Source organism: Microtus pennsylvanicus, chromosome 6 (assembly GCF_037038515.1).
Source record: "Microtus pennsylvanicus isolate mMicPen1 chromosome 6, mMicPen1.hap1, whole genome shotgun sequence".
Taxonomy (NCBI): Eukaryota; Metazoa; Chordata; class Mammalia; order Rodentia; family Cricetidae; genus Microtus; species Microtus pennsylvanicus.
In genome coordinates, this window is record NC_134584.1 from 51,122,788 (window position 1) to 51,266,966 (window position 144,179).

Below are 144,179 nucleotides of genomic sequence, written 5' to 3' on the forward strand. Positions count from 1 at the left end.
TTTCTCATGAGCTTCTTTACTGTGGTGGTTGAGATGCCAATGGACCCCATAGGCTCATATGACTGACTACTTGATCCCCAGGTGGTGGAACTGTTTGGGAAGGATGAGGGGGTGTGGCCTGGGAGGAGGTGTGCCAAGGGAGTGGGTTTTGAAGTTTCAAAAGCCTCCCATCATCCCCTCTAACTCCTGCTTGTGGTTTGAGCTGCGAATTCTCAGCTGTGCCTGGTGCCTTGCCTTTGTTCTGCCCTCATGGACTCTAACCCTCTGAAACTATAACCCCCAATTTAATGCTTTTTTTTCTAGAAGTTGCCTTGGTCATGGGGTTTTATCACAGCAATAGAAAAGTAACTAATACATGCACCATGATGGACTGAGAGACCCCCTGAGCCAATTAAATCTCCCCCTCACATTGGTTTCTGTTAGTTGTTTCGGTCATAGTGAAGCAAAGCTAAGAAATTCACCTCTTCTTAGAGAATTGGATTCCTTTCACATCCAGGGCCTTCACTTGCAGTGCTGAGTCAAATGACCCTCTTCTTTCTTAACCATAGTTGGCTTGGGCAGGAGACCAATTGAGTTTGTCTCTGAGAATTTTTCAAGTTTGAAATAAGAGATACAGAGTAAAGTTCAGGATTGGAGTTGTTGCCAATGATTGGGGATGACCTGTGTCTAGCCATCTTACAGGCTGGTTGTTCATATTTTCCTTCCTTACCTACCAGTTTATATTTAAGCTAACTTAAATATATGACTTTGGTTCTATGATTTGAAACTAGCAAATCCTTGTCCACGACAGCAAGAAAACTGAACATACCTTTTCAGGTTTCAATGGTATAGTCTCAACTTTGAAGACAACCAGTTTCTTCTAAGAAAGATTGACAGGTCAGTTAGTTAGAAATTAAGAGTCCAATTAATGTCTAAACTACTTGAGAATGAACTCCAAGAGAAATGGCTTGCTCATTCTCCTTAAACCATTTAAGCCCTTCCCATTTCAGGGAATAAGATTAGGGTCCAGTTCTAAGTGACACCAGCTAGGATGTTGAGAACCCCACTACCCCATGATTTCCAGAAGACTCCCAGCAGCTCCGCCAGAGCTAATGCATCAGAATAGCCCCCACCCCAGGGCCTGGGAACCTGCACTGTCAGAAAAGCTCTCCCATTAACATTAATAATATGTCATTATTTAGACAGATTATATTTATAGAGACAAATACTCAGGGTGAATCTAGTTCCTCAGAAATAATTGCTAGCCCCTAGCTTACTGTTTTGTCTCCCAGGGTTTCCTAAACAAGTGAACACACATTAGGTCTTAAGCTCTGAAATTTGCCACAGATGCCGGCATGTGCTCTTCCCAGGGGACACGGCTTCCCAAGTCCGTGTCTGAACACATTTCAAACAAAGCCATCCATTAACACATGGTGGAGTCAGACCAAAGACTGTGTCATCTTAAGTAAATAAAGAGTTCTAGGAGCGTGTGGAAAGGAAGCAAGGGAAGCAGTTTTATGTCCATACGTGACGGCGAGTTGGGGACAGCATGTCCCCATGCTCCAGTCCCTGGGCTCAGGCTTGCTTACAGCACCGCATCAGAGGCCTAGCAAATCAAAGGTGGTGGCTGCTCTGAAGTCCCTGCCACCAGACTCTTGATTTGTGTTTCATTTCCCCAGATTGCAGGATTGATGAGTCTGTATGGAGCCAGAGGTGTGCTGCTGCTATGTGGAGACTTTGAGTTCTAGAACTCACGCAAAAATCTGATCTTCCTTTCTCTCCCTCTCGCCCTCACACACACACACACACACACACACACACACACACACACACATACACACACACACACACCACACACACACACACACATACACACCACACACACACACACACCACACACACACACCACACACACACACACACCACACACACACACACACCACACACACACACACATACACACCACACACACACACACACCACACACACACACACACCACACACACACACACACACACCACACACACACACACCACACACACACACACACACTGTGCACTAAACAATGCAGCATGACAACCATCTATATAGCACTTGTATTACGCTGGAATTACTAGTCTATAGATGAAGCTGGAAGGACAGTTCAGTCAGCAAGCTCAAAGACTAAGTTTGAGTTCCAAAACCTATGTAAAAAATCTGATCTCTCTCTCCCTCCCTCCCCCTCCCTCCCTCCCTCTCTCTCCCTCCCTCCCTCTCCCTCCCTCCCTCCCTCCCTCTCTCTCTCTCTCTCTCTCTCTCTCTCTCTCTCTCTCTCTCTCTCTCACACACACACACACACACACACACACACTGATAATAAAGAAGTAATGAATTTGAGAGGAAATGTAGGAAACATAGGAGGAATTGGAGTATAAAGAGGGTTGGGTGAAAGTTATGTAAATATAGTATTCATGTATGACATGTTCAGAATAAGTGTTTTTTTATTTTTGTTTGTTTGTTTACTTTAAAAACTGGGCACTATGACACATGCTTTTATTCCCAGCAGCGAGGAGGTAGAGGTAGGAAGATCACTGGGGCCTACTCGCCAGTCAGCCTAGCCCACCAGATGAAAGTCAGGGCAATAATGGACCCTCCCTCAAAACCAAGGTGGACAGCCCCCAAGCAACAACACTTGAAGTGGAGTTCTGGCTTCCACATACATACACACATCTGTGCTCCCAAATTAACACTTGCCCGCCCCACATACACACCAATACCAACCTAGAGATAAAGTATTTGGGAGTAGGTACCAGGTTATTTGTAAATATTCCATTGTATAAAGGACGTGAGCAAGCCAGGCGGTGGTGGCGCACGCCTTTAATCCCAGCACTCGGGAGGCAGAGGCAGGCGGATCTCTGTGAGTTCAAGGCCAGCCTGGTCTACAAGAGCTAGTTCCAGGACAGGAACCAAAAAACTACGGAGAAACCCTGTCTCGAAAAATAAAAAGTAAATAAATAAATAAAGGATGTGAGCAGTGGTCGACACTAATGTTAATATGGGGTGACTCAGGACACCTGCAGGACCAAGGCTGAGCTAAGAGACCAAGCGTGAGAGATATGGGTGTAGAGATGTGGCTCTTCTCAAGAGCCAGGGCAGAGCAGGCTCTTGAGAGCCACACATGCTGGGCTCTTCTTGTTTCAAGTTCTAATTTGATGGGATCAGTCTGGTCTAGGGTTAGTTGCTGCAGAGTGAACTTTCCTTCCTTCTGTTCTTAAGCTAAACTACTCAGAAGGAAACCCCATCACAACGGACTGAGACCCCAGCCCAGACTGGAAGTGCTGGGGTATTTCCAAGCCAACTTCCACTGTCCCCACTGTTCTGTTACCACATCTCGATCACTGACAGAGACATCTAGAAGAGGGCTATGGATCCTTTCCTCACGCTGTCCTGTATGGACACTGTTATTATTAGCCTTATTCTACAACTCCAAGCTTCAAGATTTAAGAGAGTTGCAAGGAAAAAAAAATTTCAGTCTTAGGCTAGACAAGCAGGCCACTCAAATCTTTACTGAACCCTTACTATAGCTCAGGGTTTGCTCCAGGTACTGAGGGTGCAGCAGTGAACATAGCAAATTCCTTACAACGCAGACTTAACATCTCAGAGAGACAATTTGTCAATCAACAGATTGTATTTCTCCACTGCCCCACAGTAAGCAAACAGCTTTGTCAGACTGTGCTTTGGGAGAATGAACCTTTCTGCAATGTTTGCAAAGGATCAGCTTCTTGAGATCGTGTGTTTCAGGGGCTCTTGCACATCTCCTGTGAGACGGCAGTGAGCACTGTGGATAAGGTAAGTTGGGATGAGGAAGTGTGGGTGTGATGGTATGTCACAGGCAGGGAAAGACTCTAGGTTAAATGACATTTCAGCGGAAAACAAAAGAAAGCAGGAGAATGAGTCATGGGACATCTGGGGGAAGAGCATTCTAGGTTGAGGGTATGTTAAGGACAAGGATTCTGAGTCTAGAGTAAAGTATGGCCAGCTTGAGGAGCAGCAAGGAGGTCAGAGGGAGTGGGACTCACGAATGTGCGAGTCTGTGGCAGCTCTCCTCAGGGATGCATGGGCTGGTTTGAACTGAGGTAGCAGTAGTAAGAGTGACAGAGACAGGGAACGGTTCACAGGCTTTGAAGGTAGAACTTTCAAGGTTTGCTCATTTAAAAGAACACAGGAGATCAACAGGTCTGAGATACAAAATACTTTAGTGTTTCTTCAACATATTGTTTACATTTTCAACCAGGCATGTGGAGAAGGAAGTAGACCTTAGAAGCCTGGAGATATTAGTCTGGGGCTTGAAGGTGTATGTGTAAAAATAGGATTTCATTTAAGACCAGGCATGGTGGCACAGTTTTAAGGCCAGCACTAGGGAGGTAAAGGTAGGAAGATCTCTGTGAGTTTAAGACCAACCTGGTCTACATAGTGAGTTCCAGCCCAGCAAGCGAGAGCTAGGCAGTGAGACTGTCTTAAACACACACACACACACACACACACACACACACACACACACACACACACCATCAGTCTGCATGTAGGGGATCCCTAACAGCAAGAGGTCAGTATGGGGAAAGGGACCAGAGAACATGTCATCCATGAAGGAGGGAGAAGGGACACAGAGAGATCCGACACAAAGTCAGCGTGTTTCACTTTGGAGGCTGTGACCTGCCAATGCTGAGGAGAGAGTCAGTGAGGCCCAAGAATGAGGCAGTGACATGCAGAGTGGAGACTCCAGGGAGAGGAGAGGTAAGGCTGCACACACAGTAGGCAAAGGCTTGCTCTCGACCAGAACAAAGTGGAACCAAGCTAGAAATGACACGGGGCCAAGGAGTTTGTATTCATGAAGCGAAGTTATTCTTATTTTTCTTATAGATAGTGTTAGTTTTTTGTCATAAGAGGAAAACAGGTTTATTACAACCACATCAAAAAAATTCAGATAGGGAAACAAGAAGAAATTTACCGAAAGAAAAAAATCTGTAGTCCTAACATGACATTTGACCTCTGTAACCTTTTGGTGTGTAGCCTCCTAGACCTTTCTCCTTGTTGTTCAAGCTGCATTAACATCACATTCTGAACACCCTTTTATGTCAAGGCACACATTGTCACCTTTACTAAAAGCTAACACCCACTTATTTGAAGATACCTCGATCCTCTCAACTGAATATTACATTGGTATTCCTCAGCGCTACCTCTTTCTTTGTATCTGCATTCAGTTGCATGCATTCGGTGATTTCCTTAGGGCAAAGCGAAGAAACTGAATTGCTGAAAGACAGCAGCAGTGTCTTCCTGGCTTTTCCTTTCCCAGAGCATCAACACCGTGTGACATACTCTTCACGACCAGTGGACCATGAATAGCGTCAAGGTCTGAAATTCAGAAATTAAAGAGAATCCAAAGGTCCCAAGGTTTTAAATCTCAGGAGCGCACAAGCTTTCTCTTTCTCCTAAAATTCTGGAAACCAAGGATCATATGAGAAACACTCCCCTATTTTATATTCAAAATAGGAATGTTTCTCCATACTGAGGCAATCCCCAGTCCTTTGAAAATAAGGCCTCTTGGGGTCTGCAGCTCTCCTTGGGTGTGCATGTACGTACATGTGTTCATGAGTGTCTGTGATTTCACTGGAGCATATAAACCTGCTGCTAATATAAGAATAAAATACCTCATAGCCTTCCCTTTATCTGTGTGCAGAGAGTAGAGTCCCCTTTGTTTCCTTGGAAAAATCTAGAGCAAGGGAAAGAAAACAAACAAAAGACCACACTGTTATAAGCACGGATCTGCTACATGAGTTCCAGATTCAAAACCAGGCCTCACCTGCATTTCCCAGCTGAAGAGGCTGGTGTCCAAGAGGAAATGGTGGGTGGCATGGAGAGGGAAGCATCTGTGTAGATGGAGATATGGAGACGACTTTCACAGTTCAGTGGCAAGCCTGCTGCCAGCCCGAGTGCTGAGAGCTGGACAACACCGGACAGGTGGACAGACTCAGCAGGGTTCTAACCCCTTTCCCCATCAGAGACCTGTTTCTAACCTGCCCTGCCTGTGATCACCTCACCTAGACATCATCTCCTTTTTCGGAAGGCAGCTCATCCAGTTTGCTGGAGGATTCAAAGCAGAGAGAGAGAGAGGAAGAGCACTATGAAGCCAGAGGAAAACTTGCAGCCATCAGTTCCCTCCCTCTGTCTTGTGGAAGGATTGAATCCAGCTAGTCAGGCATGCCTGCAAGTATCTTCACCCATGGAGCCATCTCTCTAGTCAAGCCTTGCCTTTTAAAACACAGGTTCTGAGTCTGGAACACAGGCCTTCATGCTTGCAAGGCAAGCACTTTGCTGAGTGTGTGACTGCATCTATCTGTCCCTTTAGAAAGCACTAACTGGGCTAAAGACTTCCAAATACTCCTCCCAGGCCCTTCTCACCTCTCGCTCATGCTTAAGGGAGTACACTTTGCCTGAGCCAGGATTTTATGACTGTCCACACTGTTAGTCTGGTTTATTTTTTTTATAATATTTCAACCAATGGAGGTGTTTTTCCTTTGAATATATTTTTTTAAAATAATATCTTCTTGTTGTGAGAGGAATACTCTTTCATTACAAGTTTATAAAGTAGAGATGAGCAGGAAGAACATTAGAATTTCTATAAATGCACTCACTGAGTGTTGATCATTGCGAACACTCTGATGCTCATCTTTCCAGAACCTCAATAAACAGCTTTGCAGTAGCCCAGAAATAGGTGCATTTCTGTGCACGGGTGACACATAGAGGCCATTTCGTGACGTTTGTGTAGCCAGTGTACAGGCTGTTCCTCCTGGTCGAGTCAGCCCCAGAGCGACTCAGCGCTCTGTGAGAGTTGTTGATAAAACATTGTGTGGGGCGGGTAAGCACAGCCTCCTGCAGCACAGCCTCCTGCAGCACAGCCTCCTGCAGCACAGCCTCCCGCAGCACAGCCTCCTGCAGCACAGCCTCCCGCAGCACAGCCTCCCGCAGCACAGCCTCCCGCAGCACAGCCTCCCGCAGCACAGCCTCCCGCAGCACAGCCTCCCCCAGCACAGCCTCCCGCAGCACAGCCCACCTCTCACCATCCAGACACTACTGAGTCATCACACTCACAGGGTGGGAGTCACCAGTCAGGTAGAACCGCACAGAGCTGTGCTCAGGCATTTTCTATGCTGGTCTGAAGGGCATCACAAGGGGTCCTATCTGCTTAAATCAGGATAATCACTGCAAAGCCTACAGATGTGGTACCCTCTGTGCCATAACTCTCACCTAACCAGGGTCGATGTTACATTGGTTATTTATAGATCCCAGCCCCTACTATTCACCACCCTAATTCTTTCAGAAATAATCATTTTCCAACCGCAGTTTTTAGGCGCTTGTCCCCATTCTTTCTTTTTTGCCAGAAAGAAACTGCAATGATTCTGCACGTCTTCGGTTAATTCCCTCGGCACCCTAGGGTGGAATTTACCCAGATCTGAAGAACTGAGCTCTTTACAGGGGCATCCTGTTCTCTTCCTATCTGCTCTCTCAGACTTCATTACGATTGTTTTATCCATCCACAGAGCAGACAGAAACTGGGAGGTATAAGAAAGCCACCCATCCCACCCCACCCCAGACCCCTCACGCCTCTCTGCCATCCCTCAGCTTCGGAAATTGAACCTCACTGTACGGTTCTAGCCATATCCAACAAAATATTATTTTGATGCTTCTAGATGCTTCTGTATACTTCAATTCTTTCTTCTTCCTCAGAACTCCCCTCTTTCCTCTTGGCTATCTCAGCATGGAACACTGCAGGGCTTCCATATGCAGGAAGATGACGAGGTTCACAGCAGCAGAAACAAGGTGTGGCTAGGTCAAAGGGCATTTGCTCTTCGCCTACAATGATACACCTCACGGCGATGGCAAACCTCAGAACCAAGCACCAGCAGAACCAGGATGGCTCCAGGACTCCGCTCAGCAGGCCCTAATCTGTCTTCATGCCAATCTACCCAAGAGTAGAAATCCTAAGTGAGACAGAGGCTGAATGGTCGGGCTTAGTTCTGATATTTGTCTCTTCATCAGGGAAAAGCAGGGAACCCTAGCTTGCATGGAGAACAAAGCTACTTGTGATGGAGCAATGTTTATGTTCCTGGGAGGAACTGGGATAAAATACTCCTGGTGGGGCAGGTGTATGATAAACTATGGCAGACTCAGAGACATTCACTACAATTTCCAGGGTTCCCTTCACTACATTTCTGGCTTACTATCAAATTCTACCTTTCTGCTTAGAATTAAGTGTTGATTGTATTGCTTTTATTGACGTGTTTGCTTCTGGGAAAGGTGTTACAAGTGAGAGACCTGAAGTTTATGAGCATTTCCTTTATCAGAATGAGGCTTCCTGCAGGCATCTTGCTAGGAGAAATCCCAGGCACCAGCAACTTCGGCTCCTATTCTAACAAGAGGTCTGTAAATCTATTGCCGTGAGCATCAATAAACAAATGCATTTCCCTCATACGGACATATGGGCTCAGTGGCTCAGAGCATGTGATAGACCTGGATTTGGTTCCTTGCCCTCATGCCCCATCATGCAGCTCACAATTGCCTGTAGCTCCAGTTCCAGGAGATCTGACTCTTGGAACCATGTGGCCACCTGCACATACACAATGCACAGCTGGAGGAGGCTGCTTGTTCATTGCCTGACCGCCCAGACTCCTGAAATAATCACACAGAAATCTGTATTAATTGCAATACTGTTTGGCCAATAGCTTGGGTGTGTTGCTAGCTAGCTCTTACGTATAGAATCAACCCATTTCCATTATTTTATATTTTACCATGAGGCTTGTGGCCTGCTGGCAAGGTTCCACCTAGCAGCTCATATCTTTCCCCTCTGGTGGCTACAAGGTGTCTCTTTCTGACTCTGTCTACTCTCTCTATATTGATCTCTTCCAGCCTGGCTATATTTTGTTAAGCCAATCGCCAAAAATAGCTTCTTTATTCATTAACCAATAAAAGCCACACATATACAGAAGAACTTCCCACACCATTTCCCCTTTTCTGTTTAAATAAAAAGGAAGGCTTTAACACAGAAAAATTACATATAACAAAACAGGTATCAAGCAAGAATTTCTGATTTCCAGGTACTAGTTTGAAGATGAGGCAGAGCACACAAATAGTCCCAAATTCAGGAGTCTTCAGCCCCACAAAGGCTAAACCACAGTGTCAGGGTGAGCTGAGTCTCTTGACCCCGGGATTTGTCACTAGAGTGACCATCTTATATGGTTATCTGAGACTTGCTCATCATTTAATTTTTATTCTCAGCCATCTATAACGAAGTTACAAGATCCAATCCTGACCAAGCAGGAGACCAACAATGGGGTCCCGGTCTTTGACAATCACTAGGCAAAATAGTTTCTAACTGCTGGGTGCAGTTGGACTTTTCTTTTGGACCTCCAGCTCACAAATAACAACACAGAGACTTACTATTAACTATGAAAGCGTGGCCTTAGCTTAGGCTTCTCTCCAATTAGCTCTTAAATAAACCCGTTTTTATTAATCTACATTTTGCCATGTGGCTTGATTACCTCTCGTCTGTACCATTTGTCTGACTTCTTTAGTGTGTGTCTAGCATCTCTCACACACCTTCATCCCTAGTTCCTTTCTCTGCCTGGAAGTCCCTCCTAGACTCCCCTGCCTACCTGTTGGCCATTCATCTCTTTATTAAACCAATCACAGTGACACATCTTCACACAGTATAAACAAATATCTTGCAACATCTAGGCTACAGGTGCACAGAAACTGAGGGTAAAATACAGTTTAAGAGAGTGCCAAGTGTCATTGTGGGGGAATCTATGATCTAGGGATTCAAGAACAACATAAGAGTAGAAAAGACAGGTCAGGTGCTGAGGAGTTCCATCTGGATGGGTGAGTGCCTGCTATCCAGGGGCAGATTGTCCCGGAAGAGAGCACAAACCCCCTTCCCCCAGCTTGAAGGCGTAAGTCACAAACAATGCCAATTTGGGATTATGATTAATAGGGTGATATTTATTTAAAGGGGAAAAACTTACAGATCACTTTCAGCCCTCTGCGTAACCAGGAAGGAAGTCAAGTCACCGGCGGAGCAGGAAGTGAAGAGAGAGAGGAGAGGGAAGTGGCCGCATTTTTAAAGGGAGAGAGACCACGCCCCAAGGGGCTGGTATCTCAGCGGCGATAGGCTGGAGGAGTGGGAGGACCTCCCGTAACACCTCCCCCTTTTGTTTAAATAAGAGAGTTCTAAACCTACTATGAAATTATATACAATAAGTACAAATATCCTATTCTAACTAGCTTAGGTCTTGTATAATAAATAACTTGGCCAAGTCATGAGAGAAAAGTAACTACATCTATATAGTCTTCAACCCCATCAAAGATCTGAGAAGGGAAATAATGTTACCTGGTTAATTAGGAAGTTCAATAAAACAACTTCCAAAACATGCAACAAATCACAGAGACAACTAGCTACCTAGGCAATCACCCAAAGTCACATTAGCAGCATTGAAGCAACCAACTTTGGCTAAGGCCTAACATAACTGACACACCATTTTCAAAGGCAAGCAACTTTTCAAAACTATCTTACCCTGTCTTGGCAGGATAAGACAGCCCTGTTTTATCCATTGATGCATGCTCTGTATCTTTGTCAGTGGTTGAGGTATGGGCATTTCTTTGCCCCAAGGCCAGTTCTGCCAAAAGGAAAGGCTCCAGGTGGAGTGTCTTTGGTGCTCAACATTCTCTCGGGAATAGAGTGGTGTTGCCAGGAGCAATTGTGTCTCACTACCACAAAACTCTGAGTTAGATTAAAGGCCATTTTCTACAGCTCTTTGAAGAAGTTGAAGACTATCTATCTATACTGAGTATAATCTCTATATATCTAAAGAACCTGATTAGTCTAATTATAAATGACAAACTTAGATGACTATTAGTCTATATAATTCTCAATACTATCTAACTTAAAGATTAAGACAATAAACAACTGTGAAACAAATGAGGACAATGACCTCCAAATATAAACAATGTACAAATATACATTGCAGTAGGTAAATATATATCAATACACAAACATTATATAAGTATCTTAATCAGAGGTAGAAATGTACACAGCAATATGGTAAATGTATACAATACAATATATGTCAATACATAAAAATGTTTTAAACAAGGTAGAAACATGCATGCATACAATAGTCAATATAATTTAACTTTGTATCAATATACAAGAATCTATACCAATATATTTGTCTAAAAACAGTAACTCACAATTACAAATCTATTATCCCATCATCCCTCTTTTTTTTTTTTTTCAAAATGATCCCTGAGCTTATAAAATTCCTCCCCCAACCCTCAATCGTATACTAATTATAATCAACCCCTAAATGATGTCCCTAAACCCAAGGGCAAACTTTACTGGGAGAGGGGACGTCGTCCTCTAAAATTACTTCCAGCTGTCATAGGGGCGACGTTCTTTCTGGGGGATCCTGTGAAAGTAAAATGATGGTTAAATTTCAAGATCAATGTCTTTTAAAATTGCAAATAGTCTCTGAGTATTTTGTGGAGATCTGGCCAGAATGTTGTACAAGATGTGCACCATTTCAGCTAACCAAGTTGGAACTGTCTTGTGCAGCTGGTACCCAAAGCAGGTCTTGTTGTAGCGCTATCAGTATCTGACGTCATATCAACCAGGTGGAGTTGTTGTTATGGGGCCCCATCTTCTTCCTGGAAACTTCAAATGTCACTTCAGGAAAAACTCATTGTTCATTATGAAAAACTTAAGCATTAATCATATAGACATATATATATATATATATATATATATATATATATATATATATATATATATATTCAATGAAAGACATGATAGATATATTCAATGAAAAGTATGATAGATATGAAGAAAAGCAAAGATGTTTTCTAAACTCATATTTCTTTCTGTCCCACATCATGGCTCTTGACATGAGACAGAAACTCCAGAAACTCTGGGTTTTTCTCTTACTAACAGGCTTGGAATTGGAGAGGGACTGAGCCAGAGTCCAACTTCAAAACCAGCTTTATAAATTTAGAAATATGGTTTAATATTACTTACACAACCCATTCAGTTTTCTTGATATTTCCTATCGGGCAGGTATTTTTCCATCTGTCAGTATCCAAACATCCAGGGTCCCTTGAATTTCTCAAAGATGAGTGTTTTCCTGTGGAGATAAGAACAGAACCCTGCCCCCATTCTATATGTTTTTCTTACCACCTGTATGAATATCATCATTGTGGATAAGTTGTCATTTCTCCTTTCCAAGAGGTTTCTCCTCTTCAAATCGAAACTTTATTAATTTTGATGGTATCCACAATTTTTCTTCTCCTGTGGAAACAAGAGCAAAACCCCTTCCCCAACGTAGCACATCTCCTGGCTTCCACTGAGAGGTCAGCACATCTTTGAAATAAATCGGTTGATTTAGTTCAGCAGACTTTTCCATTATCCAATGTCTTTCTGCTGCTGTCGTTCCTTTCTCATTAGCGTTAAGAAAATTCAAGGTTAATAAAGCATTATGTAATCTATTTCTGGGGGTATTTTCGGTCCCTTTCTGTTTGTTCAGCATATCCTTTATAGTACGATTTGATCTTTCTATAACTGCCTGACCTGTAGGATTATTTGGTATACCTGTAATGTGTTTTATATTATAATAATCAAAAAAGCGTTTCATTTTCTTAGATACATATGCTGGACCATTATCTGTCTTTATTTGCGCAGGTATACCCATGATGGCCATAACTTCCAATAAATGTGTGATTACTGAATCAGCCTTTTCTGAGCTCAGGGCAGTAGCCCATTGAAACCCTGAATACGTGTCTATGGTGTGGTGTACATATTTTAATTTACCAAATTCTATAAAGTGGAACACATCCATCTGCCAGATTTCATTTCTCTTAGTGCCCTTTGGGTTACTCCCTGCAGGCAACGGTGTTTGATTATAGAAAGAACAAGTAGGACATCTCTTTATAATGTCCTTAGCTTGTTGCCAAGTAATGGAAAATTCTTTCTTTAGGCCTTTACTATTGACATGATGCTTCTTATGAAATTCTGAGGCCTGCAACACACTTCCAATCAATAATTGATCAATCTCAGCGTTGCCTTGGGCTAGAGGACCAGGCAGACCTGTATGGGAACGGATGTGTGTTATGTACATCGGACAAAGCCTGTTCCTGATTATGTCTTGTACCTGGATAAACAATGAAGTCAACTCTGTGTCATCTGGTATAAATTCAGCGGTTTCAATATGCAAGATAACTCTTTCTGCATATTGTGAATCTGTAACTATATTAAGAGGTTCTTTAAAATCCCTTAGCACCATAAGAATGGCATATAATTCTGCCTTCTGGACAGAATTATAAGGGCTTTGTTCCACCTTACTCAATTCATCTGACTTGTAACCTGCTTTCCCTGATTTATTTGCATCAGTATAGAATGTACGGGCTCCAGTTATTGGAGCATCACGTACAATTCTAGGAAGAATCCAAGAAGTTCTTTTTATAAGGTTAAGTCTACCACTTTTGGGATAGTTGCTATTAATTTCTCCCAAAAAATTAGCACAAGCTCTTTGCCACGGTTCATTGTCTTCCCATAACTTTTTTATTTCTTCTGTAGTAAAAGGCACTATAATTTCTGCTGGGTCTATACCTGCTAGTTGACGAAGTCTCAGCTTACCTTTTATAATTAATTCAGAGACTTTTTCCACATAAGTTTTTAATTTTTTACTTGGTTTATTAGGTATAAATATCCACTCTAAAATAATATCTTCCCTCTGCATTAGAATCCCTGTAGGAGAAATTCTGGAAGGCAATATGACTAGGATGCAGCTAAGATTTGGGTTCACCCTATCCACATGTGCCTCCTGTAATTTTTCCTCAATCATTGTCAGTTCCTTTTCTGCTTCAGCTGTCAGTTTTCTTGGACTATTCAAATCTTTATCACCATCTAAGGTTTTGTTTAAATGAACTATTAGATCAGGTGTTATCCCAACAGCTGGTCGTAGACTGGAAATGTCTCCTAACAATCTTTGGAAGTCATTAAGAGTCTTTAACCGGTCTCTCCTAATTTGTGCCTTTTGCGTTTTAATTTTCTCTAACCCTATTCTGTAACCTAGGTAATTAATAGAATTTCCTCTTTGAATCTTTTCAGGGGCAATTTGTAATCCCCACCTAGGCAAGACTTTCTTTACTTCTTCAAACATCCTTTCTAAAGTATCTTTATTTGAATCAGATAACAAGATGTCATCCATGTAATGATAAATAATGGACTTGGGGAATTGTTTACGAATTATTTCCAATGGCTTACTTACAAAATATTGGCACAGTGTAGGACTATTGAGCATACCCTGTGGGAGGACAGTCCATTGATATCTCCTATTGGGCTGAGAATTATTATAAGTAGGCACTGTGAAGGCAAATTTTTCTCTATCCTTTTCTTGTAACGGTATAGTGAAAAAACAATCTTTCAAATCAATAACTATAAGAGGCCATCCTTTTGGTAACAGAGAAGGCAAAGGAATTCCAGATTGTAGTGAGCCCATAGGTTGAATTACTTTGTTGACAGCTCTTAGATCTGTCACCATTCTCCATTTACCAGATTTCTTTTTTACAACAAACACAGGAGAATTCCAAGGGCTGGTTGATTCTTCAATGTGGTGAGCATCTAGTTGCTCCTGCACCAGCTGTTCCAATGCCTGTAGTTTATCTTCAGCTAGAGGCCACTGTTTGATCCATATTGGCTTCTCAGTTAGCCATTTTAAAGGTAGGGCTGTTGGTACCTCTAAAGGTTTGGTATTTGCTGTATGTTCTTGTACAGCCTGAATGGCTAGTGACCTTTTTCCATAATACCTCATCATATACTTCCCAGAATTATGAGTTCCTGGAACTACAGGAATGTTAATCTGGGTATTCCATTGCTGTAGCAGGTCACGGCCCCATAAATTTATGGCAATATTGGCTATATATGGCCTTAGTCTTCCTATTTGCCCTTCGGGCCCTATGCATTCAACCCATCTTGTGCTTTGTTTTACACGAGATAGGGTTCCAATTCCCAGGAACTGAACATCTACCTCTTGAAGAGGCCAATTCGGATGCCAAGATTCTGGGGTAATGATACTTACATCCGCACCTGTGTCTAATAAGCCTTCAATAAAAGTGCCATTTATACAGACTCTTAGCTTTGGTCTTTGATCATTAATAGAAGTCTGCCAAAATATACGTTTACTCTGTCCAACTGGGTTTTTTGACTCATCCTCCACATGGATTTCATCATTTAGACCAGTATTACTTTTTACAGCAGAAATTGGAGCTTTTAATTTTCTTGGTGAGGCACGTTCTCCACTGTGACTGGGAATGACTGGGCCACTGTTGGCTTGGGGGCCTGCGAGAGGCCCCTCAAGGAGTTTCCCGACGGTATCGGGTTGCCTTGTTTGTCTGTTGTTGACCTGCATTCATTGGACCAATGTCGGCCTTTACCGCATCTCCTACATATACCTGAAGGCCTAGGTCTCCTATCTTTGTCATTCCCAGAGGAGATAATATTCCTAGAAATTCTGTGCCTGCAATCCCTTTTCAGATGTCCTAATTTACCACAATTAAAACACCTGGCAGTTTGATGTCTCCTCATTGCTGTGGAAATCGCTTCTCCTACCCAAGATTCATCGTTATAGCTAAACGTCTCAACATTCATCGTATGCTGAATCCATTCATCCATAGGTGCTGATCTAGACTTTAAAGGCCCAATTATCTTTTTGCATTCTATGTTTGCATTCTCAAAAGCTAGAGATTCAAGAAGTATTCGTCTAGCTTCTGGGTCTGTTACCCCTATGTCCAGAGCCTTAATTAATCTTTGCAAAAAGTCAATAAAGGGTTCTCTCTGTCCCTGCCTAATTCTGGTATATGATTCAACCCTTTTTGCTGGATCTTGTATCCTATTCCAAGCATTTAAAGCTGCTTGGTGACATAGACACAGTACTTCATCATCATAAAGAGCTTGGACCTGTGGATCAGCATATTCTCCTGCACCAAGAATTTGATCTTGGGAAACCTCAATACCTTTTGCTCTTCCTTGCTGTTCCATATGTTTGGATTCTTCTCTGAAATAAATTCCAAACATCAAGGAAGGTCCATTATCTAAAACTGCAGACACTAACTGATGGAAATCATGGGGGGTAGCTCTAGCATTAGAAGCCCAAGTCCTTATCATTTCCTTTACGTATGCAGAGTGCAAGCCAAAATTAACAATAGCTTGCTTAATTTCTTTTAGATCATTCATTGCTATTGGCGTCCATCTAGCTTCTCTGACTCCCTTTGAGCCTTTAGAAGTTGACGCTTTGTCAGAATTAAGTATAGGGTATGCTGCTAAAACCTTTGGTAAGCCAGTTCTAATAGCTGGTGTTGGCATTGTATTCTGTCCTTGTGCCTTATTACTCTGTTCACCAGCTCCAATCATTTCTTCAATCATTTCAAGTCTTTTTATTATTGTCTCTTTTGAATCCTTAATCTCCTGACCTGCATGAGTTTCTAGTAAAGATTGTATGGTTCTTAGGAGTGCCATGATCTTCCTAAATGATAGAATATGCAAAAAAATACTGAAACCTAGTAACCAGTAAATTAAGTTATCCCCATAGTCATATAAACCTTGCATGATATAACCCATAGTATTGGTAACCAGAACAGTAAAATTCGCGTTGGAAACGAGAACTGCCATATTACCTATTATCCAGCAGGTGGCGCTGTTGCCAAGTCTCGACGAAAACACGGTCCTGTTTCAGAGTCCGCCTAGTATTTGTTAAAAACTGGAAAATGTAAGTTGCTCAACAAAGTAAATGTAATTAAATCAATTCCAGAGATGGAACCAGAAACCAGAATCCAGGGGTAGGGAAGAGCAACCTGGAAGCCGCTTATGCCTCCACGTGACAGAGTCACCCTGAGGGGTTGCAGCTTTCAGCAACCACGTGCTCTGGTTCGCGCCACTTAAGAGCTGTGCTTGCAAGGGAGATCTGAAAACGACTCAGAAAAGAGCAAATCACGCGGGCAGAGACTTCGCGGGCCTGTGGAGTTTAAATCCACAGGCAGCGGCTGAGGAAGCAACTGCTCCCGCCAAGCTGAACAAGCGCCCGCCAAGCCGAACTTGCGGCCCCCAAGCCGAACTTCCGGCCGCCAAGCCGAACTTCCGGCCGCCAAGCCGAACTCGCGGCTGCGAGCCGGGAGAGGTTCTAAAACCAAACGTTGGGCGCCAAATGAAGGCGTAAGTCACAAACAATGCCAATTTGGGATTATGATTAATAGGGTGATATTTATTTAAAGGGGAAAAACTTACAGATCACTTTCAGCCCTCTGCGTAACCAGGAAGGAAGTCAAGTCACCGGCGGAGCAGGAAGTGAAGAGAGAGAGGAGAGGGAAGTGGCCGCATTTTTAAAGGGAGAGAGACCACGCCCCAAGGGGCTGGTATCTCAGCGGCGATAGGCTGGAGGAGTGGGAGGACCTCCCGTAACACCAGCTCCTACTGCAGGGCTGTCTTTCTTACGCAGGACCCAGTCCCCCAGCACCCCTCCCGATCCTGCCCTGCTGTATGCTAGGACCAGTGCTCAAGAACAGTTTTAAGCTCCTACACTAAGGAGCTTACACCCAGAGCGGTGAGTGCCTGCCTACAGGGCAGGCTTCAAAGTCCCCTGTAAAGGAGCCCTGGCACCTTCAGCTTGTGCTCCAGGGTCTCCTGTGCTCTCCTGGACCCTGCCCTGCCTGCCACGTTCTTCCTTTTGTCCCCGGATCATTGGGCTACCAGGTGAACAATCTAAATAGACCTGTTAGTCGCAAAGAATTAGAGGCTGTTATCAAAAACCTCCCTACCAAAATAAGCCCAGGACCAGATGGTTTCAATGCAGAATTCTACCAGAACTTCCAAGAAGACCTAATACCTATACTCCTTAATGTATTTCACAATATAGAAATGGAAGAGTCATTGCCAAATTCCTTTTATGAAGCTACAGTCACTCTGATACCAAAACCACACAAAGACTCAACCAGGAAAGAGAATTACAGGCCAATTTCACTCATGAACATCAACGCAAAAATCCTCAACAAAATACTGGCAAACCGTATCCAAGAACACATTAGAAAAATTATCCATTATGATCAAGTAGGCTTCATCCCGGAGATACAGGGCTGGTTCAACATATGAAAATCTATCAATGTAATCCATCATATAAATAAACTGAAAGAAAAAAACCATATGATCATTTCATTAGATGCTGAAAAAGCTTTTGACAAAATTCAACATCCCTTTATGATAAAAGTCTTGGAGAGATTAGGGATACAAGGGTCATACCTAAATATAATAAAAGCTATTTACAGCAAACCGACAGCTAACATCAAACTAAACGGAGAGAAACTCAAAGCCATCCCACTAAAATCAGGAACACGACAAGGCTGTCCACTCTCTCCATACCTCTTCAATATAGTGCTTGAAGTTTTAGCAATAGCAATAAGACAACATAAGGGGATCAAGGGGATTGAATTGGAAAGGAAGAAGTTAAACTTTCGTTATTTGCAGATGATATGATAGTGTACATAAGCGACCCCAAAAACTCCACCAAAGAACTCCTACAGCTGATAAACACCTTTAGTAATGTGGCCGGATACAAGATCAACTCCAAAAAAATCAGTCGCCCTCCTATACACAAAGGATATGGAAGCAGAGAGGGAAATCAGAGAAGCATCACCTTTCACAATAGCCACAAACGGCATAAAATATCTTGGGGTAACTCTAACCAAGGAAGTGAAAGATCTATTTGACAAGAACTTTAAATCATTGAAGAAAGAAATTGAAGAGGATACCAGAAAATGGAAGGATCTCCCTTGCTCTTGGATTGGGAGGATCAACATAGTAAAAATGGCAATTCTACCAAAGGCAATTTATAGATTCAATGCAATCCCCATCAAGATCCCATCAAAATTCTTCACAGATCTTGAGAGGACAATAGTCAACTTTATATGGAAAAACAAAAAACCCAGGATAGCCAAAACAATCTTATACGATAAAGGAACTTCTGGAGGCATTACCATCCCTGACTTCAAACTCTATTACAGAGCTACAGTAATAAAAACAGTGTGGTATTGACATAAAAACAGAGAAGTCGACCAATGGAATCATATAGAAGACCCGGATTTTAACCCACAAACCTATGAACACCTCATTTTCTACAAAGGAGCTAAAAGTATACAATGGAAGAAAGAAAGCATCTTCAACAAATGGTGCTGGCACAACTGGATGTCAACCTGTTGAAGAATGAAAATAGACCCATATCTATCACCATGCACAAAACTCAAGTCCAAATGGATCAAAGACCTCAATATCAATCTGAACACACTGAACCTGATAGAAGAGAAAGTGATAAGTACCCTACAACATATGGGCACAGGCGATCGCTTCCTAGGAATAACCCCAGCAGCACAGACATTAAGGGCAACATTGAATAAATGGGACCTACTGAAACTGAGAAGCTTCTGTAAAGCAAAGGACACTGTCACTAAGACAAAAAGGCAACCCACTGACTGGGAGAAGATCTTCACCAAACCCGCAACTGACAAAGGTCTGATCTCCAAAATATATAAAGAACTCAAGAAACTAGACTTTAAAATGCTAATTAACCCAATTAAAAAATGGGGCACTGATCTGAACAGAGAATTCTCAACAGAAGAAGTTCAAATGGCCAAAAGACATTAAGGTCATGCTCAACCTCCTTAGCGATCAGGGAAATGCAAATCAAAACAACTTTGAGATATCATCTTACACCTGTCAGAATGGCTAAAATCAAAAACACCAATGATAGCCTTTGCTGGAGAGGTTGTGGAGGAAGGGGTACACTCATCCATTGCTGGTGGGAATGCAAACTTGTGCAACCACTTTGGAAAGCAGTGTGGCAGTTTCTCAGGAAATTCGGGATCAACCTACCCCTGGACCCAGCAATGCCACTCTTGGGAATATACCCAAGAGATGCCCGATCATATGACAAGGGCATTTGTTCAACTATGTTCATAGCAGCATTATTTGTAATAGCCAGAACCTAGAAACAACCTAGATGTCCTTCAATGGAAGAATGGATGAAGAAAGTGTGGAATATATACACATTAGAGTACTACTCAGCGGTAAAAAACAATGACTTCTCGAATTTTGCATGCAAATGGATGGAAATAGAAAACACTAACCCGAGTGAGGTAACCCAGACCCAAAAAGATGAACATGGGATGTACTCACTCATAATTGGTTTCTAGCCATAAATAAAGGTCATTGAGTCTATAATTTGATATCCTAAAGAAGCTAAATAAGGTGAACCCAAAGAAATCCATATAGCTATCCTCCTGGTTATGGGAAGTAGACAAGATTGCCGGGCAAAAAATTGGGATCTTGGGGGTGGGGTGGGAGGGGGGTAAGGGGAGATGGGGAGAGAAAAGTGAGAAGAGGAGGATGGGGGGAATTTGGGGAAATGGGATGATTGGGATAAATTAAGGCTGGATATGGGAGCAGGGAAGCACATATCTTAATTAAGGGAGCCATCTTAGGGTTGGCAAGGGACTTGGACCTAGAGGGGCTCCCAGGTGCCCAGGGCGATGTCCCCAGTTAGTTCCTGGGGCAGCTGAGGATAGCGAACCTGAAATGACCCTATCCTATAGCCATAGTGATGAATATCTTGCATATCACCATAGAACCTTCATCTGGCGATGGATGGAGATAGAGACAGAGACCCACACTGGAGCACCGGACTGAGCTCCCAATGTCCCAATGAGGGGCAGAAGGAGGGAGAACATGAGCAAAGAAGTCAGGACCACAAGGGGTGCACCCACCCACGGAGACAGTGGGGCTGATCTATTGGGAGCTCACCAAGGCCAGCTGGACTGTGACTGAAAAAGCATGGGATAAAACTGGACTCTCTGAATATGGCAGACAATGAGAGCTGCTGAGAAGCCAAAGACAATGGCACTGGGTTTTGATCCTACTTCATGTTCTGGCTCTGTGGGAGCCTAGCCAGTTTGGATGTTCACCTTCCTAGACCAGGATGGAGGAGGGAGGACTTTGGACTTTCCACAGGGCAGGGAACCCTGACTGCTCTTCAGACTGGAGAGGAAGGGGGAGAGGAGTGGGGGAGGGGGAGAGGAGTGGGAGGAGGGGGAAGGAAATGGGAGGCTGGGAGGAGGCGGAAATTTTTTTTTCAATTAAAAAAAAAAGAGTAGAAACGACAGAAATAAGGAAATGCCATTTCTGCCATGAGCAGGATTGGGGGCTTCAGTGCCTTCTCATGATCATCAGGTCATGACTAGGTCAGCCTTGGTTGGAGGTACCAGGTTATTTACATAAGAACCACTGTTTCCAAACAAAGAAACAGTCTCTACATTCTTTATCTGCAGCAGAGTAAATCTCAGTGAGCAGTGTTCTCTAGAGCAAAGTAGAAGTCAATGGCATGGTCTGCCTTAACACATGCCCAAATCAGTAGCCATCTTGAACATTTTTATAAGTTGGTACTGGGATAACAATATTTTGGGACTTCATTTAAAAGCAGATTTTGGTGAACTGTGCACTTATTTTAAGATGGTTTGACATTTGCTAGAAATTAGATCAGATGCCAGAAAGAGACCAGGACCTCTAATTCACCTTCTGTACCACTGTTTTCCACAATAGAATTCTTTACTTCAACCATGGGTAAGGCATGCTGGGAAGGATGGAGAGAAGGCCCCGAAAATGAGGTGTTTATTTGGGGGGTGGGTAGGTGGGATGGTAATGGGGGATGGAACAAATGAACACATTGTCATACTACCTGACCCCAGTTAATATAAAAATAGATAAAAATTATTCCGAGAGGATGCATTCAGTTTCCAGGCGGCATTTCTCCTTTTATCTATGAGATTAGAAACCAATAAAAAGAGTGGTGAAGAGGGCACTGATATAGGAATGAGATCACTCCACTTGGTTGAGGAAAGGGCAGAGGAACTAAGTGCTGTGTGCTTCTAAAAGGGATATGGGGAAAGAATGGCAAGCTCATTCTCCATGCTCAGGGTGGAGGAGTTAAAGCTCATTCTCCATACTCAGAGTGTAGTTAAAGCTCATTCTCCACACTCAGAGAGGAATTACTGAGGGAAGAGAGACTGCAGTCAACCCACAGGGGAGATGACAAAGCCAGGCCACAGACTCTTCTTTCCTGAGGCTGAGCAATTAGAAGAGATGTACCTTCTCTAAGATGGCTCTGTTGCAGTTCCACCCATCCTCAATAATGCCTGCACTACCCCCTGGTGTGGGAGGTCCGTCTGTTTGTGTGTTGCTTTTCTTGGTTAATGAATAAAGAAACTGCTTTGGCCTGTTGATAGGGCAGAACTTAGGTAGGCAGGGAAGATGGAACTGAATGCTGGAAGGAAGAAGGGCAGAAGGAAAGGAACACCATGAATGTCCCCTAGATCTGTTCCCAACACACCAGGTAGAGTGTGGATGTAGGTTTGGTGAAGGCAAGTGATAGTGTGCATGGTGTCATTAGGGATGGAGTATGAGGTTTCAAATGTCCAAGCCAGGCCCAGTGGCTCTCTCTTCTGTTGCCTTCAGATCCAGCTGTAGAACTCTCAGCTGCCACGTCTACCTGCCTGCTGCCATGCTTCCAACATGAAGATAATGGACTGAGCCTCTGGAACTGTAAGGAAGCTCCAGTTAAGTGCTTTCTTTTATGAGAGTTGCCATGGTCATAGCGTGTCCTGAAAGCAATAGAACACTGACTAAGACACTCTGTGAGCGTCCATTCCATGAGTAAGCAAGAGCGTCTTTATTGTTTTCTGAGTGAGCTATTCCGCATAGTCTTTCCACATCCAGTGTAGTAGGAAATGTCTCACTGAATGGAGCTAGTGTTCTAGTCAGCTTCCTTTCTCGAACCTGAGGTGGTCTAAAAGCTAAAGACACTTTGGCCCATTGTTCTGGAGCTTTCCATCCAAGGCTGATTGGCGCTGTCGGCAAGGCAGCACTTCATAGGGGCAGTGTTATGATTTCAGCCAAACCAACATGGCGGACACTTCCAGGTTCCAGGTCCACGCATGTGCAGACAAGCCCTCAGGCGTGACCCACGTGCAGCGTGGTTGTATCGCCTACATACGATGCAGCCACATGAGCCCTTGTGCGCATGCGTTAGTTCTGTCATCTGCGTATGACATAGCCACATCATCCCCCTGTGCGCATGAGCTAGGCAGTCTTTAAAAGCTGGATGTGCCATCTTCACCTCTCTTTCTCTGCACAGGCAGTACATGGCTAAACTATTTACCACACAGATGGGATGGGAAAAAAATGAGAGGTTTGGAGTCCTCTTGTCCCCTTCAATAATATGCCTTATCATGACCTAAGTTATCTCACTAAGTTCCATCACTGGAAAGCGCCGTTTCCTCATGGTTCTTGGGCGAGGACTACACCTTTTATGTGCAGGCCTTACAGGGAACATTCCAGATCTAAACTATAGCAGGTAGGCATCATGATTCATTTAGAAAATTGCCCATGGATAGACAGATTACTTTGGTATTTCAAAGTACACGGGTATACACATGCATCTGTGTGTATACACGTGTATAGGTATGCATCTGTGTGTCAGTGTGTCTAAAAGCATTCAAGAAGTCCCTAGAATTAGAATTGTAGGTTGCAGGCTTTCCATCCATGATCTAGTGCTAATGTCTAGGAGTTAGCACATCTTTTACCCACCGTCTACCTAACCCTGCTTCTCAACTAAGTCCTGAGACTTCACTGCCAGTTTTCTAGACAATTTACTGTACTCATCCAACCGAAGCTCAGAGAAAACACCTAAAGACAGTCCAAGTAAGTTATGTAACATTAGACTAGCTCCGTTTCAACATTCCATCTCCACTGTGCCACACAGACATCAGGTCAGTAAAAGTGCCCCAACACTTGCTGGGGTAGGACACAGGTCTGATCTTCACTCTTCAGAGGTCCTTCCTCCCACTTCGTGCAGCAACAGGTAACCTTGTGGTGACATCACGACACAATATGAACAGAAGACAATGAGTGACAGCTGCTTCTTATGGTCATACAATCCCTAGTGGGTTTGTTTGCTTCAATAAAAATGTCACATGTGTACTTCTCTGTGGCCAGCATCCAAGTGACATTCGAACTGCTTTGGCCCTAGCCAACAATAAGAAAAACTTTGGCAAGGTTATCCATCTCCACTTCTGCATATCCAAAACCAAACATCACCAAGAGCACTTGGCCTATGGTGTTTTCTGGCATTTTCTACTGTAGTCTATTTTGTCTTGTAAAAATATTGCTCTCAATCCACTTGATTTCATGGTCCTTTAATGAGTCATGGATTGTTTCAAAAAACATTGCTATTTATGCCACCCACGGGCCTGACATATAATCCAGGTGTTTGCCTATGTAATGAAAACCTTAAAAAGCCTCCGCCATCTGCCTGCTAAATTTGTTCTTCCTTTAAAAGTTTAGAGTTCTCCGCCCGAGTGTACCGAGTGTACTGGAGGCAATGTCTACCTGAGGCTTTCTCCCTGCGGCTGTGCTGGGAGGATCAGCAAGGGCACCTGGCGACTCCAGTCTGCTTGATTGTCTGTCACAGCTGGGGAGATGCGTCCCCCACAGATGCCCTTTGATGGATCTCAAAGGGAAGGAATGAATGCAAATTGGAGCCAGCCAAGCCAGAAATCCATCTCCCACAGCTGACGGGGCTCAGGGCAGAAGAAGGCTTGTGTTGCTCAGAACAGTGATCCCCTGCAGGGAGAGGCTCAGAGTGAGAGGAGAAGGCAAGAAAGAGCTGCGGGAAGACCCGTATGAATTCTCCCTTCTGAGGCATCCAGTCCTTAGACTGAGTGGCTTGTGGGTTTTCATCCCCTCCAGTTTTTCTTTAGAATGATACAAATTTCCTGGCAATGAATAGAGGTGTTGGTTATACACTATTGTGTGAGTATGTTTGATGCCAGTGAACTCTTCACTAAAAATGCTCAAAGAGGTAAACGATATAGTATGTGTAATTTAATGAAAATGCGTGGTAACACTTAGGATTATAGTAATTATTCTCCCAGTTTGGTATCACCACTACTTCCATCTGTCTCCTGATGGTCCATCTTCCACAGCACGGAGCCTAGAAAATACATGTGTCAGTTTTGCCTGGCCACTTAGTTGACTTAGAATTCCTGCCTTTGGGCAGTCCTGACCCAGCCACAGAAGAAGCAAGATATAACTGCCTCACCAAATAAGGTACCGAGCCACATGGCTAACACAGATATGAATAATGGGCTAATATAAGTTGTAAGAGTTAATAAAAAGCCTGAGCTAATGGGCCAATCAGTTTATAACTAAAACAAAAATACCTTTCCCAACAATTTAGGTGAGGTAGGAGCCGTTCAAGTCAACTCCTTCCTGTTGAGCTAGGCCTTCGGATGGGGTGTTAGTGCCAATGTCTGGCTTCTCAAACATGATATTGTTTTTCCTTACAGAGTTGGGAGATGGGAGCTATCTCTTGGTTCACTGAACCCATCTTCTATGATATTGAAATGATCGGTGGGAGGCAGGCAACCCCTGCTTTATCTCAGCCTCCCATTGTTCCTACTGAGTTGATAGAGATTTTATTGAAAGCCTGTCTCTTATGCTATGCTCAGCCCTTTGGTCAATCACCGGCTTTTTGAATGAAACATCTGTGCAAATTTTTCCCTATTTTATTTGATGTCTCAGGAGGAGCAGTGTTTCTAGATTCCTCATCCCAGTGTTCTGGGATGTTTACCCAAACCCCACAAAGTTTGCATTCTCCATGCTGATGGGCTAAGGATATAGTAGGGTGCTTGCTTAGCCCTGAATCTGACCCTAGCACCACGTGAGATGGGCGTAGTAATGCATGACTGTAAGTGTCAGCACTCATGGGGTAGACATGGGAGGATCAGGCGTGCAAGGCCATTCTTGGCTTTATTTGAAAGCTCGAGGCCCACCTGAGCTACAATAGACCCTGTATCAAAAAATTACCACTGTGAAAGGAGGTGCGTTTTTGAGTGGCAGCATTTTGTGTACATCCTCGTGAAGATTTCCGGGTAAGTCCACACACCAGTCTGTCAGTGTTCTCACAATGCCCCAGAGAGACTCAGAGAGAGAGGCTGTGGCCAAAGTCCAGTTGCTCTACAACCTGGCCCAGCCCTTTGCCCAGTGAGCCGACTTGTGGAGGAAAGCAAAACATTTGAGTATAAACCTGAGAGCGAAAGTCCAGAGTTCCTTCAGCTAAGCGGGGAGACGGGCAGTGGGAGACACCCAAGCCCTTGACAACCCAGGAAATTATCTGCATCTTCAGGTGGGGGCCTCCGTCAGCTGTGCTCTCTTCAGAGAACAGCATTGTCCCTTGAGGAATGTTGACTGAACATCCCCTAGGAGGTGGCATTGTCAAAAGCTGTTTCTAAAGTTCTGCATAACCTTGCCTTGAGTTTTGCTTTTCCTTCCCAGAAGGAATTTTCCACTGCCAAAGAATTCATATTTCTTTTATTTTCAATTGGTTTTGAAAATGCCAGAAATGGCAATTGACTCGAATCTGTATGTACACCGTCTTGCAAAATGACAGCTGGGTGCTTTACATATTATTCTGACTTGAATAACCTGCCAGTCCACGTGAAGTCATTTTCTTCCCTAGACTTGCTCCAGGTTGGAAGGGAAGCTCTCTGTACACCATGAGTGACACCGTTGTCTCCGCAAGTCTAGAATGACGGATGGGCTTTCCCTCATCCGTCCCCGCCTCTGCTGCAAGGTTGGAGACTGATTTCACTCTTCCCACTTTCTAGAGGAAGAAACAAAATTATTTGTCAGCTTACTACGAGGGATCACTGGCCTGGAAGCAATAGCCTTCCGTTTTTTCCATATGCCTTTTAATGTATCTCTTTTCCTTCCAAAGATCATTCGTTCATTAAGATTCACTATGCGAAAAGACTCGCTGCATATGGCAAGCATTAGTTAGAAAGGGTTCTTAGGTACGATGCCAGAACAGCCTCCACCCCCACCCCCGTGGCCTCTACAATTTATGGATAATTCGGCCAAACCTTCACCCTGTCACCTGCTTTGAAATAAGGGGCATTGTGAGTAACAAGGACTTCAGCTCAGATGACTTGTTTGGGTCAAGCTCAGAGTGTGTTCTTGCATTTCTTTCATCGTGGGATAAAGATGGAGGGTGGAGGGTGGGGAGGTCTTAGAGATGAAGGGCAAACTGAGATCTTTGATTCCAGGCCATGGCTCCTTCTCCTTCCCTGACAGAAATCTTATTTGACCCATGTTTCCCTGTGCAAGTCACTTTGGTGCGGCCTGACAATACAGCAGATACACAAGGACTTTTCCCACATGGCACTACAAACACAGCCACCCTCTCCGGGGAACAGAAGAGAAATCTTTGGGCTTCCACTTCCCCTCCATTTGTTTGAAGGATCAAGAGAACACAGCCCTCTTTCAACAAAAATTTAAAAAGGAAAATCATGAAAAGAGCCAACCTCTTTTTTTCTCTCTTCTCCCTTAATATATTGTTGCATCCAGCGAAGAGGAAGCCGTGAGCGCCACTGATACTGGGCCCCCAGGGATCCCATACGGGTCACACCCCAGCTACCACAGGGGCTTGTCTTCCTCTGCTTGCACAGGGAGTTAGTAGTAATGGGTGTGGAGGTTGCTCTTGGCGCTGCACTGATGTGAAACAAAGAAGAAAAAAGAAAGAAGAAAGAAAAATGTGTGTGTGTATGTGTAGCATATATAATGTGTGATGTATGGTGTGTGTGATGTGTGGTGTGTGTGTGATATGATGTGTGTATGTGTATGTGTGAGGTGTGGATGATACACATACAGTGGGGTATATCTTATATGTGATATATGCTGTGTGTTTGGTGTGTGATGTGTGTATAATATGTGCGTGTATGGGGTGTGTGTGATATGTGTATGGGTGTGTTTATATGTGAGGGGGTGTATGTGGGGGGGTGTGATATGTGATATATGGTGTGTGTGTGGTGTGTAATATGTGTGTGTGGTGTGTGTGATATGCTGTATGGGTGGTGTGTGTGTATATGTGTGGTGTGTGTGATGTGTTGTATATGATGTGTGTGTATGTGTGGTGTGTGTAGTATTGTGATGTGTGATCTGTGTGAGTATAGTATTGTGGTGTGTGATTTGTGTGTGTAGTGTGTGTGTGTGTGATCTATGTGAGTGTAGTGTGTGTGTGGTGTGTGTGTAATGTGACTGTGCTTCACATAAAGCAGCTGTGAACACACCTAGGCTTCCCCAGGGCAGAGTCTTGGATGTATCAGATGTGATCTGGAGAATGAGCACTGGAGAATCTTTAGCTATATCCTGCTGTTCTCCACAGTCTGGGTCAGAACTGTGTGTTCCTTAAGGGTGGGGATAAATTCCTTCCACATGTTTTTGTTTTGGTTTCTTCTTAAAGTGCCATCAGGATGTCCAGGGACAATTGTCTCTGTGACTTATACCATAACAGCTTTGTATTATTCCTCACCTTACTAAGGTGTAAGGTGTGCATTGCGTCAACATCTCTGCATAGCTGGGCTTGCAGAACTGATTGCTTTTTGTAATGAAAATAAATTGGGCAGTGAATTCTCCTGGAAGAATGGAAGTTCCTTCTCACTGGCTTGCTTTCCCCGCTGGATCAGGCATAGTTGGTAGTCGAGAGCTGTGGAGATGGAAAGGACTCTTCCCATCCCCTTAGGGTCTTAGGGTCTAGCTTCTGCACCCTGGCCTTGTGGCTTCTCCAACTCTATGCTCAGCCATTTCTGCCCAGCACTGTGCCTGTGCAATTCTTGCCTGCTTTAGTTTCCACAAACTAAAATCTAGAAGAAAACAGAGAGAATGGATGGACTTAATTCTGCACAGTGCGGTGCTTACTTAGTAAGTGTGCCTTCTGCCCACCAAGGAAAGAACGTGGGCACCAAGAGAACTACAGACTCTAATGGATCCCTTTAGTCATCACGACAGGACTTCTTATCAAGGGGCATTTTCTTTTGTATTTAGAAAAATATACATTTTATTTTGTGTGTGCTTGCATGCACGTTCATGCATGCTTGTATGATTTTAGGTGTGCATGTGTGAAGGCTGTACTTTAGGTGCAATCCAATTTGGTTTTGAGATAGGGTTTGTTATTTGTCCAGTTTGGAGCTTGCCAAATTGCCTAATCTGGCTGGTCAGCAATCACAGGGGTCCCACCCCTCACCACCTCTTCCTGCTGCAGGCTTATATAAACTACATCTAGACACTCACCCCCAGGCCTGCCCCATACATGAGCCCTGGACCATCAAACTTGGGTATTCATGTTTGCAAGACAAACACTTTACCAGTTGACACATCACCCCTGACCACTTTTGGTTTTCGCTATTAAATTTTCCTTGAGTATAGTAAGTCAAAGAATCTCCAAAACTCTTCCATCCCCCTCGGCCTGCCTCTCTCTCGGCTGCTATTGAACTCTCATCATCTTGCCTTAGCCTCCTGAGTCCTGGGATTACAGATATGTGCCATTATATCTATTTTTTAATTCTTGGTTATCACCTTACTGTAATATCGTCTCTCACAGGATATTAAAGCTGCCTCTAGAATATCTCCCAGCATCCTTCTGGCTATCTTTCAAACAGTTCTCTTATGTGATAGCTAAAATGAGTTTCAAAAATATGAATATTACATTCTTTTCTCAATGACTTTTTATATCATCCTCACCTTGTATTCCTGTCCCTTTCCTGTGGCCATGTCTTTCCTCTGCCATGTTTCTTTATACTATAGGACCTTTGCCCATGTGGTAGACACCACCTAGAAAGCCCTTCTGTTCTTTTTCCCATGGCTGCCTTTCTGTACTTCAGGTTTCAAGTTAAATGGCATTTATTCAGAAGTACAGATGTGGAACTAGAAGCCAAATAAAGGCCCCCCTCCCCCATCCTCTAGTTGCTTTGTCACTGTGGTGGTTTGAATAAGAATGGCCCCATAGGCTCAGGTATTTGAATGCTTAGTCACCAGGGAGTTGCACTATTTGAAAGGATTAGAAGGATTAGGAGGTGTGAATTTATTGGAGGGAGTGTGTCAATAAGGGAGGACTTTGAGGTTTCAAAAGTCCATGCCAATCCCAGAGGCCCTCCCCCCCACCTCTCTCTACAGATCAGGGTGTAGCTCTCAGCTACTGCTCCAAAATCTGCCTGCATACAGCAGTTCTCCCTGCCATGAGGATAATGGACTAAACCTCTGAAACTGTAAGCAAGCCCCAATTAAATGCCTTCTTTTGTAAGTGCTTCCTTGGTCATGGTATCTCTTCACAGCTAAAGAATACTAACCAAGACAGCCATGGTATTTTGACACAGAAATAAGAAATGTAACTAACACAGAAAACTTATGTCAAGAAGTGAGGCTGGCCAGGCAGCGGTGACACACACCTTTAATCCCAGCACTTGAGAGGCAGAGGCAGACGGATCTCTGTGAGTTTGAGGCCAGCCTGGTCTACAGAACTAGTTCAGAAAAGAAAAAGTGGGACTATTGCTGCAACTATGTGGTTCTCAGGCCTTTGGCACAAGTTTGGAGGAGGAATGTGAAATACTTTGGGACTTTGGGTTAGAAAAGCCATCAGATGCTCTGAGCAGAGATTCACCGTTGTTGTAGGAGTTAGAATTACAAGAATTCTTGGAGAATAACACAGTTTTTTTCAACATGTTTTTATTTGCTTAAATTAACAAAATATAGGTTACACGCCATTTCCAGGAAGCAATATTCACAACTTGGGGCGCTAGACCCTTGGAGGCTTAGTTTTTAACTGGGAAGCCAAAATTCTTTATAAAAAAGCAACATTTGGTGTGATGTCCAAAGATATGAAGGATTTCAAATGTTAGCTTGGTTACATTTTGTTTCAGCAAAGTAGACAAAGGTCATAATTCAAAACACAATGTGAATATTTTATTGACTGTCTTTGGGACTCAATAAATACAGTATGCACATTGAGCTTTCTCTTGCAGCTACATATATCCACATAGACCCGTTAACTCCTTTTGGCTTAGCAAAAGTTGACTCCAGTGTCAGGGCCAAAGGAATATCCAAGTTTTTTTTTTTTAAAAGAATGAAAGAGAAATACAAAAGCAATACAGAGGACCATCATAAACCTGAATAAAAAGGATAAGAGGCAAATATGCCACTTGTCTGGATTGTTAGTTGGTTCAAAGCGGTGATGGTCAAAAGCCTGGAAAGTATTCCGCTCTGATCCATTTCCAGAATTCTACAATGCGACAAAGAGCATGGCTTTGCAGTGCTGGTGACCCTGGATGGTGTTATTCTTTGGTTCTCCGAGGCTAGCTGATTAATCAGATCATGGATCAAGGTTGGCCACACCTCTTCCAAAGTCAGGAAACTGATCAAACATACTGGGGTGCCTCTGAGAAGTAAGGAACGGATACCTTGGGCTAATAGTTGCAAAGGGGGGGTTACTGCTTCTTCCACACACGAAACCTGGGCCTGACTTTGTTTATGCATCAGTGTTGGGTTGGTTAAAGCCTACTAAGTCTTTTATACCTGGAAATAGAATCTAGAGCCAGGATTAGCACAGGCCAATCTACATTGTGGTTACTTTCCCCGAGAACTCTCTTTTCCCTTCAGGAAATCTTACTCAGGATGCTAACACCACACAGAGGAAGCCTGCTGGAGTGACAGGACCTAGGGACCAGGTATCTCCTTCCCTTGCAGCTCCAGAGGGCCCTGTGATGAGACTTTCCACTCTCCAAAACATGCTCGTAAACCACCATTCTAATCCCCCCCCACACACACACTGATTCCTCAAACAGCCCCACAGGGTTTGTTTGGGATAGACTAGATTCTGCTCCTCCAGATTCTCCTGGCTCCTTCTGTTCCAACAGGACATCCCCAGAAAGCACCTGGAAGCATGTGGAACTGTGATAAGACACAGCACCTAGTAGGTCCTCAACTCTTGGTTCCTGAATGAAGCTTCCTTGGCACTTTTACCGAAGGCACCTAAAAGTTTCATTCATAGTACGTGGAAGGAATCTGGCCAATCTGAAGACCTGTAACAGCTCTGTGTCCAGAGTGGTGCTTGTGGCCATAGAAACCCAGGCCATTCTCCTCCTCATCCGTCCTTTTGCAGATGTTGTGACCTCGGGGTATGCACAGGTGGAGTAGGAAACGCCAAAAGCTTTTGTTTTTCACAGTGGCAGTCATGACAGAAGAATGAATTTTAGGATGTTGGCAGGAGACATGGGTGAGAGGTTCTCTGAGTACAGGAGTGAAAAGATGAGGGTCATGGAGAAGCAGCTTGGCTGATGGGGAAAGCCGCATCCGGTTGGAGCTAGACTGGATCTTCTAAAGGAATGTGCTGGGCACTTTGGGAGGAGAGGCAGCAATGCAGTCACTAGAACCTGGCTTTACCGAAAATGTTGGCACTCCCAACCAAGAGGCAGGCTTTACATGAGCACAGTCTGGTACCTACTGTGACTCAGCGATATGAATGCAATGTCTGTCAGTGCTGCTTCCCACGGTGGCAGGGTCTAAGAAGGCCCAGCTGACAGGCCAACACAGCCATCATAAAGCTCATGGGCCCTGCAACAGCAGTTCAAGCCCCTGGGCAAGAACGAGAGTCAACATGTATCTTTCCACACGCTGGGGGCTACAAACATCACAGGCCTTGTCTTCAGGTGCACACACGCAAAATCTATGTCCACAGTGTGTGCATGTGCACGCGTGTGTCCTTGGGAGGGTGACAGAATAAGAACAAAGGCAAAAGTCAGCATTGTGGTTACAGGTCTCCTGGCCTCTTCAGAGAGTCTGAAGTCAAGATCAGAAATAGGTAAGGGCAGTGGGAAGGCGTCCCAGCAGACACAGAACTGGGGGATGTGAGAACTCTGTGCTTCTTTTTTAAGAGGCACCTAGAGGTGATCTGGAAACTCCCAGTGCTGGGGGGGTGGCACTCCAGATGTGTTAAAGCCAGAACCTAACAGAGCAAGGCCCCACCATGGGTGGATTTTGCTTCTTTTTCTCTTTCCTTCCTTCCTTCCTTCCTTCCTTCCTTCCTTCCTTCCTTCCTTCCTTCCTTCCTTCCTTCCTTATTTTAAAGAGAAGTTTTTCCTTTGTAGCCCAGTCTGATTTCAAACATGAGGCAACTCTCCTGCTCTGGAATTACATCTGTGAGCTCCCATGCCGCACTACATCAGTGTTTTCTAGAGGTTCTTCTGGATGAGTCTCACATGTAGCGAGCTCTGAGATCACAGCTCAGGTCCTGCTTATAGCATTAGTGGGTGATCATTCATTTACCCTAAATAAGTCGAACTTGTTTTAGGGAGAAGTCCTGAACCCCATTTCATAGCCCAAGCCCTACTGCTCACTGTGGCAACTCGCCTTTCAGTTGCTCCTTGGAGCATGAGGCCTCGGAACGAGGTGGCAATGATCTCTGTGAGGAAGCTCTTCTTGAGGCAGGGATTTGGTCTGAAGATTCGGGACCACCAAGCATTGTCCAGACATCTACGGGGGTGCTCCAAATCTCCCACTGACCAGTGAAGCTGAGGCAGAACAGAGCAACCAACCAGGCATCTAAGAGCTCAGTCGAAGTGATTACCTTCTTCTGAAGCCCTAGCTCACATCTGCAGGAACTCCTTGAGAACAGCCTCCCCTAAAGCCCATCTCTTGCATCATTGCCTGTGTTTCTACTATTTAATAGAGGCTATTATTCTATACAACTGCTAATATTTTTGTCTATGATATTGTAACCTTCAAATATGCAACTAAAGAGTTACGGCTAAGGTAACATGAGCACCACAGTTCTGCAACTAGAAAGACATTTTACCCTATTGCATGTTAGAAGAAGACAGTTTCTAGAAGCACCTTGAGGTTCAGCTTGCAGTTAGGTATCTAGAGGAGAGCTCCGTTCATCATTTGGGTGGTGTGTAAAATCACACTGAGGGGCCCCTGCACCTGTATGAAATTGCCAAGTGCCCAAGGAACGACCTGAGGAGCTTTTATGTCACCCGCACGTTTAGTCTGAGCCATTTGTAAAGACTGGCGCCACTCGCCTGTCCCCAGCAAACGACAATTCGTGCAGAAAGCTATATTTGAACTGCCTAGATCTCATTTTACAAATGTAATTTCAAAGCCGTCCACTTAGACACCCAAAAGGACTGCTTGTTTTTCCATTTTCCTCTCCAGTAATTCTTTTAAACCCTCATCTCTGTGCTTGAAGTATAAGTAATCGGAAAAAGGGGGGCCCTGCCCACCGCTTTGCAACAGCCTGCTGCCCAGAGGCTCGTCTGTGATGGCACAGTCTATGTCTCTGCCTTCATTGTCCTCGCCACTCTCCTCCTGCTGCTCTTCCAGAGCATCCTGGTCTCTGCGTCCTTCCCCGGGGACCCGGAAGCTCTGCTCCTGTTTGGTGGACAGATCCTCAGGTGCGCAGGGTTGCTGGCTCTCCTGGGCCAGGCTGGGGCTGTAGGACTCCACCTCATAGCTGTTGCTCTCGTCCCCATCCTCTTCCTCTTCCTCCTCCTGGCAGAGGTAGCTCCGTGTGCTGTCCACGTCGGATTGGAACACTGGCCCCTTTGCGTTGCGCTTTTGGGAAAGGTCAAATGGCTCCTCCTGCTCCAGGTTCCTCAGGACAGCAGAGGACTGCGCCAGGACGAGTCGTCCCCTGCCCAGACCTGCAGGACCAAAGCAGAATTTACGTGCCTGAGCAAAGCAGTGCCCAAGGCTCTTTAAGCATCCTGGTTGTCCATTTTATAAACAGGGCAAGGCGGGGAGGGGGCGGGGCTTGATTTTCATTAAGTACATGGTACAGGAAGATCATAACCCATGCAACCCTTTAAGGCAAACCTGGCAACGTATGCCCTGACTTAGCAATACCTCTACTGAGAATTTAAAATATTAAAAAGTGAGGGGGGGCAGGAGCACCATATATGTGTGGATTTTTTTCATTATACTGAATATGTAAAAAAACTGAGTATCTAAATTTTGGTTAAGCACTTAAACCATACAATGAGTTATGTCTGTGTGTTACAGAAGGCTACTAAGGATCATACATGTATTCTCTAGATATTTTAAGTCTTTGTGGCATTCTCTTCCCTTTTTTCCTTATCAAAAATGTCTGGAAGGATGTAGGCTCAGATCTCAAAACTGGATGAACTCTGAAGTGGTTACTGCGTTTCCTCTTCACTCCTTATGCATGTCTCCTTTTATTTTCACAGACAGCATTAAGTTGACAGCAAATAAACAAAGCAACAACAAAGAGAGTTCATCCTCAAACAAAGACAAACAAACCTAAGCTCTTCCACGTGGTCCCAAAAAGGCTGCTCCAAGCCCGTGGTCCCTATGCACAGGCTAGAGGTTCTCTGAGGAGCTCACCAGGTCCCTGTTTGGGATCACAGATGTCCCTGTACTGGGCAGGGTGACGTTTGGGTCTAGAAAGATGGGCTTCCTGATCCACAGAGGGTATAATGGCTCATGTCATCTCAGATTCAAGGCCCCAGACTGTGGTGACCCAAACCAGACTGTGAGATGCAGCAGGGACCCTAAGGGTTTGAGAAATAGGAAGGGAGGTCTCTAGGATGCAGCAGGTAGCAGGCTGGGGCTGGAGTGAAGAAAGGAGGAATAGGGACTCTAAGGGACAATGACGTCAGCTGTCTATAACTTTAATCCTGTCAGGGGACAAGAGGGATCTTTTCCAGCTTCCTAATGATTTATTTTCACTCACTCACTCACACACACACACACACACACACACACACACACACACTGCACATACACACAAATTTACCATTTATAGATGAAGCTGCAAAAATTGTTGAAATCTGTTAGTTTTTTCAAAGCAATCACATAGTGATGCTTTCCTTGTCCCACAAAGTGACAGAGCCACCAGGTTCCTGTTAAGATGTGACCTTCAATGTGGGGCAAATTCATAGTGACCACATCAAATTTCTAGATAGTGGACTGGCTTCCTCCTGCTATGGCTGTCTCTTCTACTTAGAAAAATCCATACTTTGCTTTAGAGGTGACTTGACCAGCCAGAGATTCAGGAAACGATTAAAAAAGGAAGGCCATCTCAATAAATAAAAAAAATTAAAAACAAACAAACAAACAAAAATCAGCTCCTTTTAACCAGTATTTTTCAAATTTTTTTGCATAAACTCCAGCCCTTGTTTGTGATGACCATAGCTGCCTGAGTGGGGGGTCACCCAAGGGTGTTGTGAAAAACCCTGTTATGCTTATCTTGTTTCTTGTTGTGTGTTCAGGTATGCATCTTACACATGTGTGCATCTGTCTGCTTCACTTTGGAAGTACAAACAGGTCACCTGGCTCTGCATGGGATGACAAACAGATGACTCAGAAAACCTAGAGCTAGAATCCCAGCTTTGCCTTCAAACTACACTGGTGAGACCTGGTCTCCTCAGACACAAAATGGGGAGAGTCATGGACTCTTTCACGGACTTGGGAGAAGTGAGTGAGGATGCTGCTGATAGTGTTATCCTGAGCTCTGCGTGTCTGTCTTCTCCACACACACACACCCCAGACACACCTAGAAGGCCTTAGGTGGCCTCATTCCCTCTGCCCTGTCACTGCCCTGGCTGGGTGCATTTACGGTCTCTTTATTGTAAGATTGATTGATTGGGTGATGAAGTGGCCCTGATGCACTCAAGGGACCTGGAACGTAAAGTCTTCATTGACAAGGGCCCGGGACCGAGGAGTTAAAATAAGCAAGAACTCTTCATTAGTTCAGCAAAGACTCAGCAGGAGAGACACAAAGCCCTGCTCACGTGGAGCTGGGGCAATAGGAAAACCGCCCTTGAGTGGACAGAAGGGAAACATGGCCCACGGCAAACGTACTTCTGCTGGGCAGAGTATGAGGACCCGCATTGTTTTCATCGTTGTTTGTTTTTTAAAAAATGGAAGAAAAATCCTATGTCATCTAGCAGTATGAGGAGTAGATCTAACAGAGACTGAGTTGAAAAGGTTGGGGTTCAAATCCTGACTCTGGTTCTTTTTCCTTGAGCAACTTTGGAAGTCTCAGATTCCCAACGTGCAAAACGGAAATAACAGATATTCTGCAGTTAAGAGTGACTTGGAGGATTTAAAGAGATAAAGAACTCCACGGAGTCTGTGAGACAAAGGGACCAATAACCGTACCTCTGGCATCATTACTGTGTTCCCGAGTTGCCTCTGTGACCCTCACGCCCGCTCTTCTGTGGCCATTAAAACACATTCCCTGTTTAGGGCAAGACTCATCCCAGCTCCCCCACCAAAGTGTCCCCATAAAAACACATCCCTCTTCTATGTGGGCAGGGCTTCCAACCAGGGTGGAGGGAGTACCTTGGGCATGAAGGCCTCGCTCCATCACTCCATGCTTGACCTTCATGTGGCGCGTCAGGTTCCCCTTCAGAGTGAACTTGCTCGGGCAGTAGAGGCACTTGAAGGGCTTGCTGTCGGAGTGCAGGTGCATGTGGCCCATCAGGTTGTGCATGCGGTTGAATTCCTTCCCACACAGCTGTTGGGGACAGAGACCAGGACACAGTGATCTCTCCGAGAACTTGTGTTCTCATTGGGGGTGGGGGAACCTGGAGAGCAGCGGCCACACCTGCTTGGTGCTATAACTACTGCCAAAGGCAATGCCTCTTGGCCGTCAGGGAGGAGCCAGGTGCTCAGGCTCCGAAGTGGAGCAGGTAGATTTCCGAGACACAGGTGTCCAGTATCTCTAAACTCAAGGGCCAGAGCTCAAAGCTCATAAATTAAAGTTTGTTTTGTTTCGTGGAGGAGGGTCATATAGTCCAGGCTGACCTCGAACTAACTATATGGCTAATTAAAAGAAACAGAAATCCAAGGAAGGAGTTATCTTTTCTCTGGGTAGAGATTTAAGGAAGTGAGATTTTTTTTTTCCGAGCAAGCATTAAAAATCATGTATCTGTGTATATGTCTGAGTCTGTGTAAATGCACCTGTGTGCGCCTATGTGCACACATGTGACCAGGCAGCTGTGAGCCACCCAGCATGGGTCCATAAATGATGGATCTCAAGAGCGAATCTGAGTCTCAGCAGAAAGAAGGGCACAGCAGTGACTGTGGGGCACCTGCTGTCCCCTTGCTTCAGGAGAACAATGTTTGGGAGCTCCAGCCCTTCCTTGGTTGTGCTGTGCGGAAGACAAAGAAGGATTCTGTGTCTGTGCTTAAACTAGTGTGTTGACTAATGGCAGAGCCGTCCCCTCTGTCCTCAGCCTCTGACGGGCAGTGCAGTGGTGACAGCAATATGTGCTGAGAGACATCACAAGGAAGATGTGCAGTCCGGCAACCCCTGGGGCTCACATAAGCTTCTCTTCTCGTTGAGAGAGACCTTCAAGACTAATGTGGAAGATTCTAGACTGATTTTCCATTACCAAAGATACTATTTTCTTTAGGGAAGGGCAGTGAAGCTAACCTTGGAAGAATGGGCAGAGCTGGCAAGACTGACCTTGGGAAGCTAGGCAAAAGAATGCTGGCTATAAGAGGACCTGGCTTGGCCCAAATAAGCCACATACAGATTATGAGTGGCTGGCTTAGTATTGTTGAATGGTTTGCATTTGATGATTTGAAGACCATTTCTCCCCTTTGATTCATTGCCAGCAAGAATGAATTTGGTGTCCTAGGCAGACCATTAAACTTAGAGTAACTGAAAACCACACACATTAGAAAACGGGGATCCCCAAAATCTGGGATGCAACTTGGCAGTGCAGTGCTTGCATAGCATGTGAACCCCAGCATGGAGTGAGAGGGCAAGAACAAAAAAATGACACCCCAAGAAGAGGAAAGGATGAGAAAACAGATCTAATCCCAGCTTCCACTAGAGAAGCCATGTGAGGGGTCGATTCTTCTGTTATCCCCACTAGACAGAATTCATGAAGACACGGAGATTTACTAAGCTTTGAATGTCTCAGAGTTTTTTTTTTTTTTAATTTATAATTGTTAGCTTAGTTAACTCACTTCTCTATATAGCCAAGGAATAAAACTTCAGATCTAAAGACCCATATTACATTTTAAGGAAAAGAAACACCTCTTATGTTTTGTGGGATGATTCCTGAGTGTTTGGAGGTGTGTCGCTGGTGCGATTGCTGGGACCAGTGCTTAGTCAATATTGAAAGTACGCTTCCCGGGGTTTGCGGAGGTTCTGTTGCCATCGCCTTGGGTGTGCTTGACACGCGACAGGTCCTCAGAAAGTGGGGCATGTTGCAGGAGAAGAACTTAAATAAGAAAAAACCTCTAGTGGGAGAGAGAAGCAGAAAGCTGGAAGATCAGCTCCAACACTGGACAAGTCCAGACATAGACAGGTCGGATGCTCCACTCAAAAGCAGACAGACATCACTGAGAGGATAGGATGAAGACCTTCCGAACTGGCTTCTGTGGTGGAGACATTCCTCTTCTGGTTATTATCTCTCTGCTCAGGTATTAGTTAGACTCTGGACTGGCCTGAAAATGCTTCATCAGAGAGATGGATCTGGGGCAGCACTTAGCTGGTAAAGTGCTTGCTGTCCAGGCCCGAGAACCTGAGCCAAGCACTGAGTGTGGTGGCAAGCCTCTGCAACACTAGTGTGGAGGAGGGAGAGATGGGCGGGTCCCTGGGGACTCACTGGACAGCCAACCTAGGCTGACTAGTGATCCTGAGGTCCCTGGGGGGCGGCGGGGGGGGGGGGGGGAGAGAGAGAGAGAAAGAGAGAGAGAGAGAGAGAGAGAGAGAGAGACTGATGATTCCTGGAAATGACATTTGAGGTTGGCCTACACATGAACACACACACACACACACACACACACACACACACACACACACACACCCCGCCTTTCTTGAAGGATGTGTGGTGAGTTCTGCCTTGGCACAGGTATCAGGCATCTTCGTGAATATTTGTAGACACTTCAGCCTACTTTCCAGCATGGGTGAGGGACCGGCTGCTGCTGTGGTGAGAACCAACTGCTTATGGCTGTCATACCCATCATACCTGGAACATGGGGCCAGAAAAGGCCCTTCAATCTGTCTGCCAAGGTCCCACCCGTCAATCCTCAAAGGACCCACTTATCAATTTCCCTCGCCACAAGTCTACACTCAGAGGTGTGTGTTCATTATATTGGCCACCTCCGGGGGTTCTGCAGCTTCTTCTTTATGTCCACTTGGCACAAGCTAGAGTTATCTGAAAGGAGGGAGCCTCAATTGAGAAAATGCCTCCATAAGATCTGACCATAGGGCGATTTCATGATTAGTGGTTGGTGGAGGAGGGGCCAGCCCATTGTGGGTGGTGTCATCCCTGGGATGGTGGTCCTGGATTCTATAAGAAAGCAGGATGAGCAAGCCAGGGGGAGAAAGCCAGTAAGCAGCCTTCCATGGCCTCTTCATCAGCTCCTGCCTCCAGGTTCCTGCCCTGATTTCCCTCTGTGATGGGCTATAATCTAGAAGTGTAAACTGAAAAAGAAACCCTTTTCCTCCAAGTTGCTTTGGTCATGGTGTTTCGTCACAGCAATAGTAACCCTAAGACAGATAAGCTGCCCTTTTGATCCTTTCTGAAAACCTAGTAAACTATTCTGCTGCAAATTTTCTGCCTCAGTTCATTTAATATGAAATTTCTTGGGACATTTTAGTGGTACATGGGGATGTTATATTTATATTGGACCTTAAAATTATATTGTCAGAGCTCTGTGAGTTCAAGACCAGCCTTGTCTACATAATGAGCTCCAGGACAGCCAGGAGTACAGAGAGAGACCCTGTCTCAAAACATAAAACAAAACAAGACATTATATTATCTTTCAAAGTAATTCCAGTGGTCTACAGGAAAGTACACCGTAGGCCATGACCAGTCAGCTCTCTTCTGTCTCACTGGTAAAGAAAACTAGTTTTTGTCCTGTTGGCAAGCTTAATTTTTTATAAACAAGTTTCCCCTGCATGACTGATGGTAGCTACTGGCTGTCACAGTAGAGATAAGTGGAAGCAAGTCAACTCTGAGGTCCCAAATGCGGCCCAGCCAGTTTTCTATTCAAAGGTCACTTCAATTTCCTTTGTAACCAAGCTCGTTATCAGGCACAGAGCTGCAAACATAATACCCTTAATGAGTAGCTAAGCATTAGGCTGGGCGAATATATAAACAAGTCAGGAAATATCATCAGCCCATATGAAATCTTAAAATACAGCCATTACTGCTCCTCCTCATCTCCCCACGAGCCGATGCACACATCCGTTTGTAAACTGCAACCCTCAGTGTCAGACAGGTGGAGTCGGGTCACGAAGGACCCGAATGAAGCACCCGGCCTCCATTCACATCTCACTCAGCTTCTTCCTCCACCTCTGACCCCCACCAAGCCCTGTGGTCCTCATCCGGAACACTTGCTTTTCCATTGTTCCCGGAAGGGTGTCCTCACATGACTATGCCCAAGTGTAGAGAGCCACACCTCTTAGACAGTGAAGAGGGGTTAGAGAAAGAGCCTGGGGTCTGCTACTGATGGAGTCCTGGGATGTCCTCGCTGCTGGGGAGGGGCATTAGATTGGAAGGAGGAAGAGTGCCAAGGGAACGGCAAAACTCCTTTTTATCTCTGAGAAAAATCAGTAGCTGAAGTGAAGGCTTCCCTTAATCTTGAGTTGAAAATATAAGTGCCTTCCCAAGCCGGGACTGGGTGAATGACCTAACAAGGTCTGCATCAAAGTGAGAGAGCCGTTGGTGCAGGTGCTGCTGGAGGGTTGGAGACTCGACTTCCATCTCCCAGATGTGAGCCACCCAGCAAGGGTGCTGTCCTTTTCAAACATCAAAGGAACAGAAAGGGAATCTTCTGGCTAAATCCGTACCAGGTGACCTGGGACTGACTAGAAGCCCAGCCCAGGATCCATGGGTGGAAAGCAAAGATTCACGATAGACCACAGGCTTTTGGAGAGTCCACCAGATGGCTCTCTGATGTCCAGGATGCCCTTGAAACAGCTATCACATGTCCTGTTTGCTTCAGCCTCCTTGCTCTGGCCTCCTGGTGCTCTTCCCATCTGCCCACCCCGCGGTACAGGGCCTGGAGTTCCTTGTTTCCCATGAGCCCCTGAGGCAGCAGCTGCCACCCAGGTCAGCTGTGGGCAGAGATGGGACAATGACAGTAGCAGCCACTTGGCTGAGTCCAGAGGCCCCGAAGGCCAAGCAGCGCTGGACCTGGCTCCAGTTGCCTGAGGTGAGCTTCAGAGAGACAAGATGCCCCAGGAAGCTTTTTGCTATCCTGAGAGGAAAGGTCAGAGAGCTCCAGCCGGTCCAAGAGAATGGCCTAGGCTTGGCTGCCCTTCCTGTACATTCTTCTCCCACTCCCTCTTTAATAAGAAGGGTGTTCCTTTCCTCAAAGGGAGAGGGAGGGAGGGAGGGAGGGAGAGAGAGACTGTAAACTGTCCAAAAGGACCGTGAGAAAACAGGAAACTCCGAAAAGTACAAGAGAAAGCAAGATGAAATCTATTTGTAGACGGGCCTCTGGGGACATGCTAGGCATTGTTAAACAGGCAGTTCATACAGCTATATCCTTCCTTCTGCCTAGGAGGAGGGCCGTGCTGCCAAAAGGCCGCTATCTGGTCACTGCCTTAACCCCCTCCAGGCCAGCCTGGAAACCCTGACCCCAGGGGCTCTGAGTCCCTGCAAACTGCCCAGCCTGCTCTCTCTCCTTCCGGTGCATTGAACAGCCAGCAGTCCGTTCGGGAGAGGAAGAATAGAGACCCCTTCCGAGGCGACTGCACCCTTCTGCTCCACTCCCAGGCCTTCAGCGTTCAGGCCTCTGCTGCAGAAAAGGCTGTAGATGACCCAGTGATTCATAACTTAGGCAGCTCCGGGCTTCACCCATCTCAAAAGAGAATTTGTCCCGGAAATTCTGGATGGAAGCTTTTCCTGGACAGGCTTCCCAAAGACGGCAGCTGGTTCTTTGCTATTATGGAGTGCAGCCACCACAAGGACAGTATCCAAATCAAGGCCCGCGTGCTTACGCAGAATGTGGGAAGCATATTCGTGAAACATAGCTTAAGTCTACATGCTGGCTCGCTGGACTAACTCCAGCTGGCTCCCAGGAGCAAGGAGTCTAGAAGTCGAGCCAATAGCGAGAGTCCAGAAGGGCAGTCATAAATAAATATATGACATATAAGTGTGTGTGTGTGTGTGTGTGTGTGTGTGTGTGTGTGTGTGTGTGTGTGAAACACAGAATGGAAAACTTCCCTCTCCACTAATTTTCCACCCTGTTGTTAATGCTCAATTCTACAGCCAGCGAACATTTCTGCTCACGGGGGACAGCTGTTTCCAGTGAGAACGCGTCTGCGCTACAACAGGAGGAAGGATTTATGTTGAGGAGGGTGTTTTAATGGTGAAGATCCCAAGAAATTAGACTCTGTTACTAAAAGAATCTTCCTCATTGTGAATTTGGGGGGAGCGGCAGTAGAGCCAGCTCCCTGCTGATGTGAATTGAAGCAAGCCTCGTCGTTTTCTTCCCCCAGCATGTCAATCACTGGAAGAGACTAACTATCCTCTGTTATGACTATCAAACTTGGGTGTAACTGCCTAAGCTCGTTCCCCATCATCGCTATGTGGCTGGCCAGACATTTGTCTCAGCTGCTTGTGAAGTGCATAGCAACGAACAAGTGGCCCCCGTCTCACATCTAACCCTGCTGGTCCCCTACAGCCTTCACCCAGGGCCAGATTTCCATCCCGCTCAAAGCAGATAGGAAGCAAAGTCCACAGGACATCTCAAGACCACCCTGCCCTTCCAAGATGTGAACCAACCGGGGCCTTGGACTTTACAGATCTCTCTACCCTGTGGTTTTCATGCACATGGAGGAACCTGCATGACAGGCAACCCACACACGCAGGAAAGTCTGTTGAAATAACAAGGAGTGATGGTACCAAAGGCTAGCTCAAAGGAAGCCATTGTAAGGAAGTGGGAACGAGAAGAAAGAGAACCTGGCAGACTGTTTCTGGAGCTTTCAGGAAGAAAGGGCTTGGTTAAGGTGACCTATAGGGCTTGCTATTTCAGAAATGTCTAAGCATTGGATCAGGGCCAGCGGAGTTTGATGAGAATGCCTTTTATCTTCCGAATTGTTTTGCCTAATAACAGACAACACTCTCTAGGTGAGGAGCTTTGTTCCGGCCTTCTGAGAGAACCTAAACACCACGTAGAAGGGCCGCCCCGCCTCCTGTTCTCCCTGTACTGGGTAAACTGTCTCTCATGTCAAAGTGGGAGTTCACTTTGCTACGGAATCTGGTGATGTGGGCCAGACATCAAGAGCCTAAGCAACCCGAAAGAAAGGGTAAAATGGAGTTTCTGAGCCACACAGCTGACTATCCATGCTCTTGGGACCATGTATGATGTGTCACTGTTGAGGAGGAGAAGGGCGTAGTCATCTGTGAATGGAGGCCGAGAACATGCAGCCAGGATGGCTCACTGCAGCAACAGGCCTGGAGAGCACTGCTCTGGGCACTTTCTGCACCCTGGTTCCACAGAGAACTTTCTAGATGCTCGTGTACTTCAAGTCCCAGAGATCTTGCAGATCTTCGAGAGTAGCAAAGCAGAACTGGCCCAGGAAGGTCCCTAGATCCCACACTGCTTAGACTGGCTCTGCCCTGACTTCCACTCCAGGCTCTCCCCTAGACTGTTCGTCTGCACTGACTTACCCTTCCATCTCACGGGCTACCACCCTCCCAGACAGATCTTCTCCGTGACCTATCTCTTCATCTCAGGGGCTTCTCCCGAGACTGTATCTCTGCTCTGACCTACTCCTCCATCTCAGGGGTTACCCCAGACAATATCTCTGCCCTGTCCTACCCCTCTATCTCAAGGGCTTCCCCCAATTATATCTCTGTCCCAGTCTGTCCCTCCATCTCAGGGAGGGATAGCTCTCTGAGGGATCAGAGGAGATACAGTATAGATGGGGAAGAGGGGATGGCCGAACTGAGTGGGTGTGTATTTCTTTAGGTAAGAAACTTAAGAGGTAGCTCCTTTTATAAAATAACAATCGTACTCCAACCATCAGTTAGGATAATTAACACAGTTTGTGCTTGACATCCAAGCAGAAGAGAACCTGTCTGCTCCTCCACTATAGGAGACAGCAAATGTCTGCAGGGAGAGCAACTGTCAATGAGGAAGCACTAAGGAGGTCAACGGAGTGAGAAGGGAAGTGGAGGAGTGTCAGAAGCGAGAGAGAAGAGGTCCCTGTGGAGTTCCGTGACTAGAAACTGCTCATAGGCTTCTTCGTCAAGAGGGTCCTCAGTGTGAGTTAATGCTTTACTTGCTCTTGAAATTACTCGTCCTCTGTAAAGAAGCCTTTTGTTCTATTCCTCACTGGGCCCTGAAAGCGATGCCCCTGTCCGACACTCAACTTTCTCCCCCTTCAGCTCACACACTCAAGATGGACATAATGTGACTTTCAAACAACAGAAAGCTTGGAGGAAAGAAGGGGAAACAGAAGCGAGTGGCAGGAAAGGGAGTGGGGGGAGAAGGCCCCTCTCTAGACAATGTCCACAAGGCCTAGGGAAGCTCTGGTTCCTGACCCCTCACCCTGCCGAGAAGCTGCCAACACAGGAAAGAAGCCAACTTCACAGGGGGTTCCTTCAAGTGGGGGGCCACGCTACCGAGGGATGAAAGCAGCTACCCCTCCTGGAAGGAGGGAATCCAACTGCAGGGATACGGATTTGCAAAATGAGTCACCCACACTCCAGACAACACACAGTAACAGAAAAGGAAAACTTGGATTTCACACAGACACACTCAACTGTCTGAATGCAGGAGTCCTTCTTTCCTGCTGCTCTCTCTTCCTGAGTAGGATGGTACCCACCCCTCCAGTCCCCCAACTACCTAGGCCTAAGAAATCCTCTTGAAACAGCCCTGGGAAGCCACAATCTTGTAATATCGATCTCATGCATCCTCTCAGTTGATATAATAAGAATGAACCAAAGTAGCCTGATACAGCTGTTCTGCAAAGGAACTTAGACTCTGGGTCACGTGGTACTTAGGGATAAAGGAAAAATACTGTAGAGGCTGAGGTCACAGTTATTCCTCAGTCCACACAAGTATTTCTCGGGCCCTTTGAAGGACTAGCCTTGGATCCTTTACTACGCTTTCAGAATAATTGGAATTGGCACATAGTAACTATACATATATGTTTGGGTATAGTATGATATTTAGATTCATATGTTGAGCACGTGGTGAGCAGATCAAGATCACCGGTCTTGATATTGGGGTTGCTTAAAAATTTTTTTTTGGAGAAATACTCAATAAAGTCTTGATAGCTAATCACCTTGCTGTACTGTGGAACACCAGACCACATTCTTCCCGTCTAACTGTATTTTTGCACCCCTACTAACATCTGTCTCCTTTCCTTCCTTCCCTCCCTGGCCTCCAGCAACCACTGTCTCAGCTCTGTTTCTATGATGCCAACTTAGCTCTTACATATGAGCAAGGACACACAATATTTGGCTCTCTGTGCCTGGCTTATTGCACTTCACACCGTGTCCTCCATTTCCGCCTCCATTCATGCTTGACCCAGATCAGGGTTCTGGACCCCTTCTCTTCCCCTCATCCTTTGATGTGCCCATAGGTTGCTTCCCCGTTTTAGCTGTTGCACATAGTTGTACAGCTATCTTCAGAACTAGTCATATGACAACTGGATATATCCAGAGAGAAGGAAGTCAGCACCCCAGCGTCCTCTTTGGGATGTCTGCTTTCACATTATAAGGGTTTAGCCCAAGTGTGAAGACAGGAGGAGGGGAGGCAAGAAAGGGATGGGATGGGGATGGGGGGGATGTTAGATTTTCAGATTCCTTTCTGTGCCTACTCATTGGCTTATAATGGAAACAGTGCCTGCCTGATTTTTCTATTCTAGACCAGTGGTGCCCCCCAACACCTTCCTCCTCTTCCAAGTCATTCTATTATGCGCTTTCTTCACTCAGACTTTTCATGACTGTCTGTCTACTCCATCTCCAGCCCAAGCACGAATGCACAGTCACATAAACAGGGACCAGCTAACAACTGCTGTGATCACATGTGGCAGAAACAGGGGCAACATGACGGATGCAACTTGGACTTGGCCACAGACCTGCTCTGAGCCTCGTTACACCACTGAAGAAACCCAGTAGAAGGCTCGCCAGGGGCTTGCCTGTCCGACATTTGCATAGCCCCGCCCCCCGAGCCCTCCCTTCTTCCCACCTTGCATTTGAAAGGCTTCACGTCAGAGTGGACGATCATGTGCGCCTTGAGCGTCTGCTTCTGCACGAAGCTCTTGTAGCAGAGGTGACACTGGTAGGCGCGGATGTTGGTGTGGATCAGCACGTGTCTCTTCATGTTGGCCAGCAGGGTGAACTCACGCCCGCAGATCCCGCATTTGTGTTCTTTCACGCCCTGTGGGGAGGCGACATTCAGAACAGTGAGTGCTGACTGCGCGCCAGGCTTTCGTGAGTGCTATAGACGGTTCCTCTTCGACACATAAATCCACAGGAAACTTGGAGACAGGAGTGAAGTTCCAAACGACACAACTTTAGCCATGTTAAGTTGTGATTTCCTGGGAAAGTGTTGATGAGATAATCTACCTTTTTTTCCCCCCTGAACATCATAAATTAGCTCAGCACCAGAAGAAAACTACTGTTGTTTTCCCTGTTGATGGTGCCAATTCTACAGCATCAGACTGGAGGATTAATGTGATTTTGGTAAGAGCACTGTAGACTGATACGTGAAATGAGTCTATAATCTGGCTTTCGTGATGATTAAAAAAAATCTAAACTGATATTATCATTTCCCAGAAGGAAGCCAGTGTCTCTCACCAGTTCTCAGTAATGGACTCAAAAATCCCCAAAGAGCCATTCATCCTTGCTTCAATCAATTACAACGAGATAATTGCCCTCTCCAGTGGGTCCCCTGGGTTCCCATAGGCCATGCTGACCCGTGGGGGCTGTAGCTCTGGAGCCTCCTGTATGTGGTCCAGCTGCTTCTGGTGGAGCATTTTTGGCATGAGACAACCTTCTAAATTGGAAAATAGAAAGAAGGTCGTCTGGTTTCCTCACTATCTATAGAACAGTGTTTCAAGGCTTGCGTGCTGATGCCTTCCACTCAGAGCCTTCCCAGGGACTCCCAGATAGAATGTTAGCTTTCTCGGCAACCTTTACTTCCCAGGAAAGTCCAGGGCCAAAGGTGGCCATCCACAATGACTTAAAAACAATGTTAGATTTATTTTATGTGTATGAATGCTTGCATGCACGTATGTATGCATGTAGGAATGTATGTATGTATGCATGTATGTATGTATGCATGTATGTATGTATTCCGCCTGCATGCCTAGTACCCGAGAAGGTCAGAATAGGGAATCAAATGCCCCCAGGAACTGGAGTTGCAGATGGTTATGAACCACCACGTGGGTGCTGAGAAGCATGCCCAGGTCTTCTGCAAAAGCAACAAATGCTCTTAACTGAGCCATCTCTCCAGGCTCCATAGTGACTTTTTGATACAGGGCTTCACTACGTTGCTGAGGCTAGTGTTGAATTGCTGGGTTCCTGGTCCAGGCTCCTGGGTAGCTGGGACTATAGGTGTGTGCTGTTGTTTCAGGCAAGAGACTTTTAAAAAAGAATCAAAGAACCTTGGCACTAAAATGAGGATTAGAACAAGTTACCAAATTAACATCTCAAAAATCCATACTGTCTGGTGTCTATAAATGGCCTAAGGAAGGAGATATTCTAAATTAGCACGGACCCTCGTCATATTCTCACTTATTTAAGCTGGAGTGTGTGCGGTAAGAGATTAGCACTTTCTAGTTTTGGTGAGCCCGAAGCACTAAAGGGTGGGTTCATGTTTCTGTCCAACCATTTAGTTACTATGAAACCTTGAAGTAAGTTCCATGGTCTTTCATGGTAAAGATTTGTCTTCTCAGCATGAAGTGGTGGGGGCTGAGCCCATAACTCCATTGGGAAAGCACCTGCCTTGTATGCTTGAAGCCCCGGGTTGGAGCCTCAACTATGAATAAACTAGGTAGAGGGGTACACGATGTCCAGGCATTCACAGTGCTCACAGAAAAAGCCAAGCCTAGCAAGGCATGTCTGTAATCCTAGCACTAGGAGCACTAGGAGGCAGAGAACCCCTAGTCAGTTGATGAACTCCAGCTCAGTGAGAGGACCTTTTTCAAAAAGATAAAGCGGAGAGCCGCAGTAGGCAGCTGACACTGACCTCGGGCCTTTCTGTGGGCATTTGCAGACGATTGCACATAAACACAAAATAAAAAAGTGAATGAATAAATAAAGACTTGTGTGCTGGTGCTGGGGTTCCTGAGAGACCTCATCACATCCAGGTGTGTTCACTTTCAGTCGGAAGCAGACCCCAGTGTCCCTGAGAATCAGCACGAATGAGTTGGGAACCACTACGCAAGCGTGCATTGAACTTTACCGCTCACTGTTTGCATATGTCGCTACTGAAAACACATTGTGTTTACTGATTCATAGGAAACACATGTAAGACAATAGTGTTTCTTTTTTCCCATTTGAGCTTCATTTTCTGTTGCCTTGCAGAATTCATATGGTGGAAAATCAATAACCTTTGATTCCTTATCCACATACACAGGCATCCCTGAGCTAAGCCCATGGTGCCTTTGTGGCCAAATCTAAGTCCAAGTCCTCTGCCGGCGGTTCCTGCACTTGGCAGCCATCTCCCCTCTGATGGTGTCTATAGGTGTCCTTTGTCCGGCAGGACATATATATCTCTGCTGCAGAGCCGGGAAACACTGTGTGTTTTGTTCTAACCTAACAAATGGAACCCAGGAGGCCAAAGTGGCAGCATTATCACCTCAGCTGAGCGGTCCGCTCATGACCTTTTGGAAATAAAGGATGGCTTAGAGACCCTGGCTTCCTAGAAGCTTTTCTTGCCAAGAAAACCACTGAGGTCAAAGGTGAGACTAGAGGTCTGTGGGGGCAAAAGTCACCTTTTGGCTTCTCAAAATAGACCCAAGTCAGTCCAGCTGGAGTAAGATTGCAAGATACCACTGGGACCTTGCCTATTTTGGCTTGATGACCTCCAAAGCAGTGGTTCCAGAGGAGTCAGAAACTAGAGCCTTGGGTCTGTATTTCTCCGTGAAGATCTGAGCCCAGAGAAATTAAAACCAAACAGAGAAGGAAGCTTTCACCTGCTTCCTACAAGAACACTATAAACTCTGGTCCTGAGTGACTAGGACCAAACGCTGTTCCAGTTTATAGCCACCTGAAGGAAGCAGGTCTCACAGCAGAGCCAGCCAACAGACCAGAAGTAGCCCCTGCTTCAGATGGAAAGAGCTCTCAGAGAATTCTCCAGAAGGTGGCTTTCATTGGCATAACCCACGCTGGTGGTGATCCCTAACCCTGGAAACAAAATGCCAGGGCTTCTTGGGGGCTAAGCAGAGCTATCACAGCAGCCAGCTGCTTCCTTCATCCTTCCGCACTGCCCTCTCCAAATGTCTGCATTGGTAATTTCCAGTCCCACCTTAGATTCTAAGGCTATTCTGGGAAAGGCCTTAATTGATCGTCTACTGTTCACTGTTGGCTATCCGAAGCCAGGATGGCTCCCAGGACCCAAGTAAGGCGAATATCTTAGGCAGGGTCACACAGGTTCTCCGCATTTTAGGTAGAAGCAGCGAGTGTCTCCCCACCTACAGGTCCCCAGCTCTGTTCCTTTCCTGGTTGGTGGCCTAGCAGCCTAACCCCCATCCCCACCGGTGCCCCTCCCCCATACCTTGTGGGTGAGCGAGTGCTGCTTGAGGTGATGGGGCTGCACGAACTCCATGCCGCACTCGGAGCAGATGTAGGGACGGATGTCTTTGTGTTTCATCATGTGGTTCTGCAGCTGGCTCGGGTACTGGAAGGTCTTGTCGCACTCGGAGCAGTTGTACTGAATGGGACCGCGATGCGTGGTGAGATGCCTCTTTAGCTGAGCCAGGGTAGGGAAGTCGAGGCCGCACTCCACGCAAATGTTCTCACGCCCGCTGGCGTGCTTGGCTTCGTGGGCCTTGAGCTCGCTGGGGTAGGCAAAGCCCCGACTGCACACGCGACAGTTGTGCGGCTTCACCTCGCTGTGCTGCATCATGTGGCGCTTCAGGTGGCTGGTCTGGGTGAAGGCCTTGTGGCACACCTGGCATTTGTGGGGCCGCGTGCCCTGGTGTGTCAGCATGTGGGTGTGCAGATGGCTGAGCTGCTTGAAGAGCTTCCCACAGCGGGTGCAGGCGTGTGGCTTGATCCCGCTGTGGCCCAGGATGTGGGTCACCAGGTTGTACTTGGAGGTGTAGGACTTGTCACAGGTGGGGCACTGCCAGCGCTTCTGAGCCCCACCCACGTCCACATAGTAGCTGTCATCGATCTGGACGTTCACATCCACCCTTTCCACCTTCTGCTTGGTCTCCTCGCTTTCCAGGGGCTCGACTTTCCGGGGTAACGCTGGCTCGGGGGGCTGCTTGGGCAGGAAGGCGTGCCTGCTGAAAGGGAAGGGTGAGGACGAGGGCATGAAGAAGGGGAACATGAGTCCCGGGTGGACTTTGGGGTAGTAGGGGAAAGGCGGAGGCAGGAAGGCAGGAGGTGTCGGCTGAGGCCACACGGCGCTGGGCTTCACCGGCTCCTGCTTGACGGGTTTGCCCCCCAAGTGCTCCAGGGTGCGATAGAACTGCAAGCCCACATTGCACAGGTCAATCATCTGAGAGTCGCACTTAGGGCGCTGTGGCTGCGGGAAAAGCAGAGGCAGGTTCGGAGAGCCCAGGCTCTTGCTCTCCTCAGCAATGGCGGCTTCTTCCGCCGGATGGTTGTAAGGCATCTTTGTGGGCATGCTCTTCCGTTTCCGGGACCCTCCTCCCTCGAAGACCTCTGGGAATCCATCAAGGTCTCCTGGAGGAGGTTCATAGCGAAACTGGGAAAAGGGGCCCCGGAGAACTTCAGGGAAGAGGTGTCTTTGGGGAACCTTCCCTCGGGGAGCTTCCGGCTGTAGGCAGTGCGGAAAGGAGGGGACGTTCTTTGCGGCTGTGTTGAAGGGCCCATCCTCATCCTTGACCATCTTCATTGCCTTCTGCATCCTTGGCAGGGTCCCTTTAAAGAGAAAGAAACTGTTGTGTGGTTTTGCTTTACTTTGTTTTCAACCTTCTTGTCGGAATTAGGGTTTGGGTTATGGATCAATACTAATACTTATAAAGAAATACTTTATAATACTTATAAAGAAAGAGTAATACTTGTTTATTTTGACCCTCTGGGTTCGTCTAAACTCGGCTGCTAATGTGGAAAGCACTGGCCAAGGGGAGTGAGATCCGAGGGCCTATTGTAAACTACAGAACCATAGACCTTCGGTACCGTAGAGGCTGGAAGTGGATCTGTTCTGGAAGAAACCTGAACACTCATCTGTCCCTTGTGTTGCCCCCTTCTCCTCCCTTCTATTTACAGTGAAGGTCCCAAGGCCCCTGGAGATGGAACGACATGTTTAAGCCCTGCAGCTACTCGGAGGAGGAGGAGGAGACGGAGGAGGAGGAGGAGGGGGAGGGGGAGGGGAGGGGGAGGGGAGGGGGAGGAGGAGGAGTCGTCAATCTGAGTTGTGGTTGTATCTGTCCAAGATGTCGTTAATGTGCCTCATCCCTCCATTTCTTGCACCTGAAAACCGGTTTCCACCAGTTGTGCTTGGTTGAGTCTGTGCTGCACTGACTAGGCTGTCCAAAGATTGAAAGGGGCCAGACTGCCTGCCATGCTGAGCTCAGACAACCTGTGGATGAGCATCCACCCTGAGCAAGGGAAGCTGCTGAGTAGAGGAGACCGACATGAAGAGGAAACGTATGGGCATTTCCATGTTCTGAAGTCATTCTGACAGCCATACATTCTAAATCTTCAATCAGAAGCAATTTCAAGTGGGGGGATTCCAATGCTATGAATTTCTAAACCCACACATACGTTTTTCCCTTCATGCAAGTTAAGACAAGGCAGTCTATGGAACCTGCCGTGTCTCCCACTAAGCCAGATACCACACCATGGTGGCCCTCTTGGGCACTGCTGAAAGAACCAGCAGACCAAAGTCTGGACCAAGGACACATTTCTTTTCATGGATCTCCTTGCCATTTCCCTTCCTTTTCTGTAAGGACACTGGTAGAATAAACCAGTGGCTGCTTCTGTCTTTTCAGTGAGGCTTCTTGTTGCACAAACCCTCTGAGTTTTGGTGGTCCTCCCTGCCTACTAGAGGCTCTCAAAGAGATAGTAGGCCTACAACATGTAACGACTGAACTAGAGCTACTGGATAAGGGGCTAAAATCGGGACATAAAGTGGCTGGAGGCTGTGGCTTAGAATGTAGGATGAGATGGCTGGAAACATCTGCTCACTTCCTAGAACCTTTGGTAAGACATTGAGTTTTTTATAAAATATACAGACATTCTCAAATTATGTGTGGGATGTTCTTGAGACATTTGAGAAGTATAGTGCAATTAAAATAAAAATGGGTTTTTAATATTTGATAACCAAAACAATCAGTTGAGGGAGAAAATCTCCTTATTATATGAATATTTAAACACTGTTTAAAGCTCTTCAGTGAACTGGCCTGAGAACTGAAATAATAATAACACTGGTAATGGTTATGGTGCTGCCCACTACAGTTATTTTACATTTAGGAAGTAGGAGGATGGCCTCCTTTACTCTTCTTTCTTTGGGCTTGGGCCTTAGTAATTAAGAAAGAAAGCTTGTGTCCAGCAAATGCAAGTCCTACTTCCTCGCAAGATTCTTACTTACAAAGTGTAAGAGCTCTAAGCACCCCCAGACAACTGTAGGAAGTGACAGGGTTAGAGGAGGGGAGATGCCTTGCTTTGTGGCTCCAAGAACATGTAGGTGGGCATTAAAACGAATGTTGGGCCTTGCTGCTGTCAAGTAACACAAGCCCGAAGTGGGGACAGTAGGGACTCCTTGGTGTCTTCCCATGTTTGCTAAATGGTCAGTAGGTTCCGATCTCTAGATTCGCAGAGCTATAAGAGTGTGATCTAGACCAAGAGTTTTCTAGATTAGCCTTCAGGAAAGACTATAGCATCTGAAAACGCAATAGTGATTCTCTGGAGTTTCGCATTAGTCAGAGCTGCTTTCAGAATCCCTTTAGGGAGAGATTCTCTTTTGCGAAGAGGCCAGTGAGACCTAACAGGAGTCTTGAAGGAGGTAAGTGCTATCACTATCTGAAGAGCCTACCCCAAAGCAAAGTGGTTTTTTGTTTTACTCCAATGTGGTTAAAATAAGCAGCTATTCCTAGTTTATACTAGGGAGCTTGATTTGAGAATCTATAGCTAATGGGCAAATTAGAACATAATGGCTTTTTTGGTGTGCTTTGTTATGCTATTAAGAAAGTATTTGCTTTACAGAAGCTTCTCAGTCTCAGGAGGTCCCATTTATTCAACGTGAGGGGTGCACCCACACACTGAGACAATGGGGATGTTCTATTGGGAACTCACCAAGGCCAGCTGGCCTGGGTCTGAAAAAACATGGGATAAAACCGGACTTGCTGAACATAGTGAACAATGAGGACTACTGAGAACTCAAGAACAATGGCAATGGGTTTTTGATCCTACTGCACGTACTGGCTTTGGGGGAGCCTAAGCAGTTTGGATGCTCACCTTACTAGACCTGGATGGAGGTGGGTGGTCCTTGGACTTCCCACAGGTCAGGGAACCCTGATTGTTCTTCAGGCTGATGAGGGAGGGGGGAATTGATTGGGGGAGGGGGAGGGAAATGGGAGGCGGTGGTGGGGAGGAGGCAGAAATCTTTAATAAATAAATAAATTAAAAAATTAAAAAAATAAAAATATGCAAATTGAGTCCTTTCAACACTCAATAAATGTTATTTCATTACTAAAAAAAAAAGAAAGTATTTGAAAAGTTGTGGCTGGGGATACGTGGCCCCTCTGTTTCTATCACGTGCTCCCTCTTCTATGGGGAATCTACCGAGACAGAAGGCCATCACTGATTTTGAAACCGAAGATGTTTAATTTATTCCCACAGTTATTGTCTTGTTTAATATTTAGTTTGACATTACGAATTGGTCCACTCCTTTTTATATATCAATAGTGACACTCTTAACATAACCCTAACCTCAAAAGCACACACTTGCAGTTTTATGTTGCCTCCATTAAGCTGGTAAGTCAAAGAAATACTTTGAGCAAAGATGCCACTTTTATGAACCAAAATGCCACTATTACGTTGCCAAAGGCAGAGATTTTATGTATATTTATCCTGATATCATGCTTGCTTTAATGCCTTAGAATGAATTACCTACAGCTTTGCCTCTCTAATCTCTCATTCCTGAAAGAGTATTTTATGTGTCCTAGAATAAAGTCAGTGACCCCAGGAAGTTTTAAAAGGCAGGGGATCCACCCATGGATGTTTGTTCGAATCTTTAAAACAGCAGGCCCCTTCTGCCGAAGAATCTCAAGGAACCCTGCCAATCCCTACAGAGGTCAAGGAGAATTAGCCCTGCTTCCCCCTTGGCCTTCTTGGAGAGCAATCAACTTCAGCTGCTGCTAGGCTTCTAATGCCCCTGGCTTTGAGTGCCAGGTGCTGGAAGAAGCCCTGGGGAGTAGGAGAACAACAGCCCAGCTCAGGAGAGAAGCAATGCTGGGAAGGGGCGGTGCTGAAGGGCAAGCTCACCTCCAGAGATCATTCATCTTGAACTTAGTCAAGTTACAATTCTGGGTGTCCTCAGGAAAAAAAAAATATTAATAGACCCTACAACACCTCAATGCCCACTCATGTTCCACCCACATGCCCGCCTCCATTTCTAAAAATAGATCCTCAGGCATCCAGGCAGCTGCAGGATTCCTGTTCAGGAGGCAAGGGAGACTTGAGAGCAGGCGACCGACTGTGAGACCTGATTCTGGGAACAGCAAAAATCCTCTACTTGCTGGCCATCGCAAGCTGCATCCAGAATGCTGGAGAAAACCAGCAGGCCGTGAGGCAGTTTCCCACCTGTTCCGCGTGTGTTGAAACAACACGCAGAAAGAAAGAACTGAAATTTTCAAGCGAACACTTGTGGGAGCATGAAAGGAGCATCGGTTTGGAGACTGAGGGGTCTGGGCTTGAATGCTGGGTTCATCAGTGGCTGTGGAAGATTGAGCAAGTTAGCTTTGAGGTCTGCTGTTCCCATCTGTCAAATGGGAGCTTGGATATCCCCATATGGTTACAGGCTTAAAATAGAGTGTGAGAAAGTCTATCAAACAGTGTGCCCTTGAGAGGTAAGAGAGTAGATAGAATGGGAAGGGCAGGGTCCATCATCAGTGGATTGATATTGGCTGAAACTTCTGTTTTCCAAACAGACACTGTCAGTCAGCACCGACTGGCATCTTAGCCTCTACTCTACAAGTTCAAAACGAAGGCTTTACTCTTTCGGCCTGTGTTGGTCTCGTCACAGAGGTGAAGATGTACACACTCAAAGGGCCAAAGAGCTTGCTAGTTGCATGTAGTGACAGCTTTAGAGTTTAGAAATACTTCCCCATGTCTCTTTTCCTGTGCTAACATTAATACCAGACTGCGTAGGCGAGCAGAGTTGAACTGGAGGACCGGGAGCTACCTTAGCTTGTGTTAGAGACTGAAGGATTGTCCCTATCCAACACTGGAGGTCACTTGTCTGGGAAGTCCAAAGCTACAGTTGCTAGGACAGTGCTGGATCAACCCTGACAGACCAACTTGCTGGGCCTTGTAGACTAGTGGTTCTCAACCTGTGGGTCGCAACCCTTTTGGGGGTTGAACAACCCTTTCACAGGGCTTACCTAAGACCATTGGAAAATGGCAGGTATTTACATCACGTTCATAACAATAGCAAAATTATACCTATGAAGTAGCAACAGAAATAATTTCGTGGTTGGGGTCACCACAACATGAGGAACTGTATTAAAGGGTCACAGTGTCAGGAAGGTTGAAAATCACTCTTCTAGGCAGTAGGGAGTAGGGACCCAATCTGTTTTGTCTGATGCTATGTCTCTAGACTCTACTGTGTGCCTGGCTCAAAAGAGCTGCTCAGTAAGATGCTTTGAGAGAAGTTATTGGTTAGTGCTTGTATGTAAAGCCCCTACATGAAGCATAAATGTGTGCGATTATCTTACATGATTCAGGTTACGGTGTCTTGGTACTTGATGAACATGGCTGGCGGCACCCTCACGAGTTCTAGGGCCGACCTAGCCCTCCTATACTACCCGCTCTCTTAGCCCGCAGAGGGCACACTGCAGTTCCTGAAGGAGACACTGCACACAGTCCCTTAGTGAGCGGTTGGTCCCTGGCTAACCCTCAGATGCAGCATTAGCTACACTGATGCTATTCTCCAAGTGCCACAAATTTCTGCAGCCTAGCCAGGGAACAGATTCCTGAAAAGCCCAGAGGTTATCAGCCTTAGGATCCTGCATGGAGAACAGTCTGTGTGCCCTCTCTGCACTCCTTCGCCCTTAGGAAGTTAGTCTGCTCTTCGTATCGACGGGAGAGACGACTGTAGAATGCTAATCGCTCAGTTAGTTGAGCAGAGAACAGTTTTCTCTCAATGCTGTGCACTCACTTACCAGACTCAGTGGGCACTGAACCAGGGTGGGAGAGATGGGGTTGGCTTGTCCTAAAGCAGTTTGGAACTTACAGTGTCTTCTTTGAGAGGCTGTATTCATGGGAGTCAGTTAGAAGGAAATAGGGAATGGGTGAATTTAATAATAATAATAATAATAATAATAAATTTTTCCCTTATGTGGATCAATTAGAAGTGCAAAGCCTAAAATGAAACCATGTGGGATTTGGAGGGAAATGCTTCTAATAATGCCCTTTCATTAGGAATTCACCTACCCTACCAAAATATAAATATTCCCCCAAATAAAATTACTGGTATTTTGTGGTTCTCATCTGAACTGAAGGTCATTCTAGAAAGTGGTATTAGAAGAGTCACAGTGAGTCAGCATGCCAGGGACCCACTCTTCCACACTGACTTCTGTACATCCTGAAACAGACCCAAGAATATTCAAGCTCGCATGAAAGGGAGGAACTGTGCTCTTCATTCCGTGAAGCTTGCCAATGTTCTGTGGCGAGAGGCTGCATGTTAGCAAGCCCTGTGGTTTGCCTCTGTAGTTTATCTTGGAGCTTCGCTCTCAACAGGGGTGAAGCAGGGAGGAGATGGGGAGCAGGAAAAGTGTGAGTATGAGAAGCGGTGCCAAGGGGAAGAAGGAGGGCGTGCGTGTAGGAGAACAACAGAAGACAGGGTGGGATAGTAGTACATCCTGCCTGTCCTCTCCTGGCTCATACAAGGGACCTCCTTACAGATCCCTCTGGAAAGAAGCTCTAAGGGATTTCCCATTCTTTCTGAATCTAGATGGAGACTTTGAGACTTAAGATGCAGTTTCTAATGAAGCTGGAGTTTGCTGAGTTTCTTGATGCAGGTAATGGGAGGCAGTGGTTTAGTCTCATGTCCAGGGACGGGCAGGAAGTGAGGGGTCTGCACGTACATCCTACTGGTGGAGCAGTCTGTCCTCAGAGCAAAGATTCTTCTGCCTTGTCATCCTCTAGGTCTGTAGTAAGAAGGGGGGGGGGGGTCCAGATGCCTAGTAGCCAGACCCCAGCACCCTTCCGGATGCCTTTCTACCTCCCATTAGTCTTACAAAGCTCATTTCTCCTACTCTTCTAAAGGAAATGGTTTGTCTGCTGAAGGCTGCCAAAATACATTATTGGGTTGTAAAATTTGGTCACATATGAAACAGTTCATTGAATGTGCACCAGAATTCTTCAGTATGGGGCCGGCAAAATGATTCTGTGATTGAGAGGACTGGCTGCTCTCCCAGACAACCTGGGTTCAATTCCCAGCACCCACACAGAGACTCACAACTGTCTGTAACTCCAGTTCCAAGGAATCAGAGGCACCAGGCACACGTGCATCCCCTTTCTGGCCTCTGTGGGCACCAGTCCAGGCATGCTCATGGTGCACAGATGTATACGCAGGTAAAACACTGAAGCACATAAAATAAAATAAAAATTTTAGTCAGGTGCCGTGGCCCACTCCTTTAATTCCAGCACTTGGGAAGTAGAGGCAGGCAGATCTCTGAATTTGAGGCCAGCCTGGTCTATAGAATGAGGACAGTCAGGGCTTTGTAGAGAGCTCTTGTCTGGAAGAAAACCAAAATCAAACTAAAACAATTCTTTAGTACCACCAAGAGACAGTGCAAAGCCAACTGGAGTTTTGTGTTGTTTAAAATCTCCAGAACCTACATGGATCATGGATATATATATACTATTTTATAAATATCTAAGAAAGCCCTAAAAATGTTTTACATTAGTTACTGTGTGCGTGTGTTGTACAAGCACACACGTGTGTATGGGGGGGGTGTCAACTTGCACACATGTGGATTCGATTCTCTGCTTCTACCACGAGGGCTTCAGGGGTCCAATTCAGATTCTAGGCTGAGCAGCAGGTGCCTTTACCCTCAAAGCCATTATGCCAGGCCCCATTTCAAAGAACACCATCCTAAAAAATATCCTCGCGGTAAATTCAGACACTAACTTGCACAGGCCAAAATGGATGTGGGTTTTAGGTAGTGCTTTCTGGAAAGCGGGGTGACTCCTGTGACTACAGAGGCTTGGGTGCTTGGGCAGGAGAGAGTTTGGGGTTATCTGTGTGCGTGTGGCTTGTTTAGAGGAAGGAAATGCATTGAAGATACGGCTTAGCAGTTCTCTTTCGCCTTACCCTCCTCAGAGTTAATGTTTCTCATTTGGATGGAATTTGTCTCCAACTCTCTGGGAAGAAAATGTCCTTAGAACAGCTGCCAACTTTTTGTTTTCCTCTCTGTTCATAGATAAAAGGCGCTGAACAAATTCACGTGCAGCTAAGCAAACCTGCACATGCGCGTTAGGAAGCGTCATGGTGTCCATCTGCAGGTATGGCAGTGTGTTACGGAAAAGATTGGAAAATGTGACCCTTTAAGTGGCATTCAAGTGTTGTGGGCTCTGTGCAGAAGAAACTTATTTTGAAAATGTCATCCAAGCCAGTATTTCTCTGAGAAAAGCAGACAATGCAATGTTTTACATTTTGATTGTGGAGTTATACAAGTTTGTTATTTGTCAAAGTTCGTATAGCTCATATAAGAAATTATCCTCATGTATTTAGGAATATATATATAATAACAATTAAAGAATGAATTAATACAACAACTAATTAAAGAAAAAGAGAGCATAAATTTGAGAGGGAGCAAGGGGGTTGTATAAGATGGGTTGGCGGGAGGAAATATAAAGAAGGAAATGATGTACTTATAATTTCAAAAATAAAAAGAAATTATGCTAAATATAAATTTCAAATAAGTTTTAAAATGTAAAATAAATGCTATTTGTGTATTATTGTTAAATGAATAACTAGGGATATTTGTCAGATGTCCGAACAGTAATCATGATGACAAAGACCCCTCTAATAAATTCTTAGTTATGAAATGTGCCCAATAATTTGCCTATGGATTGTAGAACTGAGCATGGACTGGGTCATAAGAATTCAGTGATTCCTACTCTGTCCAAAAGGAGAACTTTAACTATGACATATACTAGCAATGTGTATACTCGTGTGTGTGTGTGTGGTATATGTGTGTGTGTACCCAATTCAACAAGAATATTGTAAGGCAGAGATAGTGTGCTTGGCTTGAAGGTCTTCTAATCTCATTGCATGTTCAGTAAGCAATCTTCTCTAATGGCTTCAATGCTGTTTTAGATGTAAAGTAGTCTGCCCTGAGCTGACAAGCTCGCTCTGGTCATCAGAAAACGTGTTTGTGCCCCTTGTAAATCAATGGACTAATAACAACAGTCAGGCCACCAATCACCTTCTTTGTTATTCTTCGAATCTGATCAACTGAGTTCTGTCGTAAGAGTGGAACTCACTTATACAGCTCTACACCCAGAGGCCACACGCTGAGTCCCACCGTCCTCACCAGGCCCTTCTCTCCCGGGCAGCTGACCTGAGCAGCCATCTGCCCTAGTGTCATAGCACATTGTATTTGGTATATCTGGGTTTCTGCAACATTCCGGGGTGTGGGGTGGGGTAAGAGAGAAACTGCCATGCTGGAAATTTCATGAGAACGTAGAGGAAAACCTTTCTTGCCACAATCCCTCTCATCTTTGAATTCTATCACTGGTGGTTCTCTCTCTCTCTCTCTCTCTCTCTCTCTCTCTCTCTCTCTCTCTCTCTCTCTCTCTCGTGTGTTTGTGTGTGTGTGTAACATAATTTACTTAGGAAGTCAGAAACTGGGTGGTCTATAAATGTGTGGAACCAGCAATTGCTTAGGAATTCACTCAATAATGCCACATTCCAGCTCCCTTTTCTCCTTGATCCCAAGCAAATTCGGGTGTTCTCTGAAGAAAGGATTAACTGTTCAATTTGTGCTCCTCCGGTCCATCCGTGCTAACCCATCCGAGCTAATCTCCTCCAAATTCCCTGCCAAGAACATCTCTAATGAGGATGAAATATTGACCAAAGTGTATCTGGGACTATGGTAGCTGCTCAGAAGCTCCCAAGAGCCTCTGCTTCATCTTGGCTTGAGTTTCTTGGTGAATATGTGCCTTATTTTTTGGCCTGTAAAAATATTCTGTCTTGTTAAAGTAATATTAATTGATGTGTATGGTCTCTGGAAATACTCAAGGTGACAGTGGTGTTGAGCCTCTAAGAGAGTGTGTCACCGCAGAGGGTCCCTGGAGGGCAGGCCACGGTACTTTGTCACCTGTTAGTAACAGCTACAGCTTCCTGTGGCATTGTGTAAGTGCCTGTCAGCTCTGGGGAATGTCCCCTATCATGGACACACAGACCTGAGACCCTGCTCATTCCTTTCATGGACTGAACCCCCGCTCTGTTGCTTTTTGGTGACGAGCCATTTGCATGCCTTTGCTTCCTCCGCTAACTTTTAACTTCAGTATCTTCTCACTTCCTAGTGACTCCTTCCTAATGATCCTGCTCAACAAGCTCATATACACACAAAACATATATGTACATCTTCTCAGGTACACATATACATGGCCTTTCCCTGGAAGTAAATACAAAAACCTGATGTCTCTGAGGAGGACTGAGTGGCTAGGAAGCAGTAGGCTTGGGAGCTAAGCAGCAGAGTTACTGACATTAGAAAGAGCTGTTCCTATCAGGGCTCATGGGAAGGTGGCTCTGCTGCTGGGCCCTTCTCCAACCAACACTTTCATATCCCAGTCATGACATAGCTGTTCAAACACATATACATAAAAATGCAAACCCATGTTGGTTGTCAAGGATCAAACATTGAGACACAGTAAGGTAGCATCCATCCCATTTAGTAGCTCGGGGGAATCGCCTTAGAGGACTTTTTCAGGCAGTTTGATTTATCTCTGATTTTTTTTTCCCCTGGTGTCTTTGGTTGGCATGATAGAGGCCATCATGGTTTATTTCTTGAGTTTACAGTATTGTGATTCAGACTCAGCCTATCAGGGAAATAAATATAAATTACAGCTAAGAACCTCTCCTTAGACATCTGTTGAGCAAGCAACTCTGCGTCTGCACAAGGGTGGGTGCCAGGAACACAAGGCCCTATTGGCTGACCATGTTCGGGGGAACTCCATGTCGGGGGAAGAACAGTGATGACCAGATGTGGAGAAAAATGTAGGAACTACCGTGGAGGAATCTTGACCTGGAAGCTTGATTTTTTTTTAACACAACAGAACCGGAAGCGGAACTCTGTCCCCTTGACTGGTTCAATGAACTGTCTTTCCAAGTGTTCCCTTCTTTAATCTTAAATATCAGGACACCCGACAGAGGATGAAGGATCTGTGCGGACATGAGGGGAAAGAGGAAAAACCTATTCTTCCCCAGCCAATGTCCCAGCCTCACTGCCTGTGTGTTCTGGGCAACAGAGGAAGACCTGAGAAGTGGGGCCCCCTCAGGAAGCCATGTTTGTATAAGGAAAAGGACGACCTGTGCTCAACCCTGAGCGTTCAGACAGATGAGCGCAGTGTGAAGATTCTGGGTCGTGGCAGAACCGCACACTAATCCAGTTCCCCATCACTCTCATCCTGGAGCTTCTCCTCGCCAGACAGAACTCTGGGAGGCTTCGGTGACACTCTCGGGTCTCTCACCATGCCAGGTCCTCTCCCGGGGCTCTAAAGCCCCCAAGATGCTTTGGAATGTCTTTCAGGCTAACATAAAATTCCCAACTGTTTGTGCTAACTGCTGAAATGTTAAAGAATGAAGTTTGCTTCAGCCCTCAGCTGGGTTAGTTCCTCCTTCTGTCAGCTTCCACAGTCTGTTCTCACTGGCCTGACTGAGCTTCTGCATTGGGTACTGTGATATGCTGCCTTCTTGTAACCCTGGGTCTCCCAAGGCCAGAAGCGCCTCTCAGCCTGTTTACCCTCTCTAGTGCTTTGGTTGATACTTTTAAAGGACATATTTTCACAGTCCAAAATTGTCTAGCCTTCGATTTGTATTCTATTCTTTTATAATTAACAAGTAAATAAAACTACAACAATAACAAAGAAGTCTGTGAGATCTCTTCCTTTTCTATCTTCCCTTTGCTCTGATTCCTGCCTGCAGACCTAGGGCTTTCTTTGTGGAGGGTTAGTCACAGAAAGGAATGTGGGCTCTTCCCAGGCCTGATTCTTAAACACAGATGTATTCTTGGGGTTTGACCTGCTGTGTGATATGCAGATATTCCTGGAAAGAGAGCTCAGCCTCCAAGAGGGAGGATTCCTTGTAGAATCCCCTTCTTGGGCCCCCTCATCCTTTTCCTGCCCCTCAGATGTTTTCTGTGTTAAAACACAGTAGCACCCCAGGGTTTTTTAGTGTTGCAATCTTTCTGATTGCGACAGTTTTCTTTACCAACTTCTTCCTTCTAGTAATTTTCTCCATCTATCTCCACACATTAGCTTTGTGCAGAGCAAGAAAATAGCGAACCAGTGAGTCGGCTTATCAACACTTTCCATCTTGCCCACTGCTGGGCAGTTATCACAGAATCGTGTGATTGCTCCTGGGAAGTGACTGACACCTTGCCTCTTCTGTCTGTCATCGAACTCAGAACTCTAGTTCAAATGTCCACTTCACGCCCAACTCCCTCCCAACAACTTCCAACTGTCCTATTTCTTCCCTTTCCTCCCATGTGTGTCCATTTCATATAATGTCCACTCCACCCATAAATACCTTGTTAGTTTTTCTAAGACAATTCTGCTCAGGAACCTAGGTAATAGCATATTGCGACAGCTAGACATACTGTGTGGAGATGCTAATTGCGCTCAGAATATCTGTTTTCCCCTTTCCTTAAGAAACAGGACCCCGATTTTGCTTATGGTGATGATGCATCTGGTCGCAACACCAGCCTTCCCAATCACCCAAAGTTGCCTGGCAGTCAGTCATGTTGAGGACTGCACGCGGATGCTCTTGTGCCTTTCATGGCGGAGGCATTCCCCCTTTCTGTTTTCCTCCTGTCTGGAATGTGGAGGAGATGAAGCTGGAGGCAGAACAGCCATGTTGCAATCATGAAGCAAAGGGCTGAAGAGCCCGGGTTCCTGACAGCTAAACTGGAGGAGGGAGGGAAAGAGGCCTCGCGGAGCTCCGTGCCCCTGCGATGCTCACCATCCTGCTCTTTAAGCAAATGAGTCCTCTGCTGTGTTGAGCAAAAGCATTCAGCAAGAGAACCTCTACATGAACAAGTGCACACTCCTCTTCCTGCTTCCCAAGGGAGGAGACCCCTGCTCTCTGAATTCCTTCCTGCTGCTGTCTGTTTGCTTTCCTCAGGTCACCGCCTCCGGCAAGCTGACCAAGCCAATCACCAACCTACCTCTTCCCCTTTGCATAGGCTGGATGGCCATTCAGAATTTTGTTTTTAATTGATTCACTACATTCTCTCAAGATGACCAGAAGCCTTTTCTATGCTCATGCCTGGTTATGTCTCCTCTCTTCCAAATCCTGTTACCTGTGCCCTGTGTCTGAGCCCAATATTAAATACAAGTTTCCCTCATATTTTACTTGGATTATTTCATGGGTAATTCCATTTTACCAACGGTTGCCTAAGCTCCCAGCAGCCTGACATTCATGGATTGTGATCCCCGCCTACACCCTTCCTTGTGCTGGTCACGGTACTGTTGCTTGACTCTGGTTGTCTCATTATGTACTGTTCGTAAAGCAGTTCTCTCTGTAGCTTTAAGAGCCTATATGAATTGCAAGTTGTATCTCCATCTGATAAGTTAATATTTGCATTGATTGACAGTTCAGAGTCAGAATGAATTAACTGGCCATGTGGAGAAGTTTGCCACAGCCAACATTCTCGCTGTGTGTCGGTTCTTGCAGGGAGAAGTATGTTTGGATTTGCATGTTGTTTATAGAGCAGATCTTGATGTTGACAATAAACCTCTAACTCCTTAAATCTGGGTTTTTAGCACAAAGAGGAAGTGAGATCAAGACTATGGCATTCTGACATTAAAACAAAAAACAAAAAACCCACAAAACCATTTTAAAAATTCTCAGTTACCTGGCTCCTGGGTGGGCCTGCAGCAAGACCACATTGTTGAGCCATCGGTTTCAAGAGCTAGGTTTTGTCCTCTATGCAGAGGAGTAGAGAAGAGGAGAGGGGACAAGACACAATGATTGAACCTTGTCAGCTGAATCACTCCGTAAGCTGATGGAAATAGTCATAATCTTGACATCTTAGAGAATGTTCTTTTGGCCTCAGGTTATCAGGTTATTGCAACTTCTTAGTTTTCTGCTTTGTTTTCTTTTCAATGAAATAACACCATAGTCCCACCCTCGCTTTCTTCTTCTCTGTCTCAGATTTGTATGCACACTCGTGCCCACACACGCACAAACACATACAAGCCTTAGAGAGAAACACATTTTACATAACCTGCCACACTGTTTATGTTAAACTAACAAATTTTTTTATTCCCTTTGAAGACAAGAACCTTCCCTGAACTTCTTTCTGTGTGGAATCCTCTGCCGTCTTAAGTATAGAACGTACTTAATTGAACTTCTCAATCTACCTTATTGAATAATGATTCCTAACGTGAAGATTACAATGACACTATTTTGTGTTTTAATCTCATCTTTAAAAAAAAGAAAAAAATGTTAGAGAAAGAAAGGTTGCAAGAAATAATGTTTCTTTTGAAATTTTCTTTTCAGGGAACAAATGCCCACACGAGTCCTTTCTAAACACCTGTGAGGTGCTCTAGGCCAAGGATCATCTGTGGAATCTCAGTGTCTGCTGAGGGCTCCCCTGGGAATCTTGCCATCTTTGTTCCAACACAGAGGATCCTGTGAGGGACACCAGGACCTATGCAGAAAACCTTCCTGGGGCTTCAGGGACTCGAGAACAACTATCAGAATTGGGTGGCCTTCATCACCACAAGCAAGACTCCTGATGGGTAGAAGAGAAGAGGGCACCTAGATGAAGTGTGTGAGACAGATGTCTTTCCTGGGGGCTTCCTCCCAGCTGGGGAAGTTGATGAGAGACCAAAGGACCACAGGTTCTCTGAGTTGAACCTGAAAGCTGAAAAGCTAAGCGGACTCCTGAGTTCCTGAGTGAGCTCAGTTTCCATACTGACCAAAGCTGGCTCATTCTGGCCATCTTAGCTCTGGCTGAGTTGAGTGAAGTGTCGTGCAGTGTGCCCACACATGAGAAATAACCCTTTGATAGTTACTGTTATACAAGGCAGAAAATGGTGTTCAATAAATGTTGTCAATACGACATTTCTTCAGAGGGTCACCAAAGACCCTTGGATTAGTGGAAGAAACAAGTGGAACTCACTTTTTAAAAAAAAGCAGACTAGTTCAAGATATGCCCTATTGGATGAAAGATGTGTCCACTGGGTAGAAAGGTAAAGGGCAGAGGCATCTTTGAGCCCTTGCTGCCATCCGTCAAACTGTGAAACCTAGGCTCAGAGAAGGCAAGGAGGCTAACCATGCTGGACTAGAAATATGGTCTGGTAGCTGGTCCTGAACTCTAAGAGAGCTCACCAAGCAAAGAAGCAAATTGTGAACCACGGACAGTCCAAGTAAAATTACAAGATACCCTTACTTCAGCCTCATTCTTTTATAGCCTCGTGTGTGCATTGCACTATCAGAAAAGAGTATATAGACTATTCACACATTTATTATCTGACTTGCCCCACGAGATCAGACAGTTGGCCAATGTTCTTGTTTTATTCCTCTAGAAGAGGGACCAGCATACAGTAGGGCTCCATGCGTTAGAACCAGCACATAGTAGGTCTCGATGCGTTAGAACCACTTGGAGAGTTTTAAAGATACACTACTCCTTTTCTCCCTAGACTCGATGACCTGAGTGTCTTTGGCAGAGGCTTAGGCATCCATGTCTTTAAAGAGCTCCGTAGGTGACCCTCATTGTCACCCAAGGCTGGGAACTACTGAAGGGAAGCACTCACTGGATGTACATGGCAGAGTTCAGGCAAAGGGAAAGCAAGTGTGATGAGATCTGCCGGTGGGCAATGGGGGCAGAAGAAGCATTCCGAAGGGGAAAGCCCTGTGCCAGCCCACAGCCCCTGTCTTCCCACCGCCTACCCAGAACACTGGAGACTGCGAGTGGGGAGCGGAGGTCATGGCTGTGTACCAAGTCTGAGTTAATAAAGTATATGCTTTGGCAGTGGTCACTGTGGACTGTATATGCTCCACAAATGGACGTGTCCTGACCCAGCCTTGCTCTACCCCGACGGTGGTAGAGGGTGCCACAAGTGTGTTGCTTTTGTGTGCAGGAGTCTTCAGCTGGAGACGTTTCCTCACCCACACATTGCTTTCCCTCCAGGTGTCCCTTCTTCAAGGTCTGGCCCTGCACACGCTAGGAAGCGAGCCTGGTTCAGGTTGGTTGTTTTTTTTTTTCTTATCTGCAAAGGTTGACAATGAGGAAGGGCTACAGAAGCCTTCTCTCTGCATGACTGCGATACTTCTGAAAGGTTGGGCTGTGGGGTTTTGTTTTCTTTTCAGTTCTCTCTTGGAAATCACCCCCATCTGTGACAGCCCTTCAGGATGGAGCATGTGTTCTACACGGAGCAAGCGTTTCCCACTGTGCAGAGGAGGCGAAAGGAGGCTGCTGGGTTTTTCAGCTCCCTAATAGCTTTCGGTACCATTTGTCGAGAGGTTGATTTTTCCTCTAAAAATTTTTACTTTTTCCCCTCCTATAACAACAGCAAGTAAATTCAAAATATTCTCTGATACTTTGATTGATGGTTCACACTTTTTGGAATAGTTAGCTCATATTTTGAGAAGGAAGCAGCTGGCAGTCTTGACATTTAATTCTAGCAGAATGTCTCCCTCAATTCCCCTTCTTTCAGATAGGATGCGCAGACTACTGGGGAATATTCAGTGACACTCATCCAAATGCCTCCACAGCGTGTGGAGGAACGGGACAGTGTGCTGAGCTGATAGCATTGAAATGGCTGATCTTAAGAAAGCACAGTGGTGGCAGGGGAAGGAGACGAATTTAGCTGCAGTGATATCTATGCACGCATGCTGGCTGGGGGTGGGGGTACTTGAAAACCTGCCCAGAGTATTTTACCCAAAAAGATTAGCTGACAATCAGTGGCACTACTAATAATTGTGATAGTTATTGTCAGCTGAGGGTTATCACATGCAAGTCTCTTTCATGAACTATCGAGTTTAAATAGCATACCTCTGCTATTATCCACTTATTTATTTATTGAGACAAGATCTTGCCATGTAACTCAGTTTGGCCTCCAACTCAGTAAGAAGCCAAGGGGGGCTTGAACTTGTTCTGCCTCTTGAGAGCTTGGATTATAGGTGTGAGTTGCCACCTCAACCCATCTTTTTCTAATACATTGGGAATCTGAGGCACTATGGGTATTAATGACCTGTGTAAGGGAGACCTGTGTAAGGTGGCATAGCCTGGAAGTCTTCACCACAGGCTGGCGAATAGTTGCTGTAGAAGGACAGATGGTAAATATTTTTGGCTTTAGGAGACACACAATCTCCTGTTGCAGATAATCATCATTGCCATTGAAAAGAAAGCAATGATCAGGTAACTCGATGGGCGTGTCTGTGTTCTAATAAAACTTTATTTTCAAAAACAGGTAGTGGGCTGGATTTGTCCTGAGGGCTGTAACTTGCTGACTTCTTTCTGCTTTTAATCTTGACCTCAAGTTCTCTTTGGATACCTACTTCTAGACTCTTTCATCTCAGTGGGGATTTTGTACATCTTCTTGTGAACCCTTGTGAGCAGTCACGGAGCTCGGTACACTGTGTCTCCTACTCCGGTAAACAACTGAGCTCTTTCAAGCATGTCTTATTTCTCAGTGGGTCAGGCCACAAGGTCTAAGTACAAAACCACACAAGCACCCATCCAAGGAAAGTTCCCAGTGCATCTTGGGAATTTCATGCAGCACCCACTGGGGGCCAGATTCCATCTCTATACGATTGATTCTCCCTAAGTTTCCAGACATCATTCAAAACTGCACAACCTCAAAATAAATGAATATAAGAATCAAGGGAAGTGAGATATTGCATAACTGAAGCCTCACATGAATCCTGCAAGAGAGGAGCCGTTATTCCATTCTGTAGGAGAAAAGCACGGAGGGGAAGCTACCTGCCTGAGGCCAGAGTGTGCGTGGTTGAACTATGTGTTTGCTGTGCACCTTCACTTAGGTCACATAGGCCCTCTAGAACGGGTTGCACACTTCACCTTGCCTATAGACTCAAGCACCGCCACGTGAGCTCAGAATGTCAGTTAAAGTTGAAAGTCTCTCTCTCTCTCTTTCTCTCTCTCTCTCTCTCTCTCTCTCTCTCTCTCTCTCTCTCTCTCTATCTCAAGAACAGGAAGCCCAGAGGTTCCCTATGTTCTTCACATGGTTGCTAGAACAATCAAAGTCTGGCATGTGAAGAATCTTTGTGGAGCGGAGCGGGGGCTTGGTACACATGTTAAGTAGGGGATCTGAAGGGAATTGGCCATAGGACCCAGGCCAGCCTTTTGCTTCCTCATAACATTGCTGACCCCAAAAAGGACTTACCCACCCACCCCAAGAAATCCCATCACTGAATCATTCCAGTTATTTAAGTCTGGGGAGAAGTTGTCCCTCTAAACTCTGCCAAATACTCAGCAGCTTGGTAAAGGTTATAGGACAGTCATTCAGTTACGAGTCACATACCTGACTCTTATACGCACATAAATTCTTAGCGTCATCATCATCACTGCCCTCCCCCAGAGGCCACTTCCCACTTCCATTCTTTCTGTTTCAGGGGGCTTTTCCTCCTAATCCCTTCTCCGAGGCCCGCTCCCTGCCCAGATGCTTGACCAATAGAAACCCACGATGGAACAGTGTACCAGCTCTGCCCACAGAGGACTCTCTGATCACTGAATGGCAGACCACTAGGGTCTTTGACTAAAAACTACAATCTCCTAAGCCTCTCACTGATGTAGGAACTAGAAAATTGGATACATAAGAAAAAAAACTCACATATGCCCCAAATCACATAAAGTTCATCAGAGATTAGCAGACAAAAATATGTTGACATCATTTGACAAATGAAGGAGCTCACCACGTACAGATGTTTAGGTCAGGAAAGGCCTTCTGTTAGTTCTACACGATTATATTGTCTGTTGATGTTAGAGCCACACGGGCTTATGTAAGTACGCTCCGTGATGTATGCATGATGATGAAACTGACAATATCGTTTTCAGGAAATATTCCAGTCATTAATGGACATGTGACAGTAATATTCAACATCCAAGTCAACCTGGATTCAAAAAAAAGACAAAAGGAGAAAAAAAGAAAGAAAGAAAGAAAGAAAGAAAGAAAGAAAGAAAGAAAGGAAGGAAGGAAGAAAGGGAAGAAAGGAAGGAAGGAAGGAAGGAAGGAAGGAAGGAAGGAAGGAAGGAAGGAAGAAGACCATGCTGCTAATACCATTTAGTAGAGCATTTCGGCCACCCCCTTTCAAGTTTTTATGTTGACTTTTGCTGGCTGAAGATGGAGAAACTGACCTAAGACAACTAATTCAAAGGATGAAGACATGTCTATGGAACATTTCATGTGGTTGAGAGTACTCACTTGGAGCTATTTGTTACTAATAAAATACTAAATTCTGAGTTTTCATAGTTCGTTAAATGTCTGAAACTCCTGACATTTTCAGAGTAAGTAGCTATTTGTGAACGTGAAATTCAATACGAATGTAGAAAGTTCCCATTTTAGAACTTCTCAGGGAGGATTTTGCAAACTGAATTTTACAATGACTGTCTCATGGAGGGTTCTACCCTCGAAGAAATGGGCTATGAGCTAATTAATAGCATATGAACCTCGTGTGCAGGAAAAGTGTGTAGGAAACCAAAGGGAAAGCCACACTTAGACACCCTACGATCAACAGGACTCAGCTCTTTGGATGTTGGAAAGATGTCGGGGGGGGGAGGGGGAGGACAAGCCGCAGCATAAAGCCCATGCCGAGTGATGGAAAAAGGGAATTCCAGAGATACAGATGAGATACACCAGCTATTGGCCATGACATATTAACCCCCAGAATATACTGGCACCAACATTTGATTATGGTAAAGAATTCCACCTAATTTGCTCTTAATGACTTTTAAATAATATAAATCCATTAGCATTGAAAAATTTAATGCTGAAGGAGAAAATTAAAATAATCAATAATCCCAAAGTAGCTATGCTAATATTTTGGTTAGTTTCTTTTACTATGCATGGATGCTTCCTTTGACAGCATTATTAAATCTAAATCTCTGTGTAGTATACAAATAAATATACAAAATAAACAATGTCATTCGTAAATCTCTTTTGAGTATTATTTCCTGAAATTAGATTCTTTAGAACTAGAGTTAGAGAGTAAAAAAGTCTATGAGTTTCTGGGTCTTGGCACACAGTACTAAATTGTTTCAGATCAATATAATTCATACTTATATCATTTGTCTCTTTAGATATATCTTTTTATCCTTTTATGGCTACTTCCATGGTCCACATGAGATCAAGTAAGCTTCTAAATGCAACCTGATATTGAAGTCACGGTGCCATGGCAACACTGAGATCATTTTCAACATATTCAGGAACTATCACGGCCACGATCACATTTGATTCTCACAAATCTTCCCTAGAAGAGGCCTGCTCAGGGCATGGGAAAGGGTTCCTGATACCATCTTGTTCAGATTTAGGCAATGTTTCCATCCGACAGCGACATAAAGAAGATACGAAAGTTTTAATATTCTAGAACTCAGTTTTTAGAATCTCTGCTCATTCATCACCTTACAGAGGTTCTTCACCTGTGCGTGTTGACCCCTGTGCGTCGAGTATCGGACAGCCCACATATCAGATAGTTACACTGCGATCCATAATTAGTTATGAAGTAGCAACGAGATAATTTTATATTTGGGGTCACCACAGCACGAGGAACCTTATTAAAGGGTCGCAGCATTAGGAAGGTTGCGAACCACTGCCCTAGATCGTGGCTCTAGCTTGGTCCCTGGGAAGTTCTTTGGTATTTGCAGTTCCCTCCTCCCCCTACTGACTAACAAATTCACCAGGAAACACTGTGTGTGGCTCAGATGAGTCTCAGCGGTAGAGCCAGCCCAGCAAGCATGAGACTTCTCCCTCTGTGACAGGACTGAGAAAGAAACTGCGAATCTGGAATCAGAGTCACAGAGGTTTAGCATTCTCGAGATAAACGTTTTAGAGTGGTGTGGACGATTTCCCAGGAAGATCCCCCAAGAACAGAGGACAGTCAGCCAGCAACAGCCAGGAGGGTCAGATCTGAACTCAGAGTGAACTTAGTCAAAAACAAACTGCTTCAAGGGAAATTTTGGAAGAACACATGTAGTTGCTTGCCTGTCAGACGGCTGACCACAAGGACGGCCAAATGTTGGGTTTGTGCGACACAGAGGAAGTCCGCGCTTCTCGCTAATATTCACCTGATCACCCAACTTATGTAACACAAAGGAGTTCTTTCAGGAGGCGGTGGGATGAATCGAAACTGTCTGCGATCCTTCCAACCCAAAGTTCTGGGCCTTGGTTCTGTGCAGAGCTGGAGGTCTTCTTCTGAATAATTAATAATGGAATGAAAGCCTTAGAAGACCAAGCAGCACACTGCCCATGCTGGACACTCCGCCAGGGATCCATCGTGAACTCCATCCACTAAAAGCAGCTGCCTCATTTTGTCTTAAGAACCAAATTCCTTTTATTTAGAACACCGCAGTAGCATACCCATGGCTTTTTTGTGTTTGGTTTTAAATTTGGAGAAATCGTTTCTGAAGACATCTGACATTTAAGAAAATCTGGCACCACGTTGCTACCACTGGAGCCAAATGTCCCGCGTGTAGAAAGTAACGCAGTTCACTGTGCTGATTTGTGCCAAATTATCCTTAACATTAACACTTGTGCCGTATGCTGGTACCCTAAACTCAATACTTCTTTGGCTGAATTGCAAAAGGAAAACATTCAGTCTTGTTCCCTTTCTGTGTAGACACTGCTCTAGAGAGGTCAGCAATAGGACTCCTTCAGGAAAATGAGGGTCAGCTCCTTTATTCTCCGTGAGAGTTGCTGCACCGGAGTGTGCGGGTCACAGAAAATCTAGGCTTGCTGGCCACGTTGCCCTCTGTTCCTAACTAACTGTTACAGTTCTTCAAGTTGGTGGCAAGGCCAGCCTCCTTATCCCCCACCAGGGCGTGGGGAGAGAGCAAAACCAATAGGAGGGCAGAGTTCTTTCACCAAATGGCCTTACACTAGACTCTCAGACACTGCGCAGGCTAGGGTAAGAGAGCTCTGAGCAACACTCCGCTAGTCCCCAAAAGCTGGTCCTCTGAGACTCCGAGCTCACAGTCCTCCTGAGTTCCTCCTTCAGTAGGTTCTACCCATATCTGTAGCATATTGCTCCAAACCGCAAGCAGGAAGAAACGGGTTGGTACCATCCACCATACCAGTGCCATTCTGAGTGCAACGGGCTTTGTCCAAGTCGGTGCTATTGTTTCTTGGGCACCTGTGTGGCTCTGGCAGTAACTGACTCTCCTTAAATCATGGGAGCATAGCCCCCCAACTTTAGGTATTGATCTGAAGCAGTACCAAAGGAAAGGACACTGAGGATAAAGTAATACTATTACTAAAATTAGCAGGGATATTTAAACTATGATTGGAGTCTGTGCCTGGGGCTTTATTCTGTGCTATTCCTGCACATTCCTGGAGTCCCTGTGGCTGGTTTTTTGTTTGTTTGTTTGTTTGTTTTGTTTTTGCTGTAACATGAGGTATATGCAACAGTAAAGGAGAATATTTGAAGCCCAACAAGGGGTACAACCTAAAAAAAAAAACCGAGTCTGATTTTTAAAGAACTGTTTTATTGTGGAAAAAGTCAACCTGTGAAGGTAGAGAGTAAGAAAATGGACCTCCTATTCAGTTTTCAACCAGGACCAATTTTCTTTCATTCCTGTCTACCTACCCACTCTGCTTCCCAAATAAATACATAGTTTAGAAGTAGATCCATGACATCATATTAGTTCACCCAAAAATACAGCTGCCCCTAGGTATCCGTATGAGATTGGTGTGGAGACCTCCTCAGTTATCAGAGTTCCCTTACATAAAAATGGCATAGTCAGCTGGGAATGGTGGCCTACGTCTTTAACCCCAGCACCCCGTGAGGCTGAGACAGGCAGATCTCTATGAGTTCAAGGCCAGCCTGGTTTACAAACTGAGTTCCAGGTCACCCAAGGTTACACAGTGAGATCCTGTCTCAAAATAAAAATTGGTTAGTTCATTTAATTGGCATACTGTTTGCGTATAACCTACACACATCCTCCTGTACCCACCATCTCTAGATTACTTAGCCCTAATACAGCGTAAGTACTGTGTAAACTGTTGTATTCTTTAAGAATGATGGCGGGAAGGTCTGTTCATGTTCAATACAGATGCAATTTGAAAACTTTCTTTTTAGTCCAAGGTTGGTTGATCTGTGGAGGCAGAACCTGAAGATGTGGAAAGCTGATTATATTTTAATCTAAGCTTTTAGTCTGAAAAATTTTGCCACAGTACTGTAGATAAGAACAAAACCAAAAAACAATAGCTTCATTAATCATTTAAGTGTCTAGTCAGAATTCAAATTTCCCTTAACAAAATTCTTTTGTTGTTGTTTTGTTGTTAGTATGGGAAGTCTTCTTGGGGCTCTGTCACTTTTTTACAGAAAGACAATTCCCCACTTTTCAGTTGTCATGGAAGAGTCTGGAAAGAAAGGTCAGGACCACCCGCATGCAAGCTAAGAAGGGAAAGCCATTTGGACTTCCTTAGCCTAGAGTCGGTGATGAGAGCCTGCCTTATGGAAAACTGAGACACAGACTCTTACACTGATGCCCACGAGTCCCACAGCTCATGGATGACAAGCTGTTCAGTTTTCAGTTGTAAGAGGCACTGCTGTTTATGGTATGACTTTTTCCTCAACTGCCAGGGAAGGGCCTGCACTTCCGCGCTTTGAGCATGGAGTCTGTAGGTACAGAGCTGCGCTCTCCAATCCAGGCCCAGGCCACCTGTGCCTTTTGAGCACGTCAAATGTGGCATTCCTTTACCGAGATGCATGGCGCATGTGAAATACACCCTGGATTGCAAAGAATTTGGGGAAAGAAGTAAAATTCTCATTCACAATTACCCTATGGATGATGACATAATGAAATAATATTTGAACTTACTGAGTTCAATAAAATAGATTATTTGAGTTACTTTCACCTGTTTTTCTCCCCCTCTGGGTTATATTGCTGCAGGGACATACAAGAGTAAATCATGACTTCCCTGAGATAGTATTTTGGGTGGGCAGCAGCTGGAGTAGATGCTATTGGAGGTAATATTCTTTGATAGCACCTAACATGTTGTGTTGTAGGAGAGGATGGGAGCGGCTCGGCAACTTCATTCCTCCTTTGTGTGAGGTTGAATAGCACACAACTGGAGACTCCATTTGCCTCTTAAATAGTGGTATATATATGTGTGTGTGTGTGTGTGTGTGTGTGTGTGTGTGCATGTATACATACATACACACACACACACATACATATGGGGCTGGAGAGCTGGCTCAGTAGTTAAGAACATTGACTGCTCTTCCGGAAGTCCTGAGTTCAATTCCCAGCAACCACATGGTGATTCACAACCATCTATAATGGCATCTGATGCCCTCTTCCAGTGTGCAGGGATACATGGAGATGGAGCACTAATACCAAGAACAAACAAATACATAGTCTAACATCCCTGTGGTTAATCTAATACAAGAAGGTGAGTTCTGCACGCAAGGGAACCACAGACACATTGTGCTCTGGAAACGAATCCTCAGTTTCCACACTGTCAAACCTCATGACCAGTCTGAATTTGAGTTCAATTCCTTGACCATCTTTTAGACCTTGGCATGGGTCCCTTATGATCTTATTCCTGACCGTCTACCTGCGCAGCCTCAATTAGTTCACGACCTATTCCCTCCTACTCCAGAGCCACAATTTGTCCTCCATACCACAGCCATGGTGAGCTTGCCCTAAACATGAATATCTCATGTAAGTGTGACCCTGCTATTCCCCTCTCTCCAGTAGCTTCTTGCTCATCTGGGGATAGAATTCAAAATCCATCCAGGAATGGTGGCTCGAGCCTGGAGATCCACCACTGGCAACTAAAGCAAGAGAATGACCGTGGTTTAAAACCAAAAAACAAAACAAACTTTAAATATAGCCTACAAGCCCCACCTGGTCTGACCGCCATTCTGTCTTATTCCCCAAACCCTGAGTCCACTTGGAACATCAACAGTCTTGGTCTCCACCACACACACATACACACATGTTCTGTTTCCACTCCTTCAGAACGATTGTAGCATTCTTCCCATGGTCTACAGTACCATCCCTACCTCCCCAGCTGCCTTTGGCTGGGATGACACGAATGTGTTCAGATACTAGTTCAAACATCCCTTCCTCCTGAACCCCAACCAGGACAGACACACAAGTGCTGATGCTTACACAGCAGAGTGGGGACACAACATTAATTTGGGGGATTGCATACTTAACATCTGGTTCTCTCGGTAGACAGTTTGCTCCATGGGGCTAAGGGATCTTGTCAGTTCAGGGTCATTTTCTCTCTGATACATGACTGACTCTCAATTAACAGGAAGGGACAAAGGAAAGAAGAAGAGACCCCCTTCCCACCTCCATAGCTAATGTATCCTCTTTCTTCATTCCTTGAGTGAAGAGGGGATGGACAGCTGTTGGGAGCAGTGAGACCCCAGATCCCGAATTTCTTGTAATCCCCTGATCTAAGTACCTACAGCTGCTCTGAGCACGAGACCTTCAGGAGTTCCTGATGGCAGGAGAGTGGTTTTTGGTGGGTTTGGCTGGGGCGTGGCTATCTCTATATAATCTGCCCCTGAACACAATAAAGGGGGCATTCTTGGGGAATTCAAGGATGACCCATGTCGCTGTCTCTCTGTCTGTGTGTCTCTATGTATTTTAACCTCCAGCCCCTTGCCCAAAGCTGGCGAACTGGGTGCAGACACAGGGGCGCGGTGCGTGGCAGACAGCCTTTATGGGAATTTATCCACAGATCATTAGCCTGATTCTGGTAAAGCACCTGAGATCCTCTGTATACAGGTTAGCAGAGCCTACAGACTCTATTATTACGTCTTCCAACACCCTATGTCCTCACTCACTGATATTTTGCTAGAATGTAGGCTCCATGAGCACATGGAGATTGACTTTCTGACATGTCTCATCTTGGGTTTAACTTCCCATCCTAAACACGCAGAATGGGCCTGTATCTTTAGGGGGGACCCACTTCAGGAAACTTGGCAACTTCCCAAGCTCAGGTTGGTTTAGGAATCTCCCAGGACAGCAGTGTGCTAATTTCATTCCAGACAGAGTTTAAAGGACTCCTCCCCACATCCTGTCCAGCTCCTCTTCCTCTTCTAATTCCACACAAACACACCACACAACTCCCTTCTTCCCAAGGACACAGCTCGAGCCATTTCTAAAACTGAGATTCCGATCCAAACAGTAGCCAACGCGCCCGCATCTCACCGCTCACAGGAAGACAGGAGGCCTCTGAGCAATTTCCTGGCCCTAGGTTTTTCCATTCCAGTAAATGAAGCCTTCTTCGGCTCAGGAACCTGTCTCTGAAAGCAGCCAATGTCTTACAGAGCGTGTCAATTGTTACACCCTGCCTGGTGTCTTTGTTCTTATATTTTTTCCATTTTTAGTGATCAACAGTTGGATCCTCTGCCCTGGAACTGGAGCAACTGGCTCTCCTAAGGGTCGGTGACTCGTTAGGGCAACGGAATGTGACTGGAGCGTTTCCTTCCTAAGTAGACATTTTGTTTAATAATACATGATTCCTAAATTGCGCTCTTCACCTTGAGAGATTTTCGTGCTTTTATGCTTCATTAGGTTGATCAGCCCCTGAGTTACGGTGTGGACACCAGCAAGGTCAAACCATTTGCCTCAACCCACAGCTTGCTTCGCTTCTAATAAAGTACTTTGGTTTTTTTTTAATGCACAAAGGAAATATAACGAATAAAAACGTAGTGCTCTAGTAACTACATTAATCAATAAATTGGTTCCAAGCTATTTCCATAAGCTTTTCTCAACCATATGTGGGCTTCTCCTTGTCCATACTGACTCCTCTTTGTCTTCTGATGTCATTTCACGCTCCTCCTTCTGGTCCTCCTCCTGGCCCTCTTCTTCCTTCTGCTCCTTCTCCTCTTCCTCACTTCCCCCTCCTCTGCTTCCTAGGGTGCTGTAGCTGCTAAGGGGTCTGCTAATAGACCACAAACCTGACAACAACCCTTGCCTTCCCCAAAGCCCCACTTTCAGTGATGAGTATATTGCTGATGCTGGAGGAAGGATGGTGGGGAGCACAGAGCACCATCTTCTGTAGGGTTAATGAACTTGAAACGTTTTCATTGGGAATATAAGTATGTGGCCGAACAGAACAGGGGGCACATGGACAGTTTAAGGTCTAATTCACCACTTACCCACCTTGGGATTTCTTCTCAAGTTTTGCACTTCCATTAAGGATGCTTGGACTAGAAAGGTCAGAGGCAAACTGACTTAGCTGAGCACTTCCTGACATAACTGTGCCCCAGGGAGACTGAATCTCTAAGAGCTGGTCTTGTTTTTGTTTTACTGTTCCTTTGAACAGGGGTTATTTCCCTCTAGAGGTCTTTTTTTTCCCCTGAAAGTAACTTAAGCCTTTTGGGTCCCTTTCTTCTGCATCTTGAAGATCCACTGGGCAGAAACCTTGCTGGACTGAGGAGAAAGTGACTATCTTCTTGCTACTCAGCAAACAAAAGCAGTAGGCAAAGAAACCTATGACACCCGAGATTTGAAAGAAAACCCAGCCACATTTTCAAACTAAGGATTCTGTTATATAACATACTAGATGTGTTGAAACCCTCGAAAGGGACTCAAAATGGGAAAAAAACATGGATGATCTTCAATGATTTTTGAGCTAGCTTTAACCCAGACATTCTCAAGTGAATATGCATTTACCCTTAATCCCCATGAGTTCCTATGATAGCATATGGAGGTGGGGTAGGTACCATGTATTCAGCACCCATCGCAGAGGAGCCAAGAGCTCAGGAGACAACATTACAAAAAATGGCTTTGGAAGCCTGTTCTGTACATACCAACCTTCCCGGGCTTCAGTAAACAAGAATCATAACTTCACAAAATACCCACCCCCTGGTGTTTAGGTTGGACTTCCTTATCCTCATTGAAGGTAGACATGAACATGACACTTGATGCTATAAGCGCAGGTGGCATGGGACACTTCTTTAGAATGTTTGAGAAGCAGTCCATGATCCCACACCATTTTCTTTCCCCCTACTGTAGCCACATGAAACTTTTTCAGTGACAGCTACTATATGGGTCTAGTGCCCAAAGTTAAGATGCCAAGGTCAAAGCCATGGCTTATTCCTTTGATTGATTGATAGTGAAGCAAAAATAAATCCGTGTTTTCCTTTCTCTTTCCCAGTGGAGAACTGGGACTTTTTTGTATTGCATCATAGCCTTATCTATCCTGACAAATACCCTTTGGATCTGCACGAAAATTAAAATGCAGTCACTATGCATGGCAGAAGGCAAGAGCTTAATAAGCGTTAGTGTTTTCTTCTGTTAACAACGTGGTCGCTGCCAGCCTGTGTCCACTAGCCACTGCTCTTCAATGTGTTTTCAGGAAGAATGAAAATGAACTCTAAGACTTGTTAAAGTATTCTGAAAAACCCTTTAACAAAACAAGAGAATCTTAATGGAAAAGGGTTGGGCATTCCCTCCCCGGGAAGAGAATTTTCTCTTTGAAGTTTGCCAAGGGGATAGGAGGTGTGGGTCTTCCCAAGAGGTTACTCAGGAGGTGAGAGTCAGATCAACAGATGCTGAAGGTACCACAGGTGCTCGCTCACTGTGAAGCGCCATGCACTCACTCACTGTGAAGTGCCATGCACTCACTCACTGTGAAGTGCCATGCCGTGTGGCCCTGGGCTGAGATCAGCTGCGAGCACCTCAGGGGACAGAGTTCTGTCTCTGCCCTGTTGGTTCACCTGTCCTGGGGGAAGCGGGTGTCCTTTGCTGGCTCAGCACCCATATACCTGATATTCCCGAAATCACGGTGAAGACAGCCGGACCTCAGTCTGCATTCCCTGGGCTCCTCAGAGGGAGCTTTAGATACACCACTTACAGTCATTGACTTATTCACTGACCAATATAGTCAATTGAACGATCCACTGGATACCTTTTTAGAGCACTTAAATCTACTTTGGAGAGAAAACACCCGCCTAAAATTGCTCTACAACGCGTGTCTTTGATCTGAGAAGGGTAGCCTCAGTCGATCAGTTTAGAAGACACAAGCTGGTGCGGTGGATCTCAAATTGGTGACACATTTGAGAATGGGGGAAAGAGGAACGGAGTGTGGATATGACCGCTGAATAAGACATCTACTTACGAAAGTAACACCAGACCTCAGAGGCGGAGCCTGTCTTCAGAGACAAGTAGAAATGTAGGGAGGCAACAAAGGAGGATACTCACTCAAGCATCGTCCCAAAGAACGGCGAGGGAGCATTGTGTTCAGCATGGAGGGCATTGCCAAGCGGGCAATGATGGCCCTGACGTTCTCAAGGGAACTTGTTTTTTGCCATGCCAGACTATGGTGTACATGGAAAACATCTGACACCACTGCCCACCACCACCCATGACATGCCAGCTGTATGCCTTAGGCATTATGTCCACCAAAAGCATACTTTTTACTCCGACATACCTCTACAGGGTGCTACTTTGCTCTTAGATGAGAATCACGATTCTTGAGTAAGAGAGTCTTTGAAGGAGAAGTAACAAAAAGCTCCCAACAGGTCATAAAGGACCCCACTGAGGAAGAAAGAGCCAAGGAAAAGTCCACACTAAGATGACCTTCGTTGCTGTCTGCATCTTGCCCTGACCTGTGTGAACTTGGAGTTCAAAGAAGCAGAGCCAGCATAAAGTGTCGTGGATGCTCAGAAGACGGGCTGTGGGATGGAATAGAATGACCTGGAGAAGGGAAAGGACAAGCAGAGGGGCTCTTTAGAATAAACACTCTGACTTTCCTTGGCCACCATAGTTGTTGCAGGAACCTTGTAGGCTGTGCTACAGATCACAGAAGAGACTCGGATGGGGAAAAGTATCCCTTCAGCATTTATAGCAGCTGCCCACTTGGGGATCTGCTATGCCCGTTGGAAACTCTCTCCCTGTGTATTTGGTTGTTGTGATATTGGGGAGGAGAGAACAGAAGATGAAGGAAGAGAAAGTAGCATTTACAGAGTACCTGTATGGCCAGGCAGGGTTCTAAATACGCTCAAGTGTGTTCTATCACAGGGGCTGATAAATCAAGAAGAAACACACACTCGAAAGCCAGAGACCACAGCTCCGAATTCTGTCTTCTTACCAACTATAAAAAGTTGCTTAATCTCTGAGCCTCAGTTGCTTTTTTTCATGAGCCTTGGTTGCTTTTTTCATGCAGGAAAAAAATGAGTATTATAAAAGCAATAACTGCAGGATTATTACAATATTATAAAGTATGAAAGATAAAGGCTATCAAACAAGGGAGTAACTAATGCTAGCATTTCATCTTCCTAATAACGCTGGTCAGATATTCTCAGGGCTATGCAAGTGACTAAAAGAGACTGGAGGCGAGGTTAGGGCTGGAGACTAAAAGCAAAAATCCCTAATTTTCATTCATTCCAAGTTTCTTGTTTTCCCACTCCAGTGTACTTCACCTGGGCTTTTAAAAAGACAACCACTGTGGTCACTCTCACCTTGACAATGGGCCCAGGATGCTCTTTACTAGCTAAAACCATCGGGATGATGGGGGTGGGCAATGTTCTGTGTCAGCCGTGACGGACAGGACAGAGAGCGTACACATGAATGTAATCTGCTGGTCAGAAGACATAAAGGCAGACCTATGGACATGGCTGAGGTCACCTTATGTACAGAATCATGTTAGAAGCCTGGAAATTATTTGAAAAGAGACTTAGCAAGAATGAACGGCAGTGGGAGGAAACGAGGCTGGCAGAAGCTTTCATCTGAATTCCTTTCCATATTGGTAATAATTTTTCTGGAAGGCTTGAATTTAATCTTTTTTTATTTAAAGGTCCTAGCTCCGACATAGAACCTCCTCCACATGGGGTGGCCAAGGACAGTAGCTACCACATTGAGAATAATCCTTCTCAGAGGAATGACTAATTCCCAGAAAACAGGTTATTTCTTCATTGTCTGACTTGCCTGACAATTCTGTTTTTAAAAACAGTGTCAGTCTGCACCAAACTCAGGACCAAGTGGTCTATTTTAAACTCTGCCTTCAGGTTCCTTTCTCTTCTATTCAAAAACCTCAAGTCACGTGACACACCCCAGTAATATGCACAATTTTTATGTAACAGTTAAATAGATTTAATTAATAATTTAATCCCCCTTGCAAACACTATAACCCCCAAGCCAACTGTTCTGTTAAGCCAGAGGTTGCTCTTAATAATAAAGTTAAATATGCATCTGTGAGATGATCTAGAAGTGAAATTATCAACTGGCTAAATACTGAGTCCGCTGTGAGAGTTCCCGCGAACTTCCCTTTGGCCCTCTGATAAGTGTGACCCTCAGCATTTTGGTTTGTGGCAATAGCGCACTCTCGGCTTCTCTTCTCTGGTGTAGAGGGGCTCGTGGTGTTTTTCCTTTCACAGCCATTGGTGATGGAGAGAAGAGTGTCCTTCACACAAACTCTAGGCCCAAGCTCAGGCAACTGTTCCCTTAGGTGTGGGTTTTGATGCATCAAATATATTATGGCTACGAACACGAAAAGTTGGCTGAAGCTGAAGACCTAGGAGCATGTCCGTCCTCTAGCCTGAGCTCCCTCAGGTGAACAGCCCCCCAGACGAAGCATCTGCATGACGCTCATCTTCACTACCCGACTGGGACCAAGGCAACGTGGGTGAGAAACTGCCCGTGTCCAGCTGCTCCGCTTCCTCCTTGGCAGTTTCTCTGTCAGCTCAGCCTCAATAGTGTGTCGACAGCAGTGACAAGTGGTGCCTAAGCAATCTTGGCTGAGTGTTTCCGGGGTGACAAGACCGTGTTAAAGACATCCCATGTGCTCGTTCATATGACTGTCACAGCATCGCAGGCAGTAACATTCTTTCCTTCATTTTTTTTTTCAGTGAAGGAACTAAAACACAAATAGGATAGGAAGGTTGCCCAAGGTCAAACGGACAATAAAAGAAGGAACTATGACTTTGGAGATGGTTGATAGATAAAAGAAGAAACAGGGCAATGATAATGAATACTAATCGGGTGGTAGTGGTGGCGCACACCTTTAATCCAGCACTCAGGAGGTAGAGGCAGGTGGATCTCTGAGTTTGAGACCATCCTGGTCTCTGGTCTATAAAATGAGATCCAGGACAGCCAGGGTGATATGAGATGTTTTAAGCCTCTCACAGAATTAGTGTAAAACCATCAGGAACTCAGAGGGCTTCTGTCTGGGACAATAGAAAAATGTTTTACTATGCAGTCCCTGGCCTGTCTAGTTCTCATGTGGTTATGGGGGACAGCAAACACCCTTGGAAGATGGGTTCATGGAGCAGAACACTAAATGTGCTCCCTAAATTCTAGTTCAAGAATAGGACAGAGTGTGTGCCACTAGCCTCACAGGTATACAGGGACAGTCATCTTTAACTCATCAAAGACATTTCTACAGCAAGGTGTATGGGTGGGGTGGGGCATGGCTATGTATGGCCAAGATGCTTGATGTCACAGGGGTTCTCAGAGAGCTGTCTGCGTTTAGATGGTTTCCTCTCTGTGAACTAAAACTGCAGTCGAAGCAGGAGATGTATCCCTCATGGTGAGAGATTTTTGGCTTGATTCCATTTGATTTGAAGATATATTTAGATTTTTTGGGTGACACTCTGGAGAGGAGGTTCCCTGGCATTAATGTTTGACAGCATTCAGCTTGAAAAATGAAATTCATGGTAACGTAATGGCCTCAAGCCTCCGCACAATGCCATACTCTCATAACTTCCAACCATGTCTATTTCAGTTTTAGGTCGTCATTGATGTCAGCTCCTAGAAGATGCTTACCTCGGTGACATTAGCTTAATGGGAGCATAACATATTGCAGCCTCTCCCATTGGGTTGTCAGAATGCAAAAGAAGGAGAGGAAGAAGGAGGAGGAGGAGGAGGAGGAGGAGGAGGAGGAGGAGGAGGAGGAGGAGGAGGGAGGGAGAGGAAGGAAGGGGAGGGGAAGAAAGAAAGAAAGAAAGAAAGGAAGGAAGGAAGGAAGGAAGGAAGGAAGGAAGGAAAGAAGGAAAGAAAGAAAGACAAACTGAACTCGAGGCCTCTCTTTCCTCTACCCTAGGAAAGCACCCATCTTATGAACAGGAACAGCTCCACTTCATAATCAAAGGATTCCCGCATAGCACTCAGGCTTAAGGTCCTAACTGCACTAAGTGATCACAAGAAGCAGTCGTCTCAGCTGGCACGGAAAGAGTGCTGTGCCATCCAATCCCTGCCATACAGGAGACACCTGAGAGATGAACAACATGTGGTCCCAGCGCTGGCAAGCAAGACGGCGGCGATTCATCCCAAAGAGTTAGCCTTAGCGTGTGATTGGGACTGCTCCTGAATCCTGTCTTACCGCCGTGCCCTGATACCTTCTTAGGCAGCCAGCTCACCCAGATTTTACATGTTGCCAAGAGGATAGGAACCAATAAACGAGGAGGCTTTGCCTGCCTTTAGATGTGGCATTTTGTGACAAGTTGACAATGGAGTTATAAGAGGAAAAGAAAACCATGAGGTCATTCTGAAAGAATGACAGGACTTAAAACCACATGCATCCTTAGACGTTATTGGTCTAGTCTGCTGCTTTTTTGGCAAAGGGACCAGCAGCTCCATCACATGGTTAAGGTTCTGCTGTGGGTGGTCTGGTATACCTGCCTTGGGCTCAAGATTCCTTCCTTCCTTCCTTCCTTCCTTCCTTCCTTCCTTCCTTCCTTCCTTCCTTTCTTTCTTTCCAAAGCCAAATTTCATTAGCAAGTCTACCATATCTTTCTAAAGATATTCTATGCAAATTGAAACTAGACTCTGGTTTTCTGTTTGCTTACAAACTGATCATTCTATACCACCAAGGCACCTTGGCCTTTCTCTGAACCACACAGGTTGGATATCATTCCTTTAGGAGAACATACAGATTTGCATCATCCTCCCCGACTGGCTAGTTAATCAGCTTTCTGAGGTATGATTTACATAGTATAAAAGTAAGTCTTTTTAAATATTCAGTGTGATGTATTAGCTCCGGCCATCACTAAAATCCAACTTTAGAATAATTTCGTCAATCACAAGCCTTCCTTCATAGTTAATAACCGTCCTTCTATAACTCCCATCCCAGCTCCAGACAACCACAAATCTGCTTTCTGTCTCTGTCATTTTGTGCTTCTAGAACTTCCGCACAAACAGAAGCTCTCAGCATCTCTTGTGTGTCAGTCTCCTTCAGTAATGCTGTGCCTGACCCCTCTAATGGGGAGGATGATTCGAAGACTCACCCACAGTGGTGTGTGTATCAGAAGTCCCTTCCCATGCCTGGCCGCGTTCCATTCCATCAACAAGCCAGAGTCTGTCTACTAACCAACTGATGGCCCTTTGCGTTACTTTCCGTTTGTAATTATTACAAACAATTCTACTGTGAATGCGTTGTTTTCACGTAAACATATTCTTTTCGGAGTGAAGTTGAACCGTATGGTGGGTATACATCTGTACTGGTTTTCAGTATATCCGTAGTACCCCTCTACATCCATTCCGTTGGTGTGCAGTGAGAGTCCAGCCTGCGTATACTGGTCTGCACTTTCCATCTTCCTGGCTTGGAACATGTAATCGGGTTCACAAAGGCATCCCTGCACAATTCAAGTCTGTATCCTCATACCATAGCAAGTGCTTTCCCATTTTTGCATTTCCTCTTTATTTGCACATTCAGAAAATTTCCCCATTTTTAGTTGAGCTAGTGTATCATTATAAAATTCAAACAGTTCTTTATATAGTCTGGAAATAAAGTCTTTACCAGATAAATGTTTTGAAAATATTTTCTTCTAGTTTTTGATATTTCATTTTTCTAGTGGTATCTTTTTTTCAAGAATAAATGTTTTTAGTTTGGATAAATCCCATTTATCTATTTTTTCTTCTTGCTGTTGTGCGTGTGTATTTGTGTGTATGATAACAAGACATCTTTTTTCCAACCAAAGATCTTTTCATTTTTAGGTATCTAACACTTTTTTTTTGAGACAGGGTTTTACTGTAGCTTTGGAGCCTGCCCTGGAACTCGCTCTGTAGACCAGGCTGGCCTCGAACTCACAGAGATCCGCCTGCCTCTGCCTCCCGAGTGCTGGGATTAAAGGCGTGCGCCACCATGGCCCGGCACATCTGACACTTTTAAGTCACCGTCACACCAGAGCCAAGACACAGTGCTAGTGCCCCACGTATTTATCTGGGTCTGTTGGGTGGATGAAAACTGACGTCTGGGTTGAGTTTGTATTTTCCTATTATAAAGTGGGAAGACTAGTGTTCGTTTTTTACAAGCTTACACGTCCGCTCCATTTTTAAAAGACACCATGTTAATGTAATCTTAGCGTCATAGCATGCTTTCATTTTTAACATTTGATGTTCCTGGTCTATTCGAGATGTATGTTAAGAAACACAGCATGTTGTCAGTTTATTGCACAGGGGCCTAATTCCCATGACTCCTGCTCTCCTCAACCGCACACAGTAGGCAGATGGAACACTTTATGAGTTGTTTACAGGAGCCCTTAGCTGTCTTTCACCTTCTCCCTGGTGCCTCCTGCTAACGAAATTCAAATGCTAGAGAACACCACCAAGAGAAACACATGAACATGGTAAGGCTTGGGCATGCAGCGCGAAGAATCGGCTCACCTTCGACACCATGTCCTCAAGTCAAATAAATAATTGACGGCCAATCTTTGGGCTCTCAGTCTTCTATGAAGGCCAGTGGTTTTGAATAGGCTGTGTATTCACACAGCCGTGTGTAAGACGGTGTGGCAGGTCCAACAAGGGGCAGCATTTTATTAAGTAAGCCAGTTCTCCCTTCCGAAACAGCCAAAGCAATTGAAGACCAAACATACTTAGGACTTTACATCCAGAAGACAAAATGGGATTGGCTCCGCATGAACCGTCCTCCCCAAGGAATGCACTAAAATGTGACACTACCCCTCTCTCAGGAGAGCCAGAGGCATGTAAGCCGCTATACTGCCCGGTGGCAGGGAAAGGTTTTGAAGAAACATGGAACGGTTCACCTTCTTCCAAATAATGCGGTGTTGGCCAGGGCCTCCTGTACTAAAACCTAGGCTTCAACCTCCGTGCTCAAACCTAGAGCCTGAGCTGCAGCCAGGACGCTCACGGAGAATTATCTGTTTCTCAAGTCTTTACCTCGTGACTAGACTCAAGAGATTGTGTGGGAAACAGCTGGTGTAGCACGAGGGCTATGGGCCACACGGGAGGAGATGCCCACGTGGATTACCAGGGCCTAAAAGATGGTCCACACAGATGATACATACTGCCTTATAAACCCTGCCAATGAAGTCTCAGCACGTTTTGCATGCTTCTGACCCCACGAAATCCAGTTCTGGTATTTCAGGACCCTCCTCAAAAGACTGAACACACAAATGTTCAAAATGGGTCAAGATAGACTTTAAAAATAAAAACTTCATACTAGAAGATCCTGCTCTGTGCCCTGCCTCCAAAACTTTGCGGGTTAAGGGGGATGCCAGAGCTAGGAGAACAGTCAGCAAGAAACAGTGGCGGGCCCTGCTGCAGTAGTTTCCCCAGGAGACGGCTGAAACCCAAAGTTCCTCTGCTCCCGGCACTGCTATGGAAGGGGGCCTGTGAAGGAGAGAAGCCACCGGGTCCTTCCAGGCCCTCTTGCGTCCCAGCTGCAGCAAGCGCAGGCACTTCCTGTCCTCTCCCTCGCTCTTTCCGCTGTTTCCTTTCCCCACCCCTCCAACAATAGCCCCTTCTTGATTTCTGTTCTGAGAGGGAACGGTGAGTCCCCAGCCGAAAGGAAACTCTGAGGATTCTTTCCGCGGACTTTTTCTAGATGAGGGGAGTGAGGTGTGTGTCCTGGCAGCTCCCCTTTGGCTCCCGTGTTGGACACAGAATCCCCGGAGACACTGGCTGACAGCGGAATTTCATGAGTCATTGCGGGAGCTTTCTAGAGAAGAAGCTGGGATTCTCTCTCTCTCTCTCTCTCTCTCTCTCTCTCTCTCTCTCTCTCTCTCTCTCTCTCTCTCTCTCTCTCTACCTGTCCCTCTCCCTCCTCCTCCCCCTCCCTCCCTTGTTCCTTTCCTCTTTCTCTCCCCCTCCTTCACCCCCCCCCCCCCCCCCGATTTTAAATGTCTTTTTTTCTGTGCTGGAAATTAAACCCAGCAGCATTGTTTAATTGGTTCTCAGATTGCTGCAAAAACAGAACTTTTTTTTTTTTTTTTTAGAGTATTGTGTCCCCAAATCCACCACCTGATCTTTGGATTTCTTCATCCTGAGCTGCTGATCTGGGTAAGCAGCAGAGCCTTACTTTGGTTTCTTATCCCAGATTCCTGCCATCTTCTAGAACCAGGGATCTGCCCTGACTGACTTTGATTTTTCACACCAAAACCACACTGGAAATGCGATACCCTGCAGGACAGGGATCTTTGGGATGGAGTTTGTTTGCTGGACCATACAGTAACAGACATGTCAAATGCTGCTCTGAGCTGAACAGAGCAGAGACTAGTCTGGTAAGGCCACCGCTAAAGGACAGTCCATTGTCGAAGAGTCACAGTTGGCAGATGGCTTTGTAATGCCTTGAAACAGGGACCTACATCACCCTGTGTCCCACAGGCCAAACCCTCATTGGTGTTGTTTGGATTAGAATAGGTGGCAGAATCGTGTGGGACTGTGATTTGGGGTTCTATGATGGAAGGAAGGCTGCGTCTCATCCAGTAAGTCTGGGTTGGGATCTGAGGCTCCCCACTCCTAACATTTGAGGGGTCCCGCCTGAAGGTGTATCAGCTTCAGCTGCCCTCCCTTTCTTAGTGAGGAAGCAGAATACAAGCAACTTCAGTTTGGGGGAGCATGTCACTTTCTCCTCAGTTTGGGGGAGCATGCCACTTCCTTTGGCTTGTCTGCCTTTCTGCAAATCAGAGATGGGAGAGCACATGCTGCCGCCTACAGCAGGAGACTCTGATGCATTCAGGCCCTGGGAGGGCCCCAAACCTGGTAAGGGCCCTGACCCAAACGCCATCTCTGGTTACATCACCATGCCCTGACTTGGTGGACACAAAGAATGAGGTCAACGTGGGGCCACAATACATAGAAGGAAGCAGAGGGGTGGACCACAACAGCCTTGTGTGTGGGCCGGGATCTAGGGAGACAGGCTTCATCAATAGGGACAGGCAGAGCTTTTTCAGGCTCCACTGCAATAGCAGAAAGCCCGGACACTACTGTCAAATGTAATGACCATCAAGTTTCTGTTAGGCATTTATATTTTCCCCACTAAATTTGCCAAATAAATGGAAGACTGGCGCAAGCCGATTTTGGCTATCTTCATAGATTTTAATGAAGTGAAATACACTCAACAGGGGCTTCCCGTGTCCCTCCCTGAACTCAGCCCGCTTTCTGGGCTCCCACCAGACTTGGCACTCCTCTCATTTGCATGCACAGCCTTGCCTACAATCAACTCAAGAGTGCGGCCATCATTCTCCCAAGGCCGAATCCTGGCCCGTGGCTCTTCAGCCAAGAGAAAACAAAGAGTCGTTCTCACTCTCTTGCCAAAAACAATTTGCTAACCCATCATCTGCCCAGAAAACAAATGGAAAATAAAATGCCACCAACAGTCTTCCAGTGTATCTCTCTGACAAATGTTTATCTTCCGTGAACGAGTGGGTTTATCTTCCGTGAACGAGTGGGCGGGTTGCCTGCCAGCATGACACCTGTAAACATGTGTAGCAGCCCCATATGTACCAGTAGAACCAGCCCATAGAATTCCAGACAGTACCAGTGTGGAATTGCCAGCAGTGTGGGATTAGCTCGACCCTCCCTTTGCCCAAAGCTTGACCTGTTCCCCCCCCCCCACACACACACTTAACTAATTAATTGCTTCATTTGCCATTATATAAAGACAGCACATTTCACTGGACAGCCCATTTATTCACAATTCACCTATTCAACAGATATTTATTATGCATCTATTTTATGTCATGTGCTGTTCTAGCCCTGCGCATTTGACAATTGACGGAAGCAAGTCCCTCTTCTGTGGTTCTTCTCACTTACCCTCACCCTCTCATCACTGGTTTTATCCAGCCCTGTCATCTCCAAACAGAAAATGGAGGCCTACAAACAAACAAACAACAACAAAAAACACCTGCCAAGCATTGCTCGGGGAGCGGCAGAAGTTGGGTCTGTGTTCTGGCTCCTGATCTGGCCTTTTTCTCCAATACCAGGCCACACGGAAAGGCACCTTTAGCACAGCGGCATAGGATCCCCAGGCTCCATTGTATGAGAGCCTGTGTTCTGGTGAGAGAATCCCAAGAGCTTGGACTCTGGGTGGTGGAGTCTGGGTCGTTTTCGCTGTTGCAAGTTTTGTTTTCAGAAAGTGGAAGGAAGTTTGGGAGCTAAATAAAAGTATCATTTTTACTTGATGAGCTAACAGACATGCTGGTTACAAAGTTTAGAGTGAGAAACAATAGTTGGTGTAGGCATGCCTCCTCCACCGCCCAGTACACACAGCGGGTTCGGGCTGACACCTTCCTCCTGAGGAACCCATCACCATGTGAGGGTGAGGGCTTGCTGCAAAAGCTTTGGTAGCGGGAACTCCACTTCATGTCCCTTCCACTGTTTTGCCTTTTGCCTAAGTCGTGACACAGCCACCATCGTCTTCAGAAGGAGTGAGTGTCTATACTCCTCCACAGCCAGGGAAAAGGTCACCCACAGTGAAAAGCTTGAACATGGGGAAGTGGGTGAAAGGAAGTACAGACGGCTGCAGCATCATTCAGTGCCCTTCCCACATGAATCTAAGTGGAGAAGTTCGGTCCCAAAGGAAGCCTCTCCCAGCAGGGAACGCTGGAATGCCACTGTCACTCTGTCAGCTAAGATTCGAATTTCTGTCATCAAGAGAGATAGACAGCCAGCCGGCTGGTGGTGGCGCACATCTTTAATCCCGGCACTTGGGACTCAGGGGCAGGAGGATCTTTGTGAGTTTGAGGCCAGCCTGGTCTGTAGAGTGAGATCCAGGATAGTCAAGGCTACACAGAAAACCTTGTCTTGAAAAATTGGAGGGAGGGAGGGAGAGAGAGAGAGAGAGAGAGAGAGAGAGAGAGAGAGAGAGAGAGAGATTGGTTCGGGATAGGTGTGCTTGGTGTGTACCCAACTTGAAAATTATAAGGAATAATCTCTTTTGTTAAATCACTGGTATAGTAACAAGCAAGAATAAATACCCAAAAGATGGGAATTTTAGTCTATTCTCTCAATTTTCAAAACACAGGCTACCTAAGTATGAACATATAACTCTGAAAAAAAGTCATACCTGGCAGTGATTGCCACCGTGACTTTTCCAGCCTTGTGCTACCTGCTGCTCATCCACAATTCCGCTTAATTCTCAGAATTTATTGTATTAATGCAGTTTTACATTTGGGGACACAGACTTAGGACCTGATCTAACCTGAACCCCACAGTCAGTGAGTGACAAGATTGAAATTCAAGCTCAGTTTGTATCTCTGGAGCCTGTGCTATTGGGGCCCTGCCTGAACTCATCTGGGTCACCCATGCATACACAACCCTGGGGTACACATAGCATGACGGGGTACCCATAGCATGATGAGACCCAAACTTTTTTAATTGAGGGTGGGGCATGACCAATGGAAGAACAAGCACCTAGCACACACCGTAAGTTCAATCCTTAACACCGCTCCAAATATTGATGACACATTGGTAATTTAGTTATTGGTACTGTTTTGGCATGAATTAATTGATGAAGTCTTGGATGAGTTCTGGATCATTCCAAATTGGAATTTCCCTAATGAGACCGAAAAGGAGCCTATGATGTCCCTAAAAGAGAGTCACTCTGGAAATTTCCACAAATGCCAACACGCTCTTTGGAGTTGAATAAAAGATAAATTGAGCAGCAGTGACCTAGGCTAAAGTCCCTGGAGGATTTTTTTTTCCTGAGCCTCTGCCCACCCCCACAGTATCCAACAGCTATCCTGGCAATGACCTCACTACCCCAGCTCCTTAGTCTTGGCCCCCATGAAGGGATACAGTGAACATGGTCCCCCCACTTTTGCCTGACTAGTCTTTAAACAGAGTGACCCTGAAGTCATTTGTCCTCCCCTCATCACATCCGAGACTCGTTCTCCATAAGCAAAGTCCCCCTGCTATTCTTTTACTTGGATATTAATAATATCAGGAGAAATGAAACCGAAAGGAGCCAAGCAGGGTCCTGCGCAGGGGTCACACTGGCCGAGAACTCATGCGAAACGCCCAAAAGGACCAGGCTTAGAGCCTGCTGCCCTGAGGTGGGTAAGATGGGGTGGCTAGGGTAGGTGGTAGGAGAGCTGGGCCCCACTGGCCACCGCTGTCACACATTCATTCAATTCTTTAGTGGGCAATGCCACTCATGCCTCTTCCGTGTAGCACGTTTTATAGGAATTCTAAGGAAAGCATTTTCTTTTGGAAACAAAGAAAAATAAGCCTGTTAATAACGTAGGACAAACCCTACGTTAACCGTCCACTTCTATTAGATTTTTCTCACCTTTATTAAGAAGATGGCTCAGTTTTGAATAAAGATTAATTACCTGATCGTGGTTAAAACATAATCTGAACAAATTAATCTTAAAATCACTAGCTAGCTGTGTCGCACTCTTCCTGCCCTGAGGATTTCAGCCTGTACCCACCATCGAAATGAATAGTTCAAGAAGTGTGTGCAGCCACTGCCTTCTCCCCATCCAGCACCTCACTGGATCAAATTATTAATATCAGCAGCCACGTCCCTGTCTTGGCCCGACCTTGGTGACCTGTTTTTGACAACATGATCCTGGCTCCCTCATGGCTTGCCATAATAAGTTCTGGGTAACATTATCCTCTGTGACAAATGCAAAGGAGGCGACTTGGACGTTTAAACACCGGGGGCACCGTGTATCTACGCCCGGCTACTTTGCGCTGTTCTCTCTGGTGCCTAGAAGAGCAGGCTCCGAGAGACTATTTTTCAATTGCATCCGTGTCTTAGCTTTTCATTCTCCCTGACACAAGCAATCAATCCAAATCCTCCCATTCCAGTCACACGCGGATTTTCAAAACCAAAGCTATATGCCCTCGAATCTTTGCCTTCTTTAGTGTAGCACATGACACCCCCATTGACAGGGGACAGTACATTTACATTTACCCCACATGGGGTGCCTCTCCCAGAAGCCCCCCACATGCACACATGCAACACTATTGCAGAGCAATGTTGCCCTCCTTCTCCTCCCTCTCCAGTGACAGAGTGACAGTCACACATGAATAGTTCCCTGTGAGGACCGTGGAATACAGAGTGAAAAGGAGAAAGCAAAAAGGGACCTCAAGACAGACAATTTAACAAAACCCCTGAGCAAATAGCAGTTCTCAACAGACACCCCAAGGGGGTTCCCAGGATGCAACCCTGGGGAGCAGTGATCCCACCAGTGGGACATTACCACATGTCCCAGTGGCTCCTAGTTAACCCAACCAAGTAGTCTGTGCCAAAAAAATAATTCAGATTTAACACAGCCCCGATGCAATTCTATTTCCAGTTCTGCCAGCCTCTGCTCTGCCAAGCGTTCATATTCTCTTCTGCAAAGAGGCATGAGTTCACATTCTGGGCCATCCATCAGTCACACCTTTTGATTAAGAAGCAGCCCAGTGGTTTCTGTGCAAGATGCCGGGTCAGCCTCCATCGCAAGGACATTGAAATGAAGGTAGAAAGGATTGTGTGGTCACTTACCAGCTCCTGAGGGCTGAGAGGCTGCGGCCCCACCGCTTTACCTGGTCTCTGGCTGTCTCTGTCTTTCCCTCTCTCTCTCTCCCTCTTTCTCTTGTGTACAGACTGCAGGGGAACTTAAAGAACTCGCAGGGACAGTGTTTCAAATGACTTAAGAAGGAGAACAGGAACAATACTTCGTTCTCTTTTTCTCAGATGAGTACCTTCGGGAAGAAGGAAGGAAGGGAGGGGAGAGGGAGGAAGTCAACAACCCTTCGCTTTCCTGAAAAAAAATAAGGAAACAGAAGATAGACATCTCATTTTCTCTTAAACAAAAATATTGGGGGGGAGGTGGGAAGAAAGGAAGAAAATCTTTACGAAAAAGAATTCCTCAAATATGCGCTCTGCCCTGGGAGCTTTAGTGAGATGGAAACTCCTGAGTGGCCCTATCCTGTTCAAACAAATGCAGGCTCTCCTGAGTCGCAGACTCTGGTATCTGGCTTGCAGAACCGACACAGTCCAAAAGGAACAAATCATGTCATGTCGACTCTCAGCCGGGGAGCGTTTGGGCTGCTGTGCTAACCAAAGAAACCTGCAGCCTTTAACCAAGGGTGCGGTGGCTGGTCACCCGGGCCTTTTGGCTTCCCCTAGCTGCTTCGAGAAACCTCTGGTTCTACAGTTCCCTGGCTTACTCCAGGTCTCTTCGAGTTCCTCATGAGCTCTGTGCAGTGGGCCGAGTCTGGCTCCATCTTTGCTGATGGACGGAAAAGGAAAAGAAGCCACTGAGCACAGTGCTGGCAGCCAGGCCATGGCTAGCTCTGATTGTTGTTTTCACTGTCCTGTCTTTCTTGGATGTAGTCACCTATGGAACTCCAGAAGAGAAGTGCTAATTTGTTTTGAAAATACCATGAAACAGCTGAGGTCTTGGATAAATTAATCTCTGTTTCTGAAGGAGGGGAGGGAAGGCTTTGTAGGGGCAAAAAAAAAAATGGACTGAGCATCCTTTACTGAAGATGAAGCTGGCGCTTAGTGGGCATGCCTGGGCTCCCTGAAGCTTGCCTGCACTTACTAAGGGAGCTGGGGCTTGGTGGGCAGGCCTTGGCTCCCTGAAGCTTTCCTGCACTTACTGAGGGAGCTGGAGTCAAATCCTGCAATTAGCACTGTGAATCTCCTGCCCTCTGTTCATTCAGTTAAGACCATTGCCACCACAAACAGGAACCAGCAGTTGTGGTCTCTTTTGGTGGCACAAGATATATTGTTTATAAGTTGCTTCCTCGATTCACTTGATAGTGAAAAAAAAGGGGGTGGGGTGGGGAGTATACCTGCTGGATGGCCATGGGAAAGGTGACTTCACAGAAAGCGAGGTTTGGGTTCAGAGTTCTTATGACAATTTCCCCTGGGTACTATAGTCCAAGGCATTGAGTGTTTATCCCACGATTTCATTCTACATCTGTGTCTCTGTCTATCTACCTGTCTGTCTGAACGTGTGCAAGGTCAGAGAGGGCCTAAGAACGGGTGGTCTGGGTGTTTATAAGAATCGGGGTGACCCCATTCTTTGCGGTTGTGATGCATCCAATTCTCCCACAGAGACTCCAGCCTATGAGCCTGTCCCCACAGGTGAGAGCACCAACAGCCAGCAAAACTCCAAAGGCACACAAGGCAGTGGGGAGCAAGCACCCACTGAGTCCTCCTGAGTCCTCTCCAGGGCCCTTGCCCTCTGCTGGCCTTCCTCTGCATCCTGCCTCTGTGGGGAGGGGAGGATAAGGAAAATGGAGAGCCAGGAAGGCAAGAGAAACACGGCAGAGAAGGAAGCTGGCAAGAGGAGAAGCAGAGGCTTCAGAAGGGAGGCACCGGTGGGCACACCTGGGAGGAATCCTGCAGCTTTGGAGCACAGAGGCTTAGCATACCAAGTGGGTCATGAGAGAGAGGCTGGTGGGAGCCACAGGGAGAGGGTGGGCATTGGTCATCACAGCAAGGGATGGAGGGGGGAGCAGCCAAGAGTCCCTGCAGCCAAGAAACCTTCACCTGAGCAGCCAGTCACACCCATGGCCCTTCCTACTTGTTATTCTTGCAGCCTCAGGCCAGGCCAGGCTGAGCCCCAGGAGTCCAGACCCAATCCAGAGGATTTCCCTTTCAAGTCTTTAGAATGTGGGGACTGTCACGTTGAACCCTGTTGTTTTCTCAAGGCTAGCTGACCCACCCAAGAGAGCCTAAACAGGGACATGGCCACTCATTGTGCTGGGCTTGGCTTCCAGGCATTGGCCTCTAGTGGGCTCTTGGGATACACACAGGGCTCCTGGAAGTTGCTCCATGCAGACACCTGGCTGTAACCTGCCTGCTGGAGACACAGTGAAGCCTCTTCCTCTTTCCTGCAGTGCCAGTCATCTGGAAAGTCACCTAGGAGCCTTGTCCCCTCACCACTGAGTGTCAGAAACGGACACTTCCTCTGTCCTGAAGAAACCAGGCCTCCTGAGAGAGATCTGGGTCAGTCTCTAAGGTCTAGTGAGCTCTGGATCCCACTGAAGGAGAAGGGACTGGGAACCTGTGCTGAGCCACTGTGAGGACGCGTGTGTGACATGGATGTGACCTGGGTGTAGATCCCTACCTCTATAATCTCCACATAGCATGACTCATTATAGTGATGGTTTGAGTTGGCCAGACAGGGCTGTAGACCCATGGGACTTGGAGAAAACAATGATGGGACCAAAACAGTAATCTAACAACTCAACATCAGCACCAGCTTCCTCTCTCCCCATGTGAACTCAGCTCATCACGGCTTCCCACTTTTCAGCCATCCCAACTCACGGACACCCTCGGCTATGGTGACAAGAACTCGGGGGCCTTCTGTTCACCCTGGGAGCAATTTAGTCCCAGGTCCTGGAGGTGGGAAGCCAGGGTGGAGGTAGGATGGAAGCAGAATATACATTCCTGAAAAGTGAACCAGGAGTTTCCTGTACCGCTCAGTGAAAGTCCAGAAATACATTGGTCTGAGCCGTCAGCGTCCACAGCCAGCAGGGATTTCATGCTCCTTCTGCCACACCTGTCCTCAGGGGACATCATCTTAATGTCTAGCAACATGCTATTGAAATTGCATACAGTATGAAGCTGGCTTTTGTTTATCTCCTTGGGGTTTCTCGGCCTTGCCATTCGCAAGATTCCTCCCCAGTGTTGGGAGTGTTAGCAGTTCATTCCATCTCTTTGCTGCCTGGTGCTTCAAGTTGGAACTAAACCACAATTTACATGTCTGCCGCTCTGAGTCACTTCTAACATACAGCATCACATCTGTCCCTACCAGATGTCTTCTTAAGGGTCAGAGGCAGGTCTCATTTCTCTCTGGGAAGAGAGGTCTCTCCAGTGACTCACTATTTTTTTTTTTTTTGGTTGGTTGGTTGGTTTGACTTCCTTTGGCATCTAGTTCCTTGCACCTGGGATACACAGCATCATGGTTTCTTTTCTAATCATATGGATTTGATTTGAGGATCTGGTGATAACCGGAAACGCTGACAAAGTACCTAAGAAGCATGAATGGGCCATCAGGGTGCAGAGATCTGGAGACGATGGCTCCTGAACTCCAGCTTCAGTGGTGGACTTCCTGTCTTGGGGCTCTGTGGACTCCAAGTCTCTATTGCCCTCTGGCTTCCACGAGGACGAGCAGAGTTCTATCATCCTATGGTGTCAAAGGGTTGTCTGACTCTCCAGCCTGAAAATGCTTTGAAATAGCCATTGTCTCTTCGATTTATTGTCTCCCTCTGCCAAGCCCTGAGGTTTTTCAAAATGCAACTCTTAAAATCTCGGCAATATTCATTTCTTTCTTCCTTTTTAGTTTTAGTTTGCTTCGTTTGCCTAGAAAATAATATGGAGGATGCATTTGAACAGGTTACTGGGGAAGGAAGTCTATCATAATCATCAAACATTTACTGTGCATTGGGGTGGCACTGTTTATTTTTGGAAAGTCATGATCTAACTAAGGACACAACGGCTCTGTGAAGGAGGTGCTGCTCCCGGCCACCCATCCCTGTGGCTGGGAATGTGTAGTCACGGCACGGCCACACCGTTTCAGCATCACGCCACCAGCGAGATTACAAACCCCTCAATTCTCAGAACCCTAATTTTAAGCCATGGAAACAACTGACTTTGCCCTCTACATAAGCAATCCCCATCAAGAAGTAAAAACACAACGAACGGTACCTAAAATTGGGGAAAGCTGTGCTTTACTGGAGAAGCAAAAATGGATGGCCAAGAAGCTCACTAAGCGATCATTTGGTAAGCAAGTCTGTGCCCCTTAAGGCTCCATGCTGGGAACAGTCAATGTTCTTCTGGATTTTGTTTGCCTGATAGAGGCAAGAGCTATATTAAGCGAATTAAACAGATCATGCCTGGATACCTAAACAATCTTCACTGCTTAGATAAAGAGTCTTTTCCAGGGAAAACTGTGTGTCAACTGAGGCCCAAAGAACAGACATGAGCCGAGTAAAGATGGCGAGGGGAAACTTAAGTAAGGTCGGTCTGAGTTCAGACTCTTTACTTGGTCACAAGAAGGATGGAAAACCGCTGCAGTTTTCACGCGAGAGATGGGAATTCCACGTAGCTTGGTCCCTGTGCAAAGGTGGATTGTGGAGAGGCAAGAATAAATGCTGACAGGCAGTTCTAATGAATGGGCTGTGTTGATGGTCCTGGTGAGGACTATCAGAAATCCAGCCAGGCAGACTAACGACTAGAGTTGAGGAGAATACATGTTAGCTGTTCTGTGTTAGAGCCAAGCTTGACATTGTCTAAGCCAACTCTGCCGCACAGGGTGAAGTGGTAGTGTTAGAACTGGGCACACACAGCTGTACGGCGTATCTGAGACTAAGAAGAAGAAAATACAAACCCAGCTTCTCTGGCTACATAGAGCCCTCACTAGCCTCGCGAGCACACACACTTCCCTACACACCGAGCAAGCAAACAGCTCTGCATCGGATATCGGATAACCGCATTCTGTTCCGACACTATCTACGGAGAGAACCCATTTGGCCAGAAGCTGTGAGCTCAGTCTCAGGAGCCTGCTCACCGTTCCGGGCACCAATTGCAAAGCCATAAAGTTGTTTCACCTGTGTTTTTAACCAGCTGCCTATGAGCTGGGCTTTCAGAACCCTTTCCTTGGCTTCAATAATTTGACAGAGCAACTTTCAGAAGTCAGGGAAGCACCAAGCTGCTCACTACTTTGTCCCGAAGGATGCTGCAAAGGATGGTGATGCACACCAGGTGGAAATGAGCGGGGAGGGATATGTGGAAATGCAACAATGCTCCTCCCTGCCCCCCACGCCATTGTCCGGGAGCCTCCATGCTAGTCTATCTACAAGCTTCCAAACCTATGTGACCATGGCTAAATTATTGGCCACTGGTGAATTGGATCTTCAGGGAGAATTTTAGGATATACATTCAGGAAACTAAAGGAGGTGTGTGTGTGTGTGTGTGTGTGTGTGTGTGTGTGTGTGTGTGTGTGTGTGATTATACACATATAATCTGCATATAAAGCTGTCCCCCATCTGCATTCTAAGGCTGTATAGTCACTCCAGAGGTTAGCACTCGAGTCCTCCAGTATTGCCAACCTCAGTGTCCTTTGCTAAAGTGGTGGCAAAACCTGTCTTCTCCTCACAGACGCTCCAAGAGCATCCAGGAGCTTGCGCGTATACCACGCAAGAAACAACAAAAGACTTCTTATATAGGCATTAAACCGGCCGGCGGCTCTGTGTCAGTAGTTTTCACGGATCCCACACTCTTTAGTTAGTCCTTCCAGACAGAGGACACAAAGCCCTGAACCTTGGCCTGATCTGGGTCACTAAAGCAGGCTGGCTTGTTGGTGGCTCCATGCCTTCATCGTCAAGTCTTGTCACGGGGACGTGCATTCAGAATGCCAAAGAGCTATGAACTAGCCCCAGAACCCTTTCCCCAGAGAAGACCACAAGGCCACCGCTGCTCTAATAAAACTCGATTTCCAGCTGAGTTTCTTTCCTCCATCTTCTGAGCCTCGGCTCACACGAGGGTCAGGGCCCCCTCTTCTTCAAGCCTGTCATCTGGCCTCACTGCTGCTGCACTGTATTTGGACACAAATGCAAATGCATGAAGGCACCTAGCAGCTAACGCAAACTTGTAAAATAACGTTCGTGCATCGTGTAAGAGGGTGTGAGGGGAAGTAGGGTTAACCGACCAGCCATAAACCACCAAAGGTCTGTAACTATGTGAGAACACAGAGTTGGTGGGCTGAGACCTTATTACTTCAAAACCTTTTAAAAGACAGAGCTGGGCATGGCAGCACACACCCGAGGCCAGCCTGGTCTACAGAGTGAGTTCCAGGACAGTCAGAGCTACACAGGGAAACCCTGCCTCAAACCCCACCCCGTCCCCGCTACTGCCAAAACAACAAAAGACCAAAATTAGAACATCTATGTGTTTTTAAATGTCAGAATCACAGATTACTTCTTTAACTACTGTGGAACTAGCACTAATTTTGCTGACTAGAGTAATGAGAGCGTGGTTTTGTTTTAAAGATATGCAGAAACGTATCAGCAGATAAAACGATATTTCAGTGCTGGAGGGATGGCTCAGCAGTTAAGGTCACTTGTTCTTGCAGACGACCTGAATTCAGTTCCCAGCTCACATGGAGCAATTCGCTACCATCCACAACTCCAGTTCCAGGGGTTAGGACACCCTCTTCTGACTCTGCATGTACCGGGCATGCATGTAGTATACATACATACTTGCAAACAAAACACCCATACATATTAAATAAATATTTTTAAATTAAAATTAAAAATGCTCCCGCTCCGGTAATGTGCTATAGAATTCTCTAAGAAAAATAAACTCTTTATGTAAACGGAACCTAAGGATACTCTTAAAATATGCCCACTTTATTTGCTCAAAAACACCTGATTCCCCATCCTTTCCCTGTGGCAGGAATTGGTGGTTTAGTCCTAAAGGAAATATAAATTCGGCAAAAGTGACAGTGAGGGACCTGGGGACAAGGTCATCAAAGGCACCAAAGCTTCTCACGCCCACACTCTTGTGCGATCGCTTGCTCTGGGGAGCGAGCTGTTTGCCACAACACCCAAGCAGTCTATGGAAAGGACCACGTGGAAGAGAGCCGAGGCCGTCTGGTATCTGTGCTGGTCATGTCACTGTGGTGCCTTCAGATGACAGCAGCCCTTCCAGTCCTTGCCATTCCCACTGCACTCTTATGAGAGATTCTGAGACAACACACCCACGCACTCTGAATTGCCGAGCCACAGAATTTGCAAGGCGATATTTTTTTTGTCTCCATTCATTGGTATATGCAAAAGAACGTTCATTTAGCTCAGGGGTCTACCGGTTGTAAGTCCAAGTCTGAGCAAAGGTAGCCGGTGAGGACCTTTCTGTCTTGTATGACGGAGAACCGCAAGAACAAGCAGGCACTTCTGGAGAAGACAAAACATGGGGGAGGGCTCAGTTCATCATGGCCCACTCTTGTGATGGCCCATGAGAACACCACTAATCCACCCATGAAGGCCCCCATGACCTCATCACTCCTAAAGGCACCACCACCTCATAGTATTGCCACACTGGGAAGAACTTTCTAACGCACGATTTCTGGGGATACATTCAGACCACAGCACTGATATTTTGTTTTTGTTTTCGCTGTTGCTGGTTTTACCACTAAGTTTTCATGCAATTTGCTATGCAGTGACAGATAGCTAACGGAGTTAGCATCCAGGAGGCTTCTAGTTTACAGCTTTTGGCTTGAACTTTTCCAACCAGATATCCCAGCTGAGAATCGTCACAGGTTTTTCTATAGGTCTGACTCTGACGCTAAGCAGAGCTGCTAACCATTGCATTCTGAACACCAACCAAGGGAGGGTGAGTTGAGTTTTCTCAAAGTGTTCAAATACCTGACCAATGAGACAGCAGGCAGATGCAGTGGGGACCCTTGGGAGACAGCAGGACCCACACCCACACCATCTTCCTGCTGCTTTGTTTTCTCCCCTGCATCTGCAGGGCTGGAGAGGGTGGAGGTGACTTCTAGGCAAGTCCTTTAAAAGTGCCTTTCCTTGGTAGGTTTGAAGTTGTGACAGATTTATTCATTTGTTTCGTATGGTACAAACTATATACCCGTTTTATGCATGCCCGTTAATGCTCAGAAAGTTAGACATTAGAAATATCTACGTATGAAAAACAAATCCACAGAGCCCTTTGTCCAAAGGCTTCCATGACTTAAGAGGGAAGGTAAGTTTCACGGGAATTGAACAGGATCACCTGTGCGGGGTCAGGAAGTCACTTCTGGGCACCAGCTGCTCCATAACCATTTGCTGAATGAATGGCTGAATAAAAAAATAAAAATGACACCAGAAAGAAGTGGTGTGGTGGTGCTCCGTCCGCCACTCACTCTCCTGACTCCCTGCAAGCCATGCTTCTGAGATGTCACCGGTGCTGAGCCTCCTGGAGAAACATTTTAAATCCAAAGAGCGGGAAGAACTAGGCTAGATGCGTTCCCATCTGCCTTTTTCCCCTCTCTTTCCTGTACCAGCCACCAGGGCCTGGCAGGGGCTGCCACTGTTCTTTGGTTCTTATTTCTTCTCCTTCCAGCCTTAATCTCGCAGGTTTTGTAACTCTGGCCCAGGCTTCCTCTTCTTTGAATACCCACTCTGAAGGAGGCGAGTTACCACTTGCACAGGGCTTTGAAGCTAACAAACAGGGAACCCTCAGAGGGATGTGACCAGAGGCGCACAGCTTGGCAGGTGACCCGCTCTGACTGATGTTCAAAGCAGCTGTCAGCGAATGGAAGGTAGCCCGTACAAAGGAACCAGCCAAAAATAACGAGAGAGGTGAAGAGAGAAAGAACAAGAAGAAAGAGTCACAGCAGGGCAGCCGCTGGGGTCATTGTGTCTCCTCTGGTCTAGCCTCCTCCCTCCCTTCCTCCACCTAGTCCTCAAACGACCCCCTTTCCTCCTCCAAAAGAAAAGTTAAAAGCTTTCTTTTGGGAACAGAGAGGACTGCCCAGACTTCTGCTGTTTACCTTTGGTAGGACAGCCATTGGTGGCGAGTTCAAACACAGGAAAAGACCTCTAGTTACAGGAAGAGCTGCAGACGGACTGGGAGGTTGGCCTTGGTTCTGCTGGGCCCTGAGTCTCCGAGGTGGTGTTCAAGTCTGGGAGCTGACAGCAGGCCCTTGTCTTGATTGACACCAGGCACTCAGCCTACAGCTATTCCTTGGATTATTTCCTTCCCGTAGGAATATTACTAAAATACAATGCTGGTGAGAACTGGAGAGTGTGGTTGGGGTAAGGGTAAAGAGCCTTCCTTATATCACACACAAAAACATCGTTACCTTTTCCAGTCTGTGTGTGTGTGTGTGTGTGTGTGTGTGTACGCATGTGAATGTGCGTGTGAGTGCGTATGTGTGAGTATGTGTGTGAGCACATGTGTGAATCTCTGTGTGAATGTGTGTGAGTGTTGTGTATGTGAATGGCACATGTGAGTCCGTGTGTATACATGTGTGTGTGTGTGTGTGTGTGTAATAGATGTGTGGTGTTGAGGTCACAACTCACACTGTGCAGCAAATGCTCTCACTCCTGAGCCATCTCCCCAGCCTCTTTCCCAGTCTTCTACTGAAAATAACATCACAAAAAGGAGCAAATTCAGGAGTTATATTCAACAGTATGCAGGATGTTTTCAGTCACAAAAATGGGGCTCTGTTTAAAAAGGGGCCACAATCATTAAAACAGGGTACAACCTAGGGAAGCTGACTTCTCTGAATCCACCCAACCCCCCACCCCAGCTGTGATTTGTTGGGAGAAGGGAATGGAGCTGGCCGCCCTCCCACAGTTCAAAGCTCCTGAGCAGGAAGGCTCCCCAGATGAGGAGAGCACGCTAAATGTGGACGGGAAGAGAGCCCACTGAGACAGACACAAATGCCATGAGGCCATCAGAACTTCTGGGCTTTCCCCACCCCACCCCAATTTCTTTCCTCTGATTCCATTTCAAAAATCCCCCTGGCTTCAAGAAGCACAAGACTTTCTGGACAGGTCATTCTTAAGCCAAACATGGGGATCTCACTTCTCTTTCCTCGTTTTCCTTTTTCTCTTTCTCTTTCCTTCTCTTTCTTTCTTTTCTTCCCTTTCTTTCTTTTGTAAAGACAAGGTTTTCTTTATGTGACCCAGGCTGGCCTCCAGCTCATGCTCCTCCTGCCTCGGCTTCCTTTCTGGTTCTGAATCTAAACATTTGTTTCAACAATCACTGCTCTATCTTCTGACAAGCTCCCAGCTGCCTGTCACCACTGGAAGACATTTCCCCATCAGAATTGAAGTGAGGAGTTGTGACTCCTCCCCAACCGTGCTTACCTGGAGCTGTGACTCCTCCCCAGCCGTGCTTACCTGGAGCTGTGACTCCTCCCCAACCGTGCTTACCTGGAGCTGTGACTCCTCCCCAACCGTGCTTACCTGGAGCTGTGACTCCTCCCCAGCCGTGCTTACCTGGAGCTGTGACTCCTCCCCAGCCGTGCTTACCTGGAGCTGTGACTCCTCCCCAACCGTGCTTACCTGGCCCATCTGGTCCTGCAGGCCTGGAGGCCTAAGGAACAGTGATTTCGCTTCCACTGATGCACTCCGGAGCTTGTCATGCAGTATTGTGTTTGGCACGGGATAAATCCACGATGAACTTCTGTGTTCCTTTAGACTCTGGGCCTTAAACTCGGTCCTTAGCAGTTTACCCCAGATATCAACTCCTTCTCCTGTTTTGCTTGGGGTTTTCTCTCCTTTGGAAAAAAAAAAAGTTCTTTTGAGATTTCACTTAATGTATTTTGTCTTCATGTCTGTCTGTGCACCCTATGTGCAGTGTCCTTGGAGGTCAGAAGAGGGCATCAGATTCCTTGGAATTGGAGTTACAGACAGTTGTGAGCTGCAGGTGAGGTGTGTGGGTGCAGGGAATTAAACCCCAGTTCTCTGAAAGAGCAGTCAGTGCTCTTAACCACTGAGCCATCTCTCTAGTCCTCTCTCGTTATGTTGGTTTTGATATCTTTCTCTCCATGTGGAGCTTTTTCATTTCAAGACATAAATGTTTCAGGGTTTCAAACGAGTAAGCGTGGGTGCAACAAGGCCACTCCAGATCTCCCCGGAAACACACACAATGTCATTTCCACTGTGCGATAGTTTGGACATGGTGTCCCTGCGTGGTCAACACTTCATGCTATTTTAGAAGCTGTAGAACCTTTTGGGAAATGGGACTCAATGAAGGAACTGGGTGACGGATGTCTTGGGATTTATGGCCCAGCCCCCCTTCTCTGCTTCCACTACTCCATCCTCTATGCTGTCTCCACCATGCTAAATGCGTTCTCAGTCCAGGAGCTAAAGAAAATCTCCCCCCCCCCCCCCTTGAGTTGGTTCTGGTAATCCTTTGTATCTGAACAATGTCCAGTAGGGACCGACAAGTTCACAACCATGAAGTGGAAACAGAGAACAGTGAAGCTTTTCCTTGAAGATTATCTATGGGAGTAGAAACTTCTGTTTGCAGTAATTGAAGACTAGGAATTCTGAAGTTTTAACAACTTAAAGTGGCAAAGCATTAACCAGATAGTGAGAGTTTACAAAATGAAAGCGAGACTTGGAAACCCAGAGAACAAGACTAACATTCAAACACGATTTCATCCTCAGGGCATTTGCCAATCCTTACAAAACTGGTTTGTAACGTGGTTGCCTTGTTGGTGGGCGTCGGTGTGAGGGAGACTAAGCCAAGACCTGCTGTCCCCCAGATGGGAGGACTCTACTAGGTCAACCTACTTAGAGCTAGGAGTTCCAAATGCTGCTGCTTCAGACAGCACGAGTTGCAAGTAAACAAATTCCTGGAAAGAATTCCTGTCTTGATTTACATCACAGAGGTGGTCCAGGGAGCCACTAACCTCAGACTTTGATTTGAATTTGAAATGCCTCAAGTATCTGTTAGAAGAAAAGGAAAATTCTCTTTGGAAAATAGATAATTCCAAAATACCAAAATTTCTAAGCAAAGACTAATGTCTAAAATAATGCTTAAAAAGTTTAGTCAATTCAGAAGAAGTCAAGAAAAGAAAGAGAGAGAATGATAAATTAGGTAGGACATTTCAGAATCATCAAATTATATGATAGCCTAAGCCTCTAAAATATGAGTAATTACATTAAATGTAAATGGGCTAAGCTTACTTTTGCTTAGTAAATGCGCAGAGGGCTGTGGGCGAGCATGAGAAGATGTATTGAGCAGATGATAGGAAGCCTAGACTCTAGTTCTTAGCCAGGCATCACCAGAACATGGAATTCTGAGCAATGGTCACACAGGAAACGAGGCCATTAGGTTGGATAATGAGTGTGCTTTAGCTCATCCTTGCAGATTTTGAAACTGTTCTTACGACCTCGTTTAGAAGGTCCCATAGCTTATGCCTTTGTCTCCTGCGACTAAGAGCTGGTTCTGTTCCCAGAAGGAAAGGACGCCCTCTGCTGGGAAAAAATGGAGTTGTTTTAAGACTCGGGCAAGATAACGGAGGAGGCCTATGGAAATGGGGTATGGAAGAGGTGGCTGGGAGGAGCATTGCAAAGGTGCCATTGCTGTTAATGAGGGAGATAAGGAAAGGCAATCTGCATAGTTCTGTTTCCCCAGACATTGACTGGATGTGACCCTTAAAATGTCGCAATCCCCTGACTTTGTGTTGTGCCAGATGAGGGCAGAGAGAGAATATGGCAAGCGTGTGTCAGGACCCATTGAACTGCTGGGTCAACAACCTGCATGTTCAAACCTTGCGAACATCATGGCTTTGTTCTTTTATACTACACTGAATGCGGATTGTGTGCTATGGCCTGGAACCCTGCTACCTGATGCTACCTGCTTCCAAGTGACCAACAGTCAGAGGGTCATCAGCCTAATGATGTTGGATAAGAATAAGCATCGGTGATATATATATATGAGTTTGTTTTAGTGACCACATTAGAAAGAACTTAATTTCAATTATGTATTTTATTCAATATTGTCTGTGTTAAATAATATCATTTAGAATATTATTATATATCATGTGTCTTAAATATTATCATAGAATCGGCACAAATACTGTAGAGATACCTTGCAATCATCTTTACATTAAGACTTCAAAATCAGATGGACATTTTACCATTAGCACATATCTCTGTTCAGGCTAGCCAAGTATCAGGGGCCTAAAAATCGTATGTGGCTGCCCATCTAGATGGTTCTCCACAGGCCCAGGTGGTACTGCAGCTGCCCCTGATTGCCGTGCACCGCGCCCCCGTGTCTGCACTCTGTGCGCTGGCACCCAGTTACCGAGTTTCGGGCAAGGGGGCTGGAGGTTAAAATACACAGACACACACAGACAGAGAGACAGCGACATGGATCATCCTTGAATTCCCCAAGAATGCCTCCTTTATTGTGTTCAGGGGCAGATTATATAGAGATAGCCACGCCCCAACCAAACCCACCAGAAACCACTTTCCTGCCATCAGGAACTCCTGAAGGTCTCATGCTCAGAGCAGCTGTAGGCACTCATATCGGGGATTACAAGAAATTCAGGAACTGGGGTCTCACTGTTCCCAACACCTGACGCTGCTGCAGGGTTAGCAATGAACGAGCAATGCCAGCATTCAGGGTGGAGTTCGCCTAGTCAGCTCAGGGTGTGCTTGAATTTCAGCCTCCTCAGAGCGTCTCCCAGAAAACGCCGAGGCTGACACGAAGGCTGGAGTGTGCCCCGGGCCCTAGCCGGCCTCTTCCCTGACTGTGGGTTTTTCTAGGGTGAGTGACATGTCCTGCCCACATACTGCAGTCCTGACTATTCATGAAATTACAAGGAGAAATGATCTTGCCCCTCTTTGAAAATTTCTGTTATGGTTAATTTCCCTTGCCGATTAGAGAGACTTGAAAGTCACCTAGGAGACAGACCACTTAGAGCATGTCTGAGCATGTCGCCAGGGCATTTCCAGGGACAATCAACAGAGAAAGAGAAGCGGCAGCTCTGTCCTGTGGGCTGGGATCTCAGACTGAATACAGGGCACAGGCGGGAGAGCAAGGTAAGCACCAACGTTCATCTCTGCTTCCCGAGGGCAGAGGCAGTGTAACCAGCTGCCTTCCGTCACCATGCCAGCCCACCATAGTGGGCCAGATCCTCTCTTTTATACATATACATACCCTTTATTACATAGACTTTAATTTAAAAATTATTCATCCTTTCACAAGTTCATAAATATATATTTGGTTATATCCACCACCAGTTACTCTTTTTAACCCCATTCCCCTCCTACTAAACCCTTTCTTCCCAACAAGAGCACCCCCTCATGTTCATGTCTTTCTTTGTGGCCCACTACATTTAATTCAGGCTGCATGGGTGGGAAGTTATTTATTTGAACACAGATAACTTACCCCACTAGACCACTAGGGAATGTGACGCTGCCCCTCTAGCACTCACTAGCTGCCTATAGGCTCCTCGGGTAAGGATAGAGCTTCTCCCATTCATAATGAATGTTTTTGTAGCCTATTTAATGCAAATCTGTAACAACCCTGTCAGATCCACAGAATAGTATTTCAAAACACTATTTCCCAACCTCTGGTCCTTACATTCTTTCCACCCCTCTCCCACAACAGTCTCTGGGTCTTTTAGGAAGCAATACAGATGTCCTATGCTGTGGAACAATCGTTTTGTACACTAAATATGTATTACTCCTATTGGTTAGTGAAGAGCTGACTGACCAATGGCTAGGCAGGATTTTGGGGGCAGCGAGAACACTGGGAAGAAGAAGGATGGAGTCTCAGGAATCGCAAGTGAGAGGTAGAGGAAGCAAGAGATGAACATGCCATACTGAGATAAGAAACCCAGCCACAGGGTAGAACATAAATAAAACTATCCTTCATTTAAGTTGTAAGAGCTAGTTAGTAACAAGTCTAAGCTACTGTCTGAGCATTTGTAATTAATATTCGGTCTCTGTGTGGTTATTTGGGAGCAGCTAGCAGGACAGAGTTGACCAAGTGGTCCTGATGAAAAAACTCTGATTACAGTCCTATTTAAGGCTAAACAGTCAGTGGTCACTTTTTCTCATCAATTAACTGTCACCCACTGCAAACACAAGCTTCTCTAACCAAGCGCACTAACACGGCTATGAACATAAATATTTAGAAGGAAATTTTATACAATGTATTTTAGGGAAGCAACAGTAGGAAAGGCCCTCCTAGGGCCTATGACTTCCCCGCTGGGTTTTTGACCAGGTTTAGAGTACCAGGCACAAATCCCCTCTGTGAAGTGGACCTCAGATTGAATCAGGAATTGGTCACCCCACAACAGTCATGCCACTGTTGCACTGGGGGTTCATCTTTCCTGGCAGATTGAAATCGTAGTTTCAGGGGTTCACATCTGGGTGAACTGTTGATAACTTTACTCCCTCAACAGCTTACATAGTCTCCCCTCAGCAGGGAGGGAGCTTCCAGCTCAGCTGCAGCTTGGTTTCTCTATGTCCTGCCATCAAAATGTGTGATGTCTTCAGCAACAGACTCTTATCATCTAGGTCTAGTGTTTAATCAAGGACAACAGCGACAGCCTCTGTGGTTTGGGGGTCTCTGGGAGGACCCCCACAGAGCGCTGGGATTTCCGTTTAATAACATGACTTTCGGGAACAGTATTATCTGCTTATGCAAGGTTTACCTCCCTTCAAGCTCTCTTCCTCCTCCTCCTCCTCCTCCTCTTCTCCTATTTTTAAATAGCTTATCAAGTAAGGTTCCAAATATCTTTATTTTTGATTGCCTTTCCCACTCTACCTCCTCGTCTCTCTCATCCTTTGCTTCATCCCCATTTAAATTTTTACATGTCCAATACCACTTTCCTCTCCTTTCGCATCATAGTGTTCTATCCCCTTTCCCTGAAGGACTCTGCCCCCCTCCATGGCTTCTTTCTGGCTACCTCACCTCTACAGCTACTCCAAGTTAAACATATAAATCTAAAAGTTCAAAGGCAGGCTCTACATTCGAGAAAGGACATGCAGCATTTGTCTTTATGGGCCTCAGCTATCTGATCCAGTGACACTATTTCCCATCTCTATCCGTTTCCCGCAGATTTAACGACTTTATTTTCCTTTACAGAGGAATAAGATTCCATTGTGCATGTATATTTCCACTCTCTGTTGGTGGGTATCTAGGTTGATTCTACTCCCCAACGCTGGTGAGGAGAAGAGCAGTAGCGTGGATGTGCAGGTACCCTGGAGCAAAGTGGATCTCAACCCTCCTAACCGCCACCCTTTAATACAGCCCCTCACGGGGTGCTGACCCCAGCCGTAAAGTTATTTCATTGCTATTTCACAACTGTAGTTTTGCTACTTTTATGAATCATAATATTAATATCCAATATGCAGGACCCAAAGGGACTGTGACCCACAGGTTGAGAACCATTGCTATAGCAGATTAGAGAGTTTTGGGGGGTATCTTACCAAGAATGGTAGAGCTGTGTTATGTGGTAGCTCTGTTTTGGTTTTGGTGGTGGTGACTGTGCTGTCATTGTTATTGCTGTTGGTGCTATGTGGAGGCGTGTGCATGTCATAGTGTATATGTGGAGGCGTGTGCATGCCATAGTATATATGTGGAGGCGTGTGCATGCCATGGTGTATATGTGGAGGCGTGTGCATGCCATGGTGTATATGTGGAGACGTGTGCATGCCATAGTATATATGTGGAGACGTGTGCATGCCATAGTATATATGTGGAGGCGTGTGCATGTCATAGTGTATATGTGGAGGCGTGTGCGTGCCATAGTATATATGAGGAGGTGTGTGCATGCCATGGTGTATATGTGGAGGCGTGTGCATGTCATAGTATATATGTGGAGGCGTGTGCATGCCATAGTATATATGTGGAGGCGTGTGCATGCCATAGTGTATATGTGGAGGCGTGTGCATGTCATAGTGTATATGTGGAGGTGTGTGCATGCCATAGTATATATGTGGAGGCGTGTGCATGCCATAGTATATATGTGGAGGCGTGTGCTTGCCATAGTGTATATGTGGAGGCGTGTGCATGCCATAGTATATGTGGAGGCGTGTGCATGCCATAGTGTATATGTGGAGGCGTGTGCATGCCATAGTATATATGTGGAGGCGTGTGCATGCCATAGTATATATGTGGAGGTGTGTGCATACCATAGTATATATGTGGAGGCGTGTGCATGTCATAGTGTATATGTGGAGGTGTGTGCATGCCATAGTATATATGTGGAGGCGTGTGCATGCCATAGTGTATATGTGGAGGCGTGTGCATGCCATAGTATATATGTGGAGACGTGTGCATGCCGTAGTATATATGTGGAGGCGTGTGCATGCCATAGTGTATATGTGGAGGCGTGTGCATGCCATAGTATATATGTGGAGGTGTGTGCATGCCATAGTATATATGTGGAGGTGTGTGCATGCCATAGTATATATGTGGAGGCGTGTGCATGTCATAGTGTATATGTGGAGGTGTGTGCATGCCATAGTATATATGTGGAGGCGTGTGCATGCCATAGTATATATGTGGAGACGTGTGCATGCCATAGTATATATGTGGAGGCGTGTGCATGCCATAGTGTATATGTGGAGGCGTGTGCATGCCATAGTGTATATGTGGAGGCGTGTGCGTGCCATAGTATATATGAGGAGGTGTGTGCATGTCATAGTGTATATGAGGAGGCGTGTGCATGCCATAGTATATATGTGGAGGCGTGTGCATGCCATAGTATATATGTGGAGGCGTGTGCGTGCCATAGTATATATGTGGAGGTGTGTGCATGCCATAGTATATATGTGGAGGCGTGTGCATGCCGTAGTATATATGTGGAGGCGTGTGCATGCCATAGTGTATATGTGGAGGCGTGTGCATGCCATAGTATATATGTGGAGACGTGTGCATGCCGTAGTATATATGTGGAGGCGTGTGCGTGCCATAGTGTATATGTGGAGGCGTGTGCATGCCATAGTATATATGTGGAGGCGTGTGCATGTCATAGTGTATATGTGGAGGTGTGTGCATGCCATAGTATATATGTGGATGTGTGTGCATGCCATAGTGTATATGTGGAGGCGTGTGCATGCCATAGTATATATGTGGAGGCGTGTGCATGCCATAGTGTATATGTGGAGGCGTGTGCATGCCATAGTGTATATGTGGAGGCGTGTGCATGCCATAGTATATATGTGGAGGCGTGTGCATGCCATAGTATATATGTGGAGGCGTGTGCATGCCATAGTATATATGTGGAGGTGTGTGCATGCCATAGTATATATGTGGAGGTGTGTGCATGCCATAGTATATATGTGGAGGCGTGTGCGTGCCATAGTATATATGTGGAGGTGTGTGCATGCCATAGTGTATATGTGGAGGCGTGTGCATGCCATAGTGTATATATGGAGGCAGTAGACAACTTTCGTGAGTCCATTCTCTCCTTCCATCTTGCTAAGGCAGAGTCTCTGGTGGAGATGGAGATTCTGTCTTGCCATGTGTTTTAAACTAGCTGATCCACAAGCTTCAAGGATATTCTTTTTTTTTTTTTTTTTTGGTTTTTTGAAACAGGGTTTCTCTGTGGTTTTGGAGCCTGTCCTGGAACTAGCTCTTGTAGACCAGGCTGGTCTCGAAATCACAGAGATCCGCCTGCCTCTGCCTCCCAAGTGCTGGGATTAAAGGCGTGTGCCACCACCACCCGGCTCTTCAAGGATATTCTGTCTCTCCCCTGCAGCTGGTTGTAGGAGCACTGAGATTACAGGAATATACTACGGAATCTGAATTTTCTTTTAATTTTGAGAGTCAACATTCATTTCTACTTTTCATTGTATTATTTTCTTGATTTTAGTTCTTCTGATATTCTAGTTATTATCCCTCTGACGGGGATAATACAGTGACTGTTTTCCCCCATGCTCTAAGCTGGCTCTTCACTCACTTGCCTGCTTCCTTTGCTGTATGAAAGGTTTTTAGTTCGACGAGGGCCCAGTTGTTCCATTGTTCATTATGAGAAGCTGGAGGTGAAGTGAGGACAATTACAACAGCTGGACCATGAGGGATGAAATTCTTGTGAGAAATGTCAGAGAGGAAGAGTCTCAAAATCTGCTTATAAACTCAGTTCAGAGTCTGCCTGCCGCCCAGCTCACTCGTGTGCACAGACACAAAGCAATCTGATTAAGGCTGAAGCTTAATGCTTTGTTTCTACATGCTGAAAAATAAAAAGTCAATATCCTTTGGAGGAATAGAGCAGAATCAAGTATCCCAGTGATGTGTTTCTCATAGTATTGAGTATTTGGTAAAGATTATAGGATGTATAAAGAAAGAAGAAATTAGAATATGAATCAAGAGAAAAATAAGCTAAGGGAAGCCAACTAGGGTGACCCAGGTGAAACTTAAAGACAAAGGCTTTGGAATCACCATTAAATTAAAGTTGCTTGGCAAATTAAGGAAAATATGCTTGCACAAGGAAAGGAAGCCAACTTTTGGCAGTCCTGTATTCTGAACATGAATAGACTAGGAAAATTTTGGAGATGTTCAAAATATCCAAGGTTACCCATCTTCAAAAATCTTTTTGTTGTTGTTGTTTGAGACAGACTTTCTCAGTATAACAGCCCTGGCTTTCCTGGAACTCACTCTGTAGACCAGGCTGGCCTTCAACTCACAAAGATCCTCTTGCCTCTGCCTCCTGAGAAGTAGGATTAAAGGTTTGTGCCACCATCACCATCTGGAAAAAGAAAAATCTTAATCAGACTGATATCTTGATCAGCTGTTTGGAGGATATATCGGGGACAATATGATTTGGGTATAAAATGCTCACACTCAGGCTCGTGCATTTGAACACTTGGTTCCCAAGTGGTGGTTGTGATTGGGGGTGAGGTGTAGAATCTTTCGGGAGTCAGGCCTCACTGGCAGCGGGTCATTAGAAGCAGTGTTAGTATTCAGAAATCTGTACTGGGGTCCTGACAGGATACATTCTCAGCTGTAGCCACTAAGCGCAGCTCCAGTGCACATTCACAACGTTCCCTTTTAAAAGGGCCCTGTCCACCTCCCATCTCTTCCCGCTCCCTTTCTCCTTCTCTCTGCCTCTCTTTTCTGCAGCTCCTGTCTCCAGAAGTCAGTCTCCTCCCTCCTCTTCCCCTTTTTTGTTCGCTTTCCTCTAATTAAAAAAAAAAAAACCCTCCACATGAGTTCTGTCACATGACATCTTTCTCTCTCATACTGCTTTTAAAAATTACAACAGCAAGCCTGAAGGCAACTAATCAGACACATACATTCACACATCCAACTGAGCCTGATGTAATTTCGTGTGACTCCTGAGTCCACAAGAAAGCATACAGGCACAGATATATACATACATACAAAATAGACAGGATTATTCTAACAGTGAGACAAACAAAACTTTCTGCAGGAAACAGACTTTGTTACTAATTATATATTTGTTGCTCATTCGGGATGAACAGCTTACAACTGAAATAAAAGCTTACAGTGTCGTGCAGAATATAAGAAACTATAGGGATAGTTTGTTTGTTTATTTATTTACTTATTTATTTATTTATTTATTTTTAGGAGTGATGAAGTAGAGCCTTAGGGACTTTGGAACGTGGGTCTATAGGCCAAAGGAGCCAGAGCCATGTGGAGAACACAGGCTAGGGCTCTCCCAGGCTGCTGGAGAGGGGCACTAGTAGGCATGTGCTGGGCACACAGCAGCCAGTCTCTCCGGCACTGACTCGCACATTGTTTACGCAGTTTAGAGTAGGGGAGCAGACAGGAACAAACAAGGAGAATGGATTTGTTACAGGTGGAGCAGACGGGTAGAAATCTAACACGGTACGGCGGGAGAACAGGCAGAAACAGAAAATACGGATCTGTTTCCGGAAGAATCCCAGCGTGGCCAGACCAGACGCCAGGAAATCCTGGTGAATGAAGGCAAAATGGGCATCCTTTGGTGGACACTGCCAAAGTATGTCACAGCAGAGTTAGTCAAAGAGGTTTATAAGGAAATAGGGAAGGGTGGGGGCAAGAGTGTGGGGCCCAAAAACCCAGGATGAGGGAGTTCAAACCATCAAATCGTGTGTGACAGCCCCAATTTGAATACATTTTGTAACAGACACACCAGGGGTGACTGAGGATCGGGCTTTGACCCTTAAGTACCCATCTATAAGTCTTTTGCGGGAGACTGAAGGCTATAGCAATGCGTTCAACAGAACAGGCTAGGGCTGAGAGCATTGTGGGGACTGCCTCTTTGCAGAATATCTCCTGCACCAAGGGCCCCATGAAGGAGGGCCAGTCCCTGCACCGGAAATGGCCCCGGATATGGCCCCGGGGTCGTGTGGCACTGCAGCGGCGTGGCAGGTGCCCCAGAAGTCTTTGACCTGGAATGGGTCAAGTGGGTCAAAGATTCGGAAGAGGAACCAGAGCCCATGAGCTGATTGATCTGTTGGAGCGCCGGGTAAAAGTAAGAGAGGCTTCTCATGTGGTGGGGTGACCCGAGGGGAATGCTCAACTCTACCTGGGCTTGGCACCAAGATGATAGGTTTTTGTGCCCCGATAATAGGCTTCAAGCACTCTCAGGTGACTTCCCAGACCCCAGAGGTGAGGCAGCTGCGAGGAAGAGGGGGGAGGGCGGGAGGGGGGGTGGTGCAGGAGAAATCACATTGCCAATCTAGAGGACAGAGACTTTGATACCCTGTCAGTGAGCTCTTGAGCTTTGGGGAAGGAGCCTGGACTTTTGGCGGTCTTTCTGAGGGGGCAGGGTCTGGAAAGGGAGGAACTGGAGACTCCAGTCAAACACTGCTTTGTTTGGTTTGGTTTGGTTGATTTTTCTTTGGGGTGGAAGGTTACAAGGGTGGAGGATAGATTCAGGTGGGGTGGAGAGATAGGTGGGATCGGATTGTATAATGAGAAATCCACAAAGAATCAATAAAAGTGGGGGTTTTTTTTTGTCTTTTTTTTTTAAGAAAGAAGGAAAGAAATACATTTTTTTTTTTTCGATTTTTGAGACTGTAGCTTTGGAGCCTGTCCTGGAACTAGTTCTTGTAGAACCGGCTGGCCTCGAACTCACAGAGATCCACTTGCCTCTGCCTCCCGAGTGCTGGGATTAAAGGCGTGCGCCACCACCGCACGGCAAGAAATACATTCTTGAAAAAGAAAAAAAAATTAGAAGGCTTACCCACAAGTTCAGGGACAGACTTGGAGAAACAAATGAAGTAAGGTCTATGTATACACTGTCTGAATTCTTTTAACCGGAAAGCTTACTTATTTTATTTAGGCTAATTTAGTATGGTATGTGCTTGTCAGTCCCGAAGAAACTAGGTGCCTGTTAGCATACCAAAGCACACACTGGCCTCCAGGTTATCTCAGCATGGCACATACCTGTTCCAGAGTTCATGCTGGTATCCTGGTTCTTCTCACTCCCCCCACCACCCCAAAGTCTCCAGCTCACTGGCTTCCGTTTCCCCAGCTTCTCATTCCCATGCAGCCCTGTCATTTTGGCCGTGTGCTCTCTTGGCCCCCTCTCCCTTGACCCTCCTCTCTCACTTCCCCACTACCTGCCCCCTCCCAATAGCCTGGTTCAGTTGTGCTGGTCATGTTTAGTCCCCTACTTTCTCTCCCTACTCTGGACTCTTCCAGAGGCCTCTGGTTGTCCTCTTCCCCATAACCACAATTTAAAAAAAAACAAAAACAAAAACCCTTTCCCTAAACCATACCTTAGAGGGGTCACGCCCTCACCTTTTTTTTTTTTTTTTAATTTTCGAGACAGGGTTTCTCTGTAGCTTTTGGTTCCTGTCCTGGAACCAAATTCTAGACCAGGCTGGCCTCGAACTCACAGATATCCTCCTGCCTCTGCCTCCTGAGTGCTGGGATTAAAGGCGTGCACCACCACTGCCCGGCACACCCTCACTTTTTATACAGTTTGTGCACCCAGAATAAAATCTTATTAAATGCTCTTAGGAGAAGTGCAATGCTGGTCCTTCCTATAAAACTGTATAGCATTCATAAAAGATTCAGGTGTGGGACTAACAAAGGGGTCCTACCTTCTTGAGCGTCCCACAAGGACAATTGGAATGCTCAATGATTTGATAGCAGATTCAATGGCAGCTTTCTCGGGTGGGCTCATGAGAACGTATTTTTTCAGTCTATTGTAATGACAATTGTCCAAGTCAGTCTTCTCAACAGAGTTGGATCTGCCTACAAATTTGCCTTGTATTTCTCAAATAAAGATGCTTAAAAAACATTAATGGTAAGAAAACGAGTTTTCTTGAACGAGGGTTCAAGGACTGAAGTTCCAGTGTGAGTTATTTTCAGGATGTTGTGGGAAAACTTTCATTCAGCTGACTCCTCAGCCAAGGAAATAGATGAAAACAAATACATAATTACAGCGGTGGCTGGGCAGGGGGCTGGGCAGGGGGCGGGGATGCTACAAAGAAAAAGGAAACAGTATAACATAATGAAGCAGGGGCAAGCAGTGCCTAAGTAGCGTGCTCAGGCTTCTAGGATGTGACCTACAACCCAAGGTGAACAAGAAAGCCAGGCCTTCTGCCAGGGAGAGGAAGCAGCGGCAAGGATGCTGTGAGACAGGAAATGGCTTTGTGTGCTGAAGCTCCCGGGAGAGGACCAGGTGGCCAGAGCAGGAGAGGTCGTCTATAGGATGGAACGCGTTCAAAGGCGGAAGTGAGCATGGTGGACGACAAATAAAGGCTGGCTCTACTGACTTGCCAGTTTTCTGCCAGTGGCAACGAGAAATTCCACAACTGCAGTGAGGAAATAGTTCGCCGTTTACCTACAAAAGCGAGCGTTCATCTGTGATTGACAGGAGCCAGCTGTTTCACCTGCTGGGATTTGCCAAAGCTCACGTCTGCATAAGCAATGTCAACAAATGCTCATGGTGGCTTTATAGCTCAAAACACACAGTAACCCAATTTTTCTTATCAAACACTGTTATGCCCAGAAACCAACAAGGAGTCTGAGTCCCTTTGTTTTATACAAGTTTGCAAACTCGGTCTCTCCTTGTGTACAACATATTGGAGTGATGGGAGAGCCCCGAGCTCAGTTAGAGTTGGGTTTTTATAGTAGTAAAGATCGGGGTGAGGGGTTTCTAAGGTTCAGGATTAGGATCCCCTGATTGGCTGACATTTGTCTAGGGGAGTCCGGGCAGATGATCCGATCTACAATGGCTGGAATGTTAGGAATTTCCTTTGGATAATCTGTTCTTGGGCAGCACCTGGATAATCTCAGTTTGTGGTCCTTCCAGCAATCAGGTATTGCTTCAGGGTAAACTACTGAGACTCAGGCCTCCATTAAGCTTATCATGGCTGGGTCCTACACTGGTAGGTGATAATGGTTAGAAGTTAAGAACTTCCTTTGGGTGGTCTGCTGCTTATCATGGTTGGCTGAGTCCTACACTAAAAAATATTTTTAAAGAAAGAGTTTTAAAGAAGGAATATTTTAGAGAGGCACATTAGTGGGATGGAATAATAGTGAGCAATAAAATGTACAAACTAATGCACACATACAAAAAAGATATTTATAGTGAACAGTTATGCATATAGGAAATAGAAAAAATGCTAAAAATTATATAAATTCATGTGTATTTAGCAAGACCACATGCTTTAAAAACAAAAATCATGTTTATTTTACAAAGTAAAAGAAAATAGGATAGTAAAATTTTTAAAAGTGATTCTGAAATAGTATCATTCAGTCTCATAATTGCATTAGCAATAATAATTATTATTCAGCTTATACTGATCTCTAAATCATGAAATACATTTTGATCAACTTAACACAGCATATATGATACCTGTATACCCCAAGATCTAAAACAGACTGTGAAGAAAAATTAAGGAAGATTTAAATAATGCAATATTATGCATACCCCAAACTGGATGTGAGGTGAATTCTCCTCAAACTGATATATAAACTCAGTGAAATTCCAACTTTTCTTCTGGAAGGAGTGTGGGGGGGGTGCTAAAAACTGAGCAATTTGTCGCTATTTACTGGAAATGCAAAGAACCTACAGAAATCAAAGCGATTAGGGAGGTGCACAGTCAAAGGACCCGTGGTAATTATTCTCTGTGTATGGAAGAGCTACAGAAACCAGGAAACAGCAGACGTACAAACCTAATGGAGAGTTCAGAAATCGGCCTCATTCTGAATCAACGATAAGTAGATTTTTTTTTTAAGTGTCATAGTTCAGTGTGAGGAAAGTTACTCTATTTAGCAAATGACTTTTAAAACAATCGAGTTCAGTAAACAAAAATGAATCTTGACCATTATCCCAAAAAAATTAACTCAAAATAGTTCATGGACTTAAGGGCAAAGCTGCACTCATGTGGTGACTGGAAGTGGTTTGTACCCTAAGTGTCCCTGTTGATGGCCTGAACCTTAGTATGGTTGTGTGTGTGTCATTGGGCATTTGCCATGAGTTCTCTCCAGAGCCTGTGGTGTGCTGTTGGCCACCAGTGCTCACAGTGCCACCTCGAAGGGCTTCTGTAAGTCTTGCCATGGAGTCCGATGGCCAGCATACTACAGGTACACCAGACGTTCTCAGAGCCCTCCTCCTATCACACTGCACTGCAGAGACGGAGCTGTTTATGCACCAGCTCGAACTCCTGACCTAACTCCAACACACAGTAGCCTCAAGCTTCTTGCCCTTGCTTTCCTCAGTTGTGAATGTGGCACCCAATTTCCATTCTCCACCTCAAGTGTCAGCTGCCAGCATCGATGCTCAAACAGTCTGTCCAGAGTGTTCTGTTACAAGACTGTGAACCCTGAATGATGCAGAGTCATTTAAAGGAGCCAAGAAGCCTTGGTGGAGGCATCATTCTCTGTGTGCTTTCTTTGTTCGAGACTTGGTTAAATTTTAAAGAACTGGCTGGTACCAAGTGAGCCTGCTGTTGCGGCGGACTTCTCGACCAGTGAGAAAGAACAACCACCACACGAGGATTCTTCTCAGATCACACTTTATTGGAGTGCCCTTGGTTGAGAGAGAGCATGAAGCGAAGGGGCAGGAGACGAGGGGCAGGAGACGAGAGAGAGAGGCCAGGAAGTGAGAGAGGCCCAGGGCACTAAAGCAGCTGCTTATATATGGAAATGGCACACGGGTCGCCCTGTGATTGGCTGCCACCAACAGCTGACACCAGACTGCATCGGGATAGGCCAAGGGACCCTTATCCACCGCGCATGCTGGAAGTGGGGGACACGCAGCTCTCAAAGGCTTAGCCAAATATGGAGTTGTTTATTTCCAACAAGACAGGATGTCGGCGCCATCTTGTAATGGCGATCCTGTCCGGCTCACTACATGCTGTGGTAGAGGGACAAGAGAAGCAACTGCCTGTCATTGGTTCTTACTACATGTCCAGTGCTGCTTTGTGGCCATCACAAGCAGATGCCTCAGCTCTTGCCTTAGGAGCTTAAAGTGTAGTCAAGGTTACACATCACTTGAGCAGCTATCAGCCAATCACTGTGCAGAAACCAGGAAGGTCTAGTGGGATGATTATCTTGGCGATAATGAGATGTATAAGCTGTTTCCAGGAACGTTTTAATGACATATCAAAGAAAAGAGAACTTGGAATATTGGAAAACTGAAAGATGAGTTAGAAAATCTGATGTAAAGACAAAATGCCTATGTCAGAGTCCATGAAGAAATCCATGAAGAGTCAGTGTTATCTGTGTCAGTCTCCATGTAGAATTGGTCCTGCTGGATACCAAGATCCACCATTGCTCAAGTCTCTTACATGAAACTGTTGAGATTTGATAATAGGTACAGAATTCATTAGAATAGTAACCCTTCTGTATATTCTATTTTTTCCACCATTAAAACACAATACAAGGTGTTAGGTATTTTCTTAAGATGAGCCTCTCTGCTGGCGTAAATAATCCCAATCAGATCGAATCAGACTGAATTAAAGATGCCCATGTTTAGTAGATGGCCTTATTCCCGGGTGGCCCCGGGGAAACATAAAGAGAGGAAGACCATGGGTAACCTTAAGACCATGTGTTCCTTCTCTGGGAGGCAGTTTAAATAGTATCTTGGCAATAATAGGGGTCACTGTTTGGTGGGCTTTCTTTTTTTGTTTTGTTTTTTGTTTGTTTGTTTGTTTGTTTTTCGAGACAGGGTTTCTCTGTAGCTTTGGTTCCTGTCCTGGAACTAGCTCTTGTAGACCAGGCTGGCCTCGAACTCCCAGAGATCCGCCTGCCTCTGCCTCCCGAGTGCTGGGATTAAAGGCGTGCACCACCACTGCCCGGCTCGTGGTGGGCTTTCTTGAAGGTGGACTTTGAACTGATGCAACTCCAAGGGGAGGGAGCTTATGCCAGGAGCTGGGGTGAAGCCCCCAGGCAAGCAATCCAAACTTTTTGTATAAAGGGGTGTTTGGGAGCTGAGGTGATGCTTCAGACCAAACATTCCAGACTTTTTGGATAAAGGGGTTCCAGCAAGCTAAGGTGAATCCCCTCAATCAAACATTTTAGACTCCTTGGGTAAAGAGGTGCTGGCTCAAGTCTGGCTGCTTCCTGCAGGCATGGGGCAATGTGGGGGAGGGGAGATCTGGGAGTTGTTGGGCTCAAGCTCAGCCAGTGAGAGGTGTGGCTGGAGCAACACCTGGTTTACTGCCATCCTGGAGAGCTCAGGCAGCTGTTTCTTGAGGGAGATGAGAAGGCAAATGGCTAGGATAAAATATATTGTTATTATTGGCTCTATGAATGGGGCTAGTCATGGAAGAGTCGTGAACTGCCAGAAAGAACAGGACAGAAAAGTGCCCTGGTTGTACAGGTGAGGCTCAGGTGTATAATTGGGAATAAAACCAGATTTTAATTGGTAGGTATCCTTGAGCCAGAAGGGTTGGTACCAATGGTGAAGACCCAGGAGCTGGTGCAGGTGTTGGCATTGTCTGAAGGGCCCTTTGTAAGTTGGTCTTGGCCCAGACAGCAGAAGTGACCTGTAAAATACACTTGAAAGTGGGTGAGGTTAAAATAGGTTCTGGAGAATATTAGTTTTTACCAAACATGATTTTTGATACACCAGCAGTACTTTTTTCCAGGAACCTCTTGGTGTCATAACGAAAGGCTATTGCTTTAGGTTAAAAGGTATGAACATTTTAGAAGACAATTAGAAGGGAATTGGAAATTCTGTGCCTCTGAAGAGACACCTAAAACCTGTTAGTCCTGGACTATGAAGCCTGTGAAAGAAGCACACCTGTCTGTATTTTAGCAGGAAACTTAACAAATAAAGTAATGAGCTACCAGTACCTTAAGTCATCAAATGCCATTAGACAGATCTGGGAGGGATAAATGAGCAGAAATAAGACAGCTTTTTTAGCTACACAGACAATTCCAAGTCTTTCCTTAACTTTTGGAGAACACCAGCCTAGAAACAGTGCTTGCCTTTAGCTAATGAGTACAAGAGGCCCAAAGATTTTCCTGGGTGGAGTTGGGGGGGGGGGATTTAGTCTACCTGTCATGGCAGGATGAGGAGATCGATTCCCCAGGTAGCATCCAGGAAGCTGAAGAGGTAGAAGGCTGCTTTTTGCTGTGCAGGTGGCTTTGCCAAACCCAAAGGCAAGACTTGAGGCAGAATGTCTTTTGCAACCATGCATCTTCTTGGAGGAGCTATAGGGTGCTGCAGGAGCTGGCATGTCTGTGTTAGAAGCTCTTTTGTTAAATGCCATACTCTCAGATCTGTAAAGACACTTGACAATTGGGTACCATTACCTGTTATATTTAAACTAGACATACAAGCTAAATTTAGACATGTATTTTACTCAATTAGTTACAGCTTACCAATGTAGTCCATGTAAGACGATTAAAAGGAATATTTTAATAAGTCAAAGAATACTAGCATATGTGGGTACTCTTACCCAAGATGGTGGTGGGGTCAAAATGGAGGTTACCCACGTGTTTATATTTTTCCAGAGATGTTGTAATCTGGAGTTATAAGTTTTACAGATCTTAAAACACACATATACACACAGACAAATAAAACAAGCATACTGTGAAATTAAACACACATACTCACAGAGACATAAAGCAAGCATACTGTGGAAATATACCCACATACTCACACAGACATAAAAACCAGCATACTGTGGAAACACTCATATAAAACAAGCATACTGTGGCCACATTATTCTAACAGACAGACAAAACACTTTTAGGAACCTGTGTCAGCTGACCAACTTAAAAATCCCGGTGTAGGTAGGCAGTAGAAGCCAGGGAAGGACACAGGTGGCCCTATTAAGGACCAGATTAGCAGATGCTCCAAGAGGGAACAAAGACAAAGGTGAAAGGTAGGAAGATGGATCAGATCCATTGTAGAGAAGTAGGGAGGGGAGTGGGGAATGGGGGTGGGGCAGGAGAAATGAGTGGCAGACATTCCTATCCCCTCAGTCTCACCTCAGCGGGGCCTGGCTTGCCACTTGAATCAGACAATGGGCATGATTGTGACTCCCACAGAAAAGCCCGCAAATTGGTTTCTGGACCCTAGAGGCATGTACTCAAAAAGGAGAACTCACCTAGATGAAGCTGGCAGAGAGCATGTGCGAGAAGGGTAGCCCTGGGCCCATGGGAAAAAATCCCCCTCCCCGCCCCGGTGGAACTTCCAAATGTTAAGTATTTTCTTAAGACAAGTCTCTCCGCTAACATAAATAATCCCAATCAGACTAAATCAGACTGAATTAAAGATGCCCATGTTTAATATATGGCCTTACTCCAGGGTGGCCCAGGGGAAACATAAAGAGGGGAAGACCATGGGTAACCCGGAGACCACGTGTTCATTCTCTGGAGGGCAGTTTAAATAGCCTGTGGGAGTGGTCCCGACCTTCCCTGGGGAGGGGTTTCCATATGGCAGGCTTTCTTGACCCTCCCTAGAGAGGGGTCACCTTTTGGCGGGCTTTCTTGAAGGTGGTGTTTGGACTGAGGCAGCTCCAGGGGAGGGAGCTTAGGCCAGGAGCTGGGGTGAAGCCCCCAGGCAAACACAAAGAACTTCCAACGGTGTGAGTTACAAGGTCTCACTCTGTAGACCAGACTGACCTTGAACCAACAAACAAATCCTCCTGGCTCATCCCACAAACACTGGGATTGCAGTGAGCCCCATGATGCCCGGCCTGTTACTTCTAACAAATACAATACAGTGCTGTGTTATTTCCTTATATGCTACACAACCCCCCTCAATGCTTTCAAGCATCTCTATACCGACTGGTAAAATGCTAAGTAGTTAGTTCCTAAACCACAGTGTTTAGGAAAGAAATTCAAGGCAAAAATCTGTGTATGTTCAATATAGACATGTGTGTTTTTCTAATACTTTTGACTCATTGTTGGTTGAACCATTATCTGTGGAACCTGCAGACATGGAAGGCTGATGATACTTAAAAGTATCATCAACGGAAGAACTTTGTGGTAGAAAAGAATCTTCCATACCTGGGAACAGACCTGAACTGGAGCCAGGGCCTACCCTGTCTCCAGTTCCCACACTCAGTCTTCTTGAAGTATGGACATATAGGTTTCTATAAGCATGGCCACATCCTTTAGCAAAGACAGTCCCTTTCCAAGACTACTCACAGCAAGGAGAATTTTCAGCTCAGGGCAAATGGCTACAACCAAACAGATAGATTTAAACACCATTTGTTTGTATATGTATTTGCTTCTCTCTCTCTCTCTCTCTCTCTCTCTCTCTCTCTCTCTCCCATCCAGAAGGAAATGAAATGGAAATTCCTAAATCCCTAATAATCTTCCTAAATCCAGGAACGATGTGAGGAACCACAGTAGACACACATTTATTTCAGGCTGGTTTAACAGCGGTGGGCAAAGAGAACTCTCTTGAACATGGAGGAGTTTGCAGCAAAGAGCTAGGCATTTGAGTCCGGGCCTTTTAATTCAAGACTTCACTGTTTTATTTGACCCTGGAATTTTACAGGTTTCTGGTTATTTTCATAAACAAATGAAAATACTAAGATACCTTTTAAAGTTAATTTGAAAATTTTTAATTACTTGAAAATTTAAAGTATTACCCCTGCGTATCCAACACTAGTAGGATCATAACAAAAGATGCCACCCAGAGGAAATGTTATCTTACATAGAATCGGAAGCAAGGATTGGAAGGAAATATCCTGGGGACACTCTAGGTCTCCTAGAAGGTGGTGTCTGGCGTACTTAGACTCCTGTCAATCTGTCAATCATCCGCAGAAATCCCAGAGGAGCACAGAAGAAAGACACGGTAGTTCAGGGTTCAAAGGATGACGTGGGCAGCTCCCCATAAAAGGAGAAGCTGGTTTCTGGGGATCACCCCGGCCTCTAGAGAAAAGGAAAATAAAGATCAGGGTAATGACAGAGAGACTTAAAATGATAGTTTCTTAGCAAATTCAGAAAAGAAGTTAAGATCATTTTGATGCCAATGAGAATGCAAGCGACCGTGGCAAAGTCCACCAGGGCAGGTGCATGGCTTTCTCACCTCTGGCCAGCTGCCCCAGGCTCTTTCCTCACCTTAACTGCTGTGTCTGCAGCGCAGCCTGGATTTTCCCCACTTTCCCTGGATTCTTACCCTCTGGTCCAGGATACATTCCTAAGTGGACGGCATCTCACATCTCCACGCTCTCAGTTGGAATCTATTTCCTGAGAAGCCCAAACATTTCGCCTACAAAAGACTCCCTAATAGTTTCACATCTCTGAAATCAGCACGCTCCTCAGGGAGGGAGCAATTACTGGTTTTGCAATAACCAGGCCACTGGCATCATCAGGAACCAAGGAGCCAAAAGCTGTGTTAAGGGGGGGGGGGGGGCAGGGGTGTGGCTTGATGCGTCCCCAGGGAATGGTGGTTTCAGAGCTTGGGTCACGATCCTGGCTGGGGATCTGTAGCTTCTGTATAGTCTCTTCAGGGCTCCACATCTTTAAGGAGGAAATAAAAATGTCCCTTCAGGAATTTATAGTCAGAATCAACTAGATTAATATACATCAAGTACCCCACGCAGGAATTAAGACTTACATAGTTTCTTCTCCTTCCTGCTAGAGATTGATACATTTCATTCATGAAGGCAGTAAGTGGGGTTGCAGTGCGGCCTGGAGTCCAGAATAAATCTGACATTCCCTGTGCCTTGGGTTTTGAGTATTCACACGGACATCTTCATTTATATTCACTCCTTTCTCCAAAACAATATCCCATCTCTATGTAAATCATTCCGAGAGACATATTTATTCTCACTCACCCTCGATGTTTGGGGGGTAATCAGAGCATGCTCACATGTCAGCTTCTAAAACATAAGAAGAATCGATGTCTGGCCAAGCAGAAGGAAAATGGCCATTTGGGCGTAGAGTGTAGAGGTATTTACAAGGTACAAAGTGGGAAGGAGGTGGGGTGAACCTGAAAATTTCCAGTTCCTCCCAATGTTCTTTGCTGGAACATTCCCGGCTCTCCCTCCCACCCCCACCCCCACCCCCCCTGCTAGCCGCCTGTCTGGCTCATTTCGTGCAAAGTCTCTGCTGTCCCGGCTGACCTTGGACTAACATTTCTCGTGCCTCAGCCCCCAAGCACTGGGACGGTGGCGTGCCCAGTGATGCCTGGCCCTGAACTTCTATTTCTCTTTCCGCCAGACACGACTCCAGAAATCTCTTGATTTGCTTTGATTTACTCTCCCTGGGCGTCGTTGTCACAGGCTTGGCCTGCCTTCACCACTGCGCGGGGACCAGGAATGCCTCCCGTGGGCAGCAAGAGAAAACCAGCCTGGGGTTGTTCTTTGTTTCAGCGATTTCAGCACAGCAAGTGGGCTGAGGTTAAGCCCTACAACAAGGAGCTGCCGAAAGGAATCAATGCAAGGATGCGCTCTGACTCACCACTACGTGCCAAACAGACCAAACAGAGATACAGGGGACACAGAAATAAAGGCCACACCAGGGTCTACTTTGCAGGACAGAGTTCTGTTCTGTGCATTCCCCCACGGTTTACAAGGCAGAGGTTTGGAAAACTCTCCAACAAGGGCCCAGGTGTTAAAGGCTTGAGTTTGTAGAACCTTAGAAGGTCAAGCTTAATGAGCGGGGTCTCTTAGGTGACTGCGCATGCGCCTGAGTTGGACTGTGGGGCCCTTTGGCTTTCCGGCTGATAAGCAGTTTTGTTCTTCCCCGTATGGCACTATAATTCGCGACCTCATCATCAGCACAAAGCAATCAGAGGCTAATTATGGAGAGGATTCTTCCAAACTATGAGCCATCTAAATCTTTCGCCTGTCTAAGTTAATAGTCTTGGACATTCCAACACAGTAACAGAAAGCCAATGAGTACACGCTTTGGCACAATCCAGGGGTTCCCTCCGTGAGTAAGCCAACAGCCAACAAAACTCCTCTGTCCTTCAACCAAAGGCACACAGGCAGTGGGGAGCAAGCCCTCATCTGCCTCCTGAGTCCTCTCCAGGGCCCTTGCCCTCTGCTGGCCTTCCTCTGCATCCTGCCTCTGTGGGGAGGGGAGGATAAGGAAAATGGAGAGCCAGGAAGGCAAGAGAAACACAGCAGAGAAGGAAGCTGGCAAGAGGAGAAGCAGAGGCTTCAGAGGGGAGGCACCGGTGGGCACACCTGGGAGGAATCCTGCAGCTTTGGAGCATAGAGGCTTAGCATACCAAGTGGGTCATGAGAGAGAGGCTGGTGGGAGCCACAGGGAGAGGGTGGGCATTGGTCATCACAGCAAGGGATGGAGAGGGGAGCAGCCAAGAGTCCCTGCAGCCAAGAAACCTTCACCTGAGCAGCCAGTCACACCCATGGCCCTTCCTACTTGTTATTCTTGCAGCCTCAGGCCAGGCCAGGCTGAGCCCCAGGAGTCCAGACCCAATCCAGAGGATTTCCCTTTCAAGTCTTTAGAATGTGGGGACTGTCACGTTGAACCCTGTTGTTTTCTCAAGGCTAGCTGACCCACCCAAGAGAGCCTGGACAGGGACATGGCCACTCATTGTGCTGGGCTTGGCTTCCAGGCATCGGCCTCTAGTGGGCTCTTGGGATGTACACAGGGCTCCATGTAGACACCTGGCTGTAACCTGCCTGCTAGAGCCACAGTGAGGCCTCTTCCTCTTTCCTGCAGTGCCAGTCAAATGGAAAGTCACCTAGGAGCCTTGTCCCCTCACCACTGGGTGTCAGAAACTGAAACTTCCTTTGTCTTGAAGAAACCAGGCCTCCTGAGAGAGATCTGGGTCAGTCTCTAAGGTCTAGTGAGCTCCTGGAGGCTGCTCTGGATCCCACTGAGGAAGAGGGACTGGGAACCTGTGCTGAGCCACTGTGAGATGCGTGTGTGCAGGCATGGGGGTGGCCCTGCCTCTGACCTCCTAAGTAATTATGTGCCATTTCATAGCTTGGCCAAAAAACCAGAGGTCTGGATCCTGAGGTGTAGCAAGGAGATGGAGAAGAATGCATTTGTTGCGAAAGATCATGCAGAAGCAATAAGAGCGGAACTAACAGACAGCACAAAGTCCTCAAAAGTATTCAAAATGGCTTCCCATTTGATAGACATCTGTATTTCTACATCTTGTTTAGCTATCCAGACCAGCTGGGAGATCCTTTCAAGCCTTGACTGACTTAACACCAGCCCACTATGGGTTGTTGCTGCTGTTGCTTTAAGGTGTGTGTGTGTGTGTGTGTGTGTGTGTGTGTGTGTGTGTGTGTGTATACGCACACGTGAATGCACTCGCACGTGCATGCACACACATGCTGTGATGTTATGTGTTTTGTGAGTCTCTGAAGATGCCTGGAAGACGGTGTTCTATCTCCTGGAGTTAGGGATGCTCATGAATCACAGAAGCTGCTGCTGAGAAGCCAGCTCCAGACCTCTGCAGAAGCAGCAAGAGCTTTCAACTGCAGAGCCCTCTCTTCAGCCCCGTGGGTTTCTTTGTAGCTGCTATTAAAATGCACATAGATCATAGGCACGCTATTATTAATTTTCACCAAGTGAGCACACATCTCTAAATGGCCTCCAGATTCAGAGACAGACCCTACAGCACGTTTTCAGCCACTGCCTCCTCAGGAGCAAGGACCTGACTGATTCTGACCACGGCAGCCTGTTTTCTCCGGTTTGGGCCTTAAACAGTGGGGTCATAGTTTATGCACATTTATGGTTTCTGCCCGTCAGCGCTGTGTGAGGCTCCTCTGCACGGATCGTCATTGTAGCTTGCTGGCTGGCAGTACGTCATGAGTCCTCTGTGTGACGAATTAGTTTGGGACGCTCTACACCTATGCACACACATTTTAAGCTGGTATCATTGTGCCCTTTTCACCAGTTTAAATAAATATAGTTAGTGAGCACTCTCACACTCCTGTACGCCAATGCTTCCAGTAGTTTTAAAACTTTGAAACAGTGAGGAATTTGGCCGATATAGTTCATAGATACTACCTACCATATTATATCATTTTAAAAAACTGTTCTCAAGGAGCAAAATCAGACTCACTTTCACTCATAAATGCCTTTTAGGGGCTGGAGAGATGACTCAGCAGTTAAGAGCACTGACTGCTCTTCCAGAGGACCCGGGTTTGATTTCCAGCACCCACATGGCGGCTCACAACTGCCTATAACTCCTGTTCCAAGGGATCTGACAGCTTTACACAGGCATCCATATAGGCAGAACAATGATGAGCAGAAAACACAAATAAATATATTATTCTAAGAAATAAAGGCCTTTTTGTTATTGTAAAAATCATCTTGAACAAATATATTTACGTATATCCCTTGGCAAACATAACTCATAAAAAGTATGAACTTTATAGATGGACGAAAGGATAATGGGTGGATGGATGGAGGGTAGGTGAGTATCTGGGCGGGTAGGTGGATGGGTGGGCAGGTGGGTGAAGGGTAGATGGCTGAATGTAGTAATATTGGCGGCGGGGCTGCATCCCCAACACCCCAGCCGCCGGCTTCGGCTAGCTTATGCCCCGAAATAATTACACGGACACTGTATTCATTTAAACACTGCTTGGCTCATTTCTACCTAGCATCTTCTAGGCTAACTCTCCCACCTGGACTAGCCCATTTCTTATCATCTGTATAGCACCGGTCTTACCGGGAAGATTCTAGCCTAAGTCCATCCTGGGTCGGAGCTTCATAGCGTGCGTCTTCCCTGGAGCAGGTAGCATGGCGTCTCTCTGAAGGCGTCTGCTCTGGAGAGGAGAGCTGTTGAGTCTGAGCTCACTTCCTCTTCCTCCCAGCGTTCTGTTCTGTTTACTCCTCCCACCTATCTCCTAACCAATGAGAGCCAAGCAGTTTCTTTTAATTTAACCAATGACCTTCCTCCATCAGCTGAATAGGTCAACAGATGGGTGAGAGGGTGAATGAGTGGAAGGGTAGATGGGCGGATGGGTGATGGGTGAGTGGGAAGGTGGGTAGAAGGGTAGATGGGCGGATGGGTGGAGACATACAAATTCACCAGATCATTTTCACTGAAATGAAGCAAAATGTTGTACCTTCAATATTGCCTGTCTACTTTCCCTTCTCTTATATGAGTCTCTAGAGGAGATGCCTCCCCAATTCCTTGTTTTGGCTGATGTCCAGAAGTCTCTAACCGAAGGGCAACAAAAATTCCACAATGAAACCCGGAGTGAGAGAAGAATGTCTTTTCCTCTACTCTAAGGTCAGGAAGGGCCGAGAAAAGGTTGGTGAGATTACAGGCACTCGGGAGGCAGAGGCAGGCAGATCTCTGTGAGTTCGAGACCAGCCTGGTCTACAAGAGCTAGTTCCAGGACAGGCTCCAAAACCACAGAGAAACCTTGTCTCGAAAAAAACCAAAAAAAAAAAAAACCAAAAAAAAAAAAAAAAAAAAGGTTGGTGAGAAGCTTTGCTCCGCACCAACTTGTTCTACGCTTTTCTAATCTTTTTAAAACATGCAAAAGAGAAAGTGATTGGCATTTTGAAAATACTGGTCACTTTATTTTCTCATGCTTCCAGGCCAGTTCCTGACCCTGAGTTCCAGTATGTCAGCTGTGAATGACCCATAGCATACAGAAGCAGGACAGAGGACCAAGCGCCCAGTTCCTCAAGAAAATGACCGGTATGGGGTTTCCTAACCACATTTGTTTCCCTGCCAAATTTGGAAGTTTAAAATGCTCCATCTGAATTATTTTTCCATTTTTGTTTGTTTATACTGTGTTCAGGTGTTCTCTAGACAGTGTTAGAATCAGTGCTATTGCTGTCTTATAATTATCTCATGATTTTTATTTTGTTCATTACTTGAGGTCGGTTTTTAAACGGGGTTGACTTTTCTGGAAATTTAGCAAAATAAACATCTCGACTCATTTGCCTCCCGCTGCTCAACCGGTTTAAGCTTATGGAATGAAAACTAATTTTGAAATAAGCAAGGGACTTTGAAAGGCAAGCTTTTGCTGGCAAAGGAGGAAGGGGTGGGGTGTGTGGAGAAAGGAGAAAAAAGAGAAAGAGTACAGCATTAATAGCCTACTGGTATTCCTCAGACATCTAGTGCACTCTGTTCTTCAGAAAAACTGCAAACTGAAGAATCCCCCAAAAGGCCTTTGGGAGTGAGCGCGGTGCACTCTGGGAAGGCGCAAACCTTGAAGGTTACAGAAGACGACAAGTGGCAAGTGGCTCGTCCCCCAGGACAGCAGCACACTGGCAGAGCAGGGTCTCCGGAGGCCACGGAGGACAGCGAGCATGGTGAACACCATGAGTAACAGTGGGGGAGAGGAGGAGTGGGGAAAGGGATGAAAATCGAGATGAGAGCAGCAATAAAAGAGAAACCAGAGCAAGACATAGAAATTCTGGTGATTCTGAAATAAATGTAAGTCCCCATAAGTAGGGAGGGACTTAGGGGAGTCAAATTCGGCTATGGACGAGTCACACCTGACCCAAGACGGGCGCAGCAGATAGGAGATAGCAGCTGCCTGACTCCCAGAGCCCTCTGTGTGTAGCGCAAAGTGTCGGGGCCCTCTTTCTGCTCTGCCTGTCTGTACCTCAGCCTCTCGCCAGTTGGCACCGTTCCTGCTTCACCTCAGAGGCTGTGTCCCCTCACAGTTTTCCTCGCTGACAGACCATCATGGACTCTTCAGCCCCAACTTTCATGTCTCCAGGGTTTTACTTCGACGTCTAACTCTTCCCATGTTTGCTTTGACCACAGAGCCCCCTATTTGTACGGATGAACTTTTGAAGGCACACTGTGGGCCCCTGGTCACTAACCCGCTTGTAGATTGGCTAACGTAAGAAGAGGTTTCCATTTTTAACCAATTGCTTGTAACCAGGTTGGGCGAATCATATCATTCAAAACATGTCCACCCCAGGCTGCCACTGGCAGAGACAGACTTGAGGAGGCATTGTAAAACATCTCGAGTGAGATCCTGAACCTCTTAGAAATGCTTATTTGGTTTAATGCACACTGTCTAAATGTAAAAATGGCAAAATAATCCGATGAAGATTAAAGTTAAAGAAATAACCTCAAATGATGTGAAAGTTGGCTTCCTCCAAGGACCATGTGCCTGAGACAGTGGTAGCTATTCTTTCCCAGGGATTCCGAAGACACCAGCTATCCCTTCCCGGAGATCCAGAAGGTACCAGCAGTTTTTCTTTCCCCATAAATTGAGATAAAGTAGCTGCTGTGGTGTAATGCTTGCTCCTTTTCTGCTTGCTGCTGCTCCCCTCCCTTCCTGCCAACGTTCCCAAGTCTGTGTTGCCTGCAGCTTGTCACAGCTACAAGAAACAAGTCCTGCACCTTTATTGGCACCTTCCATAGGATAGAGTGGGGGCTGACTCTTAAAGTTTTTATACTATAGCAAATTAGCATTTCCATCAATACCTAACATTCTAATTTGCTTGCTGTCAGTGTGGCCAAAAGCAACTTAGAAGAGGGATGAGTTGATTTCAGCTTACACTTCCAGGTCACAGTCCATCCCTGAAGGAAGCAAGAAAACAAAGTCCAGGGTCCAGAGGCAGAGACTGAAGGAATGTGGCGAACTGGCTGGTTCCCTCTGGCTGGCTCAGCTTGATTTCTTGTACAGCCCTGGAGGCCCTGCCTAGGGATGACGCCAGGCTGGGCCCTCCCACAGCAATCATCACTTTCTCAGTTGTTTCCTCCTTCCCAAATGACTCAGTTCATCAAATTGACAATAAAAACCAACCAGTATACTGATCAATATGGTAACACATTTCTCCTCATCCTTTAAAAAAAAAGGATGTTCTTACTAAAAACACGAGCATGATTTAAAGGCCAACGAGAATGAAGCTGATACAACACATTAACATTCCCCTGCCTTCCTCCTGTCCCTCTGCCAAGCCACAGCTTCCAAGGCCAGCCAAGTGTAGTTGGCCTGTAAAAGTCCTAGGACGGTAATGGTTGAAATGAGAAGCACAAAAGGGAAAGACGTTAAGGAGAAGTTGGTGGCAAGGAGAAGTTCCCAAAGTCAACAGCAAAGAATGATTCTAGGGAGCATCTTAGTCACGATTCTATTGAAGAGACACCATGACCAAGGCCACTCTTACAAAAGAAAGCATTTAATTAGGGGCTTGCTCACAGTTTCATAGGCCAAGGCCATTATCATCGGGCAGGGATCGTGATGGCACACATGGCGATGGAGAGTTAGCTGAGAGTTACATCCTGAGACTGGGCATGGCGTGGGCTCTCGAAACCTCAAAACCAACTCCCAGTGTCACACTTCCTCCAACAAGGCCACACTTTCTTTAGTGTCACACTATACATGAGCCTATGGAGGCCATTCTTATCCAAGCCACCACAAGGTGGTCAACATCAGGAGGGATCTCAGAGAGAAGCTGGAAATGCCCTCAAGAACAGCTGTAATGGCAGTGCCAATCTTGAAAGTTCTACAAGAGAAGGAAGGGGAACCTGAGAACCAGGCCACTTAAGCAAGTTCGTCAAGAACATCAAGTAAAGGGATGCAGATCCTGGTCTGGAATACAAAGTCAAAGCCAGAACAACAGAGATGGGGATAGAATGCTGGGCCTGCTACTGACCAAAGCCAAGGATGAACAGACGCAGGCCACGGAGTCTGAAGTCCGGTGGGCAGAAGCAATGCAATGGGCTGCTGTGGAATAATCCTTCTGTACACACTGAATATTTCTTACTCTCATTAGTTAATAAAAAGCTGACAGGTTGGTAGCCAGACAGAAAGTATAGGTGGTTCAGCCAGACACAGAGGACTCTGGAAGGAGGAAGGACAGAGTAAGGAGACACCAGCCAGCCACCGAGCAAGCAGGAAATATTAAAAAATGAGGTAAGAAGCCATGAACTACATGGCGAAAAATAGATAAGAAATATGGGTTAACTTGAGTGTAAGAGTTAACAAGTAATAAGCCTGAGCTATCAGTCAATAATTTATAAGTAATATTAAGCCTCTGTGTTGGTTATTTGGAAGTGGCTCCCAGGACAGGAAAACTCCACCTATAATAGGTTATTTGGAAGTTTGGTTATCTTCCAAGTTTGAAAATCCAAAGTGTAGACAGATGGAAATTTTTGCTGACCTCTTGTCTCAGAACTCTTGGGTGTTCTTAATATGCAGTAATATATATTTTAGAACTTACTAAATCTCACTTTGTCTCCTAATCTAATTTGGGCACTTGATTGCAAGGGCCTGCAGGCAGAGACTGCTTGTTTGTTCCCAGCCACCCAGACCCAAAATAATCACTCAGAAACTATATTAATTGTAATACTGTTTGGCCAATAGCTTATGTATATTTCTAGCTAGCTCTTATATCTTATATTAACCCATTTCTACTAATCTGTGTATTGCCATGTGGTTGTGGCCTACCAGTAAGGTTGCATCTAGGTCCTGCATCAGTCTCCAGCTGTGGCTACATGGCTTCTCTCTGACTCCACCCACTTTCCCAGCCTGGCTATATTCTGTTAAGCCATTGGCCAAAAGCAGCTTCTTTATTAACCAATGGCAATAAAACATATTTATAGCACACAGAGGGGAATTCCACATCACCTCCCCTTTTCTGTCTAACTAAAAAGGAAGGTTTTAACTTTAACATAGTAAAATTACATATAACAAAAAAGGTATCAAGCAAGAATTACAGTTATAATGTTTATATCTATTTATCTTTTTAATAACTAAGGAAAGCTATAATTATAACTATCTATACTTTAACTCCATCAAAGTCCCAAGAATGGTATAACATTCCTAAGTTAACAGGAAGTGCATTGTAAGCATCATCCAAAACTCTAGAATTGACAGAGACATCTCACTGCCTGGACAGTCACCCAAAGTTCTTCTGTATCATTGCAACATCCAACTTCAGCCTACAGGCCCATAGTATCTGGCAGACTTTTCCATGAAGCAGTTGCGCTTTTATTGTAACAATTGTGAGGCTAATTAACTCAGAGCTTTGATAGGAAAAAAATAATAGTTTCTATGAAAACCAATTTGAGTGCTTTGAAAAGACTCATTAAGTTGGAATTGAACACATGTACAAAAGCTTCGTTATAAATTAGGTGTGGGAAAGACAGCTCTTAAAATATTGAAGGGAATATATAAAGTATATCAACACACATACTCTGTATTCAGATTACTTGAAAACCGTTTGTGAGTTATTGAATCACTTAAGAACAAAACAAATCAAATCATTGAATCACTTGTTGCCAATAGGATTTATTACAGAGCTCCAATCCGCTGCTCTAGAATTAAGGCAAAAATTTCAGCCTTCACGAAACAGCAGGAAGTGGACTACATTATATGCATTTTACATGAATTTTTGTATTTGCATTTTCTACAAATTGTTACAAATTAATCTTGTACAAATTAAGTTGAATGCATATTGCTGTGGTTTGGATGTGAAATGTCCCCCATAGACTCATGTGATTGAACACTTGGTTCTCAGCTGCTGATGTTGTCTGGAAGCTCATGGAACCCAGGACTGTGGCCCAGCTAGCAAAAGTGAGTTGCTAGGAATGGGCCTTAAAGGCCAAACCTGCTCCTGGCTCTCACTGTAGAGCTTCTGGTCCACCAGGATGTGAGGCACCATGTCTCAAGCTTCCACTGCAGAAGACGAGCTACTCCAGCCGGCGTCCCTTCTGCACCCTCTGAAACTGTGAGTCAAAATGAACCTTTCTTGTCTGGAGCTGCTTCTGTCAAGTATTTGGTTATAACAATGAGAAAAGTAACTAATATTAGATACAGCTCAATGTTTGGTCATCATTCACTTCAACAGCCAGAGAGCATCACTGCTGTCAGGTTCACTAGGCAGACTTCTACCGACACTTTAATCTTAGTGCTAATATCTAACAGTCACCAGTGAATCCTTGTTCTTTGACAACCTCAAAACAAGTGCATAAGCCAAACCATGAGCAGCAACACGTTAGTCATTTTCACAGCCCAGTGGTCCTCAAGAACTGAGGCAGCTGCCAATGGCAGTCAACTGTCACATGGAGGTGGGGTGGGATGGGGTGGTAGGCACCTCTTGCTTTGGATTCTTTGTTAGAAACACCTACCCTAGCCAGGAGGTGGGTGGTGGCACATGCCTTTAGTCTGAGCACTCAGGAGGCACAGACAGGTGGTCCACAGAGTGAGTCCCTGGGCAGTTGGTGTGATTTAGTGAGAATCTATCTCAAGGAATAAAAAGGGAGGGAGGGAGGGAGGGAGGGAGGGAGGGAGGGAGGGAGGGAGGGAGGGAGGAAGGGAAGGAGGGAGGGAAGGAGGGAGGGAGGGAAGGAGGAAGGAAGGAAGGAAGGAAGGGAGGGAGGGAGGGAGGGAGGGAGGGAGGGAGGGAGGGAGGGAGGGAAGGAAGGAAGGATGTTTACCCCTTACCTTTGCCAGGAGAGGAAGAGCTCCACCTGTGAAACTGAAGCTGTCTCCGTGCCTTTTTCACCTGTAAGGCAGGCTTTGGGGATTTTGAGCAGCCAGTCAACCAGGGACCAAGTGGTCTCTCTGCTCCTCTCCCTGTGGTCATCTAGTGGCCCCAAGGTCCACCCCTACCCTTCATTCTGAGAGCCTTTCTGCCTCTGAAGGTCAGCCTGAGTCCTCCAAGACTTCCAGAGGACTCAGTTTCTCTCCCTTCTCAGGACAAGTCTCCTGGCTAAACCATAAAACACAGGTAGAGCCACCATGAGCTCATTTCGCCTGAAGTTTACTTTTCTGATTAAAGTATGTCTCTAGTTTCCAGCCAGTTGAGCCCAGAGCAGTGGCCCTGCTTAGTCGCTCCTTGTGTGACCTCGAGAAAATCCTGGCCAGATAGTTTTCTCGTAGATTGATGAGACTGCTTAAGGTCCTGTGCAGCTTTGAAGTTAGGGGATGTTCCAAGGAGAACTAGCTTTGGTTTATTGTACAGGGCCACTCTTAAGGTCCTGTGCAGCTTTGAAGTTAGGGGATGTTCCAAGGAGAACTAGCTTTGGTTTATTGTACAGGGTCACTCTGGGGACAGCATGTTGGGGCGGTTGCAGGGGTCCCTGGAGGGTGAAATCCATGGGGAATCACTAGGAAAAGGGATCAATCTTGATCCCTAGTTTCCTCAGTCTGGGAAACAGACTCACTCTCTGTACTTGTCCTTCACATACACATGGCATCCTGACGCTGGCCGAGGTGGAGGAAGAAAACGGCCCTTTCTGTATGTTTAACTTTGAAAGGAAGTTTTTAATTTATGGGGCACCAAAGCACTGATGTATTCCTTCAGAACATGCCTTTTTATAGATGACTTCAATAAAACACAGGTATTGGCTAGCAAATTTTAGGCAATCTTGGATCCAGGTCATTTCCCTGAGCTGGCCTATGAAGGGCCAAGCACAAGATACCCCAATATACGTGACTAAGATCCACACCAGAAATAACACGGTTTCAGAATCATTTAAGAGTGAACCTGACTCCACTTCTGTCATTCTGCGTCTGGCTGACCTTTGAAAGGTCTTGTTACACCACCGATTCTCTTCATTTTCTGTTAAATAGGAATAGTGTCTCTTAGCCCACGTAGCTCAGTTGGGACAGTGCTCGCCTTGCGAGCTTGGAGCTCTGGGTTCAATCTGCCAGTGAACCAGGCCTAGCAGTGACTGCCTATAACTCAGCACTCCTGAGGGAAAGGCCGGAGGATCAGCAGTACAAGGTCATCTACAGCTGTGCTGTGAACTTGAAGCCAGCTTGGCTTACACAAAACTCTTTCTCAGGAAAACTGTAAAAAGGAGGTAGTGGGGGGAGTAAAGGAAGGAAGGGTGGAGAGAATGCAGGTCCTTCAGAATTGTTAATAGCAAATAATTTACCTCTGTTGATTTACCAGAACAGCAGTCTACTGAGGGATGCTGAGGAAACACAACCCTGCGAGGACCGGGGAATCCAGCCTGGGGGCTTCCCTAGTTACACCAGCCACTGGGGCTCGCAGGGACCAGTTTGTGCTACCTGTCCCAGACCTGTGACACCCTGGCTCTTGCTGCTGCTGCCACTGCCACCGCCTTGGATCCGCCCGTCTTAGGCCCCCAGATCAAACTGGCCCGCCTATTGCTGCCTTCTATCGTTCCTGCAGCTCTCTCACTGGCTCTGGGAGATGTCGCCTCCTCCAGCCTATTTTTCTCCATTGCTGTTTGCTTCATTCAGGACAGTCGCCTGTTTTCAAGACTCCTTCTACCTCTGGGTGAAACTCAGCATTTCAGCTCCTGCCTGGGAGCAGAATGGTGTGGCTTGGGCAGAAGGCACGTGCTTTCCTAGGAACCTCTCTGTGTCATCCCTCCAGCCCCAAGTCACAGCCTTGCCTCCTCTCCTCTAAACCTAGGCTTGACCTTTGGACCACCAGCTGAATTCCCACTTGTTTAAGTCAAGTTCCTTTACCAGCTGAGTCACCATCTGCCTGGGGTTTTGGTTTGTTTTTGTTTTTTTTTTTTCTCAATACCCAAAGGTGTCTGAGGCCCAGACCCATGGTCCTAGCCCTCGCTGCAAATTTAAAGGGGAGAATGTAATCAAATTGGTCTTGAGCGAGTCCAGGTGCGAGCATTTTTAACAGCTCCTCAATTTATTTTAGCATGAAAACTGTCTCCCAAAATCCCATCAAAGTTTTTTTTTTTTGCCTCTAACACCAAAGGCTTTAAGCAAAGAGGAAAAATTAAAAAATGTAATATCAAACAAGAGTGGAAGAGGGTAATGTATTCCCAGCCTTGCATAACTATCCGCAAATATTAACTTCTGAATTGACAATTTTGAAAATAGGGGCTGCAAATAAGCTTTTTCAGGCTTTTCACCTTCTGGATGTGAAAGTCATTTGAATTCTCTCAAGGTCATTGTTATCTATTAAGATTAAATTTAAATGGAAATGTGGATGGGGGGGGTACTTTCTGCTCTTCCAGTAGACCAAAGTTTTGTTCCCAGCTCTTACATTGGGTGACTTTAACTGTCTGTAACTAAGACTCCAGGGACCCCTTTTCTGACTTTTTTCAGATACCCACTCATATCTCTCTCTCTCTCTCTCTCTCTCTCTCTCTCTCTCTCTCTCACACACACACACACACACACACACACACCTTACAAAGGAAAGGGGAAATGAAGGGAGCATGGGCCCTTAAAGGATGTGACATCTTGTTTGGTTATTCAGTCTGAGACAAGGAAGGAATCACAATTTTTAAACTCTGCCTATTTCAAATATTGATTCGCTCATTAGCAGAACTATCCAATGACAAACATTGCGATAAAAACCTTTGGCAGCTGGGAGGCCCCTGTACTTCCCTTTCTTAGCTCCACACACCCCATCCATTTGCTTAGATATTTATCCTCCGGAAATATCAGCTATTGTGAAAGGAAAAGAGCAGAAGGAGGGATCAATAGGTCTTTACCTATGGGTTACGTGAGATGCAACAGAACAATCGAAAAGTCCAGGAAGGATATTTGAACATGGCCGTTCATGTACAATAGCAGAGCTCCCAAGTTATGAGGGTATAGGGTGGTAACCATGGAAACCATGGATTGTCTATGCGGCTGCTGTTGCTGCCACTGCTGCTTTTGAAACCCGTGAGAGCGCTTTACCTCAAATGGCCACCTGGAATATAATCTGGAAGAATAGGGACGCTAAGAAGCAAAGTGTCCCCAGGAGGTGGACGCTTGTCACTGTACCCTGAATTGGAAACTGAGGGAGTTCATACTTCTGTGGACATTTGTTGACCGGCAAATTGTTATGCCATCACGTGACTACACTTTCTATTCTTTGATCTTCTCTTGATGGAAGAATAACAACAGCAGTAAAGAGAGGAGGGTTTGTTTGCTTGTTTTTTTTTTAATCCCCAAATTTTCAAGTACGTGTTTTGCCTAGTGTTTACCCCTCCAAGAGATAACGCACCAAGTCGACCTCTGCCAGGGCCTGTGGAAAAGGTCAGGCCGGCTGAGCCCTGACGAGGCTCACCCGTGAGAGCCCTGTCAGGTGACCTCGGGATGGTTGAGAGCTCAGCTAAGTCTTCATTCTGGTGGGGAGAGAACCGCATCCGTCTTGACAACCGCTCTCAGGACTAGCAGTTTCTATTACCGCTCTGCCTCAGGCCTTTCTGTCTGCCTGCAATCGAGTCTCCAGACTCAGTATAACCTCAGCCTTTAGCAAAGCCCCCTCTCCCTTTCTGGGCACCCACACAGCAGTACCTGCCCACTACCTCTGTCCCCTGGTCTGTTTCACAGACCTTATCACCATGTACCACTGTTTCGTTTATTTCCACTTTCCTTTGTTCAACCCGTGTCCTCGGCCCTCTCCCCCCAACAACGTGTACAGATGCCTTAAGTCCCAGCAATTGTCCCTCTTGCCCCTAGGTCCTCAGCATCTATCTCAGCTCTGCTTCTCAACAAGCATGAGCAAATGCTGAATTAGTTTACCATCTCGGCTCTAAAATGGAGGGCCTTTTTCTTTTCTTTCCTTTTTCTATCGGCAAGAAGAGGGATGAGGGTGGAACTGAATAGCAGAAAATGGACAAACACGTCCGTCACGGCCTCTGCGATTTCCTGCCGTCTGCCCATTAGCAAGGCCCCACGGTGCTTTCAAGACTGCTGAATGAAACTTTTCCACCTTAAATGTGGCCGCCAGTAGTTACAGAGGTCAGCGCCAAGAGCTGGGGGTCAAACACGGCAAGATTTTCCTATCCTCAGAGAAAGGGGAGGGAAACTTTCAGAACAGATCTAAAAAGCTCTTGATCTCTTTGAGGGGAGAGAGGCTGGATCTTTTCTTCTCTACCATTTTATCATTTTGATTTCAATCTTGAATTGTTCCCTGGCGCTCCAATTAAACCACTGTCTGTGCCCCGCGTGCCCCTCCCCCTCCCACCTCGTCAGCAGCTCTTAGGGCCAAACGATTTTGAAAAGAATCTTGTCAATCAGTCCTTTTTGTTAAAGAGGATAAAGAAAGCCCGGCTATGCTTAGATTGGGTCTTGAGTCTCAGACAGACTCCAAGGTCTCTAGACTCCCATTTATTCCTCTATGGTCCATTCAACACCCATCGACCCTGCCCCTTCTGACGGGGCCTCATCTACATCCCAGCCCCAACACAATAGCTCAGGAGGCAGGAGGCAGCTGGCCCTTGCCCTGTCTGCTCTGAAAGCCAGGACGGCCTCCCAGATGTCAGCCAAGAGGGTCCTTTTTCTGACAGCACTAAACGAGCCTGCCTTTCTCCAGTCGGCAATTAGCATCGTCCCATCCAGGAAACCCGCCCACGCTTGAACACACTTCTTTCTCCTTCATCAAGCTGGTTATCTGGTGACACACAATGGGAACAGGTGTAGGCTCAGGAAAGCCCCCATGGTTTACACCCTAGCCAAAAAGCCTTGCTTTGATTTCCCCAGATTGCCAAGGCCAGGCAGGTCATTCTCTACCCCAGAAAGAGGGCAGAAGAAACAGGCTTCCACAAAGGCTTTGGTAATGAGCATTTATGTAGAGGGGAGGAGAAAAGACCACGTTCCCCTTCGTGGCCGCCCTAAAGCGCTGCTGCCGACTCGCGTGGGCCCTCAAGTGTGACAGACAGAGCTGCGGCCCTGCCTTGTCCCCCTTTGTCTTCGTTCCTAGAGCATGAACTGAGAAGAAGCTCACATCTCTTCCTTTCTAGAACTCTGCTTATTTCCAATAACGTTCAAGGGCAATTAAGAGATTTTGTTCGTTTCACACGGTTTCTCATAATATCTAGTCCCATTATCATCTTGAAGTTTAGTTAGTTGGTTTGGCATTTTTTGAAAGGGGATGGACAAATAGGAATTGACCGTTTAAGACAAAGTTTCTTGATGCATTTATCTAACTAATTTTTATCAATAAAAACTTGAGAGTCAGATATCAGGGTAAGAACCTGAAGGATCAGAGAAGCGGCAGAAAAGCGACCAGCGACCTCCTATCTCTTTCGTTCATTCCTCCATTCAAAAGGGCTAAGATCCTTTCTAAGCCTCGCCCTACTACTTCGTGCCTCCCTATCAGTACTCAGTCCTCCGAAAACTCTATGGTTATTTTTGGTCAGCTAGTAGCTAGCTTCGCCCTCTGATTCAAAACAAACTTTTTTGTCAGTCTCTGCAGCGTCAAGATGCAATCAAAATATCACACAACATTTCTCACGCTCCTCTCAATAACACTGTCTGAACTCACGTTTGTTTCACTACTCTGGCTTGTGAAATACTTGGAGGGTTTCACTTGCTTTAATGTTCTCTTGTTCACGGGTCTCATGTTCTGTTTCCTTTTTGCTGGACGATTATTGATTTTCAGATAAGTGTACCTGCAGCTCACCTTCCAGAGCTGTCCGTGTCAGGATAAATGTAGATTTGGCTCAGAGCTCTGCCAACTGGGAAGTCTAAGCCTTCTGGGGTCAGAGCATCATGGTAGTCAATCAGATGATGAGACCAAACAAGTGTGCTAGTTCAAGTCTCTCTTCATCTTTTCATAAAACCACTAATGCTACTCTCACGATGTCACCCAGCCACAGTGACCTCCCCAAGACCGTCCCTCCAAACACCATCAATAGATACATTTCGGATTAAGTTTCCAGCAGTTAACTTTAGAGAGGCACCTTCTAAATTACATGTTCTTCAAGGCTCTGAGCCTCTGTGGGGTCCACGTTTTCATATCTTCTTGGTCTGCAAGTTGGGTCATCGTCCACCTTCCCCCCACTTTCTTCTCCTTGCTCATTCACTCTTCTTATCAGGCTCTCAGAAGAACTTCCTTTTAGAAACTTCCAGCAGCTCCGTTTGAGTCACAGATTTGAGGCAGTGTCGGCATGAATTCCAGTCAGGATGGTGTTGTGAGTTCACACGCTGAGGCTCTGTTTTGCTCCGAAAGCACTGTGGGAACAGGGGAGGGGGACACCAGAAAAAATGAAAACTCAAAATTCACTACCATGTTTAAACAAGAAGCACATCCCAGTCTAGTGTAACCAAAAGAAAAGCAAAGAGTGTCTGTGTTCTACTTCCTGGGCTGGTAGGGTTGGAAGCAGAAGTAAGATGGAAGCATAGAGCCCTGGGCTCTTCTGTAGGGATAATTCTGGGAAGCCATATTTTGGCCCACATCACCTTACTCTCTCCAAAACTATCAGGTGAACCAAGAGTGGACTCTTTCCCCATCAGGTCCAGAGGAGGCACCAATTCCCCAAACTCCAGAGGCAGTCCATATATTCAGAAATAAGCTCAAGCTGGACTATAGGATTTCTGATGGCTAGAGAAAAGCCAGCATTCCTCAGGGACTTGTGAAACCGGTTCCCTCTGCCAAGCGGAGTCACTCCTGTGACTGGAATTCCAGTACCTATGTTCTGAAGAGACACAGTGAAATGGATGGTTAGACCGATTCTCCAGACTTCTTCAGACTGGTAGTGTTTCTCCAATGCTAAGCCCAAAACAATGCCTTCCTCAATGTGTTTGGACCACATGGTCCAAACTGTGGGTCACTTACTGTGGGTCACCCACCATCCCACTGCTCCAAAGACCAAA

The 144,179-nt window shown here is 45.8% G+C and overlaps 1 protein-coding gene across 1 annotated transcript; it reads right to left on the bottom strand.

Annotated features, from left to right (window-relative positions):
* Window positions 1-34,085: 34,085 nt before the first annotated feature.
* Window positions 34,086-94,883, bottom strand: Znf366 (zinc finger protein 366). Its single transcript, XM_075976231.1, has 5 exons — window positions 94,417-94,883; window positions 50,717-52,053; window positions 47,183-47,374; window positions 37,349-37,523; window positions 34,086-34,686 (listed from the first exon to the last, which is right to left on the bottom strand). Exons 2-5 carry the CDS (start codon window positions 52,037-52,039, stop codon window positions 34,154-34,156), a joined length of 2,223 nt encoding a protein of 740 aa, XP_075832346.1. The 5' UTR covers window positions 52,040-52,053; window positions 94,417-94,883; the 3' UTR covers window positions 34,086-34,153.
* Window positions 94,884-144,179: the final 49,296 nt, after the last annotated feature.

Coding starts and splice junctions, on each gene's coding strand:
- Znf366 (XM_075976231.1), bottom strand. CDS start 52,039: ATGCAGAAGGCAATGAAGATGGTCAAGGATGAGGATGGGCCCTTCAAC. Junction 47,375..50,716: donor AGCACTCGCTCACCCACAAG/GTATGGGGGAGG, acceptor GCCTCCCCACAG/GGCGTGAAAGAACACAAATG. Junction 37,524..47,182: donor TGAAGCCTTTCAAATGCAAG/GTGGGAAGAAGG, acceptor TGTCCCCAACAG/CTGTGTGGGAAGGAATTCAA.